Source organism: Pelophylax lessonae (genome assembly GCF_965119305.1).
Source record: "Pelophylax lessonae genome assembly, chromosome: 2".
Lineage (NCBI taxonomy): Eukaryota > Metazoa > Chordata > Amphibia > Anura > Ranidae > Pelophylax > Pelophylax lessonae.
The window spans coordinates 371,193,489-371,337,667 of record NC_138769.1 but is presented as its reverse complement, the minus strand read 5'-3'; the positions used below and the strand labels follow the sequence as shown (position 1 = coordinate 371,337,667).

The 144,179-nt window shown below is 44.7% G+C and overlaps 1 protein-coding gene across 1 annotated transcript; it reads right to left on the bottom strand.

Annotated features, from left to right (window-relative positions):
• Positions 1-24,038: 24,038 nt before the first annotated feature.
• NHSL3 (NHS like 3) lies at positions 24,039-119,459 on the bottom strand. Its single transcript, XM_082245800.1, has 7 exons — positions 119,049-119,459; positions 75,562-75,711; positions 62,114-62,163; positions 59,178-59,286; positions 47,042-47,158; positions 44,134-46,920; positions 24,039-26,018 (listed from the first exon to the last, which is right to left on the bottom strand). Exons 1-7 carry the CDS (start codon positions 119,230-119,232, stop codon positions 26,014-26,016), a joined length of 3,402 nt encoding a protein of 1,133 aa, XP_082101926.1. The 5' UTR covers positions 119,233-119,459; the 3' UTR covers positions 24,039-26,013.
• Positions 119,460-144,179: the final 24,720 nt, after the last annotated feature.

The following is a 144,179-nucleotide window of genomic DNA, read 5'->3' as shown; positions in this document are numbered from 1 at the left end:
TGGTCATTTATACAGAGTCATAACCAATTCTTTTAGTGTCTATCTGTATTGCCCATTCTGGTTCAGTGAAAGGCTTCTGTACTGACTAGCAGTCTGAGCATGCCAGGCTGGTCCTCAGTGCTTTTTTATTACCCTTGTATGAACAAAACAGCAGTCCACTGAGAAATGTGTAGGCTACTGCCAAGCTTAAAGCAGAGTTCCAGTCTCATAGCCAAAATTATCCTAATTACATCATTGAGATCTTTATAATTCACCATAACTGCAATTGATAGAGCTGGCCATGTGCATATTATAATTACCAACTAGATGAGGATTTCCCTTTTCCCTGTCGATTCTGGTTGCGGCCATGGAGGATGTGGGCAACTGAAGCCAGTCTGGCTTTATTTCCTGGATTTTGTGCAACTGGCTACCCAGCATGCACCTAGCAATCTCGCACCTGCGCAGTAATGACACTGCAGGCGCGCTTTTTTCCAGTCTGGAAATTTTACGACTTCTAGGATCAATGACAGATTTCCCAGGAAAAATGAGAAGGGAACGTGGGACTTTAAATGAGACGTGTGGCACAGCTCATAAAAGTGATACGCCATACCACATTTTTATTGTTACATAAAGTGTATGTGAAAAACATAGCATGTTACAGAATAAAAACTGTAGATGTGAGCTGATAAGCATCCCCCCAAATACAGGTTAGATGGACACCAACATTGCACAAAATTCCATGAAATGATTTTATTTTAGAACACATGATACTATGATAAGTGCATTAAACAGGATCGACGCGTTTCGTTGACTATTTTCCACTTTCTCTGGAGCAGGCGTATGATGCGTATCTGCAAAAAATATATATATAAAGAATGCCAATATGATCTAATGAATGAAAGGGGGAAGGGGATGGGGACAGGGGAGAAAACCCCCAAACAACTTACAATCCAGCTCAGATCTCGAAAAATTGGGATAGAGGCACATGGTTCACATGATCATGTGCTTCATTTAAAGTCCCACAACCCCTTCTTTTTCTTTTTTTATAGATTTCCCAGGAGTCAACGGGCCAGGCTGATGACATATGGCACTTTTCCACTGCAAGTACCGGCTAGTACCGGCTCGGCTCTACTCAGCCCTGCTTGGCCCGGTTTGCTTTTCCACTGCAGTACCGCATGGTATAGTGTCGGAACGGTTCGGTACGGTACGGTATAGGTTTGCTTTTCCACTAAAGTAGTACTAAAGTTAAGTGGGTGGGATAACAACGGGGTGGGTGTGATTCTCTGACCAATCAGTGGCTAGTAGTGACTGCATGCAAAGGATTGTGGGATATGGTACCAGTTTGGTACCTGTTGGAACCACAATCGAGTAGGTACTGTTTTTTTAGAGCCGTACCGTTCGGTTCCATGCAGTGGAAAAGCAAACCTATACCGTACCGTACCAAACCGTTCCGACCCTATACCATGCGGTACCGCAGTGGAAAAGCACAAAAGCGTGCCGAACCGGTACGGTTCCATGCAGTGGAAAAGCGCCATTAGTCGCCTAGGCGGCCACGACCGGATATCACGGGAAGGAGTAATGAGAAAAAGGTAAATGTCAGCATATAAGCAGCCAAACATTATATCACTATGGGTCATTAGACTCATTACAATGTGGCTAAGTTTAAAAAATGAGTGGAACTCTGCTTTAAGAACACCAACTCTGTAGCAATGTATGTATGTAAATAATACCGAATACTACACCATTTCAAACAGTCCTTGTAAAGGATTCTTGGTTCACACTGGTGCGATAGAAGACATTGCATGTGATATGATGCTTGGGATTCAAATCTGTGTTGATGAATTTACATCGCCTTCAAACCAGAGTCGTGCAGGACCCTTTTTTTTGCTCCACGCCAGAATTAGATTGCGCGGGTGTTCACACCTATGCGATCCGATTCCTGTCCAAATTGACAGGTCGCACTGCCATATGCGAACTAGTCTGGAGTATCATTAACTAGTGTGAACTGCCTGCGAGTTGGGTGCGATGCGGGAATCCGCAGTGGATTCGCAGGGTTCCCTCATCGCTCCATTGTGAACCGGCACTGACCTCCGTTGCTGGTGTTTATAGTAAAGTTACATTTATATTCTGTTTGCACCCCACCACACTTGGTGGAGGATAACAGCCACTTTGTGTTTAGCAGAAAGCTTGCAGTTTGTGAAACATATCGTAGACTACAGATGTTCTCGTCTCAAGGACACATATTTAATGAGAACAAAGATCGGGACATCTCCCACATCCTTGGCTTTGTGTTATTGTAGCAGAACTAAAAAGACTGCTAGGGAATCCGCTTGCACATTATAGAAATAAATGCCACCACTCACACATTTTATGCTTTAATGCTGCAAACCGCTAACTACACATATGGAAATACATGAATACAAATATCAAAGTGTACCCCGAAAAGTTCAAATGTAAATATTAAAGGGTAACTCTACTTTTATGTGGAAAGAAAATGGCAAAGAAAAAATAATTCAGCGTATACAAAGGTGGCACAAGTCATAATTAAATGTTATTAAAAAATCCCTTTCCTTTTCAATCTGCAGCGCTGTAATTTTCTTAAATTGTAATGCAATATGGCTACCTAGAGCTGTTCACCGACTCATTCACCCTGGACATGTGGAGGGCAGGCAGACAGCAGCGGCGACAGCAGCTTCCCCCTCAGTCTCCTGCGTCTCCTCCCTCCTCCTTCTCCTTGGTCAATGGCATGGCTTCTCCTTTTGGCCAATCGGGAAACGGGTCTCAGGACCCGCTTCCTAATTGGCCAGGAAGAGGATGCATGTGACAATAGGGAATATTCATTCACTATTGTCACACAACTGGGTGGGCTCAGGGTGCAGTGCTCTGCGCCCTGAGCCCACCCTTTTTTGGAGCCTATTATAGCCTCTGGCTCTAACCATGTGCTTAAAAAAAAAACCCCATTGGAATCCATGCGTCCGGCGCCCTGCATGTAGATTAGAGGGTTGTGGGGAAGGCTGCCCTTATCCTCATCAACATGGTGCAACCCCCCCCCATGTTAACCACTTGCCGACTGCCTAACGCCGATCTACGTCGGCAGTCAGCCCCTCACAGGCAAAGTGACGTAGGGCTACGTCACTAGCTTGTGAGGGTCTAGGGAGCGAGCGCGCGCCCCCGGAGGCGCGCTCCCGCGTGGTCACGGACCCCCCCGCGCGTGTGACCGGCGGACCCGATGTCCGCCGGTCACTCGGCGATCGGCGGGGGAGAGGGAGAATGTCAGGCAGCTTGTGTAAACAAGCTGCCTGTCATTCTCCTTGCTGTTAGGATACTGATCACTCGGATCTAGTATGTAGATCCGTTGATCAGTGTCCATACAGCTCAAGCCCCAGCCAATCACAGTAGAAAGCACGCCCCTAGGGATACACACAGCCCCTCCCTCCCAAATAAAGTTAACCCCTTCACTACCAGTGTATTTTTACAGTAACAGTGCATATATATAGCACTGATTACTGTAGAAATGTCACTGGTAACCCCAAAAGTGTCAAAAATGTCAGTCAAGGGTCCGATCTGTCCGCCCCAATGTCGCAGTACCGCAAAAAAAATCGCAGATCGCCGCCATTACACGTTAAAAAAAAAAACAACAAAAATGACAGAAATCTTTCCCTTTGTTAGTAAACGCGATAACTTTTGCGCAAACCAATCAAAATACGCTTTTTGCGATTTTTTTTACCAAACATAGGTAGCATAAAACAAATTGGCCGAAAAAGTAAAAAAATTTTGATTTTTAAATTTTTTTTTTGGGGAATTTCATATAAAAAAATGTGAAAAATATTGCTATTTTTGCAAAATTGACGCTCTTTTTTTGTTTATAGCGCGTGATCAAAAAATCGCACAGGTGATCAAATACCACCAAAAGAAAGCTCTGTTTGTGGGAAAAAAAGGACGCCAAATTCGTTTAGGTACAGCGTCGCACGACCGCGCAATTGTCCGTTAAAGTCACGCAGTGCCGAATCGCAAAATACCCCCTGGTCGGAATGGGGGTAAAATCTTCCGGGGCTTAAGTGGTTAAGGGCATGTGGCCTGGTATGGTTTAGCAGGGGGGTGCTCGCTCATCCCGAACCCCTTACCCTTTCCTGGCCTGCCAGGCTGCATGCCTGGATTAGGGTTTGATTTGGAATTATTATTATTTTTTTTTTTTGAGAGGGGGCCATGTTATATATTTTTTATTTTTTTGTTTGTTAATTTTAGCGTGGGGTGCCCCTCAAAATCTATACCAGACTTGACGGGCCTGGTATGGATTGGGGGAGGACCCCCACGCTGTTTTTTTTTTTTTTTTTAAAACCTAGTTTATTTTGCTTAGATTCATACATCCTTTTAACAGCAGATGAGTCATAGTTGTTAAGGACATGGCGGGTACTAGCTCCTTAACAACCTGTTATTCACTGGTTGTTAAGGATGCCGGTAGCTGCCAGCTCCTTAACAACCAGTTATTTCCTGAGCGTTTAGGAATGCTGGCTGATGCCAGCTCCTTGAAAACCAGCTGAAATGAGCTACACCCTTAAACTGTCGCATGCCTAGACCACTACTTATTTATTTATTTTTTTAATCTTTTTATTGATATAGAAAAAACAAGAATAAGAAAAAAAACAACAACAACAAAATTGGTGCAATAGACTCAGTATACAAAGTTACATGTAGAAATCAGCCAATACACTGCCGCCCACGCAAGGGCAAATGTCGGAGCAGAAAGTAAACACAATCGGCCTAAACATAAAGCATAAGATCGACAAACACTTACATGGCAGCACACCCCAGGTGGTTAGGGTGGTAGGCTGAAGACAACCATCTGGACCACTACTTATTTAACCACTTCTGGACCGAAAGGTTTTCCCCCTTAATGACCAGGCCATTTTTTGCGATTCGGGAATACTACGTTACTTTAACTGACAATTGCGCGGTCATGCGACGCTGTACCCAAATAAAATTGAGATCCTTTTTTTCCCACAACTAGGGCTTTCTTTTGGTGGTATTTTATCATCTGCAATTTTTATTATTTGCGCTATAAACAGAATAAAGTGCGACAATTCTGAAAAAAAAACCAATAATTTTAACTTTCTGCTATATAACATTCCCAATAAAATTAAAAATCAATTTTTTTCATCATTTTGGGCCATTATTTATTCTGCTACATATTTTTGGTAAAAAAAATCCCAATAAGATTATATTGATTGGTTTGAGCAAATATTATTGTGTCTACAAAGTAGGGGAAAGATTTATGTCATTTTTATTTATTTATTCTTTTTACTAGTAATGGCGGCGATCAGCAGTTTTTAGCGGGACTGCGACATTGCGGCGGACAGATCGGACCCCTAACTGACATTTTTGACACTTTTGGGGGGACCAGTGACATTACTACAGTAATCATTGCTAACAATATGCACTGTTACTGTACTAATGACACTGGCAGGGAAGGGGTTTACACCAGGGACGATCAAAGGGTTAAATGTGTCCCTAGGGGGCGCTTTCTAACTGTGTGGGGGTGAACTTATGGACTGCACACAGAGACCTGTGTTCCTAAATAGGAGGAATGCAGGATCCCTGTGTTCATTGCTGACAGAACAGCGGTCTGCCGTGTTTACAACAGCAGACCGCAGTTCTGTCTCCATGGAGAGTGATTGCGGGTGACGCCGGACCTGCAGATCAGCCTCCCCCCTGGTGAATAGGCACGCGCCCCTATTCGCGGTCCCGTGAAGCGACGTACAGTTATGTCGTTTCGTGGGACAGAGCCGACCTGCTGCAATATATGTACTGCTGGCGGTCCGCAAGTGCTTAACACATGCATTTATTTATTTCCTTTAGGGAATTGACTTTCTGGCTGTTTTATGCAGTATTTACAAGGTAAATACTGCATAAAGGGATAGTGAATTGACAGTTTCAGTATCGCATGCGATATTTAGGAAAAATGTGTCACGTGACTCAAATACCGCAAAAGATATGCTTTAGTTATTCGAGCCCAGTACCTCAGTTTTTTTGCCAGCGTCTGAAGGTTATAGTGGGCAACTCGCTGCACAATGTTACAAGATTCTCAAACTGTTCCAATAGGAATCAGAAGACTGGATCTATTCTCACAGCTGCATTTACTCAGAAGAATTGTACACAGACCCTACATACAGTCCACACATATGGAACACTTTGCGGGGGAGGATCGACTCCCTGAGGGTCCTATGAGACATTTGGGGGAGATTTACTAAAACTGGTGCACTCAGAATCTGGTGCAGCTGTACATAAGTAAAAATAGAAAGAAATAGTGCGCTTCTAAAGCAATTGCGTATAAAACAATGTGAAAAACAATGCACATAAATGTCAGATACAGATGACCAAATAAACTTGAAAATAAGAATGAAGTCTCTCAAAAGAGTATGAAAAAAATTTCAACTTCAAATCATAAAAGATGAAGACATGATAAAGTGGTGATATAATAGGATCGAGGTTCAAAAAGTCTTCCACCGAAGTGTGATGCAAATCATACTGCGCATGTGATTGGCCCCTTACCACAATAAAATGAAAAAGTGACTTCAGTCTCTCACAATGGCGATGAGGCAGGGGCGGACTGACCATTCGAGGATTAGGGCACTGCCCGAGGGCCCATGGTCAGTAGGGGGCCCCATGAGAGGCTACACACTACAGAAAGAAGCCAGGAACTTCCATGCAGGCTATGCTGTGGTAGATATTTAAATGCCCACTCTATGTGGCTGAGCTGCAATTTGTAGGTGGGGCTTTGTGTGGCTTGAATGTGGACACAGGGAGCCCCATGATCTCTGCTTGCCCGGGGGCCCCATGAGTTGTCAGTCCACCCCTGCGATGAGGTATGCCAGTGACACCCAGTGACAAAGAGGTATTCTTACCAGATGATAGAGAGGTGTGAGCTTTACACTGATGGATAGAGGATCCTTAGATGGAGATGCATGAGTAGTTCTCCCTGCATATGTTACTCCAGGACCTATCGGCTCCCCTTGTTCGTGGATCTCAGGATGGCTCATGGCAGAAATACCTTTTGGAATGTATGCCAGACTTGGGAAAGCTGAGCAATGTCCTCTAGGTCCAAGAAAGTCAGAAGGTAGAGTATCAATGACTGTAAGAGACGCTCAGCTGGACCCAAACAGGCGTTGGTGCGCGTTCCCAGGCCCGCGCATGCATTTGGCGCCAAACGGCCGATTTAAACTGAGCAGTGACAGGAGCACATTGCTGAGTGGTCTTCCAGCTTGTTCCTGTTTACCTGTGCCCTGACCTGCTTCTGGATTACCCGTACTGACCTGGCTTGCCCTTGACTCTCCTTTGGATTCCTGCCTGCCTACCTGTGACCCCGGCCTGTGATTGACCCTGCTCCTGTCTTTATGCCTTTGTACCTCGCTGCGATACTGTGTACCGACTTCGGCTTGTATCCTGACTCCGCTTCTGTCTCACGTTCCTGTACCCGCCCTGCCCGGCTGTTGACGACTCCCTGGCTTGTGTTCCGGCTTCGTTCCTGCCTTCTCATCCAGTATCACGGAGTTCCAGTTCCAGGTGCTCATCCGGTGATCCACAGCCATCAGTCTCCTGTCAAGGCACCACCTGCTATACCGGCCCTCGTGCCACTCTGTGTCCTACACCGCCTGTCATCTCTACCAGGGGTGTTGGACAGGAGGTGCAAGAGAAGCCCCCTCTACAGCTCGATCTCCACCAGGTACGTGATCATGACTCAGAAAGGCGCTCCAAGAAATCATACTGACCCCGGCATAGGTTAATGATGTAACTCAAAACCTTCTGGCCAAATGCCATGCCAATCTGAGCTTGCAGAGTTGGATCATCCACAAAGTCCTCATGAGACTCTTTTAGTTCTCCAGGTCTTGCTTCACGAAATTCAGTTCGGAGGGAGATTTTCCACCATTTCAAAATAACCTGCTAACAAAAAAATCTGTAAATCACATTAAGAAAACCTTTTATGAGGGAAACAAAGGCTGGATTGGATATGCTAATTGCTCGGCTGTCATTATGGTGCTCTGGCTTCCATGATTTGAGTTAGTGACAGAAACCTTGCTGCGAGTGACCTGCAACTAATAGATGTCCTTGCTCGAGCAAGACATGGAGAACTAAAAGAGTCTCATGAGGACTTTGTGGATGATCCAACTCTGCAAGCTCAGATTGGCATGGTATTTGGCCAGAAGGTTTTGAGCTACTGGTTTCTATGCAGAGCTTCACCAGTTTTCTCACTATTCAGTTTCAGTAAATAACCCCCATTGTCTGCAGTAATGGGTGAAGATTCAATCCCTAACTTCATAGAAGTGGGTCCTGCGGCGACAATGGTGAGTGTCTAGGTAGCTTCTTTCTGGTGCCTATTAAGGACTTTCACCCTTGTTCAGGGTAGTTCTAGCTACTTGTAGACAAATGTCCCTTCCTTGCTGTACACTAGGAGAAGGTGGTGCTACTTGTAGTCTGGATGCTGTCTGTTCCTTTGGTTTCAGATGCCTGTTGTCTGCCTGACGTGTAGGTGGCTACTGTGTGGAGTGTTTTTTTTCTTTCTTTTTCTACCTTGGTGCAGACCAGTAAACAAGGTGTGTTATGTAACTGTATAAGCCAAATGATCAGACCAGTGGTGATGTGCAATTTTTACTTTACTTAACAATGAAAATCAACTTTGATTACACATGAGATCATGTGAACAGGGGTTTGCAGTACAAAACGGTAATATGAGCAGTCGGGGAGCAGAGTTAAAACATATGAAAACAATTCTTCTGCAGTTCACCTAATGACCACTGGGTGGCAGCAGAGTGCTCTGAGTTCAGTTTACTGATAGAATAGAGAGCTGAAAAATCTCATGTGTCTGAGATAGTAATCATTCATTCAGCAGACTGTGAGCTGAGGGGATTTCCCGCTGGCACAGACTTCACACTGGCACTGCTGATGCTGACTTCAGTCAGGAGGCTCTGGGGGCTGTAGATAGGACCACCTCACTGCATGGACAGCTTCTCTGAATGGACTGTAACAAAGTCCTCTCCAGTGACTGGGGCTTGGACAGATGCTGCATGCTCTTGTGCTCACTGCAGGTGGCCCGCACACCAGACTTAACAGGGTAGGACCCAGCACCTGGAGACAGCTCACTTGCCCAGTCACTGCTGTCCCATGAGGCAGGATCTTTCTGAGCACGGGATGCTGGGAGGAGCTGCCATTTATAACCCCTGGGCATGTCCAGGATGCTCAGGGGATGCTGGAAGCCCAGAGGGTTGTGGGGAGTTGAGTTAAAGGAACTTGCACCTGAATCTGGATAAAGGGGCACACCACTACAGGTGCATGACACCTCTTGAACTCAACTCATAGTATGCCTTCACTTTTTTACAAAGAAGCAAATTTCCAGGAATTCAGCTTTAACCACTTGCCAACCACTCACTGAGCTGGTACTGCGGGCAAAAGTGGCTCGTTATCATCCAGCGACATAGACCTAGCGGGAATCGGGCCAAGGGAGGAGAGGTGGTGATCACTGCCGCTCTTCCCCGATCATCTGGGATCAAGTGAGGAAACCCGCCCACTTGTGTAAACAAAGCGGGTGGATCTCCTCTGTGACAGAGGAGCCTGCGATCTGTGTCTGTGTCACACAATCCCCTCCCCCCACACATGTCAGTAAGTATGAGGCATACATTTAACCCCTTGATCACCAATAAAGGTAACCCCTTCCCTGCCAGTGTCATTATTACAGTAACAGTGCATATTTATAGCACTGATTACTGTAGTAATGTCACTGGTACCCCCAAAAGTGTCAAAAATGTCAGTTAGGGGTCCGATCTGTCCTCTGCAATGTCGCAGTACCGCAAAAAAAATCGCAGATCGCCGCCATTACTAGTAAAAAAAAATAAACAATAAAAATGATAAACAATCAAAAACAATAAATGCGATAACTTTTGTGCAAACCAATCAAAATACGCTTATTATGATTTTTTTTACCAAAAATATGTAGCAGAAAACAAATTGGCCTAAAATTTTAAAAAATTTTATTTTTTTAATTTTTTTTTGGGAAAATTATTTATCAGAATGTAAAAAATATTGTTTTATTTATTCAAAATTGTCACTCTTTTTTTCAAAAATTAAAAATTGCACAGGTGATCAAATAACACCAAAAGAAAGCTCTATTTGTGGGGAACAAAAGGACAAAAATTTAATTAAATTTTAATTTGCGCAATTGTCCGTTAAAGTAACGCAGTGCCGAATCGCAAAATATAGCCTGGTCAGGAATGGGGTAAAATCTTCTGGTCTTAAAGCGGTTAAAGATACGCTCATTGAGGATTTTTTTGTCAAAGACATGTAGCTAAATACATTTTAGCCTAAATATATGACAAAAATTGAATATATTGGATATTTTTTAACTGTCAAAGTAGAAAATGTCAATTTTTTCGCAAAATCTTCGCTCTATTATTATACTATTATACTATTTATTAATATCGCAAAAAAATGAAAAGTGCAGAGGTGATCAAATGCCACCAAAAGGAAGCTCTGTTTGTGGGAAAAAAAGGACGTCAATTTTGTTTGGGTACAGGGTTGCATGACTGCGCAATTGTCAGTTAAAGTCGCGCAGTGCCAAGTTGCAAAAAGTGGCCTGGACGTAAAGCAGGAAAATCCTCCGGTGGTAAAGTGGTTAAATAATAAAATGGTATGTGTAAATATGACTTAGATGTATTTCTAAATAAACAAGTACAGTAATGGAAAGCTACAACAATCTTTATTATAAAGATGTAATATATAAATCTAGTTCTTCACCCTAAATTTGACATATTTTTTAGGATTAATGCATCTCCTCCCAGCTCTCCAATACCAGGAACTCTATATACATTATCCTCCCTATAATCTGTGCACTGTTATGTAGATTTCTATGCCTGAATGACCCTAATGTCCTTACTTCCCAGTAATCTCCTTAAATTACATAGGATTTCAGTTCTAGAACTTGGCTCAATTGCACTTTTCACCAGAGGTTTTTTTTTTTTTTTTTTTTTTTTTGGGTAAAAGATTACTGCTGAGAGATTATGAAATATAATGTTGCAGTTTTTGGGCAGAAGATCTGCCTGCAAAAAAAAAAAAAAAACAACAACATTAATGATAAACTGATCTGCCAAAAGCCATTATGACCACCCCCTACAACCCATCAAGGCAGAAAAGCTGTTAGATGAGACTGAGCCTCCTGATCTGTTGGATACACCCAGCAAAGGGAGGAGGAGTGTGTGCTATGCTCTCTGCCTCCCCCTACACTGCAGTACCTGGTTGTCTGTAGGTGTGTGTGTGTATACACGTGTTTGTATATGTGTGTGTACACGTGTTTGTATATGTGTGTGTGCACGTGTTTGTATATGTGTGTGTGCACGTGTTTGTATACAATATGTGTGTGTGTGTGTGCACATGTGTTTGTATTTGTGTGTTTATATATGTTACTTTTAATGCTGACCCCCCCCTAGCCCTGCTTTTTTTAGGGCTTGTTCATAATAGCAGCAAGGACTGCCGATCCTCTGAAAAGCAATCCATGCTCGGATCGCTTTTCAGAGTCTTTCTCCATGTACTTTCTTTTAGAAGTTTTGTTCCGGTTTGCAGCAGTTTCCCTTACGGTAATATTTTTTTAAATAAACACATATGCAGGATCTACGTGACATAAATAATATTCAGAATAGGTTAATTTTCTTTCTTTTAAAACCTCTATTTCTATGTGTAGTTTGTTATTCTGAATATTGCCGATTTGTGTTTGCTCTTCATAGTGGCTAAATGCCATATTTACTCATCGGCATCCCAGGTGCTGCTTTAACCACTTCCCCAAATGGTTATACCCGTACGTTCTTGGGGTTCAGTGGTAATACCGGGATAATGCCTGCACCTACAGGCATCATCCCGGTATCATTTTTTGCAGCCAGCGATTCTCTATTTGGCAGAAGTGATCCAAGTGGCTAATTAGTCACTCGATCACTTCTGTGGAAGGGAGTTCCATCCCCCTCCCGCGGTCGCCGTCTGTCCCGGGCTCTCCGGTCCCATTGCGGAAGGCAGGAGCGATGCAGCCGGTGGCAATGGCTGCCTGGGACAGAGAGAGGAACTGAGGTCATTCCCCTCTCTTTGTAACCCTGGAAACTGGGAGTGAAGAGTATTCGTCACTTCCCATTCTGCCCCTTTGTTTACCTGGCCACCATTAGACTCTAATGTAGTTTTTACACACTATTGTCGCTGGGACTAAAAGTGAGAGGGAATGCAAAATTTTCAGTTGTCACCAGATGCGGAATAGAGGGAAAATCCACCAGTAGGCACTCCTTTGTCAAAAACAGTTTCCTGTGGTTCTAACTGTTTGACACTTTTTTGGTGAATGGGTAGGGGTACAATGTACCTGATACCCTTTCACATGGGGGAGCGGGATCTGGGGGCCCCAGATTCTGATAAGTTAAAGGGGGCTTCCAGATTCTGATAAGCCCCCCCCCCCCGCCCACAGACTCCAACAACCGCAGCCTAAGGTTGTCGGAAAGAGGGCCTTTGTCCCCACCAACAAGGTGCTTTGGGCTGGCCCCAAAGCACCCATCCCCCCATGTTGAGGACATGTGGCCTGGTATGATTCAGGAGAGGGGGCGCTCGCTCGTCCCCCTCCCTTTCCTGACCTGCCTGGCTGCATGCTCAGATAAGGGTCTGGTATGGATTTTTTTTGAGGGGGGGGGGGGCCCCACACCGTTTGTTTTTTTTTTTTTCTTTTTTTAATTTTAGCCGTTTTTTTTTTTTTTTTTAATTTTAGCCGTTTTTTATTTTTTTTAATTTTAGCCGTTTTTTTTTTTTAAACATTTTTCAATTGCCGGCATTCTTTACATTCATCTGTCAGTGGGGAAGCCCGCTGACAGATGATGACTCGTGGTTGTTAATGACGCGGCTTTCCGGCCTGCTGCTTAACCAGCTATTTCTTTACACAGAATTTGAATCGGTTGATCGTTTTTAGACCAGTCCGAATTCTAATCGTTCTGAAGTTGGAATTCGTTAGATAATTAATACATTTGATTAATTTTAAGTAAAACAAAATGAAGTTTAACAGAAACTAAACTAAAATAAACAAATGCCAAAACCAAACTAAAGGAATTCCATAATGAAACAGAGCTAAAGTTTCACTCCCCTTTTACCAATTTTCACACAAAATTTGATGTTAATCAGCTACTCCAGATTCCTATCACTCATTTTCTGCCAACAGTGCAAAGCAGACGTGTTACTTCTTCTTCTACTCTGACTGAGTCATCTTGTCTGCGACCCAGGGGAATGCAAATTATAACATCTTAGAACACACTCGAGTACGAATGGCTGTGTGACTCACCACAATAGTGCTACACCATGGGCATTCCAAGAAATAAATTGTCACACCTTGTTTGTAGTTTGTTAAATTGGTAAAATATAAAAGCAGGTTCCAAAAGAACATGGAAAGATCATGTGACCACAAAACAGCACTGCAGGAATAAGCTACTGTACTTGGTGGGTTAAAAAAAAGATTTTTTACATTTCTGTTTTTGGGTTTAATACTGCTTTAAACATTATTCCAATGTCTGGATGGGTAAGTTTACATCAGTGGTAGGGGATGACAACTAATGTGTGACTTACTCTTCCATTTACAGTATGTGCTATAATAAAGTTCCATTCTACTTCTTTAAAACTGGAATGCAGTTAGTTGTTTAACCCATTGCGACCGCTTACCGTACATATACTGTAACAGGGCGGCCGCTGTATACAAAGCAGAATGCCATTATGTTAGAAGGGAAGGTATTGATCCTGTGTTCCTGACCCTGATGTTAACTCCTTCCAAGCCAGTGTCATTAGTACAGTGACAATGCATATTTTGTTAGCACTGATCAATGTATTAGTGTCACTGGTCCCCCAAAAAAGTGTCAGTTAGTCTCCGATTTTTCAGCCGCAATATTGCAGCCCTACTCTAAGTCTTTGATCGCTGTAATTACTAGTACAATAAAAATATCTCATAGTTTGTAGACGCTATAACTTTTGCGCAAACCAATCAATATATGCTTTTACTATAAATTTGTAGCAGAATACATATTGGCCTAAATCAATGAAGAAATTAGATTAAAAAAAAAAAAAAGTGTCTCAACTCACTCACTGTGTTTTTGTCTGTGTAGACTTTACCACATAGTAAAAGAAAATAGCCCTTAAAATAACCTCAATAATAACACTAATAAGACCTGATACCTTAAATGTTTGGACATCGGAGGATTTCCCTCTTCAGCCTGCCGAGAACAATAAGGGTTTGCCATCTATTCAAAATAACGGTGATCTTAGAGCCTAGTGTGTGGCAGTTTCTGTCCTCGACCCATTTGTTGGTTTCCAAAGTATGCTACAAGTGGCTTCTAGTACAGGTTGGCTTGAGCCCTCGTAACATTTAGCATGTGTGCAAATCATCATGCATTATTGAAGACTAATCACTTGCCGACCAGCCGCCGTAGTCTTACGGCAGCAGGTCGGCTCTGTCCTGCGAAACTATGTACCTGTACGTCACTTCGCAGGGCCACTAGTGGGGGCACGCGCACGTGCCGATTGGCTAAAGAAGGAGCCAATCAGAGGGTCCGGCAGTCGCAATGTCTGCCGGGCACCCGCAAACGCTCCCCCATGGAGACAGAACGGCGGTCTGCCATTGTAAACACGGCAGGCCGCTGTTCTGTCAGTAATGAACACAGGGATACTGTGTTCCTCTTATTTTGGAACACAGGTCTCTGTGTTCATGCAGCAAGCCCATCCCCCACACAGTTAGAAAGCACCCCCTAGGGACACGTTTAATCCTTTGATCGCCCCTGGTGTTAACACCTACCCTGCCAGTGTCAGTACAGTAACAGTGCAAATGTTAAGCACTGATTACTTTAGTAATATCATTGGTCCCCCCCAAAAGTGTCAAAAATGTCAGTTAGGTGATCTGTCCACCGCAATGTCGCAGTCCCGCTATAAATTGCTGATTGCTGCCATTGCTAGTAAAAAAATAAAAATGACATAAATCTTACCTCTAGTTTGTAGGCGCAAAAACTTTTGCGCAAACCAATCAAAATACCCTTCAGAGACAAAGATTTTACGGTAAGTCAAAAATCCATTTTTTTTATTTAGAATGTTATAGCAGAAAGTTTTTTTCAGAATTGTCGCTCTTTTTTTATAGCGCAAAAACTAAAAATTGCAGAGGTGATCAAATACCACCAAAAGAAGGCTCTATTTGTGGGAAAAAAAATTACATAAATTGCACAATTGTCTGTTAAATAATGCAGTGCCATATCGCAAAAAAAATTACCTGGTCATTAAAGCGGAGTTCCGGCCACAAAAACTTTTTTTCAATGAACATACCCCTGGGACAGTCAGGGCTAGCACATTCCACAATGGCTAGCCTCTGATCTGTCCCGGTTCGCACTTACCTGCTAGAAGAAATACTCACTTATAAAATTTCTTCTGCAGCGTTGCCATCTCTGTTGTGGGCAGCTGAAGCCAGCGCGATCCTCTTCTGCGTCCTATTCCGTGTCTTCTTCTCTCAGAATGCGCCTGCACCGGCCCCTCTCCTCACTTCCGGCGCGGCGCCGCATTCCTACACAGCTTCTGGGCATGCCCAGAAGCTGTTTAGCAGGGAATGCGGCGTCGCAGCGGAAGTGACGAGCGGGGCCGGTGCCGTCGCATTGATTCCTGGGAGCCATGACGTTCAGCTCCCAGGAATCATTGCAAACCGGAAGTGACGGCGCTGGCCGCGGCCACAGAGGGAGGAAGTGGAAAATAGGTGAGTATTTCTTTCTACAATTACAAGGTAAGCAAAAAAAAAAAAAAATAATCCTAACTATCCAATTCCTTTTCAGGTGAAGAAGAGCAAGCGGATGGCCACAAAATCGATTATGTCGATTTTGTGGCCGGAACTCCGCTTTAAGGGGGTAAAACCTTCCGGTCCAGAAGTGGTTAAAAGTGGTCTGTATAAACATTATAACTTAAAATACAAATTTGCTTTTAAATGTATTTTTAATGGTTCATATGATGAACAGCTTTTGCTTTTTTCCATCATATGCTGTTTTAATTTCCTAATCCTTGCTGTACTTATCACTGGGGTTGCTCAGTTGTCAGCACCTTCTCAGCCGGTCTGGAAAATCCCCACTCTTCTCCATGCAGCACTTCTGGGATGGAAAAGATTGATTCTGATTGGCCAGAGCCATCACAGGAAGCCTTTTAATGGTCCACGTAAGTTTTTTTTTTTGCTGGGGTTTACAATTTAAATAAAGCAGAGCAAGGAGCATAGCTCAAACTATAAAAGCCATGAAGACCAATCAGAATCACTCTTCCTTTGGCATGACTTCAGTAAATTGTACAGTTTAATTGCTATGAGTTATTACACATTGCTCCTTGCAGTGTTTATCGATTATATCCAAAAATACATATGCCTACCTAGTCAAGTTAATTCATCTGGATTTGTTTGGGAGATTTTGGTCTTTAGTAACCGTCTGCAAATGTGTAATGCTTTAGAAGACATCTGCATGGTCTGTTTATTATGCTTGCAGCATAGAAAACCATAATTGTGTATTTATATTCTCTTGCAAAATGCAGATATAAGTTATCTCTGTCTTTGTTCTGATATCCTCAATAGAGCAGGAAGTTACCTACAGTTTTTCTCTTTGCCATTGTCCAATCCCCCTTTAGGCAGCAGTATAACTTGATAGTATATCTATACCTATATCACTCAATGTACTTACCATAAAATATATATCCTAAATCCTTTTCTGAGGCATCTTACCCATTCTGCAATGTTTGACAGAGCCAGTACAGGATGGAAGACAGAACCTGCCAGAGAAAACTGGGATTTATGGAGGAATTCCATCTTGGCAGTAGAATTCTTAACCACTTCAATACTGGGCACTTTCACCCCCTTCCTGCCCAGGCCAATTTTCAGCTTTTAGCGCTGTTGCATTTTGAATGAAAATTGCGCGGTCACGCAACACTGTATCTAAACCAAGTTTATGTCATTTTTTTCCCACAAATAGAGCTTTCTTTTGGTGGTTTTTGATCACCGCAAGGTTTTTTTCTTTTTTGCTAAACAAATAAAAAAAAGACCGAAAAGTTTGAAAAAAAAAAAAGTTTTTTGGTTTATGTTATACAATTTTGTAAATAGATACGTTTTTTACTGCACTGATGACCACTGATGAGGCTGCATTGACAGGCACTGATGAGGAGGCACTAATATGCGGCACTGATAGGCAGCACTGATAGGTAGCACTAATATGCAGCATTGGTGGGCACTGATAGGCGGCACTGCTGGGCACTGATAGGCGGCATTGATGGGCACTGATAGGCGGCACTGATAGGCTGCACTTATGGGCACTGATGGGCGCAGATAGGCGGCACTGGTGGGCAATAATGGGCACTGGTGGGCGGCACTGATAGATGGCAATGATGGGCACTGGTGGGCAGCACTGATGGGGAGGGCACTGGTGGGCAGCACTATCGGGGAGGGCACTGGCGGGCTCCCTGAGCCCTGATTGCCATCCCTGGTGGCCATGGTGGGCATCCCTGGGGTCATGGGTGGGCATCCCTGGTGGTTCTAGTGGCACCCCCCCCCCCGAGGGTCTGCACTGGTAATCGATGATCTGATTACCAGGGCAGACCCCCCTGTCAGGAGAGCCACAGATCGGCTCTCCTCTACCCGTGCCTATTAGGCACGAACTAAGGAAAGCCGATCAACGGCTCTTCCTGTGTCCTGTTTGATCAGCTGTGATTGGTCACAGCTGGTCACATGGTAAAGAGCCTACGTCAGTAGGCTTTTTACCAAGATCGGAGATGCGGTGTGTCAGAATGGCAAACCACATCACCGATCGCTGCTCTGCGCGCCCCCGGGGGGCGCGCAGAGCGCATTATCCTGCCGCCGTCATATGATCCTTCCTCTGGAAAATCAAAAATTGCAGGCTGCATTTCTTATCCTGCTGTCCAACAGATTTTCTTCCCTCCGGACTTGCATGCAGGTGCTGGGCCTGATCGTGTCTACCTTCGAGGTGGTTGTGTGAGTCTCTTGGGGTTCCTCCTCGCTCCTGCTTGGTGGCTCAGATCTTAACCTTCCTTCAATGGGGGGTTGAACAGAAATTGGCCTTAAGTACCATCAAGGGCCAGGTTTTGGCTTTGGCGGTCTTCTTCAAAGGACCTTTGGCCACACACTCCCTGGTGCGTACCTTTCTTCAGGGTGTCCAACATTTTGGTTCCTCCAGTGTGGGCTCCGTTGCCGTATTGCAATCTTAATTTGGTGCTTTCAGCTCTGCAGAAGCCTCCTTTTGAAGATATTCGGGATATTCCCCTGCTTACGTTGTCTCAGAAGGTGGCCTTTTTAGTGGCTATCACTTCTGCGCACAGGGTGTCGGAACTGGCGGCGTTATCCTGTCGTTCACCTTACCTGATGGTCACCATTTATGTTTTACTGGGACTCTAAAACATATTGAAAGCAATAGGTAGGCATCTGGAGGTGGCCACTTTTCAGTGCATGTGGCAGTTTCCTTTATGGGTCTTTCCCCCAGTTTTTTTTTTTTTAGGGTGTGCATCCATCTAGAACTTTTTTTTAGGACATTTTGAATAGAGTGGGGGGTTAGAACCCCTTTTAAGTTGTTACTGCCATTCAAGGCTCCATTAGAAATGTTTTTTGCCCTTACTTCCAGACACGTTTTACCAAATAGGAAGTGAAGGGAACTCTTCAACAGCAACAGACAGAAAAAAAAAATGATTTTCCTTACGGTGGGTTCACACTACTTGCAGAGAAACACTTAACATTTTTCTCTGCTGGTTAGTGATTGCCGCTGCTGGCAAAGGAGGGGACGGTGCCCACTGTTTCCCCTTTTTTTTCTAAAATGACATTCCATAAATTTCTTTGCACATCCATTCAACTTTTGTGCATAAAAGGCAGGGTTGCACAGGGACCTGCGGAGCAGTATGGAAAAATGCAGCCGCATTTGATTTTTCCACTTGCACCGCTCTGCCTGGCACCTGTTTCTTATGCAGAAAAGGGCAGCTCTCCTCACAAGTGTAAAATGGCCCTTAGTAGTGGAGCTAGAACCCCTGTCAGATTTTTTTTTCTGTGTCCCTGTAGCAGAGTTTTCCTCACTTTCTATCTGCTAAAACAGTTGTCACTGGGATAAAAAGTGTGAGAAAATTCTCTCTAAAGGAGCCCCAGATAGCAGCAAAAACCATATGGGTTCTAATCTTTCCCACTCTACCCAAGACTAAAAAAATTAAAGTTTTGCCCTTGGTATATGCTTTCTTTTTTTGTGAAAAATAACAATGGGTAACAATGTGTTTAGTCGGGATAAAGGCTTATATAACATGCTGCTGTGCTTGAGAAATATACCTAACAAGGTGTAGAGCACATCTAAACACTTCACAGGACTCAGCTACAGGGAGTAAGGACTCATTTACACTTGCAGTTGGGGCATGGCAAAAACAGCCCCCCTCTTAAGCTGCAAAGGCAGTCAGTTTTGGGTGTACACATGCCATGATGTTTTGTGGCTACAGCAAAAATGATACTGTCACGTTTGATGGCCAATACCTCTGCCTGCCACAACCTAAGTGAAAAGAGCCACGCAGCAACCTTTTTTAATGCTGATGGTTGTGGCATGGTGGTGAAGCATGGAGCGTGGAGAGGTAACACATGGCCTCATCACTGCCTGTCAAATGCCTCTGAAAAGCAATCCACCATAGATTGCTTTTCAAGGGTGTGGCAGTGATAGTCTTCTTTGTCTAATAGCATTAGTGTGCATTTGGTTTAACTTGAAATGTTTAATTATCAAGAAGAGATTAGATAGTTGTACACGTAAACTGGTAAATCCCTTTAATTTGAGGACAGTGTATGATGCCCAAATACTCACTTTTTTCCCCTCTGTTGTAATTGTAAGACCCATCACTGTTACTATAAAAGATAGCTATGCTAGCTAACAACTTAAAAGTGGTTGTAAAGGTATTATTATTATTTTTTTTTATAGCAAACATGTTATACTTATCTGCTCTATGCAATGATTTTGCACAGAATGGCCCTGAACCTGCTCTTCAGGGGTCGTCTCCTGGCAATCCAGGATCTTCCTCTTCTGAGTATGCTCCCACCTCAAACTGCACCATGTGCCATGATCAGCTATTCCTGTGTGCATGGCTAGGAATGATGACATTGCGGCTCGTCCATTCAAAGAACTGGAGCCCACAAACCCAAAAGGAAGACCGGGTGAAGATAGAAGCCCTGTCAGCAGTGACAGCGCGCCGCTGGAGGGCTTCGTTTTAAGGTAAATCTCACATAATATGCTAGTATGCAATGCATACTGGCACATTATAATATTGCCTTGCAGGTGGGATTTTTTTTTTTTGATGAGTTTACTTTAAGCCAAAAAAAAAGTGTTTGAAAAGTTGTAGGTATTTATTCATTTATTCCCTTTACTGCCATGCCTCTCCCTTTTATCTGTTTCTCTCTCACATTCTTATTTTCACCTCTTTTTTTTTTTTTATTACAGACCAACTTTAGGATTGATTGAGAATTTGTATACTCTAAACAAGGATCGGTGACCTGTAAAACACTACAAGTGAGCAGCATTAGCTGATTGCATGGAACATTTTATCTTTTGTACCCCATAGATATCATCTTTCACTAATTCAGTGCCTGAGGGTTCACACCCATAGCTAGACAACAATTAAACATCCTATTTTTATCAGTAGGTGCATGTGACATGGACAGCATCTGCAATCACCATTCCCATTAAAGGGAGTCCCTGGGTTAAAAACAAGATGGGGTCTGTAGGTTTGTTCTTAACCACTTAAGCCCCGGAAGATTTTACCCCCTTCCTGACCAGGCCCTTTTTTGCGATTCGGCACTGCGTGAGTTTAACGGACAATTGCGCGGTCGTGCCATGCTGTACCCAAATGAATTGACGTCTTTTTTTCCCCCACAAACAGAGCTTTCTTTTGGTGGTATTTGATCACCTGTGCGATTTTTACTTTTTGCGCTATAAACAAAAAAAGAGCGATAATTTTGAAAAAATAACAATATTTTTCACATTTTTTTTATATGAAATTCCCCCCCAAAAAATGTAAAAATCAAATTTTTTTAACATTCTAGGCCAATTTGTTTTCTGCTACATATGTTTGGTAAAAAAAATCCCAATAAGCATATTTTGATTGGTTTGCGCAAAAGTTATTGCGTTTACTAACTAAGGGAAAGATTTCTGTCATTTTTGGTGTTTTTTTTTTAACGAGTAATGGCGGCGATCTGTGTTTTTTTTGCGGGACTGCGACATTGCAGCAGACAGATCGGACCCTTGACTGACATTTTTAACACTTTTGGGGGTACCAGTGACATTACTACAGTAATCAGTGCTATACATATGCACTGTTACTGTAAAAATGACACTGGCAGGGAAGGGGTTAACTTTATTGGTGATGCAGGGGTTAAGTGTGTCCCTAGGGGCGTGCTTCTAACTGTAAACGGTGTGGCTGGTTATGTACCCACAAAGACATACGATCCTACATAGCAGGATCGTATGATCTCTGCAGTTAGATCAGGGAGAATGACAGGCGGCTTTGTTTACATCAGCCGCCTGCCTTTCTCCCTCTCCACCGGGAGATCGCGAGTGACCGGCGGACATCGGGTCCGCCGGTCACACGCGCAGACATGTTAGGGAGCGAGCGGGGGCGGGAGCGTGCCTCTGGCGGCGCGCACTCGCCCCCTAGAGGCTCTCAGGCTAGCGACGTAGTACTATACCTATTCTGTAGCCGTTCTGGTGCGGTCTCCAGCAACGGAAGCTATATACAGGAGAGGACCGACAACGGCTGTGAAATGAATGGGAAGTGACGTCACCCATACAGTTACGTCCGTTGTCAGCTGCCTCTCCTGCTCCCGCCTACACACTGAAGTAGCCACTAACAGCTGATGTGGGTACTGGACTGGTTTGGCTGCAGTATAGGTAAGTATTTTGAAAATTTTGCATTGTCGTGGAAACAAGGATAGGTGGTAAAGCTTTAGCGGAGACACCTTTTTCTCATGGAAACTCTTACAGTGAATTTCCCTTCCAAGGGGTTGATTTCCTCTTACTTCCTGTTGTCTTCCTCCTTTTGTAAGTATGATTCGTATGTAAATCCGATGTTTGTAACTCAGGGACTGCCTGTGCCTTCATCAGAAGAATGTATGTTGTTAAAATAAAACAAATGTAATTGAATATTGAATTGTTTTTGTTTCTTTTTTTGTGCATCCACAGAAAGTCACACAGATTTATTATTTTTTTTACAGCATTTATAAAAAAAATTTCATACAGATTTTCAATCAAAGCTTCTGACATATATTGTCAACTAAAAGCAGAAACTCAGTTTGGTCTTTAATACATGATCTGGGTCCAGTAAAAGTCTGAATTTATGTTTATACAAAGGCATTTTCTTTTTGTTTTACAAAAAATGAATATGTTCATATTCTAGTGTTTTTTACGTCCCCTTTTTTGTCTAAAGTGTAGCTCCACTAAATGGTGTTCAGCAAGGGTGTTGATGTAATTTTGTGTAGTTCAATCACAATATTTATGCCCATCACCTGCCAGTGTAAAACTCTTTTTCTTCTGGGTCGTCTTCCCTTGCAGCTGCCTGGTGAAGAGAGAAACCCCATTTACTAACTGCTTAGCCTATTTCCCACCCTCACCTACCTACTATCATAAACCACCCTACTCTTACCTGACAATTGTTTAGGACTTGCTCAAGCCTTGGCACTATACTGCGGTACATACTGGGATTGGTGTTCTGGAAGTGCTACTGATTGGCTGGCTCTGAGCTGCCAATTGGTATTGGTGATGCAGAAAAGTCTAACCCTTCTTACAGCTGTGCGTCAGTAACACTGATCAAGAGAACTCACAACCTCTCTCAGATAAGGCAGAGGCAACTACAGTTGATGTACACCCAGTGCTTTGTAGCACATTAAAAACAGATAGTCATGCCCAATGCTCCTCTAAACATCAACACTATATGCCTGTAAGTGATGACATTGCTTGGAAGCTGAAGGTTTGCTTGCATTTGCGAAAACTGGCAATCGTGCCAAGGTAATTTATGATTTGCCATGTATTGACTGAATCTGATCTTTCCCAGGAAATATTTTTCTTTAACCTTTTATCTTAAAAAATGCTTTCACAGACTTCTGCAATTCATAGTGGGTCACTGCATTCCTGCAACAGGGATTGATGAATGGCTTGATTTGCCATACATTGCAATTGGCAAACTACCCCATCTATATTCAGTTAAAGAGAAAATGTAGTCTTAAGGGCCATACACACTATAAGATTTTCTGAAGACTTTTTCCTTCAGATTTACCTTTACTATGTAGTGCAAGGGCCTGTCAGATTGCATACAAATTGAAAGTGTTTAAGTTTGACCTCATATTATATAGTTTTGGTAAATCTAAAGGAAAAAGTCTTAAGAAAATCTTATAGTGTGTATGGCCCATTAGTCATTCTATTGTTTTATGTGAAAATAATCTCATCAGCATGTGCTAATGAATTAGAGACCTTGTCTTTATGGATTGTTTATGTATAGAACTAGAGACAGCCATATTTACTGCATTATATATGCAAACGCTGCTTTGTTGTGCTTCCCTATTCTTGTACTTTACTGCTGTTTTTCATAATGCAGGTTTGTGACCCAGCTGACTTATGTAAAAAAAAATGCACTCCATGTATGGCTGATATCTCAACTACTGTAAAGAAAGAGACATGAAATGTACTGCCCAGTGATGGCTAATCTACAAATCACTAAAACTTAATGCAATAACAATTGTAAAAGAGCAAGCTTATAAAAATATTCATCTCCTCAAAAAGTACTTTAAATTAAGTATTAAAATCATTCAAAATATGTGCTTACTAGAAAAACCCATACCATACCAGTAAATTACATGGAAAGCATAAGATCAGCTCAATTCACTGCATAACATCAGCTTTTTAGTCATCTCAAATAGGCATACTGTTGCAAGATTGTTTGAGTAAAGAGCAAGAGCCATACTACTTTGGCAGTGTATGTTGTACCCCGGACACCCTATTTTCCTGCAGGGTACCTGAATATCAGAGGAAAAAGGCACAATTGTAACATTTTACCAATGCCATCTTCACAATCCAGGAATGCTGTTTAGTGGAATTACCCTTTTCAACAAAAAATGATCAATGGGTTCTAATTGGTAATACTTTTACTATCTAAAGGGGTTGGGGATATAGAGTGCCTGATTGTCTGTGCAACATGTGCGGATCCGGCCCATAAAAACAGCACAATGTGGGGGACTTCTTTCTGTCTCACCAGCCCACTAGACACTATGTAGTAGTATTTCTTTTGGGACCTGAGGTTGGGCCACATATAACCCAGTACAAACATTTCCTATTCTACAATGAGTGTACACAGTGTTTCTCATAAGCTTGGATAGAGGCATGTCATAGCGCACAGGTGACCAACACCCCGAGAGCAGAAATTAAATGCAGCACCAGCAGAACATTCATGAATAATTATAAGTGAAAACAAATATTGAGGCACACAAAAGTACTGCTGGGAAGATTACTAACTAACTAATATATACATTTCTGGAAGCTGTGTGTAGTTTTTGGTCATATGCACCAAGAAAGACAGAACTAAATATTTATCAACCTAAATAACGAGTGGTTTTCTAGTCTGATCTACTATTTTGTACATAGATAAAGGCAGTTTGTTGATTTAAGGCAGTATGGTGACCTGTTTTAACTACTACCCTCAGGGGTGCTACATTCTGTGGTCTGATGTTGGGTTTGCGTCTTTGACATCTATGAAATTCTGATTTTATGTTTTGAATAAATAAGGTGATTACATTAACAAATGTAGCACAGCAGTGACCTCCTTGCTTTATACCATTACAGATTTGATATTTGCTGCTGATTTCAGTGTCATTAGAATGAGAGCATGCCTATATCAGTTATAATAATGTATTAATATTGAGCTTTTTGCTTATTTGAATATAATAAATGTGCTTTAAGACTTTTAACACTGAACCATAAGGTGCATAGTCTAACCTATAAAACACACAATGGAAGATATAAAACAATTATAAGTCCCACAGTAGAAAGCTTAATAAACGAACCCCATTGTTCATAATTTTGAGTTTTTTCTTGATATTATAGTACAGGGTTCTGTCATACAGCCAGGTGGGAAGGAAAAGCAGAACAGAGATTCATATGGCACTTGACTCCCGTAGATCTAAGCCATCAAGGCTGATTTCATATAGATTGTTCTAACAAAATGTAAGGGTCATTAATATACAGTCCATGATCATTTTCCCAATGCGTGATTGTATAGCTTAGATTGTTGATTCAGTAGTTATTGGATAGATGATATAGTATTTGCAGGACTTACAAAGAACAGCTTGCGATTTTAATAAACATGACTTCCTTTGAATATCCTTTCAGGATGAAAATAGAACATTTTCTTTTTTTCTACAAATTAACAGGGAGCTGGAATGGCACCAAGTTGTATGTGAACACCACAGTTCTAACTGCAGTGTTATAGAAAGAAGTGCTTATCTTTACTTTCTTGTGGAAAATCCTAAGCTTTAAACCAGCAGATATGTTTTTTGTTTTTTTTATAAACTTCAGAGACAAGATGTGACTTGTATGTGCTTAAACTTATGATACATAATGCTAGACAAACTGGTATAGCACGTTACATAAATTAAATTTACACCAAAATACAGCTTTGTGCATTGCAATTCTCTTCATAGTTTCAGTACCAAGGGTGTTGCAGACTGTCACCCTGCAGTAGACTAGCTTTCCACTAGGTGGCACTCTTATCAAAGTATTTAAAATCGAACATTACAGTGGTCCAAGGAAAGAATTGCAAAGTTCTGATTCATTAAAGTGAAAACCAACACCAACTGTTGCATAAATACCAAGGCTATACACAGTTAAGGCAAATCTTGTAAATCCAGTAGTTTGGAGTCTCGCAGAGCATCGCAAAGGTGTCCCTGAGACATCAGAACTTGTAATTGTATTCGCAACAGGTCTAGGCTGAAAGAAACAGAGAGATTATTTTTTTTAATTGTATTCGCAGCTTATTATGCCATAATTATTCCATAATTTAAAATAAACTCTAAGCAGTATGTGAGACCCTCTGAAACGTTATTGGGAATGGTGACTCTAGCAAAGAATATTCACCATTGGAGTTTCTGAGAGACATAAGCCCATAATTAGTGTTTTAATAAACAAAACTACCTAAAATTATAAGTAGCTACAGTTATAACACAAGGTTCTCATTGTGGTTTTATCTATGCAATACTATGCAACTTATCATGGCAACAGGTTACTGTGTAGCAGGTATACCATGTGCAAGAAAAGCTACCAAAGGAGAATAAAGAGTAAAACATACAGTGCCAATAGGGCTTGGGATTCTAAAACCATGAGAACTTAAAGAGTACCTACACTTTTGTTGAGAAAAAATACAAATTCCCCTCTGGGTGATCAATGTACAATGCAAAGAATTTAACAACTTTGTTGCAGATTCCTATCTGTTTCTGCTCTGAAGAAAAAGCGATTTGTTGTTTGGCGAAGTGAATATGAATGGGAGTGGCTTTTGTATTATTAATCTACTTATTTATGCACTTACTTACTTATTAATGCACTTGCAGTGTTGATCAGGCAGAAATTTTCCAACAGGGCGGTGGTATAGAAGTCAATCGGTAGATCAACTTTGGTACAACCATCCTGCCCATGCATTGATCGAATTTCGTCTGGTCCCTTCCAAATTGTGGCCCATGTATGGTTGGCTTTAGTTTCTTTTTTCAGGCTTTTCTCTCCTTTATTTTTATCTGGTAGTCCTGCAAATACCATATATTTTGTCCCTTTGTGTCTACTTTCATGTCTCCATTATCTATGGAGGGAGCCATGGTTGTCATACAGGTAGACTTCAAATATGTCTGCTTATGTTCATCTCCATTACCAAGTTAATTGATGGGATTAGTAATTTACAGAAGAAAGATAAAAATGGATTTTTGTAAAATCTTACCGTAAAATCCTTTTCTCTTAGCTCATTGACAGACGTAGTCCTCGGTGATACAGCACCTTCGGGTTATGTTGCCTCCACAGGAGCAGGACTAGACAGGAAATTAAAAAGCTCTGGCCACACCCTAGGGGCAGTCCCAGAGGGTATATCCTCTCTCTCTCTGCCTCAGCAAATCAGTTATGTGAAAAAGCAGTCTTTAGAGATTTTAACCCAACCCAACTCAAAAAACAGAGGGGCGGGGACTACGTCTGTCAATGAGCGAAGAGAAAAGGATTTTACGGTAAGATTTTACAAAAATCCATTTTTCTCTAGCGCTCATTGACAGACGTAGTCCTCGGTGATACAGCACCTTCGGGACGTCCCAAAACAGTATCACAAATGAGGGGTGGGAAAATGAAAATCAAATCCCAATCTAGAAGGCCCAACCGGTGCCAACTAGAAGTTTACAATGCTCATCCTTAATGATGAGACTCAACAAAAAAGAGAAAAAAAATTTTTTTTTTTTTTTCAAACAGAAAAAACCCTCGAGGTAGACCACCGGTCTCCTCAAATTGCGGCCTGCAAAACCTTGCGGCCAAATGAGGCATCCGCCGATGCCGTCACATCAATTTTATAGAACTTTGTAAAAGGTATGTACCGACGACCAGGTGGCCGCCTTACATACCTGGACCACTGACGCCTGATGGCGAAAGGCCCAGGAAGTACTGAGCGCTCGAGTGGAGTGCGCCCTAACAGGGAACGGAGGACTCTGACCCTTAATAGAATAAGCCTGTACTACCGTTTGTCTAATCCATTTAGCAATGGTCCGTCTTACGGAATGATTCCGTAGCTTTCAGGTATACCCTGATTGCCCGAACCACATCTAAGGAATGCAACGCATGTTCCCGATGATGCTTGGGCTGAGGACACAAGGAAGGTAGTACAATATCTTCATTCAGATGAAAATCTGAAACCACCTTAGGAAGAAAAGATGGCTTAGGATGAAGTACTACCTTATCCCTATGAATCACTAGGTATGGGGACTGGCATGATAATGCAGCCAGTTCTGACACCCTGCGAGCAGAAGTAATAGCCACCAAGAAGGCCACCTTCTGGGATAAAGTAAGCAAGGGAATCTCCCTGATGTTTTCAAAGGGAGGTTTCTGTAGAACCGACAAAACCAAATTAAGATCCCAGGGCGGTAAGGGCGCGCGGACTGGTGGAGCCAGGTGCCGCACCCCCTGGATGAAATTCCGCAGCAAGGACTTGGTAGCTAAAGGCTTCTGAAAGAAGATTGCTAATGCTGAAACTTGACCCTTGATGGTGCTCAAGGCTAGCTTCTGCTCAACCCCTTTTTGTAAAAAAGCCAATATTCGAGTCACCGAATAGGTACGTGGAGGAAATCCTAAAGATTCGCACCACGCAATATAAGTCTTCCATGTGTGATAATAGACCTTGCTGGAAGTCGCTTTCCTTGCTTTAATAAGGGTAGGAATGACTGAAGCTGACAAACCTCTGTCCTTCAGTACTTGGGTCTCAATGGCCAGGCCATTAAAACCAGCGACTGTAAAGCATGATGGTAAATTGGTCCTTGAGACCACAGACACTCCCTGAGACGAAGTTCCCACGGAACGTCTGCGACTAGCATGTCCAAGTCGGCCAGGCCGGCTTGAGGAGGCCAGCCTAGAATTTCTAGGACCACTGGCGCTGATAGAATCTGAACCAGGCGTCCCTAGAGGTATCTGGCCCCGACCATCCGATAAAGTCTGGTCGTTTTCTGTTCCCACACATTTATCAGATACCTGATTGTTATCAGGAAGGGTGATCTTTTCTGGTTGAACCTCAGGGACCGAAGTCACCCGACTAGAGGCTACTTGGCCTATCTGGTCAACCAGATCCCATTCCTGTGAGGTATAGGGACTAATCTTAGGAAAAGGTAAAGGAAAAGATCTATTCAGGGAACGGTAACTACCGCTTCCTGTAGTACTTAAATGTTGGAAGGGAAGAATCGCACCGGTAGTAGTGGTTGATGCTCGATCTAATGTCCTGAATACCGGTGAAAACGTCCCCCCACCCTGAAACCGGGTGGGGGCGCACCTTCAGGCTGTGTACTCCTTTGCTTCGGGTTTGGCTGGGTTGGTCCTCTGCTTGTCCGACCAGCCCTTCTTGAACCCTCCTGGAGGAGTCTTGCCTTTCCCGCTTGTACCAGCCGGGCGCCCTTTATGGGCGGTAAAGAAAGGCCCTCGCTTGTTGCGAGGTCCCTTAGCTTTAGCAGCCTGTGGCAAAAAAGTGCTCTTGCCCCCAGTGGCATCCTTAATGATTTCATCTAGGTTGGCCCCAAATAGACGATTCCCCTGAAAAGGGAGATTTGTCAAGGTCTTTTTGGAACCTAGGTCAGCTGACCAGCATTTTAACCACAGCACACGTCTGAGGATGACCGATGACATAGATGCATGCCCTAATAAGGGAGTAGTGTCCAAGGCTGCGTCACAGATAAACTGTAGCCCTTGTATAATCTGTTCCATCAAATCAGATGTCTCCTGGGGAATATCTTTTCCCCTAAGGTCTTGGCGTACCATTCTCGCCCATTCCGTAAGTGTCTGGGAAACTAGACCAATAACAATTACTGGTCTAAATGCTGACCCTATCAGAGAGAAGATGGTGCGGGACTCTGCTTCCATCTTTCGATCCACCGGATCCTTAAAGGACGAAGTGTCCTCTACTGGGATAACCGTGGCCTTATTCAGCCTGGAAATAGGTGGATCCACCACTGGTGGTACCGTCCATTTCTTAATGATGGATTCCTCAAACGGATAGCGTCTAGCAATACGCTTGGAAATAGTAAAGGTACGTTTAGAAACACTTGGGTACAGGAAAAACCTTCACCGTTTTGATGGGCTTGTTAGTACCAAAAGGAATCTCTGTATCAGTTGCTTCTGCCGGTAAAACCTCAAGTTTTAAGGTTTCCTGGACTGCCACAACTAGTGCGTCCACCAATGCTTCTTCCTGAATTATAGCGGGAGAAGAAACGTCCTCCTCACTGTCTGAGGGGGCTTTACCTGAGACAACAGCCCTTGCAGAGGAACCTGCAACTGCAGTGACCATCTCTGAATCTGAGTCAGAGGTGTCAGATAGTATAGGGGTAGGCGGGGGTCGCTTCCTTGACCCCCGTCCCTGACAGGCCGCCTCCACCCGAGCCACCATAGACTCCAAGATTGCTGTAAATGACTCTACACTCTGTGCACCGGCGGGTCCCGTGGCCCCCTCGAGGGAAACAGGTGGGGGAATATGTGTGGTAGGGTCCATGATAATTCCAGTCACTTCCTGGATAATATAATTCAAAAATAAAAAACTTTTTTTTTTTTTTTTTTTTCCGACCCCCAGCGCCACAAAAAGCCCCTTAGTGTTACCTGCTAGGGATCCCTATCGATCGAGAGAGAGATAGACCCCCAGGCTCACCACTTGATGCTCAGAGTCTAACTGCAACAGGTTACAGCGCTGTCTTGACAAACAGGAAGTCTTTTGGCTGGCTGCCCAGGAAGAAAGGAGGCGGCTCCGCCCCTCTGCACGCCTTCCGGCGCCTCCCCTAACTCCACGAGGTGTTTGGATCACCTCAAACATGGCCGCCCCCATACTGGAGACACGAGGCTACGCCAAAATGACGGCTCGTGTGATCCAGCAAAAAAAATGGCGGCGGCCTGTACTGAATAGCGGTGTGCTGCAGGGCACACAACACTCTCTCTGCATGGGGATTTGGCGTGGTTGGCGGTACCGGCCCTGGCGGACCGCATGGTCATTCGGGAGGCCTGCTAATAGCTGGAGATCTGATTAGGAAGGCAGTCTACATGTCCGTGGCTTCTGACTGGTAGGTAGCTTATTCTTATCACCGTAAGATTCCCAGAATGCCACTGATTACAATCTTTTTAACATGTATACAATTAGATTGTTAGCTCCCAAACCAATCCTCCTGGCTTTTTGCACATAAAATCACACTCAAAGTAGGAGGATCTGTGTCATTTATAGGATAGAGAGGGACTCTATCTTACCATACAGAGAGGGGCCCGCGTTCACCACAAGACCCGTCAGGGGAAAAGGGGGAACATACTACTCACCATACCGGAACCAGGCGGGCACCAACTCCTGACAGTACCCCTCTCCACCGGGGCGGGAGGGCTGTCGACCGATATGGACGCCGTGACTCATGGTCTTTGGCGTTTCAGCGAGACGTTTAACTCGCGGGGTCAGTCCTTTAATGGGACTTTGTCGCGGCCGACCCAGCGCGGTGCTATGGCCTGCACGCGCTCGTAGGCTGAACTGGGGTGACCACCGGATCTCAACATCCAGCCCGTCGCCCAGTTCAGCTTTCTTGCTTGAAGATCTCACAGGAACACTGGAGAAAAAAAGCTGTCTAAAAAATCTTTTAAGAAAAAAATCTTGCTAGGACCTAAGATCCCAGCAAGGTATCTAGGTCCTTACTCCTAACTAGACAGAAAATAACTGATTTGCTGAGGCAGAGAGAGAGAGGATATACCCTCTGGGACTGCCCCTAGGGTGTGGCCAGAGCTTTTTAATTTCCTGTCTAGTCCTGCTCCTGTGGAGGCAACATAACCCGAAGGTGCTGTATCACCGAGGACTACGTCTGTCAATGAGCGCTAGAGAAATTTGTTTGTGCCTTCAGTTCATCTCACAGGAAAAGTCAAAGACATTGCATTTCTGGCAAGATCAACAGATATTTCTTGATCAATATAGTACAAGACACAGGATTATTCAGATACAATTAGGTTATGTAGAGATACCATTAGTTGATTAGGCACTGACAAAAAATTGTGAGGACCCCCATATAACCCCCCCTGCTCCCACTATACTTAGTTATATGCTACCATCCCCAGTGAAGGCTCACTAGAACTGTTAGTGCCTCCGGGGCCTTTCAGCATTAGGCCCCTTTTACACGGGCGCCTCCGTGAAGCAGAATCCACTTGCTTAGCGGGGGGTCTCTCTGCTGATCCCCACTGAGCATGCAGATGATAGGTCCGTGACACAATCCCGCTCTCCTCTATGGAGCAATCGGATGGAAATGGACCGCCTATCAATTTCCATCCAATACAATCAGATCTGCTAGATGGATGGGTAATAGGACCACAATCCATCTGTTTTTGGTGGACAGGATCGGATGGCAGCCACTCCATAGAAGAGACTGAAGGGTATGATCAGATCTGTCTCTGGCTAAGCCTATGGGCAGTCCTGGAGGGTACACCCTCTCTCTTCCTGCATAGGATGTCAGTTTTGTATCAAAGCAGTGTCAGAAAAGTAACACCAACCCAACTCAAAATAGAGGGGTGGCTACTGCGTCCGTCGTTGAACTTAAGAGAAAAGGATTTTACGGTAAGTCAAAAATCCAGTTTTCTCTATCGTTCATTGACGGACGCAATTCTCTCTGATTCATATCAGTAGGGACGTCCCAAAGCAATGCCATAAAATGAGGGTGGGAACAGCAGAAAAGAACAAGTCCCCAAGGCCAAAAACAGCCGACCAGGCAATATAGGACTCATCAGAACAAAAGATGAGGCCCACCTGAAACAAACAGTAAACACTCTCAAGGAAGGCCAAAAGCCCTCCAAACAGCAGCCAGCAAAAAACCTTGCGGCCAAAAAGAGGCATCTGCAGATGCCAGCACATCCACCTTATAAAACATGGTAAAGAAGTGAACAAATTACCAGGTGGTCGTCTTGCAACCTGAAGCACAGTTGCCTGTATATCAAAAAGCCCAGGAAGCACTAGGCGCCCGAGTAGAAAGCGCCAAAACAGGGAAAGGTAGGACCTGACCCATATTTGAAGAAGCCTGCACTACCGACTGTCCGATCCACCGGGAAATAGTCGCAGCAGATGCAGGCAGCCCTGTTCTTGGCCCATCTGTGAGCACAGAGAGCGGACCTGACTATGGGAAGACTCAGTAGTCGCCAAGTACCCCTCGAGTGCCCGAACTCCATCCAGAGTATGCAGCGCACATTCCGTAGGATGAGGGGCTTAGGACACAAGATGGCAACACAAAGGCCTTGTGCAAGTGAACACTAGAACCCACCTTCGGAGGGAAGGACGGATCCGGAAGAAGTACCAACTGGCCCCATGAACCAACATATAGGGAGAACGACAGAACAATGTTGCCAGTGCTGACACCCTGTGAGCAGAGTGAAAGCAACCAAGAAGGCCACCTTCTGTAATAAGGTAGGCAGGGGATACCCTCGATACTCGCAAAAGGAGGGTCTTGAAGAACCGACTGCACCAAACCAAGGTCCCCAGTTGGCGACGGAGGTCGCAATGGAAGAAACAAGTGTCGCACCCCCTGGAAAAAGTTATGCACCAGGGAACGGGTGGCCAACGGCCTGTGGAAGAAAAGTTACCAAAGCTGAAACCTGACCCATGACAGTACTCAAGGCCAACTTATGATCAACTCCCGTTGAAGGAAGCCAAGATTCTGCCACTATGTAAGAGCGAGGGGGAGCCCAAGGAGACTCACACCACGCAATAAGCGACTATCTCATATGATGAAAAAAAAAATCATCCTAGAAGACGCTTCCTACGCTTTACGCAGGGTGGGAATCACTGAAGCAGACAATCCTCTGTCCTGTCAACAGCTGGTTGTCAACACCTGGAAGCCGGAAAGCCAAGCCGGCAAGCCAGCGACCGTAAAGCCGGACGGGAGAACGGCCCCGGAGTCAAGAAACCCTCCCTGAGAGGAAGCCTCCAAGGCAAGCCTGACCAGGTCGATGTACCAAGCTCGGCAAGGCCAGTCCGGAGCCATAAGAATGACCGAAATCCCTTCCGCCTCGATCCTGCAAAGGATTCTTGGCAGCAACTGGATAGGAGGAAAGGCAGACAGCAGCTGATACTGACCTTGACCCATCCGTGAGCACTCTTGCACAACCATGCCGGCGACAGCCTTGCGCAGGTGACCACGCCAAACTTCTCAGCATTGTTCATGTTGAACCTAGCAAATGTTCTTGCCTATGACAGAACCCATGGTGCCACCATTGCACCCGCCAGAGAGTCCCGAGAGCGGGCCACGACCCCTGCAATAACCTGTAGATGCAATTCCAACAGGACCACGTCCGGAGTGCCCCCAAAAAAAGACACAACTGCTGGAACGACTCCGGATGAAGGGACCATTGCCCTGCATCCAGGGCCTGTCAACTGAGGCAATCTGCCTGGCAATTTTTTTCCGTACCTGGAAAGGGAACAGCAGATAGAGCTGGAACAAGGTGCTCTGCCCAACAAAGAATCATCACTTCCAAGGCCGCAAGGACACCCTTGGTGCCCCCTTGGTGAATGACACAAGCCACCGTCGCGGCTCGATTGAATGTGCACCGGACAGCGGCAGGCGTCCGATCCAGTGAACTAGGCAAAGTTCTCAGCTCCAGGACAATAAGTGGTAACCTGGATCCTCCAGGGACCATACTCCCGAGGCAGAGAACCTGCCGAGGACTCCTCTCCACCCGGACAAGCTTGCATCCGTGGTGACAATTGTCCAGTAGAAGGGGAGGAAGGATTCCAGAGCAAGACTCCCTGGGCACCCTGCTCAGCCGAATCCGCAAGTCCAGAGAGTTTGGATTCCAGTCGCCTTCGAGAAGGACTGCCTCCTGGAGGATCCCCAAGAGGGATTGAGCAAAAGGGACCATCTTGAAAAACAACACCATCAGTCCCAAAACTCGCATGCAGGTCCGAAGGGAAGACCATGTGCGGGACAGCAACAGTCGACCACAGTCTAAAGTTCCAAGAGTTTTTCCCCGGAGGGAGAAACACCCTGGCTGAGGACAAGTCCAAAGTCAGGCTCAGAAAGTCCAGTCTCATGGAAGGGACCAGGGATGACTTCCGAAGGTTCAGAACCCATCTGAACTCCTCCAGAGTTCTCAACCAACCAACCAACTTCGTTGTCAGCACCGTAGGGGACTCCAAACGGAGAAGCAGAGCGGCCAGAAAACCAGAACCGGCATGCCCCGCTGCCACAACAGCGCCAGGACCGGAGCCAACACCTTTGTGAAGACCCTAGTAGCATAAGCGAGACCAAAGGATAAAGCCACAAACCGATAGAGATCCATCCTTCCCCACGGCAAAAAAACAGAGAACCCGTAGGTGTCCCGAACATAACGGGATGTGAAGGTAGGCAGCTTGATGTCTACGGAGGCCAGGAATCCCCCTGATGTAGGGGAGCCATCACCGTGCAACCATCAAAGGACCAGTTGGTCCAGATTGTTGAACCAGAGCCTGAACTGTCCCACAGAGCGCCTGTAAGCAATCCAAGGACAGCTGTACATTGGAATGGTAAAACCTTACCGGAAATAAACAAATCGAAACTCGATTTTGCAACTGAACCGCACAACCTCCTGAACCCAGTCAGCCTGGGATCCAGGCCAGCCGCAAAACCTTGACCGGCAAGAACCTCCCCCCACCCCCGATGGGTGAGGAAGCACCTTTAGGCCAAGTAGGCCTTGTCCGCAGGTCTGGAAAAAACAATCTCATGTTTGCCAGACCAGGGTCGTTTGGAACCACACGCAGAAGTCTGGAAGGACTTTGCCACATCGACTGTTCCCGAGGGACGAAGAAACTGTTTGCAAGCTGAAAGGGAAGAAACTTGACTGCGACGAAGGCCCATAACCCTTGTTAGCCTGTGGAAGAAAACACTCTTACCCCCCGTTAGATGCTTATATAATGTCTTCCAGGGCAGTGCCAAACAGGCGATTCCCCCTGAAAAGGGAGAACCATTAAGACCTTCTTAGAAGTTTGATCCACAGACCAACACTTCGGTCAAGTAGACGCCGGACAACCACCGCCGAAAACGACAAGGTGACCCATACAAGGGAGCCTAGACCAGCGCGGCATCACAAACAAATTGCAGCCCCTACGCCAGCTGGTCCAACAGCTCCCCCAAGGCAAGAGGGACATGCACCACACCAAGTCACACTCCACTCATCAGGCAGAGTTTGCGTGGCAAGAGCAAACAAAAACACTGTTCCCAGTGCAGACTATGCCAGGAAGTACAGATCACAGGCCACAGCCCACGCCATCCTATCCCCCAAGTCCTTAAAGGATGGGAACACAGGTAGTCCCATTCAGCTAGAGACCGTACGTCCACCAAAGGCGGAACAGTCCTCTGTACCAGAGACTCCCCAAAAGGGCAACGTCTAACGGCCGCTTAGACACCCCAGGGGAACGTCTCAGACGGTCCCCTCCTACATGAGCAGCCAGTAAAAAGAGCAGCTCCAGATGGCATGTGAGTGCCAGATGCCACCTGCACCCCAGGCGCAGCCGCGGCTGTGACCTCCAAATTGCAGGGTGTTACGCACCGAAAACAGTCAGTGCATCCACCAGCGTCTGTCGCGGCAGGGGAGGTAGAAATGTCATCCTCATCATCCGAGGAGACAGGGTGCGAGGTAACCCTGCAGGACCCGGCAGGGAGGCCCCACGTCTGCGGCGGCTGAGCCAGACTCAGACTCAGAGACATCAGATGAGGCAGGGGTAGGCAGAGAAACGTTTCAGCGCGCCTCCACCCGGGCCCAAATGCTTCCCGAACTACCGAAAAGGCATCGACCGACAGCGGAGATCCGGAAGGTCCTGCGGCCTCTGTGAAGGGGTCAGGTGGGAACAAATGGCCTGCAGGGTCCATACTGAACCTGAGGAACCCACCAGCAAATTTAAGAAAAAAATGACAAAATGACAGAGAGGGAGAGACCACCCTCATGACTCACTGTCCTCAAGGCACTCCCACCGGCCTCCACAAATCTACCGCAAAATGGCCGAAAACAGGTGTACCAAGATGGCTACCATCATAGAAGCAGACAGAGGCTACAACAAAATGGTGGCCCCACGTGGGAATCTCGATAATCAGGACCCACAGGGGGACCCCCCCAAATGCCCATCCACACCAGAAAACCCCACCAAGGTTCCCCCCTGCATGATTGGTTGAGCGCCGTGGACGGCGCACTCCCCGACCCCCCATGCGGCCTGCACGCAAGGCCCCAGCCTCAGGTAGGCCCAAACAGTTCCACACATGGGAGGGGGGTAGGGGGGTTGGTGGAGAGGAGGGGGGGGTCACAACAGGTCAAAGGGAAACCCAGGAGTGTGAGGGTCCGACCATCCCAGGGAGAGGGCCTGCGTCCACCCCAAAATCTACCAGGGAAGGGGGGGGGGGGTGTTTACTCACCATACAGGGAACACAGGCGGTCGCCATCTCGTTACAGGACCACACGCTACCAAGTAGGGGGGGCTGTCGGCCAAATAGGAAAGCTGCGACATAAGCGTGCTTGTCCACTACAAGCACCCTATGAGTCATGTGAAACATGTCTACTATACATTTTGCTGTACCTTGCATCCTTGTTAAATAAAGCCTTTCATTGTGAGTCATTGTTTGGTGTGCGACCATTTCTCTTGTATCCTGTTTCCGGTGGCGATCCGAGGTCCTGCACCCATAGCTGCCTGAGCAGTGTACATCTCTTTTACTGTGTTCCCAGCCTTACGGAATGGCCACTCCGTGAGGACGTCACATGACGAAACTAGTAGGGCGGGACTAGGACGTTTGAACGTACTGCACATATCAGTTTCGGTCTCACGGCTGGGAACACAGTAGCCAGAGACGAACGATTCTAATACAGAGTGTCTACTTAGATTGTTTCCTAATACTGCATCCATGCTGGAACTCTTAGTGTCTGGATGACAATTTGTGGAATGTGAGTTGTAATTTCACTAAATAAAAGCTTATGTATTGTACGAAATTACGCTATGTTAGTTTATCTTTTCTCTCTGGTTGTCCTCTCTTAGGGCGATCCGTGAGTACAAAGAGCGAATCTGACTTCCAAAAAGACTCAGTAGTCACCAAGTACACCCTGATTGCCCGAACCACATCCAGAGTATGCAGTGCAAACTCCTTAGAATGTTTGGCTTAGGACACAAAGAGGGTAACACAATGTCCTCATTTAAGTGAAAACTACCCTCAGAAGGAAGGACGGAACCGGACGAAGTACCACTTTATCCCTGTGAACCACCAGGTAGGGAGAACAACAAGACAGCGCCTACAGTTCCGACACCCTGCGCGCAGAAGTGATAGCCACCAAAAAGGCCACCTTCTGGGATAAGGTAAGCAGGGGAATCTCCCGAAAACTTTCGAAGGGGGGTGTCTGGAGAACCGACAGCACCAAATTAAGGTCCCAAGGTGGCATTGGAGGTCGCACCCCCTGGATGAAGTTATGCCCCAGGGAATGGGGGGCCAATGGCCTATGGAAGCAAATTGCCAAGGCCAAAACCTGACCCTTGATAGTACTCAAGGCCAGCTTTTGATCAACTCCCGTTGAAAGAAAGCCAAGATCCGAGCCACCGAGTAAGAGCGAGGGGAAACCCTAAGAAACTGACACCAGGCAATATACGACTTCCACGTACGATATTAAATCTTCCTAGAAGTCGCTTTTCTCGCTTTAAGCAGAGTGGGAATCACTGAAGCAGACAAACCCCTGTCCTTCAGCACCTGGCTTTCAACAGCCAAGCCGTCAATGCCAGCGACCGTAAAGCATGATGGAAGATTGGCCCTTGAGACAGTAGATCCTTCCTGCTCCTTCTCCAAGGAGCGTCTGCGACTAGTCTGACCAGGTCCGTGTACCAAGCTCGGCGAGGCCAGTCCGCAGCTACAAGAATGACCTAAATCCCTTCAGCCTCAATTCTGCGAAGAAGTCTTGGGGGCCACAAACCTCTGTACTTTTCTGTTGACCCGAGACGCCAACAGATCTACATCTGGAGTGCCCCAATGAAGGCACAACTGCTGAAACACCTCCAGATGGAGGGACCAGTCCCCCGCATCCAAAGCTTGTCGACTGAGGTAATCCGCCTGACAATTATCCACTCCTGGAATGTGAACAGCGGAGAGAGCTGGAACAAGCGTTCCGCCCAACAAAGGATGCCCGCCACTTCCAAGGCCGCAAGGGCACTTTTGGTGCCCCTTGGTGATTGACATAAGCCACAGCGGTGGTATTGTCTGATTAAATGCGCACTGGACAACCCTGCAGATGCTCAATCCAGTGTACTAGGCAAGCTGGATCGCTCTCAGTTCCAGAACATTGATCAGTAACCTGGATACTTCCAGGGACCAGACTTCTTGAGCAGACAACCTGCCGAGAACTCCCCCCCCCCCCCATCCGGAAGAGAGGAGGCGTGTCGCGCCGCCACGTGACGTCACACACAAGCCCGGTCTGCAGCCGGGATCTGTGTAACAATTGCATACAACGCTCGTATCCCCTGTATAAATGTAAGTGCAACACCTTTTTGGAATAAACATTTTCTCGGGGTATTACGCTATGGTCTTCTTTCTTTGCCCCACACATGTTCATTTGTGGAAGCCATAAAGAAATAAGGAACCAATAGCAGGAGCGGGATTGCATCGTCTGACAATTGATCCATATATGAAGTTCGCAGCAGTGGATTTAGTCTGTGCTTGTTAAATCCCAGAAGTTGGTAAGAGGCCATTCATATCTTACCACGGGGATGACCTAATCTAAGATATCTCCTTCTTGCCATCCAGTAGTGGAATTTTCTGCATACTTATTTAATATCTTTGGTAAGGAGGCAAGCCTTTTGGTGGCAGGATCTTCAGTCACGGAACACATGACACAGCACTTTCAGTTTTCATTGATTTTTCAGCACTTAATTGAGAACACCATTTGGACTTGATTGTTTGGATTTAATTTTTTGGGACTTTGTTGTTTCACTTGTGCACCCCACACACGTGGTTCTATTTACGTTATTGTGGAAGATCACATTTTGGACAACACTGGTCCCTATTTTGAGAATGCACAGTTTTTGTATTTTTGTTATGTACATATTGTGAATTCTTATCATTTAGCGCACCTATTTATTCATTTCAATTTACACTATACACAGTTCAGGTAGCAGCTTTTGAGTTATCAGCGCACCCTTACATCACGATAACAATTGTCCAATATATAGGGGGGGGGGGGGGGAAGGATTTCCCTTGCTTGAGTATCAGGGACCGATGCCACCAGATCAGGGACGCCTTGCTCAGCTGAATCTGAATGTCTAGGGAATTTGGATTCTTTTTCCATTTGAGAAGGATTTCCTTCTGGAAGATCCCCGTATGGAATTGAGCAAAGGGAACCACCTTGAACTATGACACCATCAGTCCCAAAACTCTCATGCAGGCCTGAAGGGATGACCATTTGCTGCACAGCAACAGCTGACCCACAGTCTGTAGTTTTTGGAGTTATTCCTGAGGAGGAAACACCCTGGCTGAGGAGGAGTCCAATGTCAGGCCCAGGTAAGCCAGTCTCATGGAAGGGACCAAGGACGACTTCTGAAGGTTCAGAATCCACCCAAACCCCTCCAGAGTTCTCATGGTGATTGACAGATTTGTTTCCAGCACCGTAGGAGACTCCGCATGGAGAAGCAGATCGTCCAGGTAACCCAGGACCGATATCCCCTGCTGCTGCAACAACACCAGGATCGGAGCCAACACCTTTGTGCAGACCCGAAGAGCAGAGATGAGACCAAAGGGCAACGCAACAAACTGATAGTGATCCTCTCCCACGGCAAAACGGAGGAACCGTTGGTGTCCTGCACAGATTGGGATGTAAAGGTAGGCAACTTTGATGTCTATGGAGGGCAGGAAATCCCCCTGATGTAGGGAGGTCACCACCGTGCGAACCGATTCCAACTTGAACTTTTGAACTCGCACAAAGCAATTTAGTGCTTTCATGTCCAGGATTGGATGCACCTTGCCTTCCTTCCTGGGAACTGTGAACAGGTTTGAATAAAAGCCAAGAAAATGTTCCACACACAGAACCGGAACTATTACCCCCCTGTTGCACCAGGTCCTGAACTACCCCAGAGAGCGCCAGCAAGCAATCCGGGGACAATCACACATTGTAAGGGAAAAACCTTACAGAAGTGACTGATCGAAACTCGATCTTGTAACCAGACCGTATGACCTTTTGAACCCATTTGTCTGATATCCGGGATTGCCACAGGTGTGGGAACCGGCAAAGACGTCCCCCAACCCCAAATACGGGTGAGGGCGCACCCTCACATCGAAGAGTTCTTGTCCGCAGGTCTGGAGAAAATGGACTTTTGTTTGGCAGACCAGGGTCGCTTGGACCCACCCGAGGGAGTCTTGAAGGGCTTTTCCTTATTATATATGACTCTGAGGAACGAGAAAACTTTTTGTGTGCGGAGAAGGAGGGACCCCGTCTGCGACAAGGGTCCTTACCCTTGTTAGCCTGTGGAAGAAAGATACTCTTCCCCCCGTGAGAGCCTTAATGATGTCATCCAGGGTAGCTCCAAACAGGCGATCTCCTTGAATAGGTAAATCAGTCAAGGCCTTCTTTGAAGTCTGATCCGCAGACCAGCAGACCAGCACTTTAGCCAAAGTATACGCCGGAGGACCAGTGCCGAAACCAACAATCGGCCCAATTATGGGAGCAGTAACCAGCACGGCATCGCAAACAAATTGCAGCCCCTGCACCAGCTGGTCCAATGGCTACTCAAAGGCAGAGGGAACCTCTTTCCCCTCCAGGTAACAGCGTAGTAACTTAGCCCATTTAGTCAACGTTTGCGTGACAAGGGCAACCGTAAACAACGGTCTCAGCGCGGACCCCACCAGGAAGTACATATTGCAGGCCAAAGCCTCTGCCTTCCTATCCTCCGGGTCTTTAAAGGACAGGAAATCCTCCACTGTGATAACGGTAGCCTTATTCAGTCTTGAGACCAGAGGGCCCACCGCAGGTGGCACAGTCCACTTGTTTATCAGGGACTCCTCAAAAGGGTAGCGCCTAGCATTCGCTTAGGCACCCCAGGGGAACGCTTTAGCCAGTCCCATTCTTTTTTGAGCATGTTGTCAAAATTTGCGGGAAAATGAAAAACCTTTTCCGCTCTGGATGGCTTGTGAGTGCCAAAAGTAACCTGCGCCCCAGTCACAGTCGCAGCTGCGTCCTCCAATTTTCAGGGTCTCACGCACAGAAACAACTAGTGCGTCCACCAGCGCCTTATCTTGCGCGGCAGTGGAGGTAGAAATGTCATACTCTCTGTCAGAGAAGACAATGCGCAAGGTAGCGGACCCGGCAGGGAGACTGGCGTCTGTGGTGGCTGAGTCAGAAACTGAGGCATCAGAAGAGGCAGGGGTAGGCGGAGGGCATTTCTTAGCATCTCGCCCTTTAAAGACCACCTCCACCCGGGATACAAACGCTTCCAGGACTGACGAAATTGCATCGGTAGACAGCTGGGATCCAGAGGGCCCAGCGGCCTTGCCGAGGGGGTCAGGGGGGACACATGATCTGTAGGGTCCATGTTGCACCAGGGGAACCCGTCAGCAAAAAGCTGAAAAAGTCCCACTGCGCTGCAGCGCCCCCCGAAGGTCAGGCAATCGCGCTGGAGACCCCCAGCAGAGAGAGAGAGACCTCCCAGATTCACTGTACCAAAATGCAGCAGAAGGCCCAGAACGTCTGCACCTGTCAGCAGCAAGCTCTATCCAAAAGGAAATGAGCTGAGAAACCGCCCAGGGTATAGAGAGGGGCTCCACCCACAGAAAAACACCGCCAGGAACTCCCATTCATAGTCCTATCAGAAAAAAACACTGCAAAATGGCCGAGCCGGGTGAAGCAATATTGCCTGCTGATCTCCAAAGCACATGAAGCTACAAGAAAGTGGCAGCCCCACGCGGCCTGCAGAGCAGCTAAGGACCCTCGTGGGGACCCCCCAGACTCCACAATGGGATTGACTGGCAGATGGGCCCTGGAGGTACAGAGGCCCCCCCCCGCACGATCGTTTGTCCGTCGCCGGAGGCACACCCCCACCCCCGCATCCGGCCTGGAACGCGGTCCCCTCCCCCTGGAGTAGGCCCAAATAGCCCCCAGCGTGGGGGGGCGGGTAGGAGAGGGGGTGTGTGACAGGACAGAGGGGAACCTGGGATTGTGAGGGTCTGTCCGTCCCAGGGAGGGGCCCGCGTCCACCCCAAAATCCGCCAGGGGAAGAGGGGAGAACATTGACTCATCATACCATGAACACAGGTGGGCGCCATCTCCTGACAGAACCCCACTCCACCAAAGTGGGGGGCTGTCGGCCAAATAGGACCACTGCGACTTGGGCCTAGACCCGGCTGTATGCGACCTGGCGCGACGTTTAACTCGCGGGGCCAGTCCCCATCCAGTGGGACTATGTTGTGGCCGAACAAGCGCAGAGCTAAGGCCTGCGCGTGCTCGTTGTCCGGCTGGGGTGACCACTGGATCTATACATCCAGTCAGTCAACCAGATCTGGCATTGTTGCTTGTAGATCTCACAGGAAAAAATCCGGAGAAAAGCTAACTAAAAAAAATTAACTAAAAAAAACTTTGCCAGGACCAGAGATCCCAGCAGAGAACTAGGTCCTTACTCCTAACTAGGCAGATTAAAACTGACATCCTATGCAGGTAGAGAGAGGGTGTACCTTCTGGGACTGCCCATAGGCTTTTTTTCTGTCTAGTGTCCCTGTAGGGGGCAGTATAACCCTACTAATATGCATCAGGAACTGCGTCCGTCAATGAACGATAGAGAAAGGAGAGAATTTTAAGGGGGGGGAATGAAGAGTAATATCTCCAAATTCATTCTCATTTTTATAGCCAATGTTGGTTTTATTTAAAGGTAAAGATGTCTTTGCATAGATGTCTCAGATTTTTCTTCCCTGTTAGCAGATTTAGGCCTTTACATCCCATTTCTCAGTTGGGGGAACAATCTAAATGTGCAATGAAGTTTTCCGATTTGCTTATTATTAACACGTGCATACTTTAACTAGTTAAAAGGTGGAGAATCAGAAAAATTAACATTTTTAGTAAGATTCTTTTATTCCTGTTTTTTAGCCCTGGTAAAATCTATAAATCTGACTATATATCACTGACATGCTCTCACTTGCATTAATTTCAATCTGAATATGCCTGTAAGTCTACAGAAACAATGGTAAGGAAGGGAACAGATCACGGCACATAGCTCCATATAATGCCTCGGGCCACAAATGGATTATTGATTGTAACTGTTAAAAGCTATAGTGGCTTTATATTTTAGGGTGATACAACTACAAAGATTTTATCTACATTGTACATTAAGAATATGAGTATAAAAGCAAGCTACCTTGTTCCATTGGGCTTATGTGCTGCTGCTCATGGTTTTCCAGTGTTCCACTTGCACTAGTCCCAGATAAAGGTGGAACCGATATTGCATCCTGTGATGTGACTACATTGACAGCTGTTTTATTTGAAGGGCTTGTAGGAGTCCGGGGTATTCCTACTGATGGCTTCCTTGCTACTGGTGGGGGGATTTTGCTAGGTTTACGCTGTATTGGGGGTTTTCCATCTGGGCTGCGTGGTCCTCCTGGTGATTTGAGTTCTGCTACCAAGTCCCTTTTTATTGACTCAGCTTCTTGTAAAACATGAGGTTCAAACCCAAACTTCTTGGATCCTCTAGCAAATACAAAACTAGCTGCGGAGGCTGGTGATTTGTGTGCAGAGGGGGAATCTGGTGTTTTTTGTGGACTTGGAGCTGGTTGTGTGGAGGTGGGGCTTTCTCCTTGGGATGAATCAGATCCCTGAGAAGATCTGATAGAGAGTGACTTGCGCACAGGTTTTTGGGGAGCAGGAATTCCTGAAGGGAGTTGAGAAAAGGGAGTTTGTGGGACCCTGGCTTGTACAGATCGCAAACGAACCATCTGCAACAAGGAAGGGGTTACTATAGGCAAGCTTGCATCTTCTTTTGGTTGAGCTGTGGTGCCTTGATTGTTTGTTGACAGTTTCTTGGAGCTTGGAGCACTGACTGGCTTCCACACATTTGACAGATGAAGAGGTGACGCTCCTGCAGGTGAAAGGGCTGAGCTAGTGGAACCAGCAGGTGATGGCATTAATGATGCAGTGGAGTTCATAGGAGACCGTGATACAGTGCTTGCAGAGTTATCAGAGGCAACTTTGGACTCCTGCTTGCATACAGATTGATCCCCCAATGCTTTTTGTGGTACATTGACTTCAAGTTGATCTTTAGGTTCAGCATTTTCAGCTGCTGCGGCAACAAAATGTGGTTTATATACTATTGGTGGTATCAAACTTTGCTCTGAATCAACTGCTGTTAAGGGCACTACTACTGCTTCTGTTGTGGGAGGCACTGCAGATTGTTGAATGTCTTTTTCAGAGCCAAACACAGATGTAGTGGGTGTCTCAGAATTAACAGCAATTACTGCTGTATCAGAAGGCTTTGTTTTTGTTAAAGGCACAGAATCAGGTTGAGTTTCAACAATGTCCAAAGGCATCTCATTCTTGGAGACCAAGAGAGTTTTTTCTGCTTCAGTCGTCTCCTTGTTATCATTGCTGTGGACAGTCAGAATTGTGATGCTATCACTAACTGGTTCTGAAAAAGGTGGTGGGGGCAAAAAGAGCTCCTCTTCAGGAGGGGGGAAATCTGCCATAGTCAAGTCCTGCAAATCAGGCTGCTCTGGAGGAGGTGGAGGCCACAATGATTCTTTATGTGTTGCCTCTTCCAATGCTGATGGTGGAATCTCAGCATCTGACTCTGACTTTCGTACAGGTGGGGGTGTGGGGTGATGAGATGGGGGTGGAGAAGGGGCAGGAGTTACAACTGGGGTTACCAGAAAATCAATGCTTTGAATGGGTGGTGGACAAGAAGGGGCTGGTACATTTGGATGTGGGGGAATTATAGCTTGCCCTTCTTGATCTCCCATTGATGATCCAGTTCTTGGGGGACTTTCAAGGTGCATAGAATTGTTTTCAGCAGAAAAAGAACTTGCATTAATGCTTGATGCTGACTTAAGACTGGATCTTTCTGGTTTAGGTGGGGTTCTTCTACGAGTACCTGGAGACTCGAGAAGAGAACGGACAGGCAATGTTGGCGTCCCACTCTGGCTTGAGTAACCACTAGATGGAGACAATGTTCGATCTGATCGAGTAGGTGAGCTTACTTTTGGCATAAACACCTCATTTTCTACTGTTGTTTTTTCTGTTCGTGGAACCCAAGGGTCCCGGGCGTTACTAGTCTTGCTTGAGGGTTTTTTCTCTGGCCTGGGGGGAAGTCCCATTTCCCTCTGCTGCTGTAATGAATAAGTACGTTTAGGAGGTGGCGGAGCCTTTTTGCTTTTTCGTAATGAAACACTACGAACCGATGAGCGACCGCTGCACAGACTGGCAGCATCAGATCCATCCTGGGTACCTGTGCTAGGGGCTGGAGACGCCCGGCCAGTGCTTAGTCCAGATTCATGCTTTTCACTTACTTCCAACATATTCTCACCACCTCGAGAGGATATGGTAGAAGAATCAGACACAATGGTCTCTGTGGATTGTGAACGGCTCCATGTTTCACTAGAGGTAGACATACCCCTTCCCCGATGCAATGAGCCACGGATTGAAGCAGGACTCGCTGAAGCCAGGCTACATCTGCTTAAAGTTCGAACACTGGACCGAGTCAAGGCAACCACATCAACTAAAGGAGGAAGAACTGCATTTGGAATGATTTTAGACATGTAGGTTCCTTGAGGTGAAATAGACATGACAGGACTTACTGTGTCACTCTGGGATGAATGTGTAGTCATCCCAGGGACAGCTACAGACTTTGGGCGAATGAGGAGTGGGGATATCTTCTGATCAGTCTTCCAACCAATACAACTGTCATCTTGATACACCTTCTCTATGTGTCGTTGCAAAGCAGCTTCTGTGTGTTCTACAGCAGCCAATGAAATGTGAGCTCCATTGTGTGGGGCTTCAGCAGGCATACCATCAACTGTAGGAATAACAACATATTCTTCCCCATCTTGTTGTACCCCATTCATTGTTGGAGTTGTAGCTGCCTTTTCATGCGGTTTACTTTGTCCTTTGAAAAACAATTCATGGATCCCACGATGTAAGGAAGGTGTATGGAGACCTTCAGATAACAGATAAAATTGAGAAAACATCATATTATTTAAATGTTATTGTTAAATAATTTTAACAGAATATGAAATAAAAAAAGCAGACAGTGACACTAATTTTCTTCACTGTCTTACCAAGTTCTGCTGCAATGTGCTGTGGAACTCCTACAACAGTTGCTCTCTTCTCTTTGCGTCGCCTTCTTGTTTTACCTGATGACCAACCGGGTGAGTCATGAGGCCTAAATGTGGAGCCTAAAGAGAAAATAAAAACAAAAAAGGTTAAAGTAACAACCAGGATAGTTTACCTTAAGAACACTTGTACTACTTGTAAGTCTTGCCTATTTTTTTTTAATCAAAAACTGAGTTTATTGAACTGTGAAGAAGTACAACAAGCATCATAAAGTAGAAGCATAGAAAGGTACAAAACCATATATACATTAATGGGTAGGCAAGGCATCGAAGTTCAAAATAAACCCAGAAGGAGAGATAAACAAATCCCACACCACCCCCCCTAACAAAAAGAAAAAAAAACAAGAAAAAAACCCCCATAAAGAGAGGGTCCCCCACGGTCCATAAAGCATCAGTCCAACACCACAGAGAACATAAAACAGAGATAGCGTACACATGCATAACCTATCAAGTGGAGCACGTCAAAGACGACTGCAGCCACTTATCCCAGATCTTATGATATCTAGCAGGGCAGCCCCGATTAACATAAATAAGCTTTTTATATGGCAGAGTAGCATTCACCTCGGCAATCCAGGCAGCCAGAGTAGGGGGTGAGGGTTGTATCCAGCTACGCGCCAATAGCTTCCGGGCACTGAATAGCGTTTCGTGTACAAATTTCAATGTGCTCTTATTTACCTTTAGATCAGGAAATAAACCCAATAGACATTGCCGTGGATACAGTGAGACCGGAGAGCCCATCTGATCGTGCAGAAACTGAACCACTTGCTGCCAGAAACAGTTGACACGGGGACACTGCCAGATCAGGTGCTCAAAGGTACCAGCGGATAGAGAACATTTAGGACAGTCCGGGCTGCGGGAGGGGTCAAACTTTGCCATGCGAACAGGAGTGAGATACACCCTGTGTAAGATATAAGTTTGCGTCAGCCTGTCAGACAACTTAGGAGACACCAGTTTACCCACCTCCAGCACATCACTCCAGTCCTCATCATCCAATTCCCCAGCCCACTCCTCCCAGGCGGGTTTCAGAGAATACGCCAATTTCGTAGCCGACGGGGTAAGAAGCATGTCGTAAATAAGCGAAATCAATTGCTTAGGTTCGTCTCCCCGCATGATCAGAACAACATCCAACGGTTGCAACTGGGGGTAAGTACCACCAAACTGCGCACTCAAAGCGTGACGCAGCTGGATAAACCGGAAAAACATAGAGTTTGGCAGTTGGAATTCGGCCTTCAATTGATCAAATTGTTTAAGACGGCCATCGCGGAGAACATGGGAGAGCAGATATATGCCGTGCTGTATCCAGACCCGCGGGTCCGGAACCAGCAGAAGTTCTCGAAGGCATCTATTAAACCACAAAGGGGTATCGTCGTGAAGGGGAGGGCAGCCCAGTTTCGCAGCCGCCAAGTCCCAGATCCGCTTATTGTGGAACGCATACGTGTGCCTACCAGGGCTACCAATCGCACCCGGAAGGCCTCGCAGGATATCACAAAAGGGATGAGGGAATTGGCCGGAGGAACCAGTGCTAACCAAGGACTCAAAGCGATGCCTATCTACCTTATCGAAGTAAAAGAAATGGGACAGCTGCGCCTCTATATAATATAGACTAAAATCGGGGACCGCTAGGCCGCCAAGTTTGGTAGGACACTTCAGGGCCTTCCAGGACAGCTTGTGCCTGGAGGAACCCCAAACAAAAAAGACTTCAAGATAGATTCCAGAACCCGAAAGAACTTCAACTGAATGTATACTGGCGTGTGCCAGAGAACATACAGGATCTTAGGCAACAAGATCATTTTAATCAAGCCAATGCGGCCCATGATGCCTAACGGTAGCCTAGACTAAACCTGCGCCTTGCTCTTAGTCAGCGCTATGAGGGGTTCAACATTTAAGGGTACAAAGTCCGCCAAGTCCCGAGAGACCTGAATCCCCAGGTACTTGACAGAGCTAACTCTCTGCAATGGCAAAGAGGCCTGGTCCAGCGAGGGGGGGAAGAGGTCAATAGGAAGGATCTGAGACTTATCCCAATTGATTTTCAACCCAGAGAAGACCCCAAAGCACTCAATGAGGCGGAGGGCAGTAGTGAGGGAAGGCCCAGAGTCAGCGAGATACAGAACCACATCATCGGCATATAAGCCCACCTTTTCCTCCAGAGTCCCCGAAGACAGACCAACAATACCAGGGTGGTCTCTCAGCGCCATCGCTAAAGGTTCCACCGCCAATGTGTATAGCAGGGGGGAAATGGGGCACCCCTGACGCGTCCCCCTAGAGAGGGGGAAAGCGACAGAGGTCCACCCATTCGCCACCACCCGCGCTCTCGGGGAGGTATACAGTATGGAAAGCCATTTGATGAAATTGGGGCCAAAGCCAAAGCAACGCAAACATTGCCACAGATAAGGCCATTCAACTGAATCAAATGCCTTGGCCGCATCCAAGGAAACCACCACCCTGGTACCAATCTGCGAGTGAGAAGCCTGAATATTCATATACAACCGTCTGGTATTGAACGCAGTGTTCTTAGCAGGCATAAACCCGGTCTAGTCCGCATGCACCAACGAAAGAATCACCTTGTTCAGACGCAGGGCTAAGATTTTGGCTAGGATTTTGACATCCGTTTGTAATAGGGATATAGGTCTATATGAACTCGGCTGACTCGGGTCCTTGCCCGGTTTAGGAATGAGCACAATAAGCGCCTCCCGCATGGAGTCTGGAAGTGAATTAGCCTCAAAGGCCGCCTGGTATAATTCTAGAAGTCGGGGGACCAGCGTCTCAGAAAACGATTGATAGAACTCAATTGGGAGTCCGTCAGATCCAGAGGCTTTAGAACGGGCAAATAAGGACAACGCAGTCACGATTTCGGTTTCCGTTATGGGAGCCTCCAAAGCCCGAAGCTGTGGGTCTGTCAGAGTAGGGAATGTAAACTGATCTAGAAACGAGGAGAGCTCCTGATCGGAATAGGCCGCCCCAGTCGCATAAACCTCCCTGAAAAAGGCAACGAATTCGGCCGCTACAGCAGCCGGCTCCGTCACAAGCTCCTCCGAGGGGGAAAGCAAGGAGATCACAACCGGGGGTCTAGAGTCAAGGTGGGCCAAATATGCCAACAATCGACCAGGGCGTTCGCCCTGCTCAAATATTAGCTGTCTGGCAAAAAACATACGGTGTTTAGCCCTCTCAAAGCAAAGTTGGTCAGTCACCCAGGATTGTAGTTTAAGATCAGCCAAGCCAGCAGGAGAAGGGGCCTCAGCATATCCAGCCTCCAATTCTTGCAGCCGGGCAAGAGCCTGAGTGTAGGACAAATCAGAGTTGCGTTTGTGACGATTAATATGCTCACTCAGCAAGCGTCGGCAGTGCTTTTTAAACATGTCCCAGACAATTAAGGGGGAGGCAGTGCCCGCGTTAGAGCTGAAGTAGAATTGCCATTCGCCCGCTAGCTTAGCAAGATCCGTCAAAATAGTCAACCAGAAGGGGTTTAGTCTCCAGGTCGGGGAAGGAGTCACCACCGTCCTACGTACAGTGACACAATATGGGGCATGATCAGACAAAATGCGAGGACAGAAGCTCGCCCCCAGCAACCTGGGGAGGAGCTGCTGGGAAATCAGTATGAAGTTGATACGAGACATGGAGGAGTGGGAGGAGGAGAAACACGAATAAGCCCTACAAGTGGGGTACAGATGTCTCCAAGTGTCTACAAGGGCAAAGTCTGCCAAGAGACGAGCAAAGCGAGTATCACGGGAGGGGTAGACAGGTCCCCCGGACTGTCCCAACCTATCCAGACCTGGATTTAATACAGTATTAAAATCCCCCAGCCACATGGCCGGAATGGTCAGGTGTCTAGAAATGAAGGCAAACCCCTCTGTAAGGACACCAGAGCAATAGGGAGGAGGCATATACCAGGCCAGAAGCAGCAGAGGAGAGTTATCAATAATAGCTTTGAGGAATACATACCGGCCCTGAGGGTCCAATTCGACCAAATGAACAGCAAAATTAACAGATTTAGCCACCAGAACTGACACGCCCCTGGAGGAGGTAGTGTGGGTAGAGTGAAATGCCCATCCAACCCAAGGGTGTTTAAGCGCCCGCTGCAGAGAACCAGCAGCATGGGTTTCAACCAGCACAATAACATCAGCTCGCCGGCGCTTCAAATATGAAAATACTGCGGAGCGCTTCACTCTATCTCCAAGACCACGGACATTCCACGTCAAAAAAGTCAGGGACGCCATATAGGGAGAAAAAACATATCAAAAACAGTCGTCTCAGGTGGCAAATAGGGACCCCCAGAGCCGGCAGAGCATCCAGGGAAGTCTTGCCTATTTTTAAGGTAATTTATTACGGCATGAGTATTTTTTAGTTGCATCTAATTGTTCCTTTTTTATTTTTCTGTTAACTTGAACAGACCAATGTTATTAAATACACTAATTAGTTGTCGCTTACTTACCGTAATAAAAACATTTCTCTGATGTTCATTGAAGGATACAGCTCATGATCCTCTTAACCATTGGGTTATACTGCCCCCTAAAGGAGTAAGACACTAGACAGAAAAAAAAGTCTGGCTATGTCTATGGGCAGTCCCAGAGGTTATACTTAGCCAGAATCTCCCTTTACAGGGACCTTGTATGGAACTGTGCAAATGGAACCGCCTGGAAGGTAGACACCATCAGGCTCAGCACCTGCATGCAAGTCCAGAGGGATGATCATCTGCTGGATAGCAGGAGACGAATTGCAGCCTGCAATTTCTGGAGTTTGTCCAGAGGAAGAAGCACACTGGCTAAGGCCAAGTCCTGAGTCAGACCCAGATAGTCCAGCATTGTGGACGGAACCAGAGCAGACTTCTGAAAATTCAGAATCCAGCTGAACTCCCGCAGAGTTTGTTTGGTGATTTCCAGGTTTTCCACCAGAGCAGTAGGAGACTCCACTCGCAGAAGGAGGTCGTCCAAGTAGCCCAGTATCGTTACCCCCCCCCCCTTGGCGTAACAATGCTAACACCATGGCTAACACTTTGTGAAGACCCGAGGAGAAGAGGCGAGACCAAAGGGTAATGCAACAAACTGATAATGCTCCTCTCCCACAGCAAAGCGAGGAAGCGCTGGTGACCAACACATATTGGAATGTGAAGGTAAGCATCCTTGATGTTAATAGAGGCAAGAAAATCCCCCGGATGCAGGAATGCCCCCACCGTGCAAATGGACTCCATCCTGAACTTCTGCACCCGCACAAAGCAGTTCAGCGCCTTGAGGTCCAGGATTGGACGCACCTTGCCTTCCTTCCTGGGAACTGTAAACGGGTTTGAGTAAAAACCCTGAAAACGTTCCAAAGTCGGAATCGGGACAATCACCCCTTGAAGTAACAGGTCTTGTACCGCTCCAAACAGACCCTGTAAGCGGTCCGGTACAGGTGCAAGTTGGAGGGAAAGAACCTTGACAGGGGCAAGAGCGAAACTCGATCTTGAAGCCGGACTGAATGACTTCATGGACCCACTTGTCTTGTACCAGGGAAGTCCACGGGTCCGGAAACCAGGGAAGACGTCCCCCCTCCCCCGATATGGGTGAGGACGCACCTTCATGCTGAAGGATCCTTGTCTGAGAGCCCCCTCTGGAGAAGCCTCCTCTCAGCTTGCTAGACCAGGTTCATTTGGATCCTCCAGAGGAGGCCCTGAAAGGCATCGAACCCTTGTCAGTCGACCCTGAGGGATGAAAAAACATATGGGCCGAGAAGGAGGGCCCACGTCTACGAGGGTCCTTGCCCTTAGTAGCCTGCGGAAGAAAGGTACTCTTTCCCCCTGTGGGATCTTTAATGATGTCATCCAGGGTAGCTTCAAACAGGAGATCTCCTTGAAAGGGGAGATCAGTCAAGGCCTTTTTAGAAGTCTGGTCCGCAGACCAGCATTTGAGCCAAAATACACACATGAAAGACCACTGCTGAAGCAGAGAGCCGAGCCACTAGGGGAGCAGCATCCAAAGAGGCTTCACAGATAAACTGCAGCCCCTGGGCCAGCTGGTCTGCCAGCTAAGCAAAGGCAGGGGGGAGTTGTTCTCCCTCCAGGTCACGGCGTAAAAACTTAACTCACTCAGTCAGAGATTGCAACATCAGGGAAATGGAGAATACTGGCCTCAGTGCCGAACCATCCAGAGTGTACATATTGCGGACCACAGCCTCTGCCTTCCTGTCAGCCAGATCCTTAAAGGCCAGGGACTCTTCAACAGGAATCATGGTTGCCTTGTTCAATCTGGAAACCAGAGGGTCCACCACCGGTGGAACAGTCCACTTCTTAATAGGGACTCCTCATAGGGGTATCGCCTAGCAAATCGCTTAGGGACCCCAAGTGGACACTTTGGTCGTCCCCACTCTTTAGCAACCATTCTGTCAAAATAGACGGGGAAAGGAAACACCTTTACTGCTCTGGATGGCTTGTGAGTGCCAAAGGGAACCTGCGCCTCCATCAGAGCTGCATCCTCCATCTTTACGGTCTCTCACACAGATACAATCAGTGCTTCTTCCAGCGCCTTTTCGTGCACAGTTGCAGATGTGGAGTAATCATCCTCACTATCTGAGGATTCCGGGCATATGGTTGCAGACCCAGCAGGGAGACCCACGTCCGTGGCAGCCGAATCAGATTCAGGATCTGATGAGACAGATGAGGGAGGAGGAGCTTTTTTGCTAGCCAACGACCGAAAGTCACCTTCACCCGGGAGACAAAGGACTCCAGGACTGCCGTCAGTGCATCGATGGATAGTTGGGACCCAGAGGGCTCCCGCAGCCCCAGAGAGGGGATCAGGTGTGGAAATGTGCTCCAAATACTCTTATGTGTCACCAGGGAGACCCCACAAAAAGTGTAAAACACTGCAAAGGGACAACCCCCACTGCGCTGGCAGCACCACCTGGTCGCCAGGCACAAAGCACCAAGCGATCCTCAGCAATGAGGGAGAGGACCCCACCAGACTCCCCACCCAGCAGAAACAGGCACATGCAGCCACTAGGATAATCTGCACTGCACGTGCAGCTAGGGATGCACCGAAATGAAAATTCTGGGCCGAAACCAAAACCGAAAATGCAGGATGCCCTTGGCCGAAAACCGAAACCGAAAATGACTTTTTCCCCCATATAATTTTAAAATAGATAGAACAGGGGCATACACCAAAAACAGGCAGCGATGTACACCTGTCGCTGCCACCCTGTCAGAGTATATGTACTGTGACAGGTTGGCAAGTGGTTAATTTAATTACCAATGGTATTTGTATTATGCAGCATGAGGGGGTTAATGTATTGCCACTGCTGGTCACTGATGCATTAGTGACCGACCAGTGGCAGTTAATTAACCCCTTTGTGCTGCATTAGTGCAACCAGTATCAGTGTTAATTAACACTGGTTGCACTGATACTGGTTGCACTAATGCAGCACAAAGGGGTTAATTAACTGCCACTGGTTGGTCACTAATGCATCAGTGACCAGCAGTGGCAATACATTAACCCCCTTCATGCTGCATAATACTAATACCATTGGTAAGCTCGCCTCAGCTTCCCCCCCCCCCCCCCGCCTCAGCATCCCTCTCGGCAGTACACCCTCTACCCCCTGCCCACAGGGCTCCACAGTCAAGGCCGCTGCTATTATCAATGGCAAGCCACCGCAAAATGTCTGCTGGACTACACAAACATGGCTGCTGTGCATTGAGCACACAGGCTACAACAAAATTGCGACTGCGCGCGGCACCACAAGGCTCCCAGGGACCCGGGAGGGATCCCTAGGCCTCAAGACAGGCCCAGGCAGGACAGGTAAACCCCCCCCCCCCCGCACAGCTAATTGTTCTGGTCGCCGGCAGAACACCCACCGCCCCCACGGCCAGCATAGTGCCCTGCCCCCACCCCAGGAGGTGGACCAGACCACCCACACAGGCCCAGCATAAGTGCAGGGGGGGTAGGATGGGGGACAGATGAAGGGGGGTGCCTGACGGGAAGAAGGGGAACCCAGGGATCCGACTGTCCCAAGGAGGAGCCCACATCCACCCCAAAACCCTCCCAGGGGAGAGGGGGGACAGCTACTCACCATACCAGGAACCAGGCGGACACCACTCAAAACAGAACCCCTCACCATCGGAATAGGGGGGGCTTTCCAGCAGGAGGAACGCTGCGACTCCGGCCGAGACCCGGTTGTATGCGACCTCGCGAGGCGTTTAACTCTCAGGCAAGCCCCCTGCCCAATGGGGCTATGTCGTGGCCGACCAACGCGGAGCTGAGGTCTGCGCGCGCTTGCTGGCCAGACTGGGGTGACCACTGGATCTAGATTATCCCGCCCGTCGCGCAGTCCGGCAGTTGATTGTAGATCTCGCAGGAAAAAAACTAGAGAAAAATTTCTATCTAAAAGAAAAAATTGCCAGGACCAGAGATCCCAGCAAGAAATTAGGTCCTTATGCCTGACTAGGCAGAAAAAAACTGGAGTACCTATAGCAGAGAGAGGGAGTATACCCCCTGGGACTGCACATAGGCATAGCCAGACTTTTTTTTTTTTTGCCTAGTGTCCTACTCCTGTAGGGCGCAGTATAACCCAAAGGTTATGAATACCAGGAGCTATGTCCGTCAATGAACGAAGAAGAAATGAATATTTCTGGTTTTGAGGTTGTCCCTTTTACTCAGGTCCACTCCAAACTCTACAGCTCAATATTATGTCTGTATGGGACAAGAAGGTGCAATTTCTGGACACACTGATACACCTGACTTCCCAAACCAGGATACCTATGGTCTCCAATGACGTTGCTGCATCAAGAGAAGCAGAAAAAAACTATGTTGCACAGAACTTTACATTCCAGCCTTGCCCGCCATTCAAAAGCGTAGATAACTAGCATGCAGACTATCTCATCCAGCAATTGCTAGATTTGAGGAAATGGTCTCTTTAAGAAGAGGTCTTTTGGGGACTTCTGTTGCAGATAAGAGATGCTAGAGGTAGACCTATTGGCCTCCAAGTTCAATGCCAAACTGATCAGGTTTATCTCCAAATGCAGGGATCCACTAGCAGAAGCAATGGCATCTCTGGAAGCTCAGTGGGGACAGTAAAACCTAATCTTTGCCTTTCCTCTTCTAAATCCCATTTGTCCTCTGTCCTGAGGGATCCAGATGGAGGGCATTTCGGTGATAATCATAGTACAAATAAAGCCCAGATGATGGTACTCCAAACTCATCAGGCTCCTGGTAGACTCTCCATTGGCTCCTTCAGGTTTGAATAGCTCTTCTATCTCAAGTCTTAGTTCACCACTCTGTTTCACATTCATTGGCTTTAACGCCGGTACTGTTGAAGCTCAGGGCTTGAGAGATGGGGGCCTTTCTGAATCTCTCATTCCTATGCTGTTAAGCTAAGCTGGGACATATACTTTTCACAAGATTTACTACTGTAAATAGAGAGCTTTCTGCAATCTGTACCTTAAAGAGGAACATATTGGCTCTTGCAATCTTGTTCCTAATACTGCTAGCAACCCATTCCTTGGTTAATACTTTATGCAGGGTACCTTTCACGTAGCGACATCTGTACAACCACCAGTGACTCAGTGGAATCTAAATTTGGTTCTTTCAGTTCTTCAAAAACCACCTTTTGAACCTATTTGAAACCTTCCACTCTCCCATTTTACTCACTCAGAAGTACTTCTGTAAAGCATGTGTCTTGGTTGACTGCTTTGTCCTGTTAGGGACTATTTTTGTTTAAAAAAAGATTTAATGGATTTTTTACATTTTAATACAATGTATGTAAGCACATTACCCACTTGCTGCTAGGCAATGTACCTGTACGTCGCCTGACTTTGAGTGGTTACTGTATACCGGGATGATGCCTGCAGCCGCAGGCATTATCCCAGTACCTTTTATTTAGAACCGGTGGAGCTTTTTCTTGTAAAAGCAATCCTAGAAGCTAAATAGCTGCTAGATTGCTTTTACAAGCAGCGGGAGGAAGTCTCATGTGGACAAACAGCTGGGTGTGTCTATAAGGTACTGTAGGAGTGATCATACGGACAGGGTACGATCTATATTCAGCTGGTCATTGTGGGTTATTCAACGGCCCCAGAATTTCAAGAACTTGGTGTCAGAGTCCTCCAAGATAGAAGTAAGCTTCTTGTGGACCATGGTTCCCATAAGCCTTTGCTGGACCTCTGCAAAGTTGAGAAATGGTTGGCAGCAGGATTTGGCTATCGCCTGTTGGGCCGCCAGGAACACAAATCCCACCAGCTTCCTCTGGGTAGTGAAAAGGGTCAAAACTGGCTTGTGTTTTAAAGCTTCCCACTGGCTGTGGGCCAGGGAGATCTTTAGAATGGCTCTATATCATTGCAAAAGTAGTCTGTAGGCAGGTCCAAGATGTTGCGGGAACATTTGTAGGAGGTAAGCAAAATCTTATTCCATGTGTTTTGGTCTGGGGCTGCAGTGAGGTCTTTCTCCAATTTGTCCACATACAGGAGTTTACGGAGGCCCATGGAGTAAAGAAGTGAGGCATAAAGATGGGAGACGATACCCTTTAAGTGGGGGACCTTTTGGCATTGATCTTCAAACAGGGTCAAGAGTTTGGGAGCTCCCATATGACATCTTAGTAAGCTATGAATGTGGTCGTTTATTTGAACGTACCAGAATGCCTCAATAGCTGGTAATTGCCAATGTTCCCAATGATACTGGAAAGATTTGACACCGTCAAGGGTGAGAAGTTCGTAGATGTATTTTGTTCCTTTTCTACGCCACCAATGGAAAGCCCAAAGATTGTCATAAGCTGGAAGGAATTGGGGGGTGTGTAGGATGCTCGAGAGAGGCAAGTGGGGAGAAATCAGGTTGCTGCTATATTTCACTTGGTCCCACTGACACAAAGACTGTAATAGGGAAGAAGTTTTAAGAAGTTTAGGCCTATGGCGAGGAGGGGTCAAATATGAGATTGTAGACAGGGAGTGGAGAGAATTCGGCTGTTACCAAGTGTACCCATTTTGTTGGAGGGAGACGAGAAGAGCAATTTGTTCAGCAGAACAGCAAAGCTTAAGGTTGGCAATATCACCCTTCCCCCCAGCCTACATTCGTACAGGACTGGAGCAGTAAAAATGGGGTCTATGGTGGAGCCAGATAAAGTGAAGTAGCCTACGTCATTCAATTCTTAGAATATCGTTTGGTATGGGCACCGGTAACACCCTGAAATAGTAAAAAAGTTTTCACAAAGAAGTCATGTTGAGGGCAGGGATCCAGCTAAACCAAGAAATCTGCAAGAAAGTCCAGGAGGCCAAGAGGCCTGCTAGGTCCTTGAACACGGGGGTAGTTAACCTAGTATAGAGATTCAAAGGATGAGGTTAACTCAATGCCAGCATATGGCAGGGAGGCGGGCCAGGAAAAACCATAGTTATCCCTCTAAGCTGGTCTAGGGTCAAGGTGAGGTTAAGAGCTGGGCAGTCAACTGATGCTTAATGAAAAACGCAGTGGCCTTTGGAACAGCCAAATTCAAGGAAAAGATCCAGAGCAGTAACAAAAAACTCAATTTTTAAAGTATGGCACATGCACAAATTTACCAAGGGTATTCAGGACCTCCATTATCATGCATGCTGTCACACATGTGCATGGAAAACCCACGTGTATACAGATGTTCTGAAGGCTGAGCAGAGCCATTTAGCACATCTGCAAATGCGTGGAATTGAGCGCATTGTTATTCTCACCTAGGCGAGAAAGGCCGAAGCGCTGCTATGCAGCACAAAAATAATCAAAAGCACTTTAAAAAAATGTTATCTAATTAAGTGAGGGGGCTGGAGGCAGGTTCAAATAATTTGTTTTTGTGGAGTGAAGGTCCACCTTAACCTAAAACCTAAATGCCTAAACTAACCTAAAACTGGAGGTAGGAAGGTATTACAGGAAACTGCAAACTTTGAAAAGCTGTGTCACCTTCCAAGCCATGTGGTATATCATTGGTCCTTAATAATAAGAATGGCTGAAAAAATAAAAAATAGTTGGCAGGTAATGTACACAGTTTGCAACTATAGATTTAGGTTGTTTGGCTGGAGTTTTCCCTCTGTCTTTTAGCTGCCTGACAAACACGTTCACTAGTCATCCACAGTCAGTAGTATTCTTATAGTTGACATGTTTACTGGTCTTATTACCTTTTCGCTGGATCAGCTCTGAGCGAACGGACATTGCATCATCTGTATTTTCCGTGGAGCAGGAAAGAGAGCGAGTACGGAAAGCATCCTCAATGACTTCAGTTGAGGGCTGTGGGTCAAGACAGAACAGACTTTACATATTTTACAAATGTAAAATATACAGATTCCCTTAAAGTAGTCTCCTAAATGCACTCCTGTGACCTAAAGGGCCTTGGCCCTACTTCTCCTTTGGGTCGCAGGAGTGCATTTTGTTCTGCACTTCTGTGACAAGTATTCAGCTGACAGTGGGTAAAAGTCCGCTATTATCTGATGTCACAGAATAAGGGGTTTATTTACTAAAGACAAATCCACTGTGCACTATAAGTGCACTGCAAGTGCACTTGGAAGTGCAGTCGCTGTAGACCTAAGGAGAAGATCTGAAATCAGGGGAAGCTCTGCTGATTTCTATCATCCAATTATGTGCATGCAAAAATGCTGTTTTTATTTTCCTTGCATTTCCCCCTCGGATCTACAGCGACTGCACCTCCAAGTGCACTGTGGATTTGCCTTTAGTAAATAAACCCCTAAGTTCATGCTCTGGAGAAATCCAAGATTCCTGACCAGCAGATGGTTCAGCCTCTAAGCAAGCCGCTGAGAGCCTGAGCTAGCCACTTCTGCCCCCCTCCACAGCTCTTCGCACCAGTGAGCGTTGAAGGGGCAATGCAGAGAGCCGGTGACTGACAGCCACTGGCTCACTGAAGACAAAGAACCAAATCATCAGCAGCCTTTTTTTTTTCATCACAGAAGGTCTTTATTAAAATAATATTAAAGCATACAGTTTAAAAATGATACAATAGCAGAGATTCCACACTCACAAATTAACAAGTACTGCGAATCTCAAGCTCAATTACACGCACAAAATATACCATACATGAGTAAAATAGTTAAGAATACAAGCAACATATCAGGCTCACATTACCATCAGAATAGGGTAAACAGTAAATACAAGGGACTCAAAAGGGAGGTTTGGTTCCTCAAGCCAAAGAAAAGAAAGGTGGGATTTTGTAGGCAAAGGTGAATCACCTTTGCCTACAAAATCCCACCTTTCTTTTCTTTGGCTTGAGGAACCAAACCTCCCTTTTGAATATATCCAGGGATGATGGCAACACTAATTTTCTATGTATATCTCTAAAAACCACCCCCAGGTAAATACAAGGGACAACCCTTTCGCTGCACCTATAGACATAAGACAAGTCCACAGTAACTTGAGAAATTCAAAATTTAGAGCAATAGGCTATCCAGCACCAGGATGACCAGAGCGAGACCTGGAGAAGCCAGCCAGCTTCCCCATGTTGATATATCAATTTCTTATAGCGTAATATTGTACCCAAAAGTTCAAGCCAGTGTTTCTCAACTCCGGTCCTCAGGGGACACTAACAGGCCAGATTTTATATATTACCTTGGGGAGATGCAGACTAGAATACTGCAATCACTGAGCAGCAAATTATATCACCTGTGATGTATTTCAGTTTTCTTACAAATCTGGCCTGTTAGTGTTGAGAAACACTGGGTCAAGCCACATCTGTGATGTTGGGGAAATCTGTGAGGTCCAATAGTAGCCTACGTGCCTGGAACAAGGCACTAGAAACCACCTCTCTAATGTACACATCTGTTATAGCTTCCTCTAGAAAACCCAGGATACAATGTTTGGGGTCTGTAGGAATAGTACAGTAATCTGGAAGGCGTTAATAACTGTATTGACAATATTTTCCTAGTAGCGGTGTAGCTTCAAGCACCACCAAAGTATGTGTATGAGGTCCCCCCTTTCTCTCTCTACAACACCAAGCACAGATAGGATCCGGGGATCAGCAGTCTTTGATCTCTCTACTATCGGAGGTGGTGGGGGACAGATGCAGCATTTGACTGATGCTGCATCCACCTAGGTGAGTATGTATTTTTTATTTTTTTTTCATTCCCAAACTTTTTTTAGTCTCCACTGACATTTTTTTAACCTGTATGCTAGTGTTAGCAGAATATTTTTGCACACATTCATCTGATCACCCTCAGAGTTCATACACGACTTTGATATATGCTGTCTTCCTCAATGTTCCACTTCCCCTTTCTCAGATCTCCTTCTCAATGTTACCTTTTCTCCTGTGTAGTCAGTCCAACAACCTTCACTGTGGTCATTTCTCACCTTGCTTTTTTGTTTTGACTGTCTAATCTCCCAGTTTGTGTCTTTGCTCCCCTACTCTACAGCCAATCTCCTGGTGATTTTTTTAAACTCACGCTATTTTCCTGTTCTTTAATCTGCCTCTCAGCACCACTTCTCACCCATTCCACTGTCCCTGCCCTCTTTTTCTCTTCTCCCGGTTTTTCCTCAAAAATCCCTCTTCTGTAGAATCTCCAACTTTGACCAAAAATGTTTAATACCTCTTGTCTATTGCATCTTCTCTCTTCAGCTCTACTGTAAAAAACACAAGCCCTGTACTGTAAGATAGATATTTGTCACAGGAAAAACAATCCAAAGCTGCCCTAAAGAGTTATAATAGGGCTGTGCAGACATGTATGTCCACTCCCAATATTACCACATTCATGAACAGGCCCACATTTGGTCATTTTTGCAAAACTACTCAAAGCAGGATTTCTGACTGGTCCACTAGGAAAGCCCCCCCCCCCCCCCCACCTCTACCCTCATTGTGCACATCTATAGAAAACTGCATGACAAGCTAGATCCCCACTGAGGTTTCAATACCTCTGCTTAGTCAACAGATATTTTGTAACCGATCCTTCAACATCCCAAAAGTCTGCACTAATTTGCTGTGATTTCCTTCTTTAACATCAGTGGAATTTATTTCCACATACTGTAAATGCTTTAACCTTTCAGAAGCTAACCATATTTGCAATTTCTACACAACACAGTCTGTCAAAATAAGCATATATAAATTGTTTCTTACCTCAGAGGTCTTGTTTTCCTCCTCGATTGGATGTTTGTTGGGAAGTTTTTCTGAAGGTAAAAAAAAAAAAGGTTATAGCAAAACAGTGAAAATTAAATAATTACATATGCAAACATATCTAACAACAGTGGGAAAAATAATGATTTAATCCCCTGCAGATTTTGTAAATTTTCCCACTGACAAAGGAATGAAGGGTCTATAATTTTTATCATAGGTGTATTTTAAACTATAGAGACAGGATGTCAACCAAAAATCCAGAAAAGCACATACAAATGTTATAAATTGAGTTGCAGTTCAGTGAGTAAAATAAGTATTTGATCCCCAAACAAAACATAACTTAGTACTTGGTGGAGAAACCCTTGCTGCTAAGCACAGAGGTAAGACGTTACTTGCAGTTGGTTACCAGGTTTGCACACCTCTCAGGAGGGATTTTTGTCCACTCTTCTTTACAGATTTTCTCTAAATCCTTAAGGTTTCTTGGCTGACGCTTGGCAACTCGAAGTTTCAGCTCCCTCCATAAATTTTCTAAAGGATTAAGGTCTGGAGACTGGCTAAGCCACTCCATGACCTTAATGTGCATCTTCATGAGCCACTCCTTTGTTGCCTTGGTGGTATGTTTTGGGTCACTGTCATGCTAGAAGACCTGAATAATGGGAGAAAGGTGGAACACCTACCCCCACAGGCCAGCACTTGCTAGAAAATAAACAAAACCAAACAAAACGTATAGCCAATAATAGGTGCGGGAATGATCCTCAAATAACTTCCACATAAAAAAAAAATATTAAATGATCCTGAAAGTGGGTAGTAAATTTTTTTTTCCAATAATAGATATATATAATAAAAAAAAAACTCTCTCTCTCTATCTATATCTAGATAGATAGATAGATAGATAGATAGATAGATAGATAGATAGATAGATAGATAGATAGATAGATAGATAGATAGATAGATAGATAGATAGATAGATAGATAGATGTGCAAAAAGTATCCCACACTACACACTACAAAAATAAAAGCACAAATAAAAAAAGTATGCACAATAGTAGGATATATGCTGATAAACAGTTGGAAAAAATACTGAAACACTTTGCGCATATAAAAAGATGTGTGTGTACCTTTTAAGAAATTGTAACAACCTATGACACAAAATGAGCAATATACCACCAATGCTGGAAGGGTTTATGATGAATGATACCCAAAGATATATTGTATTAAATGAGGTAGTCCAATAACATAGTCCAAAATTATATATATATGCTTCAACAAGGATGATCAGGTGGTGTGAGTCCCAGGAGAAAATGCTGGACAACTATATCATGCAGGGAGTGAAGGCCAGGATCACCACGGGTGCTCGGGAAATGTAGGAAAACTCACCAAATACGGTGGATCCTCTCTTGTCTTACGACAAAGGGGATCAGCCAGACTTGGGTCATACATAGGTGTTACCTGGCGCGGGTGACTATTCCTTCTTTTTTACATTATGCTAGAAGACCTATCTTCAGTGTTCTGGCTGGACAATGAAGGTTCTCATCAAAGATATTACAATACAAGTCCCCATCCATTGGCCCCCTTAATTTGGCAAAGTCGGCCTGTACCTTTAGCAGAGAAGCAGCCCCAAAGCATAATGTTTCCACCTCCGTGCTTGACTGTAGGGATGGTGTTCTTAGGGTCATAGTCGGCATTTTTCTTCCTCCATACACGGCGAGTCGAGTTAATGCCAAAGAGCTCAATTTTCGTCTCATCTGACCATATCAATAATATGTAAACTTTTGGAGGGGATGATAAGGGACTATATCGTAGAATATGCTAAAGACAACAACATCATCAGCAGTAACCAGCACGGGTTTACAAATGGGCGTTCTTGTCAAACCAATCTCTTAGCATTCTACGAGGAGGTGAGCTGTGAGCTAGATAGGGGCAGACCAGTGGATGTGGTGTACTTGGATTTCGCTAAGGCGTTTGGTACAGTTCCCCACAAGCGCTTAATTTATAAAATAAGGTCTGCAGGTATCGACAGCAGCGTTTGCTCTTGGATACGGAACTGGCTAAAAGGCCGTGTCCAAAGGGTGGTAATAAACAGCGCATACTCAGACTGGTCTGAGGTAGTAAGCGGTTTGCCCCAGGGCTCAGTCCTGGGACCAACCTTGTTCAATTTATTCATAAACAGCATTGAGAATGGGATCAGTAGTTCATTATCAGTTTTTGCAGATGACACAAAATTGGCCAGGGCAATAACTGCACAGCATGAAGCAGATATCCTACAGAATGACCTGGACAAAATAACGGAGTGGGCAACGACATGGTAAATGAGGTTTAATGTGGAGAAGTGTAAGGTTTTGCACTTGGGGACTAAAAACATAAAAACACAATACACGTTAGGAGGGGAACCCTTGGGGGAATCAAAAATGGAGAAAGATCTGGGAGTCTTGGTTGATGATAGATTAGGCAACAGCATGCAATGTCAAGCGGCAGCTTCCAAAGCCAACAGAATATTAGCATGCATAAAGAAAGGGATGTATTCCAGAGATAAGACTATAATCCTTCCACTTTATAAAACTCTGGTCCGACCGCATCTGGAGTATTCTGTCCAGTTCTGGTCACCAGTCCTCAGGAGGGATGTGTTGGAGCTGGAGAGAGTCCAGAGAAGGGCAACTAAACTGATTAGGGGGTTGGAGGACCTTAACTATGAAGAGCGGCTGCAATCGCTCGATTTATTTTCCCTGGAGAAGAGACGTCTGAGAGGGGACATGATAGCAATTTATAAATATCTTAATGGGGATCTCAGCTTAGAAAAAAAGCTGTTCATTCGAAGGAATTGCATGAGGACTCGAGGACATACAATGCGATTAGAGGAGAAGCGTTTTAACCTCAGGCAACGAGGAGGGTTCTTTACTGTTAGGGCTACAAGATTGTGGAATTGTCTACCACAAGAGGTGGTTTCTGCGGGTAGTATGGTGACTTTCAAAAGACTCTTAGACTTACATCTCAAGGATCAGGACATTAAGGGCTATGTTAGATGATTACAGCCACACACACCTACACAGGTTGAACTGGATGGACTATTGTCTTTATTCAACCTCACCTAATATGTAACTATGTAACACATACTTTCTCCCAATCCTTCTCTGAATCATTACGATGTTCATTGGAAAACTTCAGACAGGCCTGTACATGTGCCTTCTTGAGGAGGGGGACCTTGCGGGCACTGCAGGATTTAAATCCATGGCGGCGTATTGTGTTACCAATGGTTTGTTTGGTGACTGTGATCCCAACTGCCTTGAGATCATTTACAGGCTTCTACCGTGCATTTCTGGGCTGATGCCTCACTTTTCTCATGATCATCCTTACCCCATGAGGTGAAATCTTGCATGGAGCTCCAGACCGAGGGCGATTTATGGTTATCTTGTATTTCTTCCATTTGCAAATAATCGCTCCAACAGTTGTCTCCTTCTCACCAAGCTTCTTTCTGATGGTCTTGTAGCCCATTCCAGCCTTGTGCAGGTCTACAATTTTGTCCCTGATGCCCTTTGACAATTTGGTCTTGCCCATGATGGTGAGGTTTGAATGAAAGAAAGAGATTCTGTGGACAGGTGTCTTTTATACACATAATGAGTTGTCATTAGGAGCACCTTCTTTTTTTTGGGAAATTGTTTTTATTAGCCTTTTTCCTACTTCCAGCACAACAAGGTGGCCTTACAGGTATAAAAAAATGTAATTGAAATTGAGATAAAATCCTCTGAGCCTTGCGTGATGCTAGGCCTAGAAGACAAACCGTGATAGAGAGAGGGACTGGAAGGGAAAGCAGGTCATGGAGGGTACAACTGACATCCATCCAAAACTCCCATATCAGCTGGCAGTGCCAAAAAATTTGATCAAAGTCAGCGGGGGAGGTAGTACAGCGCCAGCATTCCGCCGAGCCAGTGCCATAAATAGTGACCATTTTTGCTGGAGGATAGCAGGCTCTATGGAGCAGATTAAATGGGATGAAGCATTTCCTAGCCAACACAAGAGTCTTAAAGGGCAGTCCCCCATATTATCCCAATTGTCCCCTCAAAAATTGGAAATTAATGGCATCCAACTTTCCCTACATTTAGTAAATGCCTTCGGCCTCTCAACAAACAATTCCTTATAGACTTAGATAGAGGCTTCTCCATAGATTGATCACACAACAGTTGTTCTAAGTAAGATGACCCAATCTCCAGGGTTTCAGAACCGAACTGTTCTATGAATGCATGGCACAGTTGCAAGTAGCGGAAGAGATACCAATTTGGGAGGTGGTATATAGACTTCAGTTGGTTAAACGTGAGGAGTCTCCCTGCCCTCACGATATCCCACAGTTGCTTGATGCCAGCTTGGGCCCACAAAATGGGATCTGGGATGTCACCAAAATGAGGGAATCTAAGATTGAACCATAATGGTATGATGCAGATGGTGAACAGGTTAGGCCATCAGGTTGCATCCACGTCTGAGCCTTATCCCAAGCACATAGAATGGTACGTATCGACCCAGTCAAGGCAGAAGCCACCTGGGGATCCCAATAAACCAGGTAATATAGACTCTTGTATGATCCCAGGAGAGAGGCCTCAAGAACAGGGGCTACATCTCTATCATCAACTAAAAAATAAAAAAAGTTTTCAAAAGTTCCAGTAACGTCAAGCCCTCCTGACCAAGAGGTTCCTGCGGGGTGTGAAGCCCTATCCTGGGATATGACGATGGCTACAGAAAGGAGATGAACAGACTATTGGCGCGCTTAAAATACAAGCAAGGGAGCCAAATTGGAGAGTTGCGTAAAAAGTACAAAAATATCAGTCAAATTAAATTTTTTTAAGATCTACCCGGCCAATTTTCTAACTGTGTTATGACTTTATGGAGTAGAGTGCGTAAATTGAGCAACATAAAATCTCCTACTCTGGGTGAGATGTGGATTCCCAGATATTTAAATCCAGAGACCCAAGGGATAGAAACATTCGGATCAGCATGAGCTCGAGCATCTGTGGGCATTATGCTGGGCTTCTCCCAGTTGACATTTAGGCCCAGAAAAAGTGCAAAATTATTCAATATAACGAAAACCGCACGAGAGACGGTCCAGGATCACGCAAAAAAAAGAAAAAAAAAAAAAAGGTAATCCGCATAAAGGGCCATGCATTCAGGTATGCCCCCTACCTCCAGTGCCCTCACTGCCGAGAATGTCTGAAGGGCAATGGTAATGGGTTACGTTACAAGGACTAATAGGGGGAAAGCGGGCACCAATGCCGTGTTCCTCTGCCAACAAGGAGACCGATGTGCTGATCCGAATGGTCGCCTTATGACTACTGTACAGTAAGGATTTTCAGGTAAGGAACTGGTTTCCAAACCCCATACGACATAGTACAATGAACATATAATTCCAGCCCACTGAGTCGAAAGCTTTAGCCATGTCGAGCAACACCACCACCCTCGCCCCGGGATCGGCATAGTCAATCTGTAAGTGTGCAAATAACATGTGGAGATTAGTATCTGTGGATTTCTGAGGAATGAAACCAGTCTGGTCTATGTTGACTAAGGTCTTGATGACCTGAGATAATCTGGTAGCTAATATCTTGATGTTTACCATGTTTAGCCTATACCATTCAGCACAGAAACTATCCGGTCTAGGATATTTATGGGGAGGAAACGCCTGGATAGCTAGTTCTATCTCTGCATCAGTAATGTCTGCTATAAGAGTCAGAGAGAACAGGAATAGTTAGAGAGGAAAGCAATAACTCCAGTTCTTAGACATTATAGACTGGAATAGGTTGGTAGAGTGTTTTGTAATATTCTACAAAAGTGTCCAAAACGTCGGAGAGGTCCGTGAGCAAGGATCCCTGCAAGTTTTTAATGCAAAGGACTTAGTCTGAACCCTCTGTTACACTACAAACATAGCCAGCAGTTTGCCATTCTTGTCACCCTGATCAAACAGGAACACAGCCCTCCTGACCCAAATGCTTTTGTTCATTCAGTAAGATGTAAGATGGGGGGGCCTCAAGCAAGGCTACATAGGTGGCATCCGAAGGATCAAAAGTGTGAGCGAGCTCACATATCTGCGCTCTGTCTTGTAACTCCTGAAAGGTAGAATTGAATTCTTTATGAACCTGTTTAATGGCTGATATATAGTGACCCCTCATACACACCTTGAAGGCATCCCAAAAAATAAGGAGAGATGCTGAGGACAGGCTATCCTCCCAGTAGCTAGTAAAGACAGGCCCAACCTTGGAAGACACTGATTTCACCTCCAACCATGCAGGGCTCAACCTCGATGCATCCCCCCAAATCCTCCATGGGAAGCCAAGATGAATGGACAGAGGAGTGTGGTCTGAAAGGCCACCTGGCTGGTAATTAACCCACCTCACCATTTGCAGAAGCAGGGCATTGGCAAAAGATAAAGCTATCCTCAAGGAGTATTTATGCATTTTGGACAAGTATGAAAAACTCAGAGTATTACGGTTCTTTCAATGCCACAATTCCGTTAGTGAAGCCGTTGTCCCCCAGGAGGATAGTTCTATGGAAGAAAACATGGCCGTTTAGAAGAGTCTAATGCAGAGTTCAAAATAGCGTTGAAATCATTTACCCATTAACTAATACAGCAATTGTACCTGGAATGGTGGAGGGATATAGAGATTACCCAAAACCATTTACATTTATATAAATCAGCAATAATAAACAACCTCCAGGACCTGAAATTATTTGGTGAATGGTACAGGGAACAGCCTTACTAATGAGAATGAAGACCCCTCTGTCATTAGTGAAGTACGTAATATGTAGAGCCTGCTGAATCCATGAGCGACCTAAGACCAGAACCCTATTCCATCCAGATGCGTCTCCTGAAGGCCTTTAAGAGGTTTTAAGTATTGCAATATCAGACCCAGCGAAATTTGTCATTCAGACCTTGAACGTTCCAAGACACCAGATTACCCGAAGACACTGACATATTTAAACAATGCAATAGATACACAATGACAGGATGATATCCATAACCAAGGAATACCCAGTGACCCTAAGAAACCTATAGCTCTAACAGTAGAAAAGGGCAAATATGAAACATTGCACATAACCTCAATTTCAATTCCCAGTCCCATGCAATTCCCTGCCGATGTGTAAAAAACTCAAACAATTTATATATGCAGCGTTCTCCCAAAAACTTGTCCCTACAAGTAGAAAAGCCTGACCGTAAAAAATAGGAAAAGAAAAACAGAGTCTGTTAGTCTATCCAAAGTCTTCACATGGCAACCAGGGCTCCGTGCCACAGAGAGAGGATGTAAGGGACCCATAACAAGGAAATTATCCTCCCTGCTCCAGGATGTGTGAGCAGTTTTAAAGTAGAAAACTGTAAGGTATATCAGGTATAGCCTGAGGTATATCAGGGTAACCCAGATCATGGGAAAAAAGGACTTCAACAATGTGCGAAATCAACCTCCTCAGAAAACCCACAGAGGTCGCCATCAGGGGACAGTAGAAACAAAAGCTTCAACAAACAGAAACCCTCCCCCTGTCTAGCTAGCCAGGAAATGAGAGGGTGTCGATCCAATGGTTGGCCTCCATGGGTGTACCCTGATGCAGAACCCTCAATCGATTAGGATAGAGCATGCTGTACTTGATATCTTTCTTGCGGAGTTGGCACCTTACCTCATTGAAGGACCGATGGCGTTTTTGTGTATCAGCAGAAAAATACGAAAATAGCATCACCCTAGTGTTTTTATAGGGCAATTCAGGACACTGCCATGCTGCAGCTAGGATCATGTCCTGGCCTCTAAAGTTCAAAAAATGCACCAGGAATGGTCTGGGCGTTGCACACAAAGGGCGGTTGCCAGTAGGAACCCTGTGCTCCCTCTCTACAATAGAAGTAGGTGGCATGTCAGGCAGATTCAGCAGCTGCCTAAACAGGAACTCTGCAAAGATGACAGGGCACAAGCCCTCAGCCCCTTCAGGTAAGTCCACCACTTGGATGTTGTTGCACCGCTGCCTGCTCTCTGCCTCCTCCACCTTACTGACCAAGGAGCTCACCAGCGTCTTTAGATCCACCAACTGAGCCAACGCAGTCCTTGGCCTCTGTAAGCCTCCCTCTGGTTTTGTCCAAATCATGGCGGATTGACGTGCAATCAGAGGCTAGGTGGTCTTTACGCACCATGAGCACAGCCTTGCCTCCCCTCAATGGCCTCCTAAATAGGTTTTGTAATGGCATCAGGGGCTGCCTCTGGAGACAGAGGAGAACCAGAAGCCGCTGCAGCAGGAAGAGGAGATCCCAACACCGATGAAGCTGCTGACAGACTCGGCCCTGTCCGCTAGGAGCACCTTCTTAAATTGACAGGACTAATCTGTGTACTACATGAGCACATACTGTAGCCAGTCTGTGGGAGCCAGAATTATTGTTGGTTGGTATGGGATCAAATACTTATTTTACTCATAGAACTGCAACTCAATTTATAAGATTTGTATCATGTTTTATCTGGATTTTCGGTTGATATTCTGTCTCTCTTATTTAAAATACACCTGATAACAATTATATACCATTAATTTCTTTGTAAGTGGACAAACTTACAAAATCTGCAGGGAATCAAATCAACCCCCCCCCCCCCCACCACTGTATAATTAAACATACTGTATCTATCAAATATGTAACCGTGATATCATATAGCTTGGAAAAATGATTTTTTTTTTCTATTTGGAGACACAGAAAGGCTTAAACCTTTGGTTATTCTTCCGCCTACAAGAGGACTATACAGTGCCAAACAGAAAAATGTAGGTCAGCTTGGGAAAACCCCTACTACTACCAGCCTGTCTTAGTTAGCCTGTCTATTATAGTGTCCTAGGACGATGGACATCTTTTGTTGAGCACTTTAGCTCTGCCATTGTAAAGACTAACCCAGTGTTTTTCTGGCTCTTTTCAGTCAAGGCACCCTTTAGATTTGTGCGCAATCCTGGGGCACACCAAACTGAGGGTTTGTTCACACCAGGGGTTTTGTCTGAGCATGTGTTTCTTTTGCATGTTCGTGCAATTTGCATTTTTGTAATGGGTGTGAATGTACACGCAAGATGCGTGGAGGTGTCATTGGGAATGGCACCCACGTGCGACCGCAAAAGGCAGCACATTTTTGTGCGGTACAGGAAAACATGCGATTTGGAAGACTGCATCTGATGTGAACAAGCCCTAGCCTCCTCCTAGCACAAACCTCCTCAAATCCTTCATACTAGCACAAATCTCCCACCAAATCCCCCCTCCTAGTACCCCCTCCCCAATTACCCCTCCTAGGACAACCCCCCCCCCCCCAATTCCTCCTAGCACAAACTCCCTCAAATCCCCCCTCCTAGCATAACCCCCCCCCCCCAATTGCTCCTAGCACAAACCCCCCAAATCCCCCCTCCTAGCACAAACTCCCCCATCCCATCTCCCATCCCAGCACAAACTCCTTTTCACAAATCCCCACTCCTAGCACAAACCCCACTCCAACTTCCCCTTTCCCAAACCTCTCTCACAGCACAATCCTCTCAAATTCCTCCCTCCTAGCACAAATGTGGGCCCGTACAGTGTTCCTTTTCTCCCTGTTTCACGATCAGTTCTCTCTGCTTCCTCTTCCTTTATTCCCCAATGGACAATGACCTATTGCTCTGTATCCTCTCCCAGTAAAATATGATCAGCTCTTTTTCCTCCCACTCTGCTATCCCTAGCTGTGGGCTGTGTGTGTTAACTCCCTTACAGTGCGACTCTGCAAGGAGAAAGAGAGAGCATAGCCTGCATGACTCTCTCCTCCTCCCTGCAGCTATGTGTACTATTGCCGGCAAAGCATAAAGCTGTAGTGTCGCCCGACATGTCCTTAACAACCCATAACATCCTTGATTGGTAGGGCGCAGGAGATCGGCCCACACAGGTTTCTGCTTTGCCAGCAATAGTACACATAGATGCTGGGAGAAGGAGAGAGCCTCACTCACCGGGGATCAATGGAGGGTACAGCCAGGACCGGGACAGGAGAAGCCTCTTAAATAAATAGTTACATAGTAGTTGAGGTTGAATAAAGACAATAGTCCATCCAGTTCAACCTGTGTATGTGTGTGTGGAGGTATTTATTTCCTATACCCCTGAATGTTTTGATCTTGGAGATGTATGTCCAAGAGTCTTTTAAAAGTAGCCATACTCCCCGCAGTTACTACCATTTGTGGAAGAGAGTTCCACAATTTTATTGCCCTTACTGTAAAAAACCCCTTGCGTAGCCTGAGGTTAAATCGCTTCTCCTCTAATCGCATTGTATGGCCTCGTGTCCTCTTACACTCCTTGCTACTGAATAGTTTTTTTTCTATGCCTCCTCTCAGGCGTCTCTTCTCTAGGGAGAATAAATTGAGCGCTTGTAAACGCTCCTCATAATTTAGGTCCTCCAATCCCCTAATTGGCTTAGTTGCCCTTCTTTGGACTCTTTCCAGGTCCAGCACATCCTTTTTGAGGATTGCGACCAGAACTGTACAGAATACTCCAGATGTGGGCAGACCAGTGTTTTATAAAGTGGTAGGATTATAGTTTTATCCCTTGAATATATCCCCTTCCTTATGCATGCTAATATTCTGCCGGCTTTGGCAGCTGCAGCTTGACATTGCATGCTATTGCTTAGTCTATCTTCTATTATGCTTCACACATGAAGACAGTGGTACATGGGACAGCTTATCTATCTAGCACTGTACAGTCCTATCCAAGCTATGAACTGGGAGCTTATTGCTGCCCATCATTTCTAAAGTATAGGCTCAGCCTTAGTGAGTTTCCACTTGTGAGCTGGATACACATAGCCCCCTTTTCCCAGGTGTTGTGGACCAGATAATCTATGGCTCCCAGGCCTGTTTGATATATAATTCCAGTAGGATCCCCTGAAGAAACCTTTGGCGATACGTGCAGTGATTTCTATTGGTGACATTACACTGATTCCTATATCTGGCCCTGCATATGGTGGATTAATGCCTATCTTTACCTATACCACTAGACACATTGATAGTGGGCCATTCAGATAGGTCTCTTTGTATGTTTATGTACCTAGTCATTTATGATGGGAGATTATCAGAATTTGTATGCTTTGTTAATATGTTTTTATGAGATTTTAAACATGTTGTTCCAATAAACCTTGTTACTTTTTATACACACGAGTACTCTCTCTTTCATACTTGAGATTTTAGGGGGCAACAATAAAGTCCTATTTTCTGTTTTTTGCTTTTGTATTTAAATCTGCTAGAACATCTAACACTCCCCTCCTCCCAGACTGACAATGCTGCTGTCTAAGGGTGCCCCGTGCACCTCCATCCAGAGGGGGGCATTGTAATCCAAATGGTGAGTTACTGGCCAGATCACCAGGTGAAAACAGACTGGAAAAAGCCTGAAAAAAGAAAATTAATGCAGCCACCACATCTAACGATTGTAAGCTGCAATATATTACATGTTTAGTTTTGGGCTTAAAACTGCTTTAATTTCTTCACAACATATATATACAGATACACAAATGAATTAGGCAGAGAAATCCAGCGCAAAAAGATCAGGATGAATAGGACACCGCTGTCAGTGCCTACACACCTTCTGGATGACGTGGCACGCCGCGGGTGCCATGATGCTAGTATGGAAGTTTCTGAGGTAATTCACCCAGAAACGGGAGTCTCTCCACATCGGCATCATGGCACCCTGTGCTTGTGACGTTATCCAGGGGGTGTGTAGGCGCTAACAGCAGTGGCTTTTCCTTCTTGGGCACGGAGTCAGCGGAGCTTTCCCTGAGCTGCAGCGTGCGTCCTATCCAGCCCAGCTGGTCTTCCCCAGTACTCCTGAGCCTTGCAGCGGACCTGTGCTAACATCAGCTGCCAGTATACCACACTACTCTCTCGTCCACCATGTTTGTGAGTGCATTTGCAAATGTTTTAATCAATAAATAGTTACATACACTTACTGCACTATAATCTTGCGCTGGATTTCTATGTCTTTTTGTTTGTCTACGTGATCCAGAAGCTTCCCATTCTGGTGACCTGGGAGCACTGCATCTTTGCACCTTACAACAGAACCTGGTTTCACAGGTTTACCCGTAACCAATTAGCGAATTAGCAGGGCCTCTATACAGTGCATTTTTTGTCAAAATCACATTTTTTATGTGCATTAGGGAAGCGCTATTGCAGACCTTACTGGCTATAAGAATAGTGGTATTTAACTGGAACTAGATGAATGAGGGCATGTTTTAAAAGAGATGTATAGCTCCCCCCTCCCTATTTATACTTACCTAGGTGGACGCAGAATAAGTCCGCTCTGTCCCCCGGCGTTTCTGCACTGAGAACCGAGTGATCAAACACTGCCCAACATCAGCTCCCTGAGCAGAGAGCTGACTGACTGACTGCCCCCTCCTCGCTCACTGAAGCGCTGGGCTGTAGAGGGGCAGGGAGCGGCCCTGCTCAGGCTCTCAGCGGCTTGCTGAGAGGCTGAGCCGGGTGTCAGTTCAGGCACCTGGCAGATCTCGACTTCCATTGTTACATAGTTAGTGAGGTTGAAAAAAGACATCAGTCCATTCAGTTCAACCTAGGATGTGTGTGTGTGTTTGCTGTTAACCGTACATTGTATACCCCTGTATGTTGTTATCTTTAAGGTGCCATATAATATTTTTTTTAAACTATCGATGCTCCCTGCTGATACGACTGTTTGCGGAAGAGAATTCCACATCCTTACTGCTCTTACAGTGAAGAACCCCCTGCGTATTTTAAGGTTAAACCGCCCTTCCTCTAGTTTTAGTGAGTGGCCATGTGTCATATTGTATTCCCTTTCTCTGAATAGGTTTTTCCATATGGTAGGGTTGCCAGTACAGTATTTATACATTGATTTCATATCCCCCCCTCAATCGTCTCTTTTCCAGAGAGAATAAGTTCAGTGCTTGTAGTCTTTCCTCATAGCTTAGATCCTCCAATTCCCCTAATTATTTTTGTTGCCCTTCTCTGGACTTTCTCCAGTTCCAGCACATCCTTCCTGAGGACCGGTGCCCAGAACTGGACAGCATACTCCAGATGTGGCCGGACCAGAGTCTTGTAGAGTGGGAGAATAATCTCTTTATTTCTGGAGTGAATCCCCTTTTTTTATACATCCCAGTATTCTGTTGGCTTTGCTTGCAGTGGCTTGGCATTACATGCCAAGCCGGGGCAACTTAGGAAACAGTTGCCGCGGTGCCTGCACTGACTTCTGTGACATCAGCAGAGAGCGGACTTCAGTCCGCTGTCTGTTGAAAACAGGTCACAGGAGTGTAAAACAAATTGCACTCCTGTGATCCTTAGGAGATGTACAGCCAAACGAGTTTTGGCAATACTCTGTTTAAAGTGCTTTTACTGTTTGATCAGACTATGTACTCTAAAGCATATGCTTTAGTGGGCATGATCTGGGCACAGTTTCACTTTAAGACTGAGTACAAGACCTTTTACACATGTGGAGTTATTTTCCTTACCTCTTCTCTGTAAGGACTTGAGCCCCTCCTGAGCTTGGTTGTGGATGTCTTCCAGGACAGCAGTACGTCTGCTGGGAAAGAACGCATTGTCAGGGGAGTCTTCCTCCTGAACTGGAATAGGATGTGATTGGCCATCAGGTTTTGAATTGTCTATTGAAAAACATAAGACAGAGTAATATTATAAGCTTTGTGTCACTGTTAAAGCTGAAGTTTAGGTATGGCACTTTTTACATAGTTACATTGATCCAGCTTTGTGTTTACATCATGATTTCCATGGTGTCCAATCAGAGAACACTTTGTATTAATTGTGAAAATAGAAAGTACTCTTGAAATGGTGCCCGTGCTGAGCAAGAAACCCCCTTTGTTCAGTGGGAAGCAGTGCAGCTGCTAGACACCAGACCCAGAAGCGGAGTGGAGATTACTGTAGCAATGCCTACTACAGTGATTTCCAGCTTCTGGGGGATCCCACATGTATGGCACGTACATACTCACATTGGTCCAAGCTGGTCTACATTAACTATATGAAAGTGCCATGACTAAACTTCAGTTTAAATTCCATTTCCAAAGCATATTACAATAGAAATTACATTTGTATTACTGATTAAGTGAATAGTACTAAATTCTGCCTTTATTAAATAGCATGAATAGAGACAAGATTTACTTGTTTTGAGTGTAGTTTCTCATGCCAAGGACAGCCATCTTAAATCTGATCATGCTTACTAGCAACTTGACTGTTTATCCTGCAATGAGTCATTCTCAGCCTGGAGGACACAAGGTTTCACTGTCACGAGTACACCATCAGCACAGTCTGAATCAGGCTGGGATGGAACTACCCACACTGAAATGCAAACCTATTAGAAACAAGTTTTGTCCATATATACAGTACAAACCCAAAGTCATACTTATATGACCTTGATCATACGCTGCCTCCCACATTTTTGTGGTGCCTAAAACCTTCCTTTTATCCAGATTCTGGACATTGCTGATTTCTACTAAACTAAACGAAAGTAAACTAAACAAAACACTGTGACTGTAATGGCCTGTGAATTACTTTTTACATGCATCAGTGGTGCATTTACACTGCATTCATATTGACTTGTCGGGAGGATTAAAAGCAAAGCACAAATCTCCCAAGTCAAGATGTCCCAGCCCTAATGCCTCAGACCAGCACTATAACACAGATTTGGATAAGAACACATGATTTCTACTAGCATCATGGGTGTAATTAGAGTTCTACTCTAAACGCAATTAGGATGTTGGCCTGTCATAATATATTTGTATGTCAACATGAACTTCAAACTAATACTCCATTCCTATGATAAACTGAAGCCATTGCCTGTAAATATTCCACCATAGGGTTCTTTAGCTATATGGAGATTTCAATGAGCCTCAATTAGCTGTCTGCTGGACACAGTTCATAATGTACCAAAGGCACAATAAACGTGTATGAATTTGAATAAAAGAAACACCCAACAATAATGGAATTATAGTGTGTATGATGCTAAGTGCAAAAGTACGGAATGAGTTTTTACTAAAGTGGGCAGTTGCTTATAGATACCAGAAATTAAGGATGTGGTAGTGGCTCCTCATAGGAGAGAGAGATATATTGGCAAAATTACTTGACTGAACTAGGTCCTATTTACGGAATCATACTTAGGCTGGCCATACGTGATTCCTATTTTTTTTTTGTAAAAAACATGAAATGAAAAAAAAAACAAGCTAATTCCCTCTTCCACATATTTAAGGTAGATGGGGGAATCCTTCCTGCTGTAGTATTGTATTCTGACAGTGGGGAGTCATCCCTGCCATCAGAATACAATGATCAGTGTTGCCAGCTATAGCCAGCGGCACTGATTGATTGGGAAAGGCTGGTTGTACACAAGTCAATCAATAGATCGATTCATGGAAGGAAATTTGTCCGGTTCAGCAAATTTTGATTCATGTATGGCTGACAGCTGCACAACTGGTGTTGGTTAAATGTGAGAGATAAACAAAAAAAAAACATGCAAGAGAGGTTTGGGTGTACAAATGTTAGGGTGCCTTAAATCTATCCAGGGTCAAGCCTTTGTGCATAAACCTCTTTAGATGGCATAAGAACAGATGCTGCATTCATCTAAGTAAGTATAAATCTGCAAAAACCTCAAACCCCATACTTCTCTTTTAGAAATGAGGTGAGTCCACCTTTCTATTATAATTCATTCCAGTTTCTTTTTCACTCCTGCATGTTTTGTGTTTTTACTAAAACTGTTTATTGACAGTTTACAAAACCAGATATTTTTCAAAAGTAAAAGTAAGCAAAATTGTCAAAAGTGAAATGTATGATTTTTTTACACTTTTTGGCTAAGTTTACACTTGTGTGGGTGGTTGCAGGTTGCCGGATAGCATGTAAATCGCACCTGTAACCACCATTTAATCTTAACGGCACCCCCACGCATCTAAAAATGCAGTGCGATTTCCATGCAGTTCCTTTTTAAAAAGGTGCAAGGAACTTTTTCCTGAATGAAATGCAGGCACAGCAGTCTATTCAAATGAATGGGCTTCCTTGCCCGTGTAAACGCATCACACGGAACCACATAGATGTTAAGCTAGTCTTATGTTGAAGGCATGCCCTGTCTGTTATCCCAATCCATGGCTAAAATATATAATAAAGCAGTGCAAACAACAGCAATGACACGTATACTATAGTAACCTATATCAACCATACAGATCTAACCTATTACCGAATTTACCTGCAGACTAGTTGCTATGCATGATTGCATTTTATGCATGTTTTCTTCGTCTTAATACATCCACTTAGCCTCATGCATATGGACGTTTAAGAGCTGAAAAATCCTTAAAGTTAAAATCTCTGGTGCTTTCCCGTGACCCAGGAGCTAAAGGCGCTGCATACAGCCAAGAATGCAAATGAATGGCTGTATGGGGCTGTACTTGTGTAAACACCAATTACTTCTGCACTGGTATTTACCAGCACATACAGTGTACCGCCCCAAACACAAAATGAGCATGCTCAAGTAAATGCTGATGCAGAAGCAATCAACGTTTAAATGCGTATGGCCGCATATAGCCATTCAATTGTATTGCTGGCTGTATGCGGCAGCCGCTACTCCCTGGGAACAGTAAGGCGCTTGGGAGTTTACACATGAGGAGTTGTCAGCTAAAAAGCGTTCAGACCTGAAGAATTAATTTACTGCAACAGTAGAACTTTCTGTAACCAAAGGCATCCAACAATTCAGTTTTTAGCAACTTTATGTAATCATCTAAAACAAAAGTTTAGTGTATGGTCAGCTTAAAGTGATTGTACACCCCATTCATGAGACCTGACCTAGGCACATATATCTGTAGTGTTTACTTATGCATGATACCTTCTGACAAGTTCTCCAACACCCAAGATAAAAGCAGCTGATAATTTGTGACAGGAATGGTGCTTAGAGATAGATAAGAAGAGAGCTGGTCTATTCACAGTACAGCTCTGCATGTTCCTTCCTTCCTCTACCTATGTGGAGTGGGGGGTGCCTTTCCTCCATTTAGCTCACACACAGTGTATGCTCAGGCTCCACACTCACTGCTGAAAAAATATGTAGCATGATGTGCACTTTCTAAAGAGTGTAGAAAGCTGATGACAGCAGATATACATGTAAAACTTATGTAGGGAGATTTGTCTCATCTCTGTGTATCACCTGAGGCTGTTCACATCCCTGGGAATAGGAGAGGGTTTACATCCACTTTAAGGGCTCATTCATACCAACGGGAGCACATTATGTTCTGTATAATGTACTCTATCAGGTGTGCGTGATTACATTGTTACTTTCTATGGTGCATAAAGCTGAATGAAACGTCATCTAGTGACCTTTTAAAGAATGTAAAAAAGAAGAAAAAATGGCAAGTTGAGCTATGTGCAAGAGTAAACTGCGATGCCCCTCCACTGCACATACCAGAGGGCATGCGTTATGCAGTAAAGGGGACATCAAATGCATTGTTACAACAAATTGCACTGCTTACCTAGATAGTGTGAACAGAGAGAAAAGGAAGGAAGTTAGACATCAGATGCACAAAAAATAGGCCCTGTTCACATGTATGGTAAAAACAGCCACTTGATCTGCCTTTTTAACTGCCCCTGACCACCTACTGGCAAATTAACATGGGCCACAATATGTCTGTATACATTGCAGCTGCTTTGTGGTGCAGCAAAAAAATTTTTTACAGAATGTTGTGGTTGGTAGGTGGCGCTGCTTGCCAAATGAACCCCATTTAATGGTACACAGCTGTGGTGTGGCCCAGCTTGATTTCAATGTAAAATCTTACTTGGAGATAAAAAAAAAACAAAAAGGAGTTCAGAAGGTGGCATATCACTTCCTAAATGCATGTCAACTCTTTCTGGTTTTTCTGATTTCTTGCCTAGATAATTCTAGTTCCACCCATGGTGACGTGGGCTGCTCTTCTTCCTTTCCTTTTCTTTTTGCTCTTCTGCTTTTCTGTTTCTTTCCTCTTTTGGGGGTCTGGCTACTGGAGGGACTTTCTTGGCTCCGGCTGCGGAACCCTGGCTTGGGGTCTCTGCTAAGGGCCGAGGAAGCTTTCTACTGTTTGGCCGTCGGTGGGAGCCGGTTGGTCTCCCCTTCTGGGGAGAGAGGCTAGGGGGGGCTTCACCCTTCCGTGGACACAGTTTGTGCCCATTGGGGGTGTCTGGGGGGGGGGGGGGGGAGCCCTCTACTGGCTGATATCTTGTCGGAGTTTGGTGAGTCTTCTGGACTCTTGATGTGTCTCTGGTGGAGGGGACTACGGCGGTTGTGATCGGCTGTACTTCACGGTCTCTTTATATCACTGTCGGCCTGGTTGCTAATACTGTTTGGAGCCATATTTTGTTATTTGGTTATGTATTGCTCGGAAATGAATGCCTTTGCACAGGCCACCCCCCTTTTCTCTTGTCTATGTTCCCTTCCCTTTTTACAGTTCCAAACTATGCTGTATGACTTTATTTCGTTGTTTAAAAATCAATAAAAAACTATTGAATACTAAATGCATGTCAACTGACGCTAAACCACCTCTGTAAAATTGATTCACTGTGGATCAAGCAGATATACTTGATCAGCAGGTGAAGGGCTAAGAAAGGACAACAGATACTGAGTTCGGTGTTCAAGAGATCTGGTATGTTGTAGTTTCAAGCCAACTGCTGTCTTCCATTTCTCACCATTCTCTTAAAATTGATCAACAAGCCATAGGATGTCTCTGATGTTTTTAACTAATGGCCTGCCACTGAAAGACTGTCATGATTCAAAGCACAGTGACCTTTATTTGTGGATATTCACTAATTACATGCACATCATTTTAAATATACCTTGTGGTATACTTTCACCTAAGAGAACAGCAATCTGAAGAACTTGTCCCTACTTGTATGTGTGATACAAGTAAGAACAATGCAGAGTAAAGCCACGTGTAATTTCCCTACATTTTTGTTACAAAAATTAGCACTATCCTCCCACAGTTAGAAACAGTCTCAGGGACGGCTGCTTCATTTTAAGTTCCATTTGATCTGCTCTTTATACAGCCAAAAAACACCCAATCAGAGGGAAAAATACAAGATGGTCCAGTTACTATCTCAGCCTATTGAAGTAAACTTATCTTTATTAAAAATACATACCAGAAATTCCTAATAGCATATTTTGGAGGAATCAGACCACCTCGTATGTTTCAAAACCTTGCCCTCAGGCACATAATTCATAATAATTCTAGGTTAGCTTCAAAACCCTTCCCACTCTTTTACCTGCTAAATATCAATACTGAAAAAATAACTTTGACTGTTAGACTTTGAATATAAACTGGTAAGAACCACTTCACACCAATAGGGTCCTTTGCAGAACTCATGCAAGAAAAAGTATGTGAACCCTTTGGAATGATATAGATTTCTGCACAAATTGGTCATAAAATGTGATCTGATCATCATCTAAGTCACAACAATAGACAATCACGGTCTGCTTAAACTAATAACACACAAAGAATGAAATGTTGCCATGTTTTTATTGAACACACCATGTAAACATTCACAGTGCAGGTGGAAAAAGTATGTGAACCCTTGGATTTAATAACTGGTTGAACCTCCTTTGGCAGGAATAACTTCAACCAAACGTTTCCTGTAGTTGCAGATCAGACGTGCACAACGGTCAGGAGTAATTCTTGACCATTCCTCTTTACAGAACTGTTTCAGTTCAGCAATATTCTTGGGATGTCTGGTGTGAATCGCTTTCTTGAGGTCATGCCACAGCATCTCAATCGGGTTGAGGTCAGGACTCTGACTGGGCCACTTCAGAAGGCGTATTTTCTTCTGTTTAAGCCATTCATGTTTTGTTTGGACAGCAGTGGCTTCCTCTGTGGTATCCTCCCATGAAATCCATTCTTGTTTAATGTTTTACGTATTGTAGATTCGCTAACAGGGATGTTAGCATTTGCCAGTGACTTTTGTAAGTCTTTAGCTGACACTCTAGGATTCTTCTTCACCTCATTGAGCAGTCTGCGCTGTGCTCTTGCAGTCATCGTTACAGGATGGCCACTCCTAGGGAGAGTAGCAGCAGTGCTGAACTTTCTCCATTTATAGACAATTTGTCTTACCGTGGACTGATGAACAGCAAGGCTTTGGAGATACTTTTATAACCCTTTCCAGCTTTATGCAAGTCAACAATTCTTAATCATAGGTCTTCTGAGAGCTCTTTTGTGCGAGGCATCATTTACATCAGGCAATGCTTCTTGTTAAAAGCAAACCCAGAACTGGTGTGTGTTTTTTTTAGGGCAGGGCAGCTGTAACCAACACCTCCAATCTCATCTCATTGATTGGACTCCAGTTGGTTGACATCTCACTCCAATTAGCTCTTGGAGATGTCATTAGTCTAGGGGTTCACATACTTTTTCCACCTGCACTGTGAATGTTTACATGGTGTGTTAAAAAAAAACATGGCAACATTTCATTCTTTGTGTGTTATTAGTTTAAGCAGACTGTGATTGTCTATTGTTGTGACTTAGATGATGATCAGATCACATTTTATGACCAATTTGTGCAGAAATCCATATCATTCCAAAGGGTTCACATACTTTTTCTTGCAGCTGTAGGTGTATATGGGGTCTAAATACAACATTCCATTCTTCAGTGGCATTTGCACTTGTAAAGCCCAAAGGGTAACTGGTACTGTTATTCACCACATGCAATAATAGTTTGGTTTACCAGCTCCTACCTCATTGGTGACCGGACACTACTGGTGATTGCATTTTTTTGTTTATTATGTATGTGATCTATTTTATCCCAATCCTGCAGGTTGATGGCTAAATAAAAAAAAAAAAAAAAACACATACATGATTACTGTGATTTTGATGATGATGATGATTATTGTCCTTCACACTTATTTACTCAATATGTACATGTTTGGGATTTGAATTTAAGCATTACTGACAAACATTATAGCGCTAATCCCTTAAAGGGTTTGTAACCCTAAACTATTGCCTTGCTGCCAGCCCTTCTCTTTGAATCTCCTATCCTGCATTCTATAACTGTTTGTAAGAAACTATGCCTTCATATACCTTTTTGAGAAGTGTCTTTAGGTCTATCACGTGACTCCCAGCGGCTCTGATAACACAATCCAGGGCTAAAGCAGGAGGAGCCGAGCTCTCCCTCTGACGTCAGCCGGGAGTCACGTGACCGTCGGGCTGCCCGCTCAGCTCCTCCTGCTGTAGCCCTGGATTGTGTTATCAAAGCGAGTCACGTGACACACCTAAAGACACTTCTCAAAAAGGTATTTAGAGGCATCATTTCTTACTAACAGTTATACAATATGGGATGGGAGCATAACAGAGAGGGGCTGGCAGTGACATTTGTCTCATTTATTATCAGCAGATCAGCAGCAGAGGGGGCGGAGACAGAGACCCAGACACATGGAGCTGACAGGCAGGGAGGGGAGGGGGAGCAGAGAGGAGAGCTACAGATGATGGAGGCACGCAGGCTGACCACGGTGGTTAGGGCTTATTAGCCATGATTATCGTGGACAGCACAGAGAGGGGGACACAGGAAGTGGCAGGATCAGCCAGGTTTTTTACAGTCTCCAGAGGGCAGGTTAGACAGCACAAGCACTGTGCTGTTAAACCTGCTATAAGGAAACAGGATCCCTATTTTTTTTTTTTTTTAGGGTAACATTTAAGGCTGGGTTCACACTGATGCGAATTGGATGCGGTTTTCACCCCATCTACTTCACAAGACAGGAAAGTGTAACCGGCTCTCAATGGAGCTGGTTCACACAGCTCCGGGCGGCCGCGGAGCGCACTGGAAAAGGGTCCTGTGCATCTTTGGCTTAGTTTCAGGTGCAAATACAGGCAAAAATTCGGACCTAATTCGCATCTGAAACTGTGAACAGGGACACACCGAACCCCAGGCACAAACTCGCGGCCACATCAGTGTGAACCCAGCCTAAAGTAGAACTATAATGAAAACTTTTTTTTCAGTTTGAATAGAATAAGGAAGGGTTATAACCACTGTCAGATTTTTTTTCACCATCTGTGTTCCCTTTGCGGGGATTTCCTCTCATTTCCTGTCCCATAGCCAAACATGAAGTGAGAGGAAATCCCTGCAAATTAGGAGAATCCCTTGGGGACCCCCAGGTCACCAGATATAGTGTCCCCATTTGAAGATCTCCCCTCTATTACTTTTCTGGGAGCATACCAAATATTGGGATTTTCTGTTTCAATGATAAGGGTAAACAGGACAAATAGAGAGGGAGAATCTCCCTAAAAGACCGGTGTTCTAATATCTTTCCCCTTTTCCAAAACTAAAAAAAAAAAGTTTTGCCTTTAGTTACTTTAAACTATTGAACAATAAGAGCCCTTTCACAATGAGGAGTTTTTCAAGCGCTTTTGGCGTTAAAAAAAAGCGCCTGAAAATGCTTCCCATTAAAATTAATGAATGCTTTCACACTGGGGTGGTGCGCTGGCATTGCAGTGAAAAAATACAGCATGCAGTATCTTTGGAGGATGTTTGGAGAGCTAAAAAAAGCGCCTCAAAAAAGCCCCTCTCCATTGAAATTAATAGGAAGGCCTCAAAAGCACCTTAAAATGGTTCTTGAAGCAGTTTTTGAGTCATGTGTCCTTAAAAAAATGCACAGCTAACGCCTGAAAAGCGCTGCAAAAGCACTCAGCCTTTTACAGCAGTTTTCATGAGCCTCAGTGTGAAAGGACCATTAGAGCCCTTTCACACTGAGGTGCTTGAAAACTGCTCATAAAACGCTGAGCTCTTTTGAGGCGCTTTCCGTCCATTTCAATGGAGAGGCGCATTTTGGGATGCTTTTTTTTAGCGTTCCAAGCATGCTTCAAAGATCCTGCTTGCAGGATTTTTTTCACTGACCCACCAGTGCACCACCCCAGTGTGAAAGAATTTATTGACTTTATGGGAATAGGTTTTCGTGAGCTTTTCAGGCGCTTTTTTTTTTTTTTTTTTTAGCACTAAGGCACTTGAGTGTGCAAGGGCTCTAAAAGTGAAGTGGATCTAGAAGTCATGCACTCCCAACTATGACATTTTTCTTTTAGAAATGAGAAAAAGTAGCTAAATACATTTTAAAATCCAATTCCAGCCAAGGGAAGATCAGTTTCTGCTGGCAGCAGTAGTGCAATAGAATTCCAGGCAGGCTAATCTCTTTGAGCGCCCTGCATTGTCTGAACATTGCATTTAATTGTAAATTTAAAAAAAGATTCAGAATTTTCAATCTGATTAATCTGGTTGCTGCAGGCTGCTGTACACATGCCCACAACGGTCTCATACACACACTGATGATCACTGACTGGGTGGACAAGCAAGCTTGGGACCTCCACACAAGCACTGCTCTGCAGCTTTAGTGGGTTTGGCTGCAGGTAAATAACTTTGCTAGTACCTGCCTCCGCCTGGGAAAAAAACATCCTCTTAGCTATTGGAGTGTGAAGCTAGAAGGTCAGAGAAGACTCCACTAAAAGTATAAACGATCCCTTACAAACCTACAAGCCCTGAGTTTACATCAAATGAATAGTAATGCTTATAAATGTGACTAAAAATACAGGAGGTACTAGCTGGAGCTTCTTAAAGTCAGTTATTTTATCAGTAAAAGTAAAAAAAAAAAAAAACTGCATGTTGATATATGAACACTATGATGAGCGCACAAGAATTTTCAGTTAGAAACAGTATTCTATCAATAAGTAGGAAACAGGTATGATGCATTAAAAGCCATCAGGGTTGGGACACCAGCTTTGGAAAAACAGGCTGAATAGGCAAGGTGGAAATTTTTAGTCACCATCCAGCTGTTCTCTGTTTCAGATCGTGAGCCTAAGCCATGTTTCACAATGCCTGTAATACTAATGAAATGGCTTTTTCATTAGCTCAAGAATAAATATCTGTTTTACATTTCAGAATGGCCCCTAGAGAATGCACTGTCTTTGATTGAGAAATTTGGGAGTTACTCTGGTCTGCACATTAATGAGGATAAATCCACATTACATTCATTGCCTGGCAATTTGGCTGACCATATGTCACATGTTGAAATAGTTTTTGGATTTTAAATATCTGGGAATACGAATTGCTAAACCTATTAATCATTACATTCCATTAAATGCAAAATGTTTACTGCTTTAAGTGTTACTAAACCCAGGACCCTGCAGTCACTATATCTGGTCTCCCACAGCACACAGAACATGGAAACGCAATTATTTTAGTAAATAAAAACTGCTAAATACCTTTTCTCATCAGCGGTATATAGCAGCCTTGTGACTTCTATCAGTGTGTGGGTAAAGTTGGAGTTTTCATTCTCCTCTGACTGTCCTATGAGGCTACAGGACCCCTGACCCTCTGTCTGGAAAGTGCTGATTGGCCGTGTTGATCACATGTACCCTCCCCCCCCCCAAAAAAAAACAACTCTCTAGCAATACACACCAAAATGAGCATGTGCAGAGTGACTCTAAAGGCTCTGTCTTAACAAGAGATGGATTGGGGACAGTGGAAGAAGGGGGGAATCAGAGAAGACAGGATCTTTTTAGAGGGCTGTACAGAACAGCCTTTTAACACAATGCAGAGGATTAACCCCTTAAGGTTCCATAGTGAGTATAACAAGCATTCTTAGTAACAATTTTAAGTGGTATTGAAGCAAAGCTCTAGTCTCTTAAGTGAAAATTAACAGTCACCAGCTACAAAAACTGTAATAAACAGCCAATCACCTGTCCCAAGATCCAGTGTTGTGCTTACCCCAGCTGGTTTCTCCATGTCCTCCCTCACCGACATCTTTACTATGGGCACCCAGCTGTGACAGCTCATACACGAGCGACGCTGCACTCTGTGACTGGTCTCGCAGCCTTCTGGAACCTGTCATGTGTCCCAAAAGACTTCGGGAGGGAGGGAGGAAAGAGAACTTCAATTTCCAATTGCCTAGGCGATCGTAGCGAAAGTGAAGATGGGTACCTGTCAAAGTCAGGTAACCGCCCCCCTCCTCCACAAAAGCTCCATTTTATAAAAAGGTTTTTTTATCTTAATACATTCTCTGCATTAAGGTAAAAAAACACCCAACTACCTTTCCTACCCTCCTCCATCCCTAAACACTTACCTTGCTCCTGTCCCCTCTCTGACACTGTCTCCAGCTTTTGCCAGCTCCTACTGTCACTTGCTGCCCTCAGTCAAACTTCTGTGAGGGAGCCATTGTATTGCTTGCCAGCACTATGTGTGCCTTTGGATGCACACAGCCTAGCTCAGGAGCACACACATACAGGTGCCTCCATAGCACAAAAACAGAAGGGAAAAGGCTATGTATTGTCATGTGCCCAGAGCTAATTTAGTCAATGAAAATGTTTTCATCAAAATTTTCATCAGCGGTATTTTTACAGTGACGAAAATGAAATAAAAAGTACAGCACATTTTCGTCCACTGACGAAAACTATGGCAAAAATCAATTCCGTTTTTTATTAACAAACGAAACGGAACGTTTACCCTCGTGAACTAACTTCTGGTTTCCATGGAGCTCCACCTGCTTCCGCTCCCAGCAAGCAAGCGACTGTGTATAGAGAGTACTGTGGGTAGCACTGCAGCCACTGTCCAGAGCATTGTGCAGCATTACAGACCACCTCAGACCACCATCCAGAGCACTGTGTAGCAATAAAGCCACTGTCCAGAGCACTGTGCAGCATTACAGGCCACCTCAGCTCAGACCACCGTCCAGAGCACTGTGCAGCATTACAGACCTCCTCAGACCACCATCCAGAGGACTGTGTAGCATTACAGCCACTGTCCAGAGCACTGTGCAGCATTACAGGCCACCTCAGCTCAGACCACTGTCCAGAGCACTGTGCAACATTACAGACCTCCTCAGACCACCATCCAGAGGACTGTGTAGCATTACAGCCACTGTCCAGAGCACTGTGCAGCATTACAGACCTCCTCAGACTACCATCTATAGCACTGTGCGCAGCTATACAGGCCTCCTCGGACCACTGTCCAGAGCACTGTGCAGCACTACAGGCCTCCTCAGCTCAGACCACCATCCAGAGCACTGTGTCTAGCATTGCAGCCACCGTCCAGAGCACTGTGCAGCATTACAGACTACCTCAGACGACTGTCCAGAGCACTGTGTAGAATCAATGTAAAGATGTGCACGGCTGCCTGCAGTGCGGACCGCCTGCACTGCGGAGATTTTGATTGAAGGGAGATCAGATACCAGCCCCAATACTCTATATGGATAAGATTGATAAAGTCTTCTGATATTGCGCGTTTGGTAAGAAGCCATCCGTTATTTATATCCAGTCACGTGGTGACGCATGCAGCTCTGGATTCACCTCTATATCAGCCCCAGTCAATTAACCCTGTGAGAGTATAACTGAACAGGCTATCTGGTAGTGGGGATCTAGTAAGGAGTCACCCATTTCCTTTTGTGGTCACGTGGTGTTGCATGCAAGATTGAGTTTGGCTGTCATCTCGAGAAAAGAACCATTTGCACCATTTTTACTTGAAGGACTGTATTCACTGTTTATAACACTTGGAATTCTGTTTTATAACACTGCACCGTTATGTTTCTTCCACTGTTTTGATTTTTTTGTGTTTTTACACTGTATAACACGTAGTCACTACAAATTATTGAAGATGGTGTGTATACCTCTGCTGCTGTTTTTTGAATAACTTCCCTTACTGGATACCCTTAATGATCTTCAAAAACAGCATTGGGTTGTTAAGAAATCTAATATGGACAAAGAAAGTATCTAGAATTGGACTAAAAACTTTGTAATATCTAAGGGAAGTGGGCGCTCTATCCGCCCCTTCCCTTTGAATATATATTTTAACATTATAGGACTGGGGCAAAAAGAAGATATCCCCTCCTCTTACAAAATGTTACAGTTCCCGAAGGCTTAGAATGGTCCCCTATATTCTCTTAAATGTAGGCCCTTTCTTGAATCATCCTCATGTTTCCCACCACGTATTGAATTGGAAGAGTGTGGAATGCTGCAAAATACCTACTGGAAGTTAAAAGCCTTATAACATATATACTCCCCTATGGCCCAATTAGGTATTCCCAGAGCTTGCAAAACTTTTCCTCTTCTCCTAAACAGCAAAAACCTGGTACTATCACAGTAGCACACTTGTATCTTCAGGGTACCCTTAAACCGTTCCATTGATAACTGAGGAATTTAAATTCAACAATAAATTATTCTTTCAATATTTACAAATTTAACCTGCTTTACAAACCCAGGGCCTTACCTTGAGGCTCCGTTCACATCTAGGCGTTTTGGGGCGTTTTTGGGGCGTTTTTCTGCTCTAGGATCAGCTCTCAAAACGCCCAACAAGACAAATCCTATTCATTTCAATGGCCCCTGTTCACATCTGAGCGTTTTGACGCTGTATACAAAACGCCCAACGCTCAAAAAAGTACATGAGCTTCTTTTTGGGCAGATTACAGGCGTTTTCCATTGATCTCTATTCAATCTAAAAACGCCTGCACAAAAATTGCGGTAAAAATCGCAGTAAAATCGCGGTAAAAAACGCCGCAAAAATCGCGGTAAAATCCAGCCATTGCACAAACAACACTGCTAGATACTGTTGTACCAGCTACCCCTACCAATGGGGTTGATTTCCTCTTTAATGTAAATGGGAACAAGATTTGGGCACCAGATCTGATGATCAGGGGGAATCAATATTTCCAAAAGTGTCATAATCCCTGACATGAAGACTTACTCAGTTATCTAGGTTACAAAGGACATATGAGATACCTAAACGTTGTATACTATAGGTTTTTGGGAGGACAAATGTGGTAGGAACCAAGGAGACATTTTGCATCTTGTATGCAAATATCCATATTTGTGCCGTACTAGCATGACATAGTACAACACATTATCCAGACTTTCTCTACGAAGTTAGGCTACAATACTTTTGCTGTATACTAGGATACAACCCCAATTCTAAAAAAGTTGGGATGCTGTGTAAAATCTACATAAAAACAGAAACCCATATTTTATTGAAGAAACTTTTATATAAAATAGAACATTTTTAAATGGAGAAAATGTACCATTTTAATAAAAAAAATAGGGTAACTTTGAAATAGATGGCAAGAACACGTCTCAAAAAAGTTGGGACAATGCAAAATAAAAGCTGGCAACGTAAATAGTACTAACAGAGAAGAGCTGGAATACCATTTTGCAACTAGTTTGGATTTATTGGCAACAGGTCAGTAACATGACTGGGTCTAAAAAGAGCATCTTAGTGAGTCAGAATGTCTCAGAAGTAAAGATGGGCACCAATCTGTGAAAAGCTGTGTCTAAAAATTGTTGAAAAATATCAGAATTCTGTACCTCAAAGTAAAATATGTAATCTACAGTAATAATATCATGAATAATATCATCAGTAATAATATCTTCGAAAGATTCCAAGAATTTCAGCAGGACAGTCCTAAACCGCATACTGCAACTATGATAACAGCATTGTTTCATAGTAGAAGGGTCCGGGTGTTTAACTGGCTTGCCTGCAGTCTAGACCTTTCAGCAACTGAAAAATTCGATTTTTCACTTACCGTAAAATCCATTTCTCTGATGTTCACTGACGGACACAGCTCCTTATCTTCTTGACACTTGGGTTATACTGCCCCCTACAGGAGTAGGACACTAGGCAGAAAAAAGCTTGACTACACCTATGGGGCAGTCCCAGGGTGTATATTCCCACTCTCAGCTATAGTCATTCAGTTTTGTTACAAGCAGTGTCAGAAGAAAACCAACTCCACAGAGGGGTGGGTGCTGTGTCCGTCAATGAACATCAGAGAAATCGATTTTTCGGTAAGTCAAAAATCCCATTTTATCTTTCGTTCATTGACAGACTACAGCTCCTTATCTTCTTGACAGTTGGGATGTACTAAAGCAGTGTCAAACATGAGGGTGGGAACAGCAAGAAAAAATTCCCAAGGCTAAACCATAGCCAACCAGGTAACAAGGAGCTCAACTATAAACAACTGGAGCTCACCTGAAAAAACCAATACACCCTCAAAGAGGTCCTCAAAACGGCAGCCGGTAAAAATTTGAGGCCAAAAGAGGTATCCGCAGATGCCAACACATCCACCTTTTAAAACATTGTGAAAGTGTGCACAGGCGACCAGGTGGCTGCCTTGCAAACCTGCAGCACTGATGCCTGATGACGGGAGGCCCAGGAGGCACTAATCGCTCGAGTAGAGTGCCCTTTACAGGGAAATGAGGAACCTGACCCTTAATTGAATAGACCTGAATCCCCATCTGTCTGATCCATATGGAAATGGTTGCAGCAGAAGCAGCTAAACCTTTTGAAGGTCCATTCGTGAGTACAAATAGTGAGTCTGACTTCCAAAAAGACTCCGTAGCTGCCAGGTACACCCTGATTGCCCGAACCACATCCAAGGAATGCAAGGCAATTTCCTTAGGATGTTTAGGCCTGGAACATAGGGAAGGCAACACAATGTCTTCATTCAAATGGAAATTAAAGACGACCTTTGGAAGGAACGACAGACAGGGACGAAGATCCACCTTATATCTGTGAACCACCTGTTAAGGTGAATGACAAGACAACGCCGCCAGCTCTGACACCCTGTGCGCAAAAGTAGTAGCCACCAAAAAGGCCACCTTCTGGGACAATTTAAGCAGGGGAACCTCCCAAAGACATTCAAAGGGATGCTTTTGAAGAGCAGACAGCACCAAATTGAGGTCCCACGATGGCAATGGAGACCGCACTGGAGGAGCCAAGTGTCGAACTCCCTGAATAAAGGTGCACACCAAGGAATGTGTGGCCAATGGACGTTGAAAGAAAACCACTAAGGCCGAAACCTGGCCCTTGATGGTACTCAAGGCCAGGGGCTGCTCAACCCCCCTATTAGAGGAAAGCCAAAATCTGAGCCACCAAAAAGGAGCAAGGGTGAACCCCAAAAGACTCACACCACGCAATGTAAGTCTTCCAAGTACGATGGTAGATATTCCTAGAGGTAGATTTTCTAGCCTTTAACAGCGTAGGAATCAGACAAACCTCTATCCTTCAGCACCTGGCTTTCAACAGCCAACCTGTTAAAGCCAGTGACTGTAAAGCAGGATGGAAGATTGGCCCTTGGGACAGCAGATCTTCCCTGAGAGGAAGTCTGCATGGAGCATTGGCGACCAGCCGTATCAGATCAGCGTACCAAGACCGGCGAGGCTAGTCTGGAGCCACTAGAATGACCAGAATCTCTTCTGCCTCGATCCTGCGTAGGAGCCTTGGCAGAAGTTTGAGAGGGGGTAAGGCGTAAATCAGACAATACTAGCTCCAAGGAGCCACTAAGGCGTCTGTGGCGTCGGCTAGAGGATCCCAAAAACCTCTGTACCTTCTTGTTGAGATGAGAGGTAAACAGGTCCACCTCAGGAGTACCCCATTGAAGACACAATTGATGAAACACCTCCGAATAAAGCAACCATTGCCCCTGGTCCAACGCCTGTCGACTGAGATAATTAGTTTGCCGATTTTCCACCCCTGGAATGTGTACAGCAGAGAGGGCTGGAACAAATCCTTCTGCCCACCTTAGAATATCGGCTACCTCCCAAGCCCCAAGGGCACTTCTTGTGCCCCCTTGGTGATGGACATAGGCTACGGCCTTGGCATTGTCCGATTGAATGCATACCTGACACCCCTGAAGGCAAACTGTCCAAAGATCCAGACAAAGTCTGATCGCTTGGAGTTCCAGTACATTGGTCAGCACAATCTGTGCAGAGGACACAAATTTTTTGAAAATTTCTTTTAATTGAAAAATTGCAATGTATAGGTACAAAACATAGTCTTTGGGCATTCCCCAGTTAATACATAAAACTACTAATAACACATCCTATTTTTAGAACCCAAAAAAAAGGGGGGAAAGAAACAACACACCTTTCATACACCTCACGCTCTGTCATTCTCTTATAAAATCACTTCAAGGGTTGATGAATTATAAGGAGATTCCTGTTCCCTCTCAACCATCAGGATAATGTATCGGAAGAATATAAACTTTTAGTGTTTAGAGTCCTACCTGAACAAATGTTATGTGAGTCCCTGCAGAGGAATAAATTTGTTCATATCATAAACTAAACCCTTTCAGGGGGGAATGAATTCAGTCTGTGGACTCCCGATCATCTGTTGTACACTCCGAATCTTTCCACAAGTGCCAGACCTTCTCAAATTTCCTAGGGCCAACCCCGGAACAAATAAGTAGCTTTGTAGAGGGGTACAACCTTATTTATTAAACGCTTCCAGAAGGGCAGATTAGGGGCTGTGTCTGATTTCCACTTGAAGACGTTGGCCTTCCTGGCATAAAATAATAAGAGACCCAAGAGAGTCAACTAACCCCAGGAGGCAAACACCAACTGTGTAGAAAGTTAGGGTAGATATAAAATGGGTCACTTCCCACCAGTAGCTACTAATCTGAGGGCACTCCCAAATGATATGGGCAAATCCACCAGGGTCAGTAGAGCATCTCCAACAGCAAGAAGAGGAATTAGGGTATATACAATGTAGTCATTATGGTGTAAAATAAATTCTGTGCACTATTTTTCATTGGATCAGCTGGTCTTTTGTCGATAATAGTGCTTGAAATGGGTTGTCCCAGAGATCTTCCCAGTCTTCATTGTCCACGTCCTGCTCCTCCAAATGCCACGAAGTTAGCAGGGCATCTAGTCCCACATGAACGGAGGGAAGTAGAGTAGTGACTTGTAGATCACAATAAGTGTTTTTCCGAGAGCGTCATCCTGGAGGAGAACCTCCAAATTGTCCTGCTCCAATCTAAACAAGGAGGACCAAAATTGCACTGCATAGGTGTGTCGGAGTTGCAGAAATCAGAAGAAGAACGCATTAGGCAGTGTAAATTTATCTTTCAACGTATCAAACGTAAAGAGTGCACTCCCATCACAAATATCTGAAAGGTATCAGATTCCTTTAGCAGCCCAAAGACCGGGGTCTGGTAAGGAATGAAATTCTGGTAGCATGGGATTTAACCAAAAAGGAGTTGATGGGGACCTTTTACCCCTCACTATATTGGGTTTAGTAATGACAGCATGCCCGGCCTTTATAACTGCCCTCATAGTGGCTGTAAGGAGTGGGTGAGAGACTCTCAGACCCCTGTAGAGGAGATTACGGAGGGTCTCATAGGATCCTGAATGCGCAGCTTCTAATACTACTGAGGCATTTGTGTAATCAGAGATAAGCCAGATATGAGCGTGGGTATGCATGGGTGCCAAATAGTAGTATGAAAGTCTGGGCAAGCCAAACCCCCTTGCGTCCAAGGTCTGCATAAAACTTTCCTGCTAAATCTAGCTGGTTGGGATTGCCAGAAGAAGGAGCTTATAAGTGAATCTAATTGTTTAAAAAGGTAGCCAGTCTGGGGCGTGCCTAAGGCTGTATTATAGAACTGTAAGGATTTTCATTTTAAATAAATGCGTTCTCCCGATAAGGGATAAAGGGAGATGTGACCCGGCTTTCAATCTCTGTTTACACCACTGAAGAGCTGGGGACAAATTAAGATGTCTAAAATCCTTAGTGTTACGAGAAATATTGATCCCTCAATATTTAACCACAGCAGTAGCACGGATCAGGGCCAGATGTGGAACACAATCTCTTCTAAATACTGGGATGGCCCTGGATGCCGTCTTCCCTAGATCAGCACCATGAGTTTCCATGGTGCAGTCAGGCCAACTACCAGCACCACAAAAAAAGAATGACACAGTGGGTTGGATTTACTAAAGGCAAATAGATTATGCACTTTGCAAGTGCAGTTGCACTCACTTGTCCCAGAGCTTAGTAAACATGTTAAAGATCTACTGATTACCATCATCCAATCATGAACAAGCAAAAATGCTCCTCTTTTTTTTTTCCTTGCATCTGATTGGGTATTCTTTACAAAGTGACGCTTTGCCACATTTACGTTTACTAAGGAAAATTAGTGCAACTGCACTTGCAGAGTGCACAGTCTATTTGCCTTTAGTAAATCAACCCCAGTGTGTTGGACCTCCCGGCCACTCTGCTGTGCTGTTTATGGTGGTGATGGCAAGACCAACCTGCACCATGGAAACGCATGATGCAAATACTGGACACGTTGCTGCATACTGGAAAAAAAACTGTAGCAGGCCAGTTGTGCACCTGGGGCTGTCTAAATACTCTAAGAGTGACTGCATCTGATTGGATGCAGTCACTGTTGGAGGAACAAATTTCCACCTGGCTTCTTCAAAGTTTGTTGAGTTCCAATTCAACAGGAATCAGGTGAAAAAGAAGATGTTTATAGCCAGCCTAAAGGCTGGTACACATGGGTCACATCAACAGAAACCAGCAGACATTCAGTCCATGTGTACAGAAGCCTGTCCAGCTTATGTCGAACGGGCATGCTGAAGAAACAGCAACCAATTGGCATCCAATCAGCTGCAAGCACTGACCTGTGTGTTCCAGGGGACAGTCACAGCACAGTAGCACAGCGGGGAGATCGCTGTACAATAAACTGCATAGTTAGTACAACTAACTCCTTGCGAGCGCCTCAGTTTTTTTTTTTTATGTTCATCCCTCTGGGTTAAATGAAAAAAACTTACTGTGTGTACCAGGCTTAATACTTGGCATCAAAACTAAAATGATACTGTGCAAGATTACGCCACACCCAAATGTAGACATGTCTCCTGCAAATCTTTTATTCTTAAAAGAGGATGGTATGCTTTATTCTGCTCCTCCCAGGTTTCTGACTGGCCACACTGATGCACATGGTTTTTCTAAAAAGTTGGATGGGATCTTTAACTGTATAACTATAAACTGATCTCAGGAATTTTATTTTCAAACACAACTAGCTCAGTACCCTAAAATAATCATATTTTTGGATGGAGTTTGCATGTGTCTAAGCTTCATGACAACATAATTTGGTGGTTCCTAAGGGAATAGTCTTTTCTACTTTAAAGTTACACTCTAGGAGAAAAACGAAATACAATATTGAAACATGAACCATGTGGACTGCGGTACATGCCATAGAATTTGTTATATTGTGCAGCCAGTTAGGCATCTTTACCAAACAGCATAGCCAATTGTCTGCAGCAGCATGACCACTCCTTGGTCAAAAGCACACCTCCAACCTACAGACAGGACAATAAGAGGGCAGTGGCACAATAATGCAGTAAAGTAAAAGTTGTAAAACAGAGAGATTGCCGTACTAACACAAGCGATGTTAGTGTTAGTGTGGCCATTCCTGCAGCCAAACTATTGTGTTCTGACAGGGGGACTGTCAGCTCTTGGCTGCCAGTGCTGATCGAATGGTGGTTTTCCTGTATAGCCGTTCAACAGAAACGAGTCGTGAGACCGTCTTCTGTAGAACAGACAGCTACAGCTGTACACATGGGCCGAAAGCTGGCCGTTTCCTGCCAAACCAACCAATTTCGGCCCATGTGTACAAGGCTTAAAGTGGTTCCAAAGGCAAAAGGATTTCTATCTTAACCTCCTTAGCGGTATTCCCGAGTGTGGCTCGGGGTAAACTTTCAGTACCCAAAGCGGTAACCCTGAGCCACACTCGGGATTACCCTGCAATGTTACTCCTCACACTCTCTCCCCGGTCTGCGACGCGGGGGGGGGGGGGTGTAATCGGCAGCAAATTCAAAAGTGTAAGTACACAAATGACATGATACAAAGCTGTGATCCTAACGGATTACACTGCATCATGCCATTTCAGCACAGGATTGCACCTGGTGACTTTCCCAGTGCCCTGACTGTGCTGTTCCAGTGGTTTGTGCCTTTTGGAAAATTTTGAACGACCATGGCGTCCAAAAAGCGTTCTTTTTGCGCAAAAGCGCTTTTAGACAAACTGGAAAACAGCGACAGCTAAAATCGCTTTTGCGCAAAAAGAACGCTTTTTGGACGCCATGGTCATTCTCAGTTTTCCAGGCACAAAGAACTGGAAAAGCACAGGCAGGGCACTGGGAAAGTCACCAGGTGAAATCCTTTGTATCATGTCATTTAGTGTATTTACATTTTTTAAATTGCCGCCAGTTTCATTCATATTGAATAGACACAGGGAGCTGTGACTCGGCACGGGTGCCCCCATAGCGAGCTACTTGTTGCGGGGCACCCAACAGGAGGGAGAGGCCAGGAGCACAGAAGAGGGACCCAAGAAGAGGAGAATCGAGGCCACTCTGTGCAAAATCAACTGTACATCAGCCCCCCCATACTTATCTGAGCCCCATCTCAAACCAGCGATGTTGCACGAGAGACTTGGCTATCCAGGACTCTCCCTCCTGATTGGCTGAGACACAAATAGCCACAAACTAAGGAAAATCCCCTCTTAGTTGTCATTGGAACAAGTGTCCCCATTGGAATATTTCCCCTCTATTCCTGTTCTTCAGCTCAAAATTTTGGATTTTTCATCACAGTAAAAATGGTCATCAGGACAAAGAGAGTTTAAATCTACTCACTGTGGTCACAGGGAGTAATAAAAACCTGACAGAGGTTCTAACCATTCCCTATGCTAAACTAATGATTAAAAAAAAAAATGCATAACTACATTAACTGGTTTGTGTTTTATATCTGCTTGAAGTTCAGCTGTAATCAGAAAAGATGATTGCTACTCAGCCTCACCCTAGCTGCTTGAGTAACTTGAGCACTGGGACTAGGTGGAGTTGAAGAGTATTGATATCACTGTTCTGTCCCCCTGTTTAGGACAGTAGTACTAGGGTTTCATGCTGCTCCGCTTGTCAAAAAGTGGCATGCTCCTTGCTGTAGTTAAAAAATGTGCCATTTTTCCACATAAGAACTGTCAAGAATCAAATGCACCTCTGTACCTCACAATGAGGGTGGTTTTGCGAAGTTTACCTTGCCAAACCACAAACACATGAGTCACAGTGAGATTAAGGAATTTGATTCAGATAGCACATTAAGTCAGTCATACAGTGGATGCCCCTGACGTCCACAGTGATCTTTTCTATCAGTCTGTAGCATGTATTGTCTACACTGTTACGAAATGTGTTCTCTGCAGGGTGCCCAAAAGGAAGCTCTATTCACAAGTCTACAAAAGGAAGAGATCAGGTAAAATAGGCAGTGCCTCGCTACGCTGACAGCTGATTGCAGAAGTTGTACTGAAACACCATTTTAACCACTTCTGGACCGGAAGATTTTCCCCCCTTAATTACCAGGCCATTTTTTGTGATTCGGCATTGGGTTATTTTAACAGACAATTGCGCGGTCGTGCAACGCTATGCACAAATAAAATTGATGTCCTTTTTTTCCCACAAATAGAGCTTTCTTTTGGTGGCATTTGATCACCTGTGCGATTTTTATTTTTTGCACTATAAACAAAAAAAGAGCGACAATTCTGAAAAAAATATATATATTTTTCACATTCTGCTATATAACATTCCCCCAAAAAAATCAATTTTTTTCATCATTTTAGGCCAATTTGTATTCTGCTACATATTTTTCGTAAAATAAAATCCCAATAAGCATATTTTGATTGGTTTGCACAAAAGTTATAGTGTCTACAAACTAGGGGAAAGATTTATGTAATTTTAATTTTTTACTAGTAATGGCAGCAATCAGCGATTTTTAGTGGGACTACGACATTGCAGCTGACAGATTGGACCCTAAAGCCCCGTACACACGTACCGATGGTCGGCATACAAATGTTCCTCTTTTCTCCCCGGGATGTCGGTGTCTGTTGAAAAGTGCAAAGACAGCACAAGGACAGCACAAGAATTTTGTCTGCAGACTTCAGCTGACTGCAGAAGTGATGTCATGTAATGGTTAACTTTCCCTGTGTTTTTAATTTTCTGAGCATGCCCAGTCTTGCAAATCTGCGGTCTGTCGGCCGAATTGTGTACTGACAGGCGAACAATCGTCCGTTCTGGTGTCCGCAGACAAAAATTTTCATGTTTGCAAGAAAGACTTTTGTCCGCGGATTGTGCGCAGACATCTGTCGGAGGCACCATACTAACACGCGTACAATCGGCAGATCTTTCGTCCGCCGACGTTTGTATGCCGACGATCGGTACGTGTGTACGGGCCTTAAGTTGACATTTTTGACACTTTGGGGGGGGGGGTCAAGTTACATTACTACATTAACAATGCTAACAGTGCTAAAAATATGCACTGTTACTGTAATAATGACACTGGAAGGGAAGGGGTTAACCCAGGGGCGATCAAAGGGTTAAATGTGAGCCTAGGGTGTGTTTTCTAACTGTGGGATGGGCTTGTGAAATCAACACAGAGACCTGTGTTCCTAAATATTTTTTTTTTTACAACCTGAAAGAGAAACACATAATGAGCTAGTATGCATTGCATACTAGCTCATTATGAAATACTTACCTTAGAACGAGCCCCCGCCGTGCCGCCCGCTTACCTGTATGACGGGCGACATGTTCAGTCGCCCGTCTTCTGGGATTGTGGCATCCGGCCATCTGATTGGCCGGATCCGCGATTACGTCACTCCCGAGCATGCACGCGGGAGCCGACGGTCACAGCACGGGACTCTGAAGGAACGCACCAGGAGCCGTTCCTTCAGAGCGCATGCGCCAGTGACGTCACTGGCTGCATTTAAGGTAAATATCTCCTAAACGGTACATGTTTAGGAGATATTTACAGTACCTATAGGTAAGCCTTATCATAGGCTTACCTATAGGTACAACTTGCAGAGGAGGGTTTACTTCCTCTTTAAGAGCATTTTAGGCCCCCAGGCAATGCAGTGCAGTGGTGCCCTGTCTACACAATCACCCACGAGAATAAAAATGCAAATTATCGATAAGGCTATATCTATTGGTACAGCAGTGCCAGGCTAATGACAGCTTCCAAGTTTGGCAGCTGAGTCCGGTGGACACACATGGACGGGAGTCAGACTTGACTGCCCTGTGTGTGCCTGTTCCCCTGGAGGTGGACAGGCATTCCTGCAGTTGTGGGCTCCCCCTCCATGGCCCAAGTGGCCTGACAGCAGCGCAGGGCCAACAGGCGCTTGCCACCTGCTAAGTTCAGCGGCGGGATGCACTTGGGAATTGGGACTAATGCTTGGCTGGGGCTGGGTCGCTGGGCCCCCAGGCAACTGCCCAGCGTGCCTATTTGGTAAGATGCCCCTGCTTTGTAGAATTTCCATGAGAACCATAGAATAATTTCTTTTCTGGTGCTTAAATCTATTTCTACATCTTAAATTCATGCATGTTTTGCTAGTAAAGCATATAAAACCTATACAGGGAACTGCCTATATACCTGTGCCCACAATGGGAAAAGTAGCTGCTAACATTAGACAAATGTGTCCAAAACCATCCAAATTAACAGTGCTGATTCCACAGAGCAAATAACTGCAGAGCGTAGTATATTTGTAAAAAATATCAAATAATTATCTAGTTTAATAAGGATTTCTAAAAGTAAAGCTGCTACAAAGCTGAGTATCCCAAAATGGAAAGTAGAATTAAGGCACATAAAATGTTATATAAAAACATTGACTTTTCTTATAAAATATTGGATATTGCTTCGCCCCTCCTTATTGGTATTTTAATGAACAGGCAGACCTATTGTCCTATAAGGATAATGAATTAAAGTATAACTAAAGGCAAAACACTTTTTTATTTTTTTTTTTGGATATGGCTGCAGAGGGATTAGAACACCTGTCATTTATTTTACTGTCTGTGCCATTAGGGAGATTCACCCTCTCTGTGTGTCCTGTTTACCATTCTCATTCAAAGTGTAAGTAAAATAAAATCCCAAATTTTGGATTGTCCCCAGAAAAGTAATAGGGGTTGAATCTTCCAAGGGGATCACTAGTTATGGTGACCTGGGAGTCCCAATGGAATTCCCTTAATTTACAAGGATTTCCTCTCACTTCCTGTTTGGCTGCGGGTCAGGAAGTGAAAGGAAATATTCCCAATGGAACACAGATGGCAAAACTATACTCAATCCAAAATTAAAGAAAAAAACATTTTGCTTATAGTTCTACAAAGTGATTGTAAAGTCTTGTTTTTTTTTCCTAGAAAAATAACAAACAGGTTTTTCTTACCTGCCCTGTGCAGTCATTTTGCACAGGTCCTCTTCTTCTCAAGTCTTCTGGAGCTCCTGGCCCCTCCCTCCTGTTGGGTGCCCCCACAGCAAGCAGCTTGTTATGGGGAAAACCAAGCCGCAGCTCTGTGTATCCATTTTGACACAGGGCCGCAGTTCACCCCCCCCCCCCTTCTGATTGGCTAACTGTGTTTGATTGACAGCAGCGGGAGCCAAAATTGCCGCTGATGTGGTTCAGCCAATCAGGAGGAAGACGGCCGAAGCACTAGTGGACATCGCTGGATAGGGTTGGGGCTCAGTTAAGTATTAGAGGGGCTGATGGGGGGCTGCTACACACAGAAGGCTATTTGCATAGAATGTATTAAGATAAAAAACATTCTGCTTTTACAACCACTTTAAGACTGGCTGCTGTGAGCTATGAATTAAAAAAAGAAACTATTACCGGTAACTTGAACGAATGTTAACAGTCAACAGAATAAAAGGACAACCAGAGGTGTCTTCATTTATAACCTATAGTACCCCAGGAGCCTCAAAATCCCAGGGCATTCTAATAAGCAAACACCAACTTTCATTAGGAAGTCTGTTTTTTAACCTGCCTCAACCAAATCCTACAGATCACCGCTGACTCATTTTTTTGTGTTCCCTAGAATGATGATATCAGGGCATTTGCTCCATGATATCAGTTCCCTGATATATTTCACCTCTTTTTTGAAGCTGTCATTTAACCCTCTGTAACCACAGTGTGGGTCTCTATCCTTAGAAAATCCCAAAAATGTATGGGCCGTGCTTAGAATAATAATACTGATATAGTGTCACTGCCTAGTAATATTTACCATAATAAACAAATCATAATCAAACTAGTGCAAACACTCTCAACGTACAAATCCCATAAAATATCTAATGCAAAGTCCAATATTTAACAAAACTTGATTTTTACATTTTCCCCATTCACTCTGTGAAGATCAGAATGCTATTATGCAACCACCACCTGCCCCTGTGGGCATGCTCTCGCCTTCAAAACAAGACCTTTAAACTATAAAAAGTCAGGTAAAGCTGTGGCCACTGTTTTTACCTGAACAATCACTGCATACAAGGACACTGATTCAGGAAATATACTCAAAGAAAAAAGAGTATAGATATAGATTTCTCCAGCTCCTAAACTGCCTAATACAACCAATGTCAGTAAGAAACTCTCCCCTACATCCCGCCAGGCTGCAGTAAGCGTGTCACGCTGCTAGGTGGCTCATATCCTTATTGGCTATGTGTTTAGGCGCCAGGGTGTAGATCTACCTTAACACTTTCTGCTGTTCACAATCACATATACCTGTGGAACTGCGGATGTGCTGACTTGTGTACATGACCAATGTGCAATGTGTGTCTACTGTGACCAGGCTTTCACAGCCATGGTTAGATGCTGTGAGCCAAATGCAATGGCTTAAAGCTTATGATCGATATGTTTTGACAGCAATCACCTGACTAAGCAGTTATCCTAGTACAATGCCTTGAAAGAAAAAATTGGCAATTATCTATCTCTTTCTGTTTACTTTAGGCCCTTTTCATACGGGGAGGACTCCAATCAAGAGAATCAGTCTGCTCGGCGGGGCATCTGTCCGCTGAGCAGGTGGATGACAGGTCCGTGTCCACTCCGACATGGACACAGACCACTGTTCTCTATGGGGCGGTCGGATGAAAACGGACCGTCTGTCCGTTTCAATACAACTGTCATCCGATCCGATCCTCATTCGTCTGTATTTCGCAGACAGGATCAGATCAGATGCCGGCGGGTGTCAGCGGATCTGCTGCTCCATAAGGAGCGGGTCTGCCTGAACAACTGATAGTCACTGACATCAATGTGAAAGGAGCCTAAAGTGTATGTTACCTCAACATTTCATATTCCTGATATGTGTCTGTTGTTCCATGTACAGTACTTGTGTTAAAATGTATCCTTTTCTCTTTGCATTGCTTCCTTTGTGTGAAATTCCTGGAGATCCTGCCAGTCCCCTTGCTTTCCTATTTCAAACTGACCACACTAGGCATAGAAGCACATCCATACAAGTGTGGTCACTTTTTTGGTTGTGCCTGCCTGTCCTCCAATGATCAGACTGCCATTAACTGGGATGATCTCCTGCTGGCATACACCCCCCCCCCCCCTTGCAGTCACCTCTCTGAGCCCTTTATGCAGCTGAGAACAGACAATATGTGATCCCTCATAAAAATGAAAAAAAGGTATTTATAATGTAAGAGTAAGGGTTGACAAGGTATCCTTATTCTCAAAAAATAATCCATAAACATCCACTATTTACTAGTCCCGTGGTCTTTTTTTTCCATGAAATTGTTTATGATGTGTTTTCTGCCTCCTTATAACTTCCTCCTGGAGCTCCCAAAACTCTCCTTTCTCCCCTCACTTCTGTTTATTTGGAATGAGTATTGCACATTAGTTGCAGTCATGGGCACTGCTCTATGCACACTACAAATCCCATAGTCCACAGTATCTAGCCCATCTCAGAAGTGAGCAAGAGAGGGTGACTACATTCCTACATACAGTGAGACAGTGGAGAAGGAACGTAGCCATCCTCTAATAGAAGTCAGACCAGAGTAGCAAAAAAAAAAAATAAGAATTGCAGGAGGCTGAGAGCATTAGAAGGGACTTAAGAAAGTTAAGAAAACATACTTAAATAGAATTTATTTTTTTAACCTGAGATTAGTGTCACTTCACAGCCAAACTCAGCTATTTTTTAAGTAAACTAAAGCCATAGATCGACATTGACCCCTTTTTTATTATTTTTTCTTCGTACAATTACTGCCACCGGCTATAGCCAGCAGCAGTAATCATTGTATCCTTCCTTTAACCCTGTGGTAGAAGGAAAGTAAATGTATGGCCAACCTTGAGAAAGATTAAAAATCTGATGGGTTTTTATTGCAGTGTATTTCTCCATTACAGGGATATCCTCCAACTTTGAAATCTATGAAACCAGGACAAGAAATAAGGGTAAAGGGACTGAGACAGGCATCTATGGACAGCAACAAAAACTGCACAGAGGTTCTAACCATATTTCTGTAGCTGCCGTTGTCCCAATTACAGAGACTGGCTGTCACTTCCTTTCTCTCTGATCTACTACCCTCGAGACAGAACGCATAGGGAAAAACAAACAGCCATGCAACTCTATGGGGCATCGGATGTCAGCAGAGACATGTCCGCTGAAATCCGATCTGATCCAATTGGTCAAATCTGGACGGATGGAAACCCTATTTTCCATCCGCCCAGCGGATCGGATGGGATAGGATGAGAACAGACAGGTGGTCCGTTCCCATTCGATTTCCCCATAGAGATGCATGGGGACCTGACAGCTGTGTCTCCGCACACAGCGTGGAGACACAGCTATCATCCTCCTGCTAAGCGGGGGATCGGCGGATCCTGTGAAAGGGCCTTTAAAGTGATTGTAAACGTTTGTTAAAATAACAAACATGTCATACTTACCTGCTCTGTGTAATTGTTTTGCACAGAGCAGTCCCGATCCACCTCTTCTGGGTTCCCTGCCGGCGATCTTGGCTTCTCCTCTTCTCCAACTGCCTACATAGTAAGCTGCTTTCTTTGGGGGTATTCGTGCAGGCTTGATCCTGAGCCACACTGTGTGTGTCTATTGACACACATAGTGCAGCCCAGCCCCGCCCCCTCTCTCTGCTTACAAGATTTGATTAACAGCAGCAGGAGCAAATGACCCCCACTGCTGCTATGTAAGCAGCACTGCAGCAGAAGGGGGTGAGCCAACATTAAAAGGTTTTTTTTACCTTCATGCATCCATTGCAAGAAGGTAATAAACCTTCTGTGTGCAGCAGCCCCCCTGATACTTACCTGAGCCCCCTCTCAATTCAGCAATGGCCAGGAAAACCTTGTCTCTCTGGGGACTCACACTCCTGATTGGCCATTGGCTCCTGCTGCTTTCAATCAGAGCCAAGTCACAGCTCCATGTGTGAATGGACACACAGAGCCATGGGTTGGGATTGTACCTGCTTAAGTGCCCCCAGAGCAAGCTGCTTGCTGTGGGGGTACCTGGCAGGAGGGAGGAGCCAGGAGCACGGGCAGGGGACCTGAGAAGAGGAGGATTAAGGCTGCCCTGTGCAAAACTACTGCAAATAGTAGGTAAATATAACATGTTTGTTATTTTAAAAAAAGAAAAAGACTTTAATATCTTTCTTCAGAATACACAGTATATTTACAATAATAGTGTGTCAGTCCTCACTTATTAACAAACACACAAAATGTCTGCATTTTAGCTTTAACTGTGAACAGACTGCAGGATTAAAAAAAACATGTTTCAAATTGTCCATAAACTGTAACTTTATACATGCTGCATTAGGCAGGAGCACATCAAAATTGATGTTTTTTTTTATAGTGCTAACATACAGTAAGTATCTAATTTTTTATTGATAAATGCCTCACAATTGGGGTGGAAGGGGCAGAGGATTCAGGTAAGCAGGCATTAAGGTAGTTTCACTTATGGGCGGCTGCAGTTTGCAGTCCGGGTATCGGTGCATTACTGTTCACTGATTCAGGGGCAAATTTTTGCCTAAATTCGCACCTGAACCGGACCAAAAAACACACAGGATTCTTTTTGAAACTGCATGTGGCCACCCCTGACATGTGTGAACCAGCTCTATTGGGAGCCAGTCCCATTCACATGTCATGTGACTTGAATGCAAAAAGCATGTGAAACGTCAAATTTGCATATTTGTGAATCCAGCCTTATTCTTTGCATAGTGCTGACACTAACAGAAGAGGACCACACAGAGATGTTCTTATTAGTGTGCTGATGCTCCTTCGGGCCCATTTAAACTACTGCACTGTGGTAATGCCCGTTGGGGCGATGTAGTGTCACTGATTTTGAATGACACCCCAAAGCACCCTGCCAACAAATGTGTGTTGCACTGCGGAAAATGCTACATGCACCTTTTGGTGCATTAGGCAGCCCACTCAAATGAATGTACAGTTGTGCTCAAAAGCTTGCATACCCTGGCAGAAATCATGAAATGTTGGCATTCATATTGAAAATATGACTGATCATACCAAAAAACTGTCTTTTTTTAAGGGTAGTGAAGCCATTTACTATCACATAGTTGTTTGGCTCCTTTTTAAATCATAATGATAACAGAAATCACCCAAATGGCCCTGATCAAAAGTTTACACACCCTGGAATGTTTGGCCTTGGTACAGACACACAAGGTGACACACAGGTTAAAATGGTAATTAGTTTCCCACATCTGTGCCTTTTTAAATTGCAATTAGTGTCTGCGTATAAATAGTCAATGAGTTTGTTAGCTCTCACATTGATGCATTGAGAAAGCTAGATACTGAACCACAGGGAGCAAAAAAGAACTGTCAAAAGACATGCGTAACAAGGTGATGGAACTTTATAGAGATAGTAAAGGATATCAAAAGTAGGGCTGAACGATAGTCGGGCTGAACGATAGCCTCACAATTGGGGTGGAAGGGGCAGAGGATTCAGGTAAGCAGGCATTAAGGTAGTTTCACTTATGGGCGGCTGCGGCCGTAGGCGATATTCATATCGCCGAGGTCACGATATTTGCATAGGCAGGGGGAAGGGACTCGGAGGACTCACAGACTTCCGTGTTAGGCAGGGAGAAGTCAGGACACTTCAGCGGTCAGCATACACTTACTCACTCGTGCACTGCAGCCCGCCCACACGTTCAGTGAGTCTTACTCTCCGCCCTAGTTTTCTCAATGGCACATTCAGGGAGCCAATCACGCCGTGATTAGCTGCACAGCTAACCAATCACGCGTGCCTGCACACCTCATTGGTTCCACTGTGCAGCTAATCACGGAGTGATTGGTTCCCTGAATGTGCCATTGAGAAAACTAGGGCGGAGAGTAAGACTGAACGTGTGGGGCGGGCTGCAGTGCACGAGTGAGTAAGTGTATGTGGCTGTGATGTGATCCTTTCCCGGCTCCTAGTCCACCGCTCCAGCCTCCTACCACCACCACTGTGAGAAAGACTGTCTGTCACTGAATAATCTGATCGATTCCACAGTCCACACTGTCACTGACTGTCACTGAGTAATTGATTTTACTATATTAACCCTGACCTGCCCAGTGCCCTGTATCTGCAATTAAAATTTACAAGGCTGCCTGCATGCTTCATGATTTCCATTCCCAGCATCCTTCCCAATCCCTACAGTGTCAGTAACATTAACCCTATGGTACAAGGCTGAAGTGTGCACTGAATCCCATTCCCTACAGTAACATATATTAACCCTGTATGGTCAGAAAGGCTGGATTGACGTGTCCCTCAATATCGCAATATATATCGTTGAAAAAAAAATATCGCAATATATTTTTTTTCCAATATCGTGCAGGCTTAATCAAAAGCCTTAAAAATACCAGTCAGTACTGTTCAATCACTTAATAAGAAGTGGAAAATTCAGGAATCTCTTGATACCAAGCCAAGGTCAGGTAGACCAAGAAAGATCACAGCCACAACTGTCAGAGGAATTGTTGGGGATACAAATAAAAACCTACAGGTAACCTCAGGAGAAATATAGGCTGTTCTAGAAAAAGACAGTGTGGTTGTTTTTAAGGAGCACAATATTACAATACTTGAACATAAATGAGCTGCATAGTAGAGTCGCTAGAAAGAAGCCTTTACTGCACTAATGCTATAAAAAGCCCACTTACAATATGGCCCACAACAACTTGACATGCCTCACCAAGCTTTTTTGAGACATTAGCGCAGTAAAGGCTTCTATTCTGGCAACTTGACCATGCAGCTCATTTTTGTTCAAAAAAAGGGAAAAAAACTGCGCTATAAACTACAACAATCCCTATAAGCAGCAACTCTGCTGTGAGACATACACAGTAAAGAAATCAGTGGTAAAAGACCACGTGGTTGTTGTTTTAGGACAGATCCCTGTCAGGAAAACTGTCTGCTCTCCCCCTGTTGGAGACTACAGCCTGTGGAAGGGAGATTCCATGCCTAAGGACTGGGAAAGGCTGGTAAGCTATGGGAGACTGGGGAAGCCTGTGAGTTCAGGGGGCTGGAGGCAATCCAGAAGTCTGTTGGGAGCACGCAGAGGTACTGCTGACCAGAGAGCCAAGTGGCTCGAACACCATTGGATGGAGGATCTTGTTTCTCTTGAGCCCTATGGATGGTCATGCCATGCTTTGGGTTGGAATGTCCCATTTGATGTTAACTGCTATCTGTTTGCCGCTTCTAAGGATAAAGGCCCTGGCTGGGTATTAGCCACAAGCAAATTGGCATTTACAAGCTGGTAAGCATGCATTTTATGTGGTAGAGGTTACACTTTGTGTTGCGATGTGAGATATCATCATGAGGAGGATCCTCTTGAAGCAATACACATCCCTTCCTTTTCCTACCTGCACGGGTGGTATGACATCTATTCATGATATTTACTAAGGACATCACCTTTTTCAGTTTTTTCCATCGTTGGGACTTTCCTTTGTTATCTCTCTTTTCCATATTGGCTTACACAATTTGCACTTGAGTTTAGTGCATCCCTATTCACTTATTTAGTGTGGAGTGGCGGATTACTAGAGAGCAGAGCTGAATTCTCTGGGTGTAAGGTCAATGCTCTAACTATGCTGTCTGTCAAGCATGCCTGGATCACAAAGCTGGCTGAGCAAAATCCATAATACTTTAGCAGGCAAAACAGTTTATAGGCCATGCATTTAGGTGGAGTTCTTCTTAAAACAAATTTAAAACATTTACTTAGAATGTGACAAGTTGCCTTCTGATACATCACACTTGTACCAGATCAGCAGACACTTATGAATATGGAGAAAAAAATGTAAACATGTTTATTTGGAAACAACTTCTGCAAAAAAAACGTACAAAGGAATAACAGACTACATACAACTGCAAATGTAATCGGTGATATCACACAGATACGCCCAGCATGTGTTACACAGCTCCGGGGAAAAAGGGTGTGTAACCTACACAGGAAGGAAAGTGTTTGTGTGTCATGTTAGACCATTTAGGAAATAGGCAGGACAAGGAAAATCCCATATAATCACACATATATTGCTAGTGCACTTTGCTGTATACTGGATGAATACTGCCGTATATTATTTAAGACTAGACTCGTAACACGTGTTTGCACAACATGTTCCAAACAGCAGGGATGTATGTTGCCTCTGTAGTTGCTACCCCCTTGGCTAGGTAATTCTAGGGACTATATAATAAGAATAGAGACATGAGATGGAAATCTGAATTTCCAACTGCGGAACAATTTTTATGTAGAAAAATGGTAATATAAACATGAAAAACGGTTACTCCCAAATTTACGTGATACATTTATGTATCACAAAGTCATACTTGTTTCTATAACCAAGGTGAAAGAAGGGAGGGTGAGAGAGGTGAACAGAGATCTGGACTGGTCTTCTTGGTTATCCTGCCCATATATAGGGGTTGGTTACTAAAGGCAAATAGACTGTGCACTTAGAAAATTGCAATTGCGCTCTGCAAGAGCAGACGCTCCAGAGCTTAGTAAACGAGCAGAAGCTCTGCTGACTTCCAGCATCCAATCATGTGCAAGCAAAAATGATATATTTTTTTTTAGTTTCCTTGCATGTGATTGGGTATTCTTTTCAAATTTCGCCTTCCTCTGGATCAACTGCGGGTATAGGATTGTGTATATGGGATTGTATGGTTGGGTTTTCTTTACTGCTTTTTTTTTTTTATTATTGGTTGAGCCAGATGGACTTGTGTCTTTTTTCAACCTGACTAACTATGTAACTATGTAAATTAAAGCTTTCCTCATTTACTAAGTCCTGGAGCAACTGCACTTGCAGAGTGCAACGGCACTTTGCAAAATGCACAGTCTATTTGCCTTCAGTAAATCAACCCCATAGTGTCCACTAGTGTGGATGATCTCCCTGATTCTGTCCATAGTGTTGCTGCTCTATGAAGGGTCTATGGTGAGGAACTTAAAGGGGTTGTAAAGGCAAAACGTTTTTTTTTTCTTAATGCATTCTATGCATTAAGAAAAAAACTTTCTGTGTGTAGCAGCTGCACTCAGCCCACGTAATACTTACCTGAGCCCCCTCTCTATCCATCCATGGCATGACTGTCTCGACCGTCTGGGACTCTCACTCCTGATTGGCTGAGACACAGCAGCGGTGCCATTGGCTCCAGCTTCAGTTAATCAAAGTCAGTTAGCCAAACAGGAGAGAGAGGTGACGGGGCCGAACCGCGGCTCCATGTCCGAATGGATACAAGGAGCTGTCACTGGGCTCGGATGGCACTCTACAGGAAGGAGGGGCCAGGAGCACCGAAGAGGGACCCGAGAAGAGGAGGATCCGGGCTGCTCTGTGCAAACCCAACTGGCGGTCCGCTCTCATCCAATTCCCCCATAGAGATGCATGGGGCTCTGACACCTCCCTCTCTGAATACAGAGCGGAGAGGGAGCTGTCACCTGCCTGCTCAGCAGGGATCAATGTTTACGATCCCCTGCTGAGCAGCACGGATCCGCCTATGGAGGAGGACCGTGTGAAAGAGCCCTTACAATGATTGTGCTGCAACGGTAAACATTTCTCAGAGATAACTGCTATATATATACCAGCACAAATCATTATTCTTGTTCTATTTATTTATCTATTTTTTATCTATCTTTTTTTTTGTTTTTTTATTTGTGTTATGCTTTTGTTTGTATATGTGTAAGAAAAACACAAAACTAAGCCCCCGTTCACACTAAGGCGACCTGTGAGGCGACCTGGTCGCCTCACAGGTCGCCGTAGGTCGCCTTCCATAGGGAAGCTGCGGACCCGTTCTAATAGGAGCGACACAAGTCGCTCCGACTTAGAAAAAGGGTCCGGAGCTTCTTTGGGGCGACCCGGAGGCGACCGCCATAGACTTCAATGTTATGAAGTCCGTGGCGGCCGCTCCGAGGTCGCCACCCGAAGTAGGATCGCCCCTATGTGAACGGGGCCTGAAACAAATGTATTTGAAAAAAAAGAAAAATCTGATAGTTTCCTTCTCTTGAGACGGGTTGCACAAGACTCAGAACCAACTCATTTTGTTATAAGATCTTCACTCCCAAAATGGAAAATCTGTGACTGCAGTCCAATGTCTATGTGTGGACATACATTGAAAAGCAATAGTGATTTATCCAGAAAAAAATCACTTGGGACTTTCAAGTTTTCCCCAGATAGCAGTCAGCTAGAGGCTGTCCACAGAGTCTGCACCAAGGTAAACCACATAGATCAGTGATGGTGAACCTTGGCACACCAAATGTTTTGGAATTACATTTCCCATGATGCTCAACTACACTGCATCATAGGAAGTGTAGTTCCAAAACATCTGAGGTGCCAAGGTTCACCGTTGCTGACATAGATTGTTTCCTAAAATAGCCCTTATTGGTCGATTCAGGGGACACATCCTTGGAGCCTATGGAAGGCATAGTGTTCATGTATAACTGTCACGTAAATACTACAACTTGACTTTAACAACCAGATCATTGTATATAATAGGCAGCATACAGCACTGATTACTGTTAACTCTATGCACCACACATTGATTGCCTTGGGCAGATAATAACTATGTAACAAGTGTAGCGAAGGTCCAGGGGGGAGTGGGAGAATATACTTTTCTTTAGTTTCAGAACAGAATGTACACTCTATACATGTCTGTATGACTAACACACAGTTCATCTTAGTCATGATACAAAATAAATCAGGGTTACTTCTTAACCCCTTAATGCCAAATGTAAAACAAACCTCAAAGCCTGAACCAACATTGTCATTTTGCTTGGAAGTAGAATTGTAAAAATTCTTCTACTCCCGCCATGCATGGTGATACCACATAAATTCTAGATCAAGTGATTGTCATAACAGCCGAACACTTCCTGACACATAACAGCACTGCATATACAGTATGTGAGTGAGAGCCCATCGGACAAATGATCATCCCTTTTGTTTTGTTTTTTGCATGCAAGTCTCATATTGAAAACCAATAGGTTACTAAAATTACTAAAATTTATGTTAGATAGAATACAACTTCGGAAGTGATGTAATGTATTGTATTGTAAGGTATTCTTTGGTATTCAAGCAAAAACAATGCGCAGATTTTTTTCGTACAAATACTATACTAATTACATGAAAATCATTTGTTCTTTTATCTTACAAGAAAAATGTTCCAGCTTCTCCCGTCAGATATGTTCACATGAACAGTCATGTTCGGCTTTCAAAAGCTGTGTACAAACGAACAGAATTTTGAACGATTGTTCTGAATGCGTTTTCTGTTTGACAAATATTCTCATCGTGTGTAAGAGGCTTAAAGTGGTTCTGAAGACACAATGTTTTTTATCTTAATGCATTCTATGCATTAAGATAATAAACCGTCTGTGTGCAGCAGCCCCCCAAATACTTACCTGAATTCCATCTCGATCCAGCAATGTTGCACGAGAGCCTTGGCTGTCTGGGATGCTCCATCCAGATAGGCTGAGACCCAGCAGCAAGCACCATTGGCTCCCACTGCTGTCAATCAAAGTCAGTGCATCAATGAGGAGAGAGAGGGGAAGGGGCCGAGCCACTGCTTTGTGTGTCCAATCGGCATGAGGGAGAAGCCAGTAGAGCCTTTGAGGGACCGGAGTAGAGGAGGATCCAGGCTGCTCTGTGCAAAACCTCTACATAGAGCAGGTAAGTATAACATTTTTGTTATTTAATAAAAAAAAAAAACAGGCTTTAATATCACTTTAAGGCTCACTCCATGCTTCTCCATGTACGTATGTATATTGTCAACAGCAAGGGTCAACTAACACCTAACAAACACACAAATGTCTTGCTCAATACAGCACATTTTTGAGCATAAATCATTTCCAGGTAATAAACACATACTGGTGTTGCTTCCATTGGTGCAAGGAGGCAGCAAGACAAGCATTCATGAATCAAAGTGAGAACCACACTTGCCACAACTTTAGGTAGAACTATATTCAAAACATTTTTTTTTCTTTTTGTATAGAGCAAGGGAGGGTTATAACCCCGGTCAAATTTCCTTCGCCATATGTGTCCCATTGCGGAAATTTCCTTTCACTTCCTGTCCCACAGCCAAACAGGAAGAGGAAATCCCTGCAAATTAAGGGAATTCCTTAGGGACCCCCAGGTCACTAGGACTAGTGTCCCCATTGGAAGATTTCCCCACTATTACTTTTCTGGAGACAACACAAAATTTTGGATTTTCTTTTACTTTCACCTTTAGGCTCCGTTCACATGTAGGCGTTTTGGGGCGTTTTTGGGGAGTTTTTCTGCTCTAGGATCAGCTCTCAAAACGCCCAACAAGACAAATCCTATTCATTTCAATGGCCCCTGTTCACATCTGAGCGTTTTGACGCTGTAAGCAAAACGCCCAACGCTCAAAAAAGTACATGAGCTTCTTTTTGGGCAGATTACAGGCGTTTTCCATTGGTTTCTATTCAATCTAAAAACGCCTGCACAAAAAACGCCTGTAAATCGCGGTAAAAATCGCGGTAAAAATGACGGTAAAAAACGCGCGAAAACGCTACGCTCAGGTGTGAATGTAGCCTTAGTGAAAATGGTAAACAGGAGAGATAGAGAGGGTGAATCTCCCTAACTGAGGCACAGGCAGCAATAAAAACTGTCAGGTGTTCTAATCCATCTCCACTCTATCCAAAACTAAAAAAAAAAAAGTTTTGCCTTTAGTTATACTTTAATATATTCCCATTTTGCACAATAAAAGAACTCAGGGTAACATAAACGTAACATAATAAATCAAGTGTAAGAACATAGGGGTTGATTTACTAAATGCAGACAGACTGTGCACTTTGCAAAGTGCAGTTTCACTCTGCAACCGTAGTTGCTCCAGAGCTTAGTGAATAAGCAGAAGCGCAGCTGACTTCCATCATTCAATCATGTGCAAGTAAAAATGCTTTTTTTTTTTTTTTTTTTTTTTTTTCCTTGCACATGATTGGGTACTCTCTACAAAGTGAGGCTTTACCTCGTTTACTAAGCTTTGGAGCAACTGCACGTTGCAAAGTGCACAGTCTATTTGCCTTTAGTAAATCAACCCCCTAGCGTTTCGCTGGCATTTTAGGGCTGGACTCTGGGGAAAATAAAAATCCTCCTATGCAGTGGGGCTGCCCCTGCACTGCAAGGGTTAAATGCTTGTTTAGGTCTAGGGCACCAGAAAAAGCAGTTTTACTTACCTGATCCTCTCTCCTGCAGGCTCTCTGCACGCAGCCTCTTCTCCTCTATGCTCTGGCTGTTGCCACTCCTCTGACGTCATCAAGTACAATGTAGTGAATGAGCAATGAATGAGAGGACTCCAAGGGAGAATCCACTACCGTGGGAAGGTAGGGGGAGTAGAGGGGAGTCCTGGCTGATGGGGACATCAGGTAAATAAAACTGCATTTTGCAGCCCCCTAGCCCTAAATGAACACTTAACTCTTGTAACACAGGGGCAGCCCAACTGAAGAGGACAATTTTTACTTTTCCTGAAGATGGCCATTAAAGATGCCTGCCAAAAGGGTTCTGCACAGCCTTGAAATGGTCTACTGACACTGTGGGGTAGATTTACTAAAGGCAAATAGACTGTGCACTTTGCAAAGGTGCTCTCTGCAAGTGCCGTAGCTCCAGAGCTTAGTAAATGTGCAGAAGATTTCCATCATCCAATCACGTGCAAGCAAAAATGCATTTTTTCTTTCCTTACATGTGATTGGGTATTCTTTGCAAAGTGAAGTTTACCTAATTTACTAAGCTCTGGAGCAACTGCATTAGAAGAATGTGACTGCACTTTGCAAAGTGCACAGTCTAATTGCCTTTAGTAAATCAACCCCTGTTTGTGATGTGATTGCATTAATGAACATTTGCAATTTGCACTATATGGTAAAGTGGAACTTCATTCTCCCAATCAACATTGACTATTTGTAATCCTCATGCTGCTTTAGTAATTAGTAAATAGATAAGAAAGTATATCATAATCACTTGTTTTAAACTTTTTTTCACATTTTTTTTAGTTACTTTCTGGTTTCTGTTCCTAGACTAATGATGTCATGCATCCCAGGTGTCTTCAGGAGAGGAGGAGTTTTCTCAGCTATACTCACCCTACTGCATGCATGCCTGAGCTAGGGGCAGAAGAATTCCAGGAAGTAAATGCTACATGAATCATTTGCCCTTACTCAAGATGGCCACAGCCAGAAATGCAAGGGAGATGTTTTTCAAAATGATTCCTCAACAAAATAAAGCATGGAGACATGGATGGATGGGGAAGTTTGCTTTGAATATTAAAAATGAATTAAATAGTGTTTATGGTTTGTAGTGCCCAGATGCAGTGAAGATCCATTTTAAGATTCCATAAGTGCCGGTTCACACACATGCGATGTGGGAACTATGCGATTCCACTGGGGGCTCTCGCATCGCACTTGACTCACAGGCAGATCGCACTGCCATATGAGAATCGCTGGGGGTGTCAATATCAATACAAAGTTAATGACCCCCCCCCCCCAGATCAGTTCGCATATTGCAGTGTGAACTGTCAATTCAGACATGAATCGGATCGCATAGGTGTGAACACCCATGAAATCCATTTCTGGTGCAGACCAAAAAAGAGTCCTGTGCGACTTCCGAATCCGGGCCGAATGCGAATTCAGCCCAACAACCTGTATGGCTGAATCTGCAACACACAGACATCGCGTGTGATTTGCAGAGCAGTGTGCTGCGAATCACATGCGATCTCTGACATCGCATGTGTGTAAACCGGCACTAATAGTGTGCTGATGACATATGTTCACGTCTATGGGTTGCCACCAGGCATTATTTGCGCTAATTTAAATCACCGTTGGTGCTTTACGTTATTGTAAAACTGTGCAGGCAGCTAAAGCATGATGGATAGGCCTACCTTTGGGAGCACACAACATGTCATAGCCAAACTTATACGAACAAGCATAATAAAGCATACAAGCCTGAACATGGGTATGTATTGCCCCAAGTATCCAGCCTGACTTTACACATACTCCTCAATAATAAGCGTCTCTTAACTGATGATCCACACATCAAATACATCCCAGTAATATGCAGTGACCTTGAACTGACACTTGCCTTTCTCTCATGCTATATTTCTAATACTTCTATGCTGTGACTCTGAGAAAACATAAGAAAGATTTCACTTCTGCGCTGTTTAATTATTCATTAACAGCGTACCATGTAAGTGTTTGCTATCTCCTGATATTTATCTGCAAAGTCACAGAGAGAAAGCTGCCGTCAGACATTTTACTTGTCATCTGACCTCAACTCTGTACTTTTACTGCTGCAAAAAGCGTATTTATAGCAAAGATTCAATTCGGAATCACGTCAGTTGTGTTCTTTATCTGGGGTCTCCAATCTTTCTAAACAAAGGGACAATTTACTGTCCTTCAGACTTTATGGGGGGGCGGGGGGATGGTGGACTGTGGCCAGTGGGAGTAGAAAATGCCCAGTGTCAGTGGGTTCTTTCCCACGGGCTGTCTGTCTGATCAGGTCTGCCTGTCAGTTTTTCAGGCGGACCTGATCGGACCCTCCAGTCTCCCTTATGGAGCGGCAGATGTCAACAGACACCCGCTCCTATCCGATACGATCCCCCCTGCAGACGGATGGTGGTTCTATTTTCCATCCGATTCTATCCGATCCGCCAGACGGATGGAAAATAGGACTAACATCAGTCTGTTTTTACAGGCAGGATCGGATAGTGGCAGGTGCCCGCTGACATCGGCCGCTCCATAAGGGAAACTGGAGGGTCCGAAGAAAAGGATAGTCAGTCTGTTTCCATTCGATTTCCCCATAGAGGAGTGAACAGGACCTGTCATCCACCTGCTCAGTTGGGATCAGCAGAGCGATCCCCCGCTAAGCAAGTGGAATCCGCTACACAGAGGCACTTGTGTGAAAGGGGCCTAAGTGGGAGGAATAGTGCCCCTTCATTGGTGTCTGTGAAGGGAATAGTGTCCCATCATTGGTGTCAGTGGAAGGAATGGTGCCACATCATTGGTGTCAGTGGGAGGAATAGTGCCCCATCATTGGTGTCTGTGAAGGGAATAGTATCTCATCATTGGTATCTGTGAAGGGAATAGTGTCCCATCATTGGTGTCAGTGGAAGGAATGGTGCCACATCATTGGTGTCAGTGGGAGGAATGGTGCCACATCATTGGTGTCAGTGGGAGGAATGGTGCCCCTTTGTCGGTGTCTGTGAAGGGAATAGTTCCACATAATTGGTGTCAGTGGAAGGAATGGTGCCACATCATTGGTGTCAGTGGGAGGAATAGTGCCCCATCATTGGTGTCAGTGGGAGGAATGGTGCCCCTTTGTCGGTGTCTGTGAAGGGAATAGTTCCACATCATTGGTGTCAGTGGAAGGAATGGTGCTCCATCATTGGTGTCAGTGGGAGGAATAGTGCCACATCATTGGTGTCAGTGGGAGGAATGGTGCTCCATCATTGGTGTCAGTGGGAGGAATGGTGCCCCTTTGTTGGTGTCTGTGAAGGGAATAGTGCCACATCACTGGTGTCAGTGAGAGGAAGAGTACCTTGTATCAGTTCGAGAAATAGTGCCCCAAGGGCTGGATAGAGGCCAGTGAAGGACCGCAGTTTGGAAACCACTGTGGTACCTATGAGTGCCAGTTCACATTGGTGCAATGCGGGAACCCTACAAATCCATTACGGGTTCCCGCATCGCACCTGACTCACAGGCAGTTCACATTGCCATATGCGAACTGCTGGGAGTGTCAATACAAAGTTAACGACACCATAAGATCAATTTGCATATCGCAGTGCGAAGTATCAATTCGGCAGGAATCGAATCGCATAGGTATGAACACCCATTCAATCAGATTCTGGTGCGGACCAGAAAAAGGGTCTTGCGCGCATTCAGCCATACAATCTGTATGGCTGAATTTGCATCGCACAGACATTGCAAGTGATTTGCAGAGCAGTGTAGTGTGAATCACATTTGACGCCAGATATCGCTATAGTGTGAATCAGGACTTAAATCCAGTAAATAAAATATACACCCAACTAGATGCCGGTTCACACATATGCGATGTCAGACCCTGCATGTGATTCGCACCGCACTGCAAATCACATGCGATGTCTGTGCGATGTAAATTCAGCCATACAGATGGTATGGCTAAATTTGCATCGCATTCAGACCAAAGTCGTGCAGGACCCTTTTTTGGGTCCGCACTAGAATTGGATTGCATGGTTATTAACACCTATGCGATCCAATTCCTGTCTGAATTGACAGTTCGCACTGCGATATGCCAACTAATCTGGGGGTGTCATTAACTTTGTATTGACACCCCCAGCAGTTCGCGTATGTCCTGCCTGCGAGTCGGGTGCGATGTGGGAACCCGCAGTGGATTCGCAGGGTTCTCGAATCACACCAATGTGAACTGGCACTAAATCCTGAACAGATTGATGGGATCAGTGCCGGGACAGCGCCCAGGGCAAAAATGCCAAACTATGTCCCCCCCTCCCTTAGGGTAAGGGTGCCCCCATCCTTGCAATAAACCATTGCGCCCAGGGCATGCGAACCTCCTGTCCAGGCCCTGGATGGGGTGCAGAATGTTGTGTTTACAGGATCCCTGCCTTTCTTCTGATTACATGGTATCTTGTGATTCTATCGACATGCAATGGCATATTTAATAAACAGAACAGAAAGCTGGGATCAAATAAGAAGACAGGATTGGAAAGAAAAAAAAAAAGTTTGAAAAGTTAGTTGCACATGATTGATGTGAGCAGGGCTGAGAGAGAACATGGGAATGATATGCAGAATAGGAGTTTGATGTGGTTAGTATGTAGGAGGGGGTGCAGGCACTAGGCCTGTTGGCATGAAGGTGGTCAGGTACCCTGGAAGCAGTGCCTTGCCTATACATGACAGGTAGGTGGTGAGAGTAAGAAGACTTCTATCTATCTATGCTCCCCAGCCAGGCTAAGCATCCTCCTCCTCCTCCCCACCCTCCTCCTCCTCATGTGCCCCCTCCATATGGCACACACCTGGCACTCCTCACCTTTCTCACCCTCCTGTAGCTTGGCCTCCGACGGCTTCTTCTTCTTCCGCCCGCGTAGCCAGCTGAGTGCACGGCGCAGAGTGCCGCTCTTATGCTTCTTCTTCTTGGGCTCCAGAGCCTGGCCCGAGTCTTGCCCGGGGGGCACAGGGTCAGAGTCCGGGGGGAGGGCGATATGGGTAGACATGGCTCACTGGGCGGGGGGCATGCTATACAATGCGGGCGGCGCCCGAGCCTCCACGTGTCATAGCCGTATTGTATGCGCTCTGTGTCTCCGGTGCCCCCCGCTCTCCCGGGCTTCTCTCTCCGGGACTCTCCCCGCCGTGTCTCTCCGGACTCCTCCTCCCACCCGCTTCCGCATTCCAAGCCCCGGGGGGCGGGGCCCGACACACCTGGGACACCGGGGACACCAGGATGGGAACCAGCTGACACCGGGACAGGTGACACTGGGAGACCTTCTGCTGTCTGTCACTAAGGGGACATTTCCTCCTCCCAGCTGGGGATCACACACACCCAACATTACCAGCATTACATTACACTATGCCACACACCCTCCCTTTCACATTGTAAGCTCTTCTAGCTGGACTGTCTCCTTTAGTTTCTAAACTGTTGGCAATATACAAATCCTATATAATATATACACACACATATTATATAGGATTATTATAGGATTTGCATATATGTATATCTAGTTAAAATAGATACAGTATATATAATGTGCTCTGATTTCCCAATGACCTCTATCACAAATCTCCTTGCCTTGGCATGCTGCTGATTGTGGCACCGAAGGTTTAAAGGGGGATGGGTATACTGCAGATAAGGGCAGTAAAGGGTTAAATGAAAATGGGCATGCTGCTGATAAGGGCAGTGAAGGGTTAAAGGAAAATGGGCATGCTGCTCATTGGGGCAGCTAAGTGTTAAAGGGAGATTGGCACACTGCTGGTTGGGGGGAGCGAAGGGTTAATTTTAGATGGGCATGCAGCAGAGAAGGGTTAAAGGGGGATGGGCACGCTGCTGATTGGGGCAACTGAGGATTAAATTAAGATGGGCACACTGCTGTTGGGGCAGCAAAGGGTTAAAGGGAGATGGGCATGCTGCTGATTGGATAAGGGAAGAGTTAAAGGGAGATGGGCATGCTACTGATTAGGGCAGTGAAGAGTTAAAGGCAGATGGGTATGCTGCAGATAAAGGCAGTGAGGGATTAAAGAGAGATGGGTACACCGCTGATAAGGGCATTGAAGGGTTAAATGGAGATGGGCATGCTGCTGATAAGGGCAGTGAAGAGTTAAAGGAAGATGGTCACGCTGCTGACCAGGGCAGTGAAGGGTTAAAGGAAGATGGGCACGCTGCTGATAAGAGCAGTGAAGGGTTAAAGGGAGATGGGTACGCTGCTGATAAGGGCAATGAAGGGTTAAAGATGGGCATGCTGCTGATAAAGGCAGTGAAGGGTAAAGGGAGATGGGCACGCTGCTGATAAGGGCAGTGAAGGGTTAAAGGGAGATGGGTACGCTGCTAAGGGCAGTGAAGGGTTAAAGGGAGATGGGCACGCTGCTGATAAGGGCAGTGAAGGGTTAAAGGGAGATGGGCACGCTGCTGATAAGGGCAGTGAAGGGTTAAAGGGAGATGGGCACACTGCTGATAAGGGCAGTGAAGGGTTAAAGGGAGATGGGCACGCTGCTGATAAGGGCAGTGAAGGGTTAAAGGGAGATGGGTACACTGCTGATAAAGGCAGTGAAGGGTAAAGGGAGATGGGCACGCTGCTGATAAGGGCAGTGAAGGGTTAAAGGGAGATAGGTACGCTGCTAAGGGCAGTGAAGGGTTAAAGGGAGATGGGCACGCTGCTGATAAGGGCAGTGAAGGGTTAAAGGGAGATGGGCATGCTGCTGATAAGGGCAGTGAAGGGTTAAAGGGAGATGGGTACGCTGATAAGGGCAGTGAAGGGTTAAAGGGAGATGGGCACACTGCTGATAAGGGCAGTGAAGGGTTAAAGGGAGATGGGCACACTGCTGATAAGGGCAGTGAAGGGTTAAAGGGAGATGGGCACACTGCTGATAAGGGCAGTGAAGGGTTAAAGGGAGATGGGCACACTGCTGATAAGGGCAGTGAAGGGTTAAAGGGAGATGGGCACGCTGCTGATAAGGGCAGTGAAGGGTTAAAGGGAGATGGGCACACTGCTGATAAGGGCAGTGAAGGGTTAAAGGGAGATGGGCACGCTGCTGATAAGGGCAGTGAAGGGTTAAAGGGAGATGGGCATGCTGCTGATAAGGGCAGTGAAGGGTTAAAGGGAGATGGGTACGCTGATAAGGGCAGTGAAGGGTTAAAGGGAGATGGGCACACTGCTGATAAGGGCAGTGAAGGGTTAAAGGGAGATGGGCACACTGCTGATAAGGGCAGTGAAGGGTTAAAGGGAGATGGGCACACTGCTGATAAGGGCAGTGAAGGGTTAAAGGGAGATGGGCACACTGCTGATAAGGGCAGTGAAGGGTTAAAGGGAGATGGGCACGCTGCTGATAAGGGCAGTGAAGGGTTAAAGGGAGATGGGCACACTGCTGATAAGGGCAGTGAAGGGTTAAAGGGAGATGGGCACGCTGCTGAAGGTGGTTAACCCATTGTGTGTCGTCCATGCGCCTCCCTCTGTAAACACGATTCCGTTGTCATAACATTGGGCTTGTCCTAAAAACGCTTGCAGCTACATGAGAGGCAGCCAGAAGAATAGAGCTATTGTCAGCAGGAGAGAGGGAGGGTGGTCACCTAAATACACAGCCAGCTCACACAAACACACACTCCATTAGTTGGCAGGGTGAAGGTTAGGGGGCTCTACAAATATTGGGAAAAAGGGGCCATAAAACACTCAGATCAGTTGCACAGAGCGATTAATGATCCACCGCTTGTAGATTAAGTAGTTATAAACTTCACTTAAAGTCATTGAGTGCAAACTTTTAGATTGGGTGTCTGGGGTGACACGTAACTAGTTACATAAATGGACACGGTCAATGGAACTCTATTTTGTATTCCAATTTTGAGTGAATATACAGGGTGGCCTGAAAGTCTGGATATAGAGGCAAAAGTGTATTTCAAAGTTTCTTTTCAGTAAGGCCAGCTATAGACGGTTCAAATCTCAGCTGATTAGGTAGGAACTGGCCGAGATTTGAACCATGTATGGGCAGGCTGATTGTACCAAGTTGAATGATCGATCAACCAGCCGGACAGATTTTACATGCAACTATTGCTAGCGGCTGTTATAGCTGCTAGCAATAATCACTGTGTTCTCACAGAGGGGACAGCTCCCCACCAGAACACAATAACACTATAGGAGGGATACCCCCAGGACTGCTGATAGAAATCATGCCCCCCCCCTTCCCGAATATATCAAAGCAATATTGTCACTTAAAATACACTAAAATCATTATTAGCGGACACAAACATAATAGGGGACCTGTGTGAATTAGCCCTTTAATTGTTTTTTACATTCTTAAAATTATTTTATTTTACAACTTTTTAAAAAATTTTATTACAATGTTTAAAAATTATATTTTTTACAATTTGTTATTTTTTTACAGGACGGGGGGTGATGTCAGACTGACAGGGGGGCACTTTTGGGGGGGGGAATCATAAACAGGCAGAACAGGGAGGGGGCAGGGAAAGCAAATACAGGAACAATGCCTTGTGTCTGTATCTCTCCCTGCAGCAGCTGAAATCCGGCAGGAGGGAGAGAAACAGGCTTGCAGAGAGCCACACGGGGCTTCCTTCTGTATTTCCCCCTTCTGTTTGGGCCTCTATATGCCGGGGCCATCTACAGGAGGACTGGTGGTCCCCCCTATCAGCGGCCCTGGATTTCCCCATCAACACTTAAGCTGGACAAACATGGCTAGAAAATCGTTAACGCCATCATTGTATTGAATTGTTTTCCACACTTGTCGGCATATATCGATCGTTCTCAACATAAATGGTAAATTTTATGTCGCTCAATGCACAAGCACTGTACGTTTTTTCAAACTATTTACAATCAATTTCCATACTAATGTTTCAAAAATCGTTCGCTTACGCAACAAAATTCCGACATGATGGATCTTTTATTGGCATAAAACTTTGCTTTTTTCTGCTCAATTTGCGCCCACTAAAGATTCTAAAGTCCAACGATCGGGCTTATCAAACGCTTTTTCGAACGATTTTCTATCAATGTATGGCTGGCTTTACTGTGTTGATGGGGGAATCAAGCGATTTTCTATCCTGCAACCACAAAAATTGCTCCATCTATGGCTGGCTTAAATGCTCAAACTATCAGACTTGGATTTCATGACATTTATGTGTACTCTGAATACAAAAATATTGGACAAACCCCAAGGCCTAGTACACACGATGAGAAAATCAGACGAGGAATACCACTTTCCAAGCGATCGTACACAGCCTTCACGAGCCGTATCACAACTTCATCTGAAATTATCTGAAAGCACAAACACAAACATTTTTCTCGTACTATATCAGATTGTATGATTTTCATTCAATCACTTGCCGACCACCCGCCGCGGCAGGCTGGCTCGGCTGTGCGAAACGACGTAGTTCTATGTTGGTTGCGCGCATGATACTGGGGGGGGGGGGGCGAGTGGGGGCTGCCGATGCACGGGGCCAGTGGCTGCCATCGCCGCGGGAAACCCGCGATCACTCCCCGCTGGGAGAGAAGGATGGTCAGCTGTTGTAAACACAGCTGACCGTTCTTCTCTCTGGAATGATCACAGAGCGTCTGTGATCCTTCTATATAGGATCACATGTCTCTGTGTTAATTTCACAAGTCCCTCCCCATACAGTTAGAAAACACCCCCTAGGCTCACACCTAACCGTTTGATCACCCCTAGGTTAACCCCTTCCCTGCCAGTGTCATTATTACAGTAACAGTGCATATTTTTAGCACTGATTAATGTAGTAATGTCACTGGTCCCCCCAAAAGTGTCGAAAATGTCAGTTAGGGGTTCGAACTGTCCCCCAATGTCACAGTCCCGCTAAAAATTACATAAATCTTTCCCCTCGTTTGTAGACGCGATAACTTTTGCGAAGCCAATCAAAATCAGCTTATTGCAATTTTTTTTTACCAAAAATATGTAGCAAAATACAAATTGGCCTAAAAGGATGAAAAATTTAGATTTTTAAATTTTTTTTTTTTTGGGAATGATATATAGCAGAATGTGAAAAATATTGTTTTTTTTTTTTTTTCAGAATTGTCGCTCTTTTTTTTGTTTATAGCGCAAAAAAAAAAAAAAAAAAATCGCACAGGTGATCAAATACCACTTAAAGAAAGCTCTATTTGTGGGGAAAAAAGGACATCAATTTTTTTTCAGTACAGCGTCGCACGATCACGCAATTTTCCGTTAAAGTAACGCAGTGCTGAATCGCAAAAAATGGCCTGGTCATTACCACTTTACCACTAGAGGATTTTACTGTCTTACGTCTGGGCCACTTTTTGCGATTCGGCGCTGTGCGACTTTAACTGACAATTGCGCGGTCGTGCGACGCCATACCCAAAATAAATTTACGTCCTTTTTTTCCCACAAACAGCGCTTTCTTTTGGTGGTATTTGATCACCTGTGCGATTTTTACTTTTTGCGCTATAAACAAAAAAAGAGCGTAAATTTTGAAAAAACAACAATATTTTTCACATTTTTTATATGAAATTCCCCCAAAAAAAATGTAAAAATCAACATTTTTTTAAATTTTTGGCCAATTTGTTTTCTGCTACCTATGTTTGGTAAAAAAATTCACAATAAGCGTATTTTGATTGGTTTGCGCAAAAGTTATTGCGTTTACTAACTAAGGGAAAGATTTGTGTCATTTTTGATGTTTTTTTTTAACGAGTAATGGCGGCGATCTGTGATTTATTTTGCGGGACTGCGGCATTGCGGCGGACAGATCGGACCCTTGACTGACATTTTTAAATCTTTTGGGGGTACCAGTGACATTACTGCAGTAATCAGTGCTATATATATATATGCACTGTTACTGTAAAAATGACACTGGCAGGGAAGGGGTTAATTTTATTGGAGAGGGAGGGGTTAATGTATGCCTGGTGCTTACTGACGTGTGTGGGGGGAGGTGACTGTGTGACACAAGGACAGATTGCATTTTCAGCTATGCTGAACCCTGCAATCTGACCCTGCCTGTCACTTAGGAGATCCGCCCGCTTGTGTTTACACAAGCTGGCGGATCTCCACACTAGATCCCTGACGATCGGGGAAGCGCAGCGGCGATCACCGCTGCTCCTCCCCTGGCCCGACTCCCGCTGTGACTGAATACAGCGGGAGCGAGCCTCCGGCGGCGCGCGCGCGCCGGCGAGAAAGGGGAGTGTCTGATGACGTAGATCTACGTCGTCAGATGATAACAGACTACTTTGCCGCAGTACTATCAACGTAAGCAGAAGGCAAGTGGTTAAGGGGGAAAATCCTTCTGGTCCAGAACTGGTTAATCAATACAGTATTCATCTGAAAAAAATCATAAGAGCAAAGCCACACATCCCCTGAAACCGAAGAATACATTACAATACAACACATTACATCACTTCCGAAGTTGTATTCTGTCGTACGATCATTTTTGTAACTTTTAGTAGAACTATCAGTTTGAATAGAGCAAGGAAGGGTTATTACCGCTGTCAGATTTTTTTTTTTCATCATCTGTGTCCCATTTCAGAGATTTCCCCTCACTTCCTGTCCTATAGTCAAGGAAAGGAAAGGAGAGGAAATCCCTGCAAATTAAGGGAATCCCTGGAGGACCCACAGGTCACCAGAACTAGTGCCCCCATTGCAAGATGTCCCCTCTATTAATTTTCTGGGGACAACACAAAATTTGGGATTTTCTTTTACTTTCACTGTCAATGATAATGGTAAACAGGACAAATAGAGAGGGTGAATCTCCCCAACAGGGCCACAGGCAGCAATAGAAACTGACAGGGGTTCTAACCCCTCTCTTCTCCATCCAAAACTAAAAAAAAATGGAAAGGTATACTTAACCTATTGGTTTTCGATATGAGATTAGCATGCAGAAACAACGGACGGTCAGTTATCTGATAATCTGATCATGTGTACAAGGCTTAAGACCCTTTCACACACAGAGTCCATTCAGATCCGCCTGTCAGGTTTTTTGGTGGATCTGAACGGATGCCCCTTGCATCTCTATGGGGCATCGGATGTCAGCGGAGACATGTCCGCTGGCATCCGATCCGTCAAATCCGGACGGATGGAAACCCTATTTTCCATCCGTCTGGCGGATCGGATCGGATGAGAACGGACAGACGGTCCGTTCCCATCCAATTCCCCTATAGAGAAGAATGGGGATCTGACTGCGGTGTCTCACACAGCACGGAGAACAGCTGTCATTCTCCTGCTGGGGATCGGTGGATCGATCCCCCGCTGAGAAAAACGGAGTCCACCTGGCGAACTCCGTGTGTGTGAAAGGGGCCTAAGGACTGATTCATACAGGCGATAAGCCCCATCCTCCAAGAGCGGCATTTTGCTGCACCTGCGTCCTCCTCATGGGTGTGCGCAGGCAGCCCATAGAAGTGGATGCAGACACAGCGGCTGCACAGTCACATGTCAAAATTTGACATTCGATTAGCAGCAGGTGCACAGATCCAGATGCAAACACTAGGGGAGATTTACTAAAACTGGAGCATTCAGAATCTGGCGCAGCTGTGCATAGTAACCAATCAGCTTCTAACTTCAGCTTGTTCAAATAAGCTTTGGCAAAAACAACTGGAAGCCAATTGGTTGCTATGCACAGCTGCAACAGATTCTGTGTGCGCCAACTATAGTAAGTCTCTATAAAATAGAAAATGGGTGCAGCGCTAGTATTAATACAAAGTGTGAAAAACAATATAAAGTGAATAGTAAATTGAATAATAGATGGGCTTTTGACAATAAATGAAATCCACAATTCAAGTAAATAGAATAGTCCACAATCCAAAAAGTGAAGTTATTTCATTTCTGATGTGTATGGAGTGTCAAAACACTCACCAGACTTACGCAGTGAATACTGAAACACCTCAACTGTAAGAGGCAATTCCTGCAGTGAGCTCTCCCTCCACCATACCATTGCACTCACCAGATGATATATAGTATCAGGCCTTGCACAAGATCTGACCGGGAAATGAACGCCTGGCCTGCTGTACCGATCTCACGATTGCTGTTCACTGGATGTGCTGTTTAAAAAAGCTCACCATACAGAGCCAGAAGATACTCATATAGTGTAGTATTTATTAAAATTGATAAAAGTACATGTACATAAAAACAAAAAGGCCATAAACTCACATGGAGAGACCGCTGTTCCTAAAACATGGATATGGCGGTCAAGACGCCAGCATTTAGGCCCCTCCCGATTCGTTTCGCGTGCAAACATGTCTTGAAAGGGATCCACCTATTCTTTTTTAGTAAATCTTCCCCACTGACATGCGATTGTGTCTGTGCAGCCGCTGCGTGTACATCCACTTCTATGGGCTGCCAGGTGGACGCAGGTGCAGCAAAATGCACCTCTGCCTGGAGGACAGGATTAATCACCCATCTAAATGCAAATAGACTGCACTTTGCAAGCTCCAGAACTCAATGAGATGAAGCTTCACTTTGCTACAAATATCCAATCACATACAAGGAAAAAAAAAAACAGCATTTTTGCTCACACATGATTGGATGATGTATATTTGCCTTTAGTAAATCAACCCTTATATGTCTCTTCTGCATTAACCACTTCTGGACCGGAAGGATTTGCCCCCTAATGACCAGGCCATTTTTTGCGATTCCGCACTGCGTTAGTTTAACGGACAATTGCGCGGCTGTGCGACGTTGTACCTAAATAAAATTGATGTCCTTTTTTTCCCCATAAATAGAGCTTTCTTTTGGTGGTATCTGAGCACCTGTGCCATTTATTTATTTTTTTTGCGCTTTAAACAAAAAAAGAGCGACAATTCTGAAAAAAAAAAAGAAGAAGAATTTTCACTTTCTGCTATATAACTAATGTAAAAATCTAATTTTTTCATCCTTTTAGGCCAATTTGTATTCTGCTACATATTTATGGTAAAAAAAAAAAATCGCAATAAGCATATTTTGATTGGTTTGCGCAGAAGTTATCGCGTCTACAAACTATGAGAAAGATTTATGTCATTTTCATTTATTTTTATTTTTTATTTACTAGTGATGGCAGCGATATGCAATTTTTTAGCGGGACTGCAACATTGCGGGGGACAGATCGGACCCCTAACTGACATTTTTAACACTTTTGGGGGGGACCAGTGACATTACTGGATATGCACTGTTACTGAAATAATGACACTGGCAGGGAAGAGGGTTAACCTAGGGGTAATCAAAGGGTTAAGTGTGAGCCTAGGGTTTTTTTCTAATGTGAAATGATCACAGAGACCTGTGCTCCTATATAGAAGGATCACAGGCGCTCTGTGATCATTTCAGAGAGAACAACGGTCTGCTGTGTTTACAATCGTTGCCGCCAGTCCCGTGTATCGGCATCCCCACTGCCTAGTGGGGGTGGGCAGGCACGCGTCCCCAGGACCACTCCTCTACCTCGGTTCGCGCAGCCGGTCGGCGAGCGGTCGGCAAGTGGTTCAAAAAACCGCCTGTTTACTTTTTTTTTAATGAAAGTTCGACTCTAATGAAGCAGAACTGATGTTGTTACATGCAGAGATGGTTTCCTCCTTTAGGGCTATTTACACTTATGTTGCCCTCTATAAAGTGATCTCCAGTGGAAGCAGTAGCTGGGAGGTGATATGACACCTAGTGGATACCTGTTTTAACCCTTGAAAGCCTGCAGCACCACCCTGCAACTTCATGCATTACATGCTGTTGCAGGGCGATTTTAATACAGCCCCATTCATGCTACCCACCAAATGCAACATGGGGTATCATTTTTGCTGCAGTATGTGCACCACCCCCCCTCAGCCACCATGTTAGCTCAAAGTGGTTCTAAAGGCTCAATTTTTTTTACTGCATGAAGGTAAAAAACCTTTAGTGTGCAGCAGCCCCCCTAATGTTAACCTGAGCCCCATAACGATCCAGCGAGAAGCTTTTGATTAAAGAATGATCACATCACAAAGACAAAGGTGCAACGTTTCAGAGCCACCAGGACCACTTCGTCAGACCTATCAGTGGGGTCCTGCGCTGCTCTGAAACTTTTCACCTTTGTCTTTGTGATGTGATCATTCATAAATAAATAAATAAATTCATAAATAATAAATTCATAAATTAAAAAATGTATCAGACGGCATTGGTGATCCATGGTGTGCTGGCAAATATGTACACATTGACCTGTGATGTTTCCAATTTCCAAGTGGATGTTGCTGCAGCACCCGCTACTTCTGATCCAAGAACATGTGCGATGGGAATATTATCATTATCTCTTTACTCCAGAGAACAGACTAGTGGTTTTAAGTATGGGGACCTAGAGGATCATTTAAATAAACCAACTCATTGAAAAAGTTTGGTTTAAAAAAATGTTCATGGTGATAGTAAGGTGTGGTGGGGCACAGCCTTTCTGAAATCACATTTTATGTCATTCCAACAAAGTAAAGTTATCTGAATGAGAGACAAGTAAATATTGTATCATACAAAAGTACATTTTTCCTGTTACCCAATTAATCTGTCACCAAACGTCCCTGCCCACATCATAATTCACACATCCATTTGAAAATAGCCTTCAGCCATGCAGTTTAGGTTGTTTTCAAAATCCTTTTTTGTCTAGGGCAGGTATCTCCAAACTTTCTAAACAAGGGGCCAGTTTACTGTTCCTCAGACTTTAGGGGGGCAGATGTGTAGCCAGTGGGAGTAGACATTTCCTGGCAATAGTGGGGGTATGCAATGCCCCATCTTTATTATTAGGTGGAGGAATAGTGCCCAATTATTGGTGTCAGTGGGAGAAAAAGTGCCCCATCAGAGCCAGTGGGAGGAATATTGCCCCTTGTTAGTGTTAGGGAGAAGAATAGTGCTCCAAGGGCCAGATAAAGACAAGCAAAGGGCCACAGTTTGGAGACCCCTGGTCTAGGAAACCATTAAACCATTACCTACCTTTTCCCTCACTTCCCCAGCAGCCAATGCTCTCCTGTTCAATCTGATGCTGCGGGTTGTTGATGGACCCTCCTTTGCCTCTTTTACAATGTAGAACTGCTGGATGTGAATTGTACATGACGATGTCAAAGTGCCGGCGACTGATGGAGCACTGAAGAAAAAGGCTTTGGCGAGCGTGGTTTAGGGCTGGCCCAAGACATTGTGCTACCTGGGTCCAAAAATTAAATGCTTCACCCCCCTCCCCTCAATAAAAAATCATGCCCACCAAAAGGCCCCCACATCCATTATTTTATATCATGATAATTAAAACTAAAATTAAATTTATCAGGGAGTCAGATTTACATGCAATAGCACCTTGTCCACATGCACAATTATGACATACCATTATGTTCAATTCCAAACCGCAAACTCCAGTTTTATTTTGTTTGTCTAAATGTCTGACATCATTGCACACACCACAATCATGTGAGGGACGTTCCCCAGAGGAGATGCTCCGCCTCCTCATACTCATCAGTTTGCACTACGGGCTGCAGTATGAGATGGGAAATGCCGCCCGTAATGTGCCGCAAACTGATGACACACAAGACTGCTGGAAAAAAAATCTTGGAGTCAATTTGCTGCCCCTCTCCAAGTGCTACCCTGGCGTAGGGCCGGTAGGGCCGGCCCTGGCGGGGTTGCACAAAGAGGATAAGCTAAGGCAGGCCATAGATGGTGCGGGTTGCTGGAAAAAAAGTAGTTTGATTTCCCCATCAACACAGTAAGTGTTGATGGGGATTCCCTCCCACAGAGCGGAGGGGGGGGGGGGGCGCTTGTCCCTGCTGGAAGAACACTGTGATTATTGATGGCAGCTATAGCCACACCTATCGACCCATAAGTTGGCCAAGTCAACTTATGGGTCGCCTTGGGCACAATCAGCCTGCCCATAGATGGTACCAATCTCAAACAGTCCCTACTTAACCAGATGAGATTCGAACCATCGATGGCTGGCTTGTAGTAAGACTGCATATACTATAGACAAAAATGCTGTTTATTTTGACTGTATGCGGCACCTGTGGCTCCCGGACTGGGAAATACACCTGAATTTACCGTCATCCCGGTCTCAGGAACATGTGTGCATCAGGCCTTATCATTCCATGCATTTTCTATGCAAGCCTTTGTATGTTTGATTGGAGATGATCTTCACTTCACTATAATCTTCAGATTAGGTCTAATGTGCCCTCCTCAGTCTTCTATAAATAATCGGAGAATCTGTAAGGATTGAAAATGCATTTTATGTTATTTATTTTTTTCTGTATTTCGGTAAGAAGCTTGCCATTGTAAAAAAAAAAAAATAAGCAGTCGGTTATGTTTGATCTCAAAGCTAAGCTGATTTTTGTGACTTTCAGAAAGCTCGGAATTTGAATGTTTCACTAAAGAGGGGGACTCACAGGGGGCAACTGCCACACTGCTGTGTTACAGACGAGAGCTGGCACACACAGATTCCTTCGTGGCATACAAGAGTGCACAGTCACTCAGAGTAAGTCGTTGTAATTGACATGACATCACCATCCCATATAAACAATCACTCTTTCCCTTAGCGGCCTGTTTCTGTAAACTTGAAAAAAGCAAGATTATGATGAACTATTCATCTATTATTTCCCCCAGGCCATATGGAACCATCCCTCCAGCGCTGCGCTATAATTAGACAATTTTGCATATTTTATGGGTATTGTCATACATTCAGTGCATGTCTATTGGCAATGGTGAAAGAATGTCTTTGGTTCCTTAAAAAAAAGAGAAAAAAAAAGTTTAAGGAAGATGATAATAGCCACTGATTTTTACAGAATTCAAGGGCCATACCACTGGATTTACAGCCCGGGGAAGGCTTAACCACTTAAGCCCCGGAAGATTTTACCCCCTTCCTGACCAGGGCCTATTTTGCGATTCGGCAGTGCGTGAGTTTAACGGACAATTGCGTGGTCATGCGATGCTGTACCCGAACGAATTTGACGTCCTTTTTTTCCCACAAACAGAGCTTTCTTTTGGTGGTATTTGATCACCTGTTCGATTTTTTGATCATGCGCTATAAACAAAAAAAGAGCGTCAATTTTGCAAAAATAACAATATTTTTCACATTTTTTTATATGAAATTCCCCCAAAAAAATGTAAAAATCTACATTTTTTAACATTTTAGGCCAATTTGTTTTATGCTACCTATGTTTGGTAAGAAAAATCGCAAAAAACGTATTTTGATTGGTTTGCGCAAAAGTTATTGGGTTTACTAACTAAGGGAAAGATTTTTGTCATTTTTGTTGTTTTTTTTTTAAACGAGTAATGGCGGCGATCTGCGTTTTTTTTTTTTTTGCGGGACTGCGACATTGCGGCGGACAGATCGGACCCTTGACGGACATTTTTGACACTTTTGGGGTTACCAGTGACATTACTGCAGTAATCAGTGCTATACATATGCACTGTTACTGCAAAAATTACACTGGCAGTGAAGGAGTTAACTCTATTGGAGAGGGAGGGGTTAAGTGTGTCCCTAGGGGCGTGTTTCTAACTGTGATTGGACATGGCTACTAGTGTAAGAACAGAGATCAACGGTCCTACATAGTAGAACCGTGTGATCTTCATTCTTACACAGGGAAGAATGACAGGCGGCTTTGTTTACATCAGCCGCCTGCCTTTCTTCCGGTGTAACGGACGATCGCGAGTGCCCGGCGGACATCAGGTCCGCCAGGCACAAGCGCGGGGGGGGTCCGTGACCACGCGGGAGCGCGCCTCCGGCGGCGCGCTCTCACTCCCTAGAGCCTCACAGGCTAGCGACGTAGTACTACGTCGCTTTGCCTGTGAGGGGCTGACCACCGCAGTAAATAGTCGTGCGGCGGTCGGTAAGCGGTTAAAACCTGTATTTGGGGAGAGCAGAGAATGGTTAATAATGCTGTCATTTTAGTTTTTTGCTGTCCTGTTGCTAAGATTTCCCTTTGCCTGGAGCCACAACATCAATAAAGAAATCTCTACAAAGGGAAGGGAATTCCACTCTTACACAGCACTGGAACAGGTGTCCTTACTGACCGCTATGATCTTATCTCCTGTTCTGGTGACAGTGTCCATCAGGACTGACGCCGGGTTCCATATGTGAGAATTGGATGCGGATTTCTCCACATCCAATTCGTATGACATGGGAGTGTGACCGATTCTCAATAGAGCCGGTTCTGGGGTAGCCACTGTCTCTGCATTCCAAAAGGGTACTATGCGTCTTTGGGTCCGGTTCAGATGCAAATTCAGGGAACAATTTGGACCTGATTTGCACCTGAACCGGTGAACAGGGACACACCAGACCCCACGCTGGGAACCAAGGCTGCCCATATGTGAACCAGGTCTGAAGCTGGCATACACTGTTAGTTTTATTTAGTTCAGCCACCAGACTATAGAGAAAAAGAAAAAAAAATTAACAGATTCCTCCATCCATTAAATGAAGTGGATGGAAGAATCCCCCCCCCCCCCCAAGACTTTGTATTCTGACAATGGCTGTCAACTAGTCTAACAGAAGTCAATAAAAGAGTCGTCCCTGCATACTTTTCAAGCTGCATACCCATTCACTTTATGTGGGTTGCCCCCCACAGGCTGAGCGTCCATGTGAATGAACCCATAATGTGACCCAATGCAACCTAGTGTGCCGCTCAGGCACTGTTTGAGTGGGGTGTATAAATACTTGAGCATTCGCCACTGGGAGTGCTGTCGCAGGATGGAGCTATTCCCAGCTCCTGTTGTGATTTAGAAGAAGAGGGGGAATCCCTGGAATTAGTGTAAGAATGGCAAACTCAGCCTGGAATCCAGCCAGGCTACGCCCCCAATGTGTTCCACTCCACCCTTCGGAGCTTAGTCATGGAGCTTAGTTTCTTTCAGTACATTTTGAAAATAAGTAGTTTTTCTCCTTTACTGATGTGCACTGATAAGGCAGCACTGGTGAACACTGATAGGCTGCTCTGATGGGAACTAATAAGGTGGCACTGAAGGAAACTGATTAGGTGGCACCAATATGCCGCACTGATGGGCACTGATAGGTGGCACTTATATGCTGCACTGATGGGCACTGATAGGTGGCACTGATATGCAGCTCTGATGTGCACTGATAAGCGGAACTGATGGGCACGTATAGGTGGCACTGATGGGCACTGGCAGGCGGCACTGATGGACAATTAAAGGCGGCATTAATGAGCAGGCACTGACGGGCATTAAAAGGCAGCACTGACTGGCATCCCTAATGGGCACTCATTGGTGTCACTGATGGGCACTGATTCATGTTACTGATGGACACTGCTGGGGCTGTACTGTAATCAGGGCACTGATGATCAGTGCCCTGATTACCTGTGTAGCACTGCCCCCTAGGGGATTGCTGAGAATTACACTTTCTTAAATCCCCTGGGTTACCCGTAGCAACAGTTAATGGAAACTTATCACTTTAAATGCTTGGCTCAGACAATGAATAGTCCAGGGGATGTTGTTTTGTAGTTTATTGCAGAACTAGGATAGGAGAAGGGATGAGTGGGATACTTCAACTGATAACTATTTACAATGTTGATGACAACTGATTTAGGATGCGGCAAGGCCGCTGTTTCACCTTGCCACTGAAGTGAAGATACTTTAATACTTGAAGTGTTCCTGCTTGAACTATCTCTTCAGAGTTCTAAACTTGCCATCCACTTTATCTCTTACTGTGTGTGCTGACACCCATCCACTGACTCTATTCACTGGAGTGGTCCCCTTCCTGGGCAGACCCCCGGCAAGCTTCTCTGTACTCACGGACACTGTTTTTCAGAGTTACTCTGCCTTCAACTCCACCAGTCAGCTTTCCTGGACCTCCGGACTCAGCCCCACACTCCTGCTTCACAAGGCCGACTACCTGTGACCACCATCCACAGCAACAGCCAGCCGTCACCCTCCTTTCCGGGACCTGGCTTCCCGCCCAAAGACCCCCTGCCTCATGTGCCCTTGGCTTTTATACCCTATACCAGGATTTACCTCTTGTCTGTGCCAACCCACAGGGACAGTTATAAAAGCCTGTGTGTCATTGGCTGAGTTTCCTCCACTGTCCAATGTACCTCTCCATTGGACACTGTGGGGACACTCCCTCAGCCCACATGAATGCACACTGGACACTGAGCAGGCCTAACTAGCAGATCCAGCTCTCTGATAAGCAGAGAGAACCAATGCTTTACCTACTGCTTTTCTGTTAAGCAGATAAAGCCAAAACTATGTCTGCTATCTAGCACCTGACTAGGAGGGTGCTACACCTGTACAGGTCTCCCCTGCGAGGAGATGCTGCTGATCGGCTCTACTGGCCTCACACTGACAGAGTGTGAAGCAAGGAGAGCCGATAAACGGCACTTTCTTGCTTATATGTGATTGGACACTCGTCATCGGCTTTTTACCGAGATCGGGATCTTGCCATGTCCTAGAAACAAGGCACGATCACTATGCTGCACGCCCCGCTGGTACGCAAGAGCTGTGAATCTGGGGCGCTCTCATATGATATCATCGCAGAACAAGAACCGCACCACTCCGCCGTCATTTTACTATACGGTGGGTGGAATCTGGTTAAAGAACCATTTTATCCTGATGTGGTCACTAATGTATGGTACTTGAGCTGTGGTACTATTATTTTCAGCTATGGCTGTATTGCGTGTTTGGAAAACTTTCAATAAAGTTTTTTTTACTGTTAAAAAAATCATTTTAGGCCTGAAGATTATGGAAAACTCCCAAACACTATCAATTTTCTGAAAGCAGACACCCTAGAGCAGGGGTCTTCAAACTAAGGCCCTCCAGTTGTTTGGGAACTACAATTCCCATCATGCCTAGTCATGTCTGTGAATGTCAGTGTTTTACATGGGATGTGTAGTTCCGCAACAGCTAGAGGGCCACAGTTTGAGGATCCCTGCCCTAGAGAATAAAATTGTGGGAATTCCAACTTTTATGTCACACGATATTAGTGCAACAATTTAGGAAATTCAACATTTCAGTAAAAAAAAATACACTAAATGCAATAGATTACCCATTTTTTTGTAAGATAGGAAAGCTGAGATTGCACAGAGTAATTAGATACCCAACATGTCAAACCTTAAAACTGCATGTCCCGAAGAAACGGCAACAAACTTTGGTACATTATATTTTCCACAGGGGACCCTTTTGAAGCCCCTACAGGTCATCAGTTTAGAGCTAACCATGAGTAATGGACCTAGAATTATTGCTCTCACTCTGGCGTGCGTGGCGGTATGTAGCATGTGTAGCGTAGTCAGTGTTTTCATGCGTAGATGCCCCCAATGCGTTCATTTATGTTCTTATGTGGGTTAAGGGGGCTCCATTTTCTTTGGGTGAGAGGGGGGGGTGATTATAAGTGCTTAGGTGGAACGTTCATTTTTTTACAATGAAAAAAAATATACTTTTTGTTTACTTAAAGCGCAACTATACTCACCTTGGCTCCAGCAAAGCTGTGTTCCTGAGCTCTCTGCCCAGGCACTAACATCTTTGGGCGGTCGGCTTCCGGGTCTTGATCACCGGCCGTTTTAATTGGCCGGGTGCGTATGATGTCACTCCTGTGCAAGTGCGGGAGTTCAGTCACATTTGGCATTGAGTGTACAGCTCACTATACAAGAGTGGACCGGCAAGTAAGTAACTTTAATGCAGAAGAAACAAGGCATATCTTTTCAGCAAAGAAATTCCTGCCTGTTCGCACATTTTTAATTTTGCCCTAAAGTTCTACTTTTCATCAAAAAGGGGACAAAAATTATGATTTTTTTTGATGATAGGTTCTCTGCAATAAAACAGCAGGGGTCTAAAAGACTTCTGATGTTTCACCTGTCCTCCAATTAAACTGATAGAATGCACATGGCATTCCATCAGCTTCTACCCTAGCCATAAAGGCTGGGCAAAGTGGCATGGGGGACACAGGAGTAACATTTTACGTGTTGGTTCCAGGTCAGTAGGAGGAAGAGAAGAACAGTAAATGGAGGTTCGCTCAGCTCTCTCCCTTCTACTCGACGGCATCTGCTATTCTCATCTCGGATCTGCTAACGGGAGCATAGAGTCCTGGAAGCATAGTGGGGGCGTGCACAGGTTGCGGCTGTTAACAGGCTGCGCATAACCACCTGATCAGTTTTATCTGACAGTTGGCAGTTGGCTTGTCAGTGCAGCTGCCAGGAGTGTGTGTAAAACCCCCTGCTGCTGCCAACATCTTTTCTGCATCGGAATTAAACGGTTGAAGAAGTCTTCTAGCAGGCAGGTAAGTTCACTTTTCTGCATGTTTCTTCTGCACTAAATAGCCTGCATGCTCACATTTTTTTTCAGACTTTAGTTTCACTTTAAGTATTCTGAAAGGAATTTAATACACAGTACAAAAACTAAATTTGAAAAAAAATAAATAAAAATCCACATGACCTTTGCATCTAATGATTGTGACATACCGGATAAACATATCCTGATAATTATCAGTATGGTTAACAGTTGTCAACATGGGGTAATCTGTATCAGATATGGCTTGTAAGATCAGGTTTCAAGGATGGAGGATCTGTTTCTAAATAAAAAAAAAATCTTGTTTCGCTAAGTTAGACAATACTTGGAAATGTATTGATTCACATACCAGTCTGACAACATGCCCTTGAACCTATGATAGATAGGACATACCATCATGTTTAACTGTGACGCAATATTTATTTAGTTATGTGCCCTATGTTGAACACAAAGTGGAACTAAGGTATAGAGGAGAACAAAAGACAGTTATGTAAGCTTGGTTGTACATAGCAGATCTTTCTTACACAGGTCAAACAAAGTCAAGCATGGTTCACAACTTCTACAAAATGAATAAAAAGTGGCTTGACTGTCACCATATACAGTAAGTAATCAATTTACCATCCCATTTACACTTATTAAAGGGGGCCATTTGAGATTACCCATGGGATTTTTAACGAAATTCCTTGCGATTAGCTGCAGGCAGGAAGCCCCATTGAAAGAAAGCGAACCTGATTTCTTCTGCAGCTATTTGTGGCCATTCACATGTAATTGCTCGTGCAATGATTACCTGCGTATGATCAACCCCAGAAGTTACGGCCTTATGGCTCTGTACATGGCATGGTATATGTGACAATCAGGGGCTGACTGGCAACTTTTGGTCCAGGGGGCAAGTACAAACCAGAGGACCAGGGTGCAGTGACTCGGACTCCCCCCCACTCTCCCTCTTCCCGGCCTCCTCCTGACCCCCATTCCAGGCTGAAGCTCTGCTCCAGGTACTCTCTACTCACTGGCCGAAACCGGGTTCCCGACCTGGCCAGCAGAGGGCCGTTGGGGGGGAGCTTGGACAGCTCGGTCAGAGCTGCCTGGCAAAGGAGAGTCTCCAGTGGGACATGGAACCGGCCTCTGCTCAGACACAGTTGACACCATCCATCTGGGGAGGAGGCCTGCGCTCTGTCCTTGTCTTCATACTGCACTCAGTAAGTCTGTAGTGGGGACTTTTTACTTCTCTTCACCAAGAGTCCTTTAAGAATGTCTGTGGCAGAAGCGGTGCAGCCTTTTTACGGGGCATCAGAGCAGCCTGGGGGGCAATTGCCCCCCTGCCCCCTGGCCCAGACCTCCCCTGGTGACAATTGAAATATTGCTTGCCAGTGGCATCTTTCAGTCAAACACACATACACAGATATGTCAGTTCTTGCTTGTGTGATCGAATTAAAGATTTATCCAGAAGTCTGCACTAGGATACAAGTCAAATTTTAGGCACCCCCCACAACAAAAATGTATTTTTGGTAAGACACTTCCAATAGGAAATAACGTCCAAAGGGATGCAGACCCTGCCAGTTTCCTCATTAGAACCCTGCAAGTGCAGCAGCTGATTGATCGTTTTATAAACACTCCCATTCACTTTCACTTTGCACTTGGATACAGACAAACAAACAAACAAACAACTATTTCTACAGACTTTTAAAAGGCAGAAATCTGCAACTAAGTTTGTTAAAATCCTTGCACTGTACATACAGTATATCACCCAGAGGGGAAAGAGCAAACACGTATATCTAAAGGAATTTTTCCATAATGGATATTGTGAGTGAAGGTTAAATCTGCTCTCAGTTTTTTTTCCCATCACGTCCCATTAGGTCCATTTCACACCAGCGTCTCCGCTTAACGGAATCCGCTTGCTCAGCTCTGCTGATCCCCGCTGCGCAGGCGGATGACAAATCCTGTCCACTCCACTGTGTAGAGCGGACATGGACACAGTCCTGCTCTCCCCTATGGGGAAATCAGGTGGAAACGAACGGCCTGTCCGTTTTCATCTGATCCTTTATGATCAGATTTGCCAAAAGGATGGAAAATAGGACCACCATCTGTCTGGTTTTTGCAGGTGTCCGCTGACGTGTCCACTGACATCTGCCACTCCATAGGGGAGACTGGAGGGTCCGATCAGGCCTGCCTGAAAAACAGACCTGATCGGAAAGCCTGTGTGAAAGGACCCTTAGGGAAAGTTCTCTTCACTTCCTGTGCCATAGATTTATTAGGGAATATATTTTCAATGTAAGGAAAATTCTCTTGGACAGTTGTCACAGGAACAAGTATGTTCATTTTACCTCTATTCCTGTTCTGGTGGCAACACAAAATTCTGGATTTATGCTCACTTTAATTCCCAGTGACATTGGTGATCAGCACAATTAAAAAGAATGAATCTGCCTGTCGGGAGCACAGACAGCAATAAGAACCATGACAGTGGTTTTAACACCTCATCAACCACTTGCCGCCAAGTGATGTACCTGTACATCGCTAGACTTCAAGTGGTTTTACGGGAATTATGCCATCAGCTGCAGGCATCATCCCGGTACTGTTTTTAGAGGCGGTAGTCGGCTCTTGTGAAAGCCCTTCTCATCTCACAAGGAGTCCCGATCGACCAGCTGGCACTTCCGCCGGCTGATCATAGGTGCGATCAAATGCTTTTAAGGGCAGAGGAGATATTTGGGGTCTTATGACCCCAGGTCTCTCCATAAAGAGTACCTGTCACATGCCTATTGCTTTCACAAGGGATGTTTACATTCCTCTTGGCAGCAATAAAAGTGATCAAAATGAAAAAATGTAAAATGACAGTTTAAAAAATTTAAAAATAAATAATAAAATAAAAGACTTGTAAAGTGCCCCCCCGCACGCAAACAGCGATTGTCACACACATGTGAGGTATAACCGTGAAAGTCAGATCATGGGCAGTAACTTTCGCTCCAGACCTTCTGGGTAAATCTAAAATGGTAACCTGTAAAGGCTTTTTAAAGTGTTGGTTATGGATAGTAAAATGTATGCCATTTATCACTGTTGCACAGGCATGCACAATTTTAAAGCATCAGATGTTTGGTATCTATTTACTCAGCGTAACATCATCTTTTATATTTTACCAAAAAATTGGGGTAATGTGTTTTTTTGCATTAAAACTTAAGAAAGCTTTTGAAAAAAAAATCTGAAAAAAACAACAAATTTATTCTCTAGAACCTCTTTAACCACTTAAGCCCCGGAAGATTTTACCCCCATTCCGACCAGGGGGTATTTTGCGATTCGGCACTGCGTGAATTTAACGCACAATTGCGCGGTCGTGCGACGCTGTACCTAAACGAATTTGACGTCCTTTTTTTCCCACAAACAGAGCTTTCTTTTGGTGGTATTTGATCACCTGTGCGATTTTTTGATCACGCGCTATAAACAAAAAAAGAGCGTCAATTTTGCAAAAATAGCAATATTTTTCACATTTTTTTATATGAAATTCCCCCAAAAAAAAATGTAAAAATCAAAATTTTTAAAAATTTTCGGCCAATTTATTTTATGCTACCTATGTTTGGTAAAAAAAATCGCAAAAAGCGTATTTTGATTGGTTTGCGCAAAAGTTATCGCGTTTACTAACAAAGGGAAAGATTTTTGTCATTTTTGTTGTTTTTTTTTTAACGCGTAATGGCGGCGATCTGCGATTTTTTTTGCGGTACTGCGACATTGCGGCGGACAGATCGGACCCTTGACTGACATTTTTTACACTTTTGGGGTTACCAGTGACATTTCTACAGTAATCAGTGCTATACATATGCACTGTTACTGTAAAAATACACTGGTAGTGAAGGGGTTAACTTTATTTGGAAGGGAGGGGCTGTGTGTGTCCCTAGGGGCGTGGTTTCTACTGTGATTGGCTGTGGCTCTAGCTGTAAGGACACTGATCAACGGATCTACATACCAGATCCGTTTTATCAGTGTCTTTGCAGCGAGGAGAATGACAGGCAGTTTGTTTACACAAGCTGCCTGACATTCTCCCTCTCCCCCGCCGATCGCCGAGTGACCGGCGGACATCGGGTCCGCTGGTCACACGCGCGGGGGGGCCCGTGACCACGCGGGAGCGGGAGCGCGCCCCGGGGGGCGCGCGCTCGCTCCCTAGACCCTCACAAGCAAACAACGTAGCCCTACGTTAGTTTGCCTGTGAGGGGCTGACCGCCGACGTAGATAGTCGTGCGGCGGTCGGCAAGTGGTTAAAAAAATATATATAATGTTTGGGGGTTCTAAGAAATTTTCTAGCAAAAAATACACACATACAGTCCATATCTATTTAAGTGTAGAAATGATGCATGTGGGCACAAATGTTTTATATAATATAGCATGGCACCAGCAACATCAGGAAAAGGCATTGCATGTGGGGACCTTTGTTCACATCACAAGTATTTGTAAAGCCAAAACTTTTCTTTTTAAATCTTGGATAGCACAAGAAAGCATCAAAACCCTATCTGGTAACATCAAAGGATATGATCTAGTTGTGTTAGCAATTGCGAGCTTTATTCTTCCAAATATGAATAATCCTAATCTCCTTAGTATCAGAGCTACATTAATAGCATGGAAACATATCCTCTCACGACTAAGGGTCTGGCACCTAGGACAAAAAAATATCAGTCCCTACAGGTTCAATAATTTATTGTAAAATTTGATTTTCGATGAATGAATGGATTAAACAGGGCTACCATCTATATAAAAATCTACCTCCATTGTATATGAATACTATACTGAATAAGATGGGAAGGACACCCATTTAAAAGACTTTGATCCTAATAAACATATTGAAATCCCTTCTACAATTTGGCAATTCTTTACTAACAATAACTACCAAAAAAGGAAAGGAATTTCCCTTTTTTACAATCTTTTAAATTCCAAATAAAAAAATAAAAAAAAGTCTTATATGGTTAAATGCGAAAAAGATTTGGCCCAAACATTTTCTTGGGATCAATGGCAGAAATCCTTTAAGTTATCTAGTAAATGTTCTTCGTGTGTTAAAAAAATGGCAAAAAAATTTAAATAGATGGTACCTGACTTCATATAGGTTGGCAAAAATATACCCATCCACATCCCCCATATGTTGGAGATGCAATGAACAAACTGGCAGCCTTCTACATATTCTTTGGAGCTGCAAGAACTTACAAAGTTTTTGGAACTCAATAGCCTCCTTTATAGCAAATCTTACAGGGAACTTAGTTAAGCTTACCCCTGCCACAGCTTTATTGGGGATACATGTTGATATGTATCCCACATCCCGTAGAACCATTGTGTCTCATATTCTGATAGCATCAAGGCTAACCATAGCCAGTCTATGGAAATCATCAACTGTCGTTTCAAGGCTACATACTCAAGCACAATTTGAATTGATGCTAGCTTATAAGAATTATTTCAAAAAGAAATGGATTACCTGGTTATCTCACTCTAAAGCTTCTGCTTGGAACACACTTGATTTTAATATGTGTCTTTTCCCCCGTAGTCTACAGATATGCTCAAAATTTTCCCTTTTCCTTGTTTTTGTTTTGTTGAGGTATCCCATGTAATTGCTTTTCTCTGGTTAACTTGATGTCCACTCCATGCCTACAGATTGATCCCATCTGGGGTAGGATGGTCAGGGATATCAAGATTTTTATAAAAACTTACTGACCCTTCCTTGTATTGAAGTTTACACCAATGTTATCAACTACTGCTTATTAGTTTGTGTATTGTTATTCCTTACAAATTAATAAAAATTGATTGTTAAAAAACCCTATATGGTATTTATTTGCTTTCTGTGACGCTGCTGAGGAGAGTCACTCTCTTCATTGGGCCTGGTGGCTATTGTCATCACTCCAGAAATTGATATGAAATACAGTTATAAAGTTAAATAAATAAAGTTTAGAGCTGTCACTGGAAAGAAGGTAAGGGAATATCTTCCAATGGGAAACCCAGTTCAGGTGACAACTATCTAAGAAGGGATTTGCCCTTTTTTTTTAAGATATTTTATCTTCCTGCTGCTTCTCTGGGACAGGAAGGGAAGGTAAAGCTTTCCGATGTGACAAAGGCAGCAAAAGAAAACCTGGCAATGGTCTAAGGTCACTATCCCAGGCATTCTCAGCCTGGGTCAGTGCTGTATTTTGGCCTAGGCCAACAAGGCCCAGGCCTAGGGCGGCACTTTGCAGGGGGGCAGCAAAAAGCGGCCCCCCCTCCACCTGAGACTCTTTTGGCCACTGGTTGCTAGAGCCGCCATTAACCCACCCCCCTCTCACTCACCCCCCCTCTCTCTCTCCCCCCTCCCTCTCTCACCCCTCCTCTCTCTCTCCCTCTTTCTCTCTCATCCCCCTCTCTCTCTCATCCCCCCCTCTCGCTCTCTCTCTCATCCTCCCTCCCTCTCTCTCTCTCATCCTCCCTCCCTCTCTCTCTCTCTCTCTCTCTCTCTCATCCCCTCTCTCCTCCTCTCTCTCTCTCTCTCTCTCTCTCATCCCACTCTCTCATCCTCCCTCTCTCTCATCCTCCCTCTCTCTCTCTCATCCCCCTCTCTCAGCCTCCCTCTCTCTCATCCCCCCCCACTCTCCTCCCATCTCTCTCATCCCCCCTCTCTCTCTCACCCCCCCTCTTATCCTCTCTCACATCCCCCCTCTCTCTCACCACCTCTCTCTTTCACCCCCCCTCTCTCTCTCTCTCCCTTCCTCCCTCACCCACCCCCTCTCTCCCTCCCTTACCCACCCCATCTGTCTCTCCCATCCCCTCTCGTGAGATCTCATGCTGGGACTTGTAGTCCTTCAATTTTGGAGGGAGTCACATCCGT

Excerpts from the sequence above, each read along its gene's own strand:
- NHSL3 (XM_082245800.1), bottom strand. The coding sequence starts at position 119,232 with ATGTCTACCCATATCGCCCTCCCCCCGGACTCTGACCCTGTGCCCCCC. Across the intron at positions 47,159-59,177 it reads AGAGCTGATCCAGCGAAAAG|GCTCCACATTTAGGCCTCAT; the intron begins GTAATAAGACCA and ends TTTTCTCTTTAG. Across the intron at positions 46,921-47,041 it reads GCACATTGCAGCAGAACTTG|GTCTCCATACACCTTCCTTA; the intron begins GTAAGACAGTGA and ends TGTTATCTGAAG.